The sequence below is a fragment of the Ceratotherium simum genome, chromosome 17 (genome assembly GCF_057802395.1).
Source record: "Ceratotherium simum simum isolate JZ-2026a chromosome 17, ASM5780239v1, whole genome shotgun sequence".
NCBI lineage: Eukaryota > Metazoa > Chordata > Mammalia > Perissodactyla > Rhinocerotidae > Ceratotherium > Ceratotherium simum.
Window position 1 is genome coordinate 6,119,994 of NC_141916.1, and position 123,000 is coordinate 6,242,993.

Below are 123,000 nucleotides of genomic sequence, written 5' to 3' on the forward strand. Positions count from 1 at the left end.
ACTTGGTGGAATCCAACTGAAGACGACCTGAAAGGGATATTAAATTTGAGAATTCCATGTTCTGGCTACCCCGTCCATGAAGGGATGGACGGTTTCTCATCTCATACCAATATAAAATGCCAGTTATCAAAATACTGACAACCCTGTCATTATTTTAACTTAAAGCATGTCCACTTGCATATGGCAATACACTTACGTATTAATTCCCAATATTTTTGAGCATTTATTATGTGACAGAAACAGTTCTAAGTGTTCATATGTTAATCCTCACAACTCGGTGAGGGAGGTACTATCATTATCCCCATCTTGTAGATGAGGAAACTGAAGCACATAAAAGTAGGTAGCAGAGCTGGGATTCACACCCACATAGCCTGACTCCCAATTCTGTGCTCCTAATTCCTGTTTCTCAAGTGAAGGTCCGTTAAGGATGATGACATATAGAACTATAGTGCTAAGTCAGCTCTTCTTCCTATAAATATGCTGAGGCCCCTTTCTTATAGTAACAATAAAACTTTGTTCCTGTGCTGTATCTCCCTTTTCCTTCAATTGCCAGAGTACTTGAAAGAATTGAAATAGGTAATGTTTATATATTTCATTATGATTTACAATATGTCTTCATCTATCTTTTCTGACTTGTTCCTCCTAACTCTATAGGGATGGAGCAGGTATCATCAGCATCCTTTTTAATTTCCAGATAAGGAAACCAAGGTGGATCTATTGTAAGTAACTTATCCTAAGTCACATAGCTAGTAAGTGGCAGGCTAGAACCCTAGCCTCTTGGTTCTAGATTTCTCATCTTCAGTACACCATATTTGTTGCCTTCATTTACTCTTCCATTCTCTCACTTCTTGTAATCTGTTTCCTACTCCCAAATCACTCTACTAAAATGGCTACAAATTATCCAACCCTGTGACCATTTTTAGTAATTTATTTATTTCTTTCAACGTCTCTGTTCACCATTTCCTTCCTCCTTGAAGTTCTCTCCTGTCTTGACTTCTGATCCTATGTTATCCTCAATCTCCTTTTACTTTTTGCCTGTTCCTCTTTGTCATCTTCACTACACTCCTACTTTTGCTCTCCTAACATGTCTTCCCCAAGGCTGCGTTCTTTACCACCTGGTTTTCTGTTTGCTGCACTTGCTCACTCAGTAATGATCGATTTCTACAGCTTCCACGCTCAGTTTTGTGAAGATGATCTCCCATTTTCTATCTCTCGTTCTCATATTCTGTACTCCCAACTTGTGTTCCGAGATGCCTACACATCTCACCAGCCCTTCAACTCTAACACACCCAAAACCAAAGTCATGATCTTCCCCGTGAAATATATCTCCCTCCGGAGGTGGCTACTTCTGCCAGTGCATTGAACCACTCGACGTAACTCAGTGCTCTTAGGGGCACCTTTATCTCCTGCATATTCAGCATCCCAGTTCAGTGTCAGCATACTGCTGTCACATCTGTCTTTTCTGTTCCTTTCCTTGCTTCCTCTACCTTAGATTAGCCCCTCAAAGCTGCTCTCATGGACTGAACAGAGCAGTTTCATGGAAGGAAATTTATCCATTACTTGAAGGTCGTCTCCAGGTGGTCAGATGGCAGGTGATTTTTGTTTTCTTCCTTGTACCTTTTTGGATGTTAAAAAATTCTCCACAGTGACCATGTAGTACTTTCATAATCAGAAAAAAAAAAAGAGCCTTAAAGAAACTGACTATAATAAAAGGAAAAAAGAAATTGTTTCATTCCCTCTTTGACCATTTGTTGAATGCTGCCTCCCTCATGAACCATTTCCAGATTTCCTCAGCCAGGCTTGTTTGATCATTTCTTTGATGTTGCTTTTTCTTTTAACCTCTCTTATGTCATTAATATATTTTAATATGTTTTGTTTTGTATTAAATTTACAGGGCTGGCCCCGTGGCTTAGCGGTTAAGTGCGCGCGCTCCACTACTGGCGCCCCAGGTTTGGATCCCAGACATGCACCGACGCACCGCTTCTCCAGCCGTGCTGAGGCTGCGTCCCACATACAGCAACTAGAAGGATGTGCAACTATGACGTACAACTGTCTACTGAGGCTTTAGGGAAAAAAAGGAGGTGGATTGGCAATAGATGTTAGCTCCGAGCCGGTCTTCCTCAGCAAAAAGAGGAGGATTAGCATGGATGTTAGCTCAGGGCTGATCTTCCTCACAAAAAAAAAGAAAAAAATTTACAAATTTAATTTGTGTGTGGTTGTCTTAATTTGAGAGTGACTGTCTTATTAGACAGTCAATTCTTGAAGACTGAAAATAAGTCTTATCCTGCTTCTGTTTATGGATAATTTCTCAGTAAATGTTTGTGAAATGTATTTAATTGAATCAAAAAAGTATAATTGTGAGTTGATAACCACTGGGTCTGTGTCAGATTCTCTTCTGTCATCTCAGTCCTTGTTAAGCCTAGCGCCATTGTGACCAAAAGCTCTTTCATGATGGGCTTCATGGCAGAGAAAGAAGTTGGAAAATAGGTCAGGTAAGCGGTCTTTGCTGGCCTAGTCCCATCATTGGTTTCTTTTAGAGGAAGTGGGTGTGAAGCAGGAAGCCTGAGGCAGAATAGAGCATTGGAGCATTATTTAGTTCAAGAAAACAGTTTTTTTTTAAATCCAAAGCATTTGCATGGTCCCTTAGGCTTCATTAGAATGATCTCTCTCCTCCATATGTCAGCTGATTGCTCACTGTTGTAGATATTTAAGTGATCAGTATCCATTAATACTAAGTAGAAACACTGAGAGAGTCCTAAATCAGACATCTTTAAAAATTTAGGTTCTATTTTCCTACTACAGATTTCACTGTCTGTCTTCAGTTTCAAGTTGGGACACGGTAACACTTAGGATCCCTAGACCTATTGAAGCGTACTTCTAGTTTGAAACCCTCATGGGGTTCTTATGACCTGTGGCCCACTGATCACTTCTCCACCAAAAAACACAGCTAAAAAAAGAAAAACAAAAATGTTATTCTTTTGTTTGTGTGTATGTATACTAGGTTTTTGCCTTGAACTTTAGTCTAAAGTTAAGAAGGTTAAACTAGCATCCAACGAAGAAGAATTTGACATTACTTTGTATATGGGGAATCAAATGACCATATATGTACCAGAAATCACACACTTGTTCAGTTTATTTATTTGCTGAGGAAGATTTGCCCTGAGCTGACATCTGTTGCCAATCTTCCTCTATTTTTGTATGTGGGTCGCCGCCACAGCATGGCCACCGATGAGTGGTGTAGGTCCGTGCCAGGGAACCGAACCTGGGCCACCAAAGTGAAACATGCTGAATTTAACCATCAGGTCACTGGGGCCAGCCCCTCAATTTATTTTTATTTATTTTTTAATTTTTTATTTTTTTGTGAGGAAGATCAACCCTGAGCTAACATCCATGCTAATCCTCCTCTTTTTGCTGAGGAAGACTGGCTCTGAGCTAACATCTATTGCCAATCCTCCTCCTTTTTCCCCCCAAAGCCCCAGTAGATAGTTGTATGTCATAGTTGCACATCCTTCTAGTCGCTGTATGTGGGACTTGGCCTCAGCATGGCCGGAGAAGCAGTGCATCGGTGCACGCCCGGGATCTGAACCCGGGCCGCCAGTAGCGGAGCGCACGCACTCAACCACTAAGCTACGGGCCGGCCCTCAATTTATTTTTAAAGATTTTATTTATTCAGTTTTTTCCCCCCAAAGCCCCAGTAGATAGTTGTATGTCATAGGTTCACATCCTTCTAGTTGCTGTACGTGGGACTCGGCCTCGCGTTGGACGGAGAAGTGGTGCCTCGGGGCGCTCCCGGGATCCGAACCCGGGCCGCCAGCATCAGAGCGCACGCACTTAACCGCTAAGCCACGGAGCCGGCCCTCAATTTATTTTTAAAACATATATATAGTGTTCACTCAGATCCAGGTACCTGTTCTAAGTACTTTAAAAACACTGTTAATCCTTACAATAACCCTATGGGGTTGGTACTATTACCCCATTTCACATATGGGGAAACTGAGGCACTGAGAGATAAAGTAACTTGTACAAGGTCATTCAGCCACTGAGTGGGAGAGCTGGAATTTAAACACAGGTCATCTGGCTCTACAGTCTTACACTCATAACTACTGTCCTTTCAAACTATGGTCATGTGCCACATAATGACATTTCGATCAATGACAGACCAATGATGGATATGACAGTGGTCCTATGAGATTAGTACCATACAGTACAGGTGTGTAGTAGGCTATAACACCTAGGTTTGTGTAAGTACACTCTATGATGTTTGCACAATGACAAAATCCCTAATGACACGTTTCACAGAATGTAACCTCTGGTTATTAAGTGACACATGACTGCAATTGAACTGACTATCCCTGGACCTAAGACTTTGTTCTTCTGGTCAAGGAGAAAGCCTTTGGGGATTAGTTCCAGGTAAGTAATGTTCCATTCCTTTTGATAGTTTTATCAAGAAACATCTATTAAGTGCTTGATGGCATAGTATCTATACCAAATGTTTCTTGAGTTTGGATGGACTTAGAAGATAAGGAGTAAGTGCCTATCTTGGGTGTATTTATGTTAACTATCCACATAAAGCTTACCAAAAGATAAGGGAACATGAATACCTTATGTGCCTCTACTGCTTTTGGAATTCATAATTCATTGCATCTGATCCTCACACGAACTCTTCAGTTGGCAGGACAAATAGTAGTAATTTCATTTTACGGATGATGAAACTGAGGCTCCAAAAGGTTAAGTGACTTTCCAAAAATCTCAGAAATCAGAGCTCTAATCCAGTTCTCCTGACTTCATATTCAGTGACCTATCTCCTACATTCACCCCCTTTCCTGCAGTCTGAATTTTGTTGTTACCTTGGCAACGGTGTAGAATGCTAAGTGCCTGGAAACCATGAGAATGGCCTTCTCTGTGTGCCACAAAGTTACGTTTAATTGAGATCACCTTAACCAACAATCTCTTTGTCAAACTCCCTTCTTCGTGTGCTTCAGCTTAGCATTTGTTAAGCCTAGTGCCCTTGTCACTGAAAGCTCATTTAGGATGGGCTTCTGGGCAGACAGATCAGGTGTGGTATCATTTCTGGTCCTGCTACAGTCACTCTGTCTCTCTTTGTCCCAGGAAGTGGGTATGGAGCAGGAAGCCTGAGAGACACGGAATAGCAGCCCGGAGTGAGGCCTTTTCCCCTACTTGGGCCTCACATTCCACCTCTGATTTAGGCATTTGCCTCCCAGCGGCTCTTGTGAGGTGTGGCTGTTTGTCAAAGGTGAGGGGCCTTTGCCTTCTGTCGGTTTGAGGCACCACTGTTTAGAGTGGTTTAGATGGGCAATAATCTTTATTTTAGACGAAATAGCCATTCTCTGGGGCTCATTTTTCATCCAGTTATGAAGGTATGAAGAGTCAGATGTATAAGATTCTAAGAAAACTTTAAAAGCTAGGTCATTTAAGATTGTGTCAGCAGGTGGCACTTCTCTCCTTATCCACCAAAGACAGTCTCTCCAAGAAAAGAAATACTGGGCCGGCCCGGTGGCTTAGGGGTTAAGTGCGCGCGCTCCGCTGCTGGCAGCCTGGGTTCGGATCATGGGCGCGCACCGACACACCGCTTCTCCGGCCATGCTGGGGCCGCGTCCCACATACAGCAACTAGAAGGATGTGCAGCTATGACATACAACTATCTACTGGGGCTTTGGGGGAAAAATAACTAAATAAAATCTTTAAAAAAAAAAAAAAAAAGAAAAGAAATACTGTTCCTCTTTCTTTGCTGCTACTGTTTTAGTTCCTCAGACTTGTTTAGCCAGAGTCTAACATTTCTCCTCAGTTCCCTTTTGTAGCGATTTCGTCTACAATATCCACTTATGCATTTTAACTTATTTATACCCTCTTTCCACAAAGGATCTGAAATTGCTTACAACATACAGTATACAATAGTAAAATGTGAGGAAAAGGAGAAGATAAATTGCAACAAAGAATATTAATAATTAATGTTAATATAAAATAATATGTAATTTGATTCTGGGTTACGGGTAGCTGGAGCCAAAAAACAACAACAACATATATATATATGGTTTGCGTTACCAGGTCTGTGGGTGAATGCGGAGGGAGAGACAATGACTTTTCTTGGACTTGGAATTTAAATGAAAGTTCTCACCTATGGTTATTGGAGGCAAGTTTCTGTTGCTGTGTCCTTCTCATCTCCCTAACCTAATTTATTTATCTGTTTATTTAAATTGATGTCATAATAGTTTATAACATTGTGAAATTTTAGTTGTACATTATTGTCAATCACAATATAAATGCGTCCCTTTACCCCTTGTGCCTACCTCCCATCCCTCTTCCCCCTGGTAACCACCAAACTGTTCTCTCTGTCCGTGTGTTAGTTTATCTTCCACATGAGTGAAATCACGCAGTGTTTGTCTTCCTCTGTCTGGCTTATTTCGCTTAACATAATACGCTCCAGGTTCATCCATGTTGTTGGAAGTGGGACGATTTTGTCTTTTTTTATGGCTGAGTAGTATTCCATTGTATATATATACCACATCTTCTTTGTCCAATCGTCAGTCAAGGGACACTTGGGTTGCTTCCACTTCTTGGCTATAGTGAATAATGCTGCAGTGAACATAGGGGTGCATGAGCCTCTTTGGATTGTTGATTTCAGGTTCTTTGGATAAATACCCAGTACTGGGATAGCTGGATCATATGGTATTTCTATTTTTATTTTTATTTATTTATTTTTTTGTGAGGAAGATGGGCCCTGAGCTAACATCCGCCAATCCTCCTCTTTTTGCTGAGGAAGACGGGCCCTGGGCTAACATCCATGCCCATCTTCCTCTACTTTATATGGGACGCCTCCACAGCGTGGCTTGCCAAGCAGTGCGTCAGGTGCGTGCCCGGGGGGTTCCCAACTGGGGAACCCTGGGCTGCTGCAGCTGAGCACGCACACTTAACCGCTTGCTCCACCAGGCTGGCCCCACTATTTTTAATTTTTTGAGGAATCTCCATACTGTTTTCCATAGAGGCTGCACCCCTTTGCATTCCCACTCCCTAACCTAATTTATAAGAAGTTATTTCTGGTCTGTAAAAAGGAAGTGGTACTTTTACTACCCTTCGGCCTCAGACCTGCACAGTCAGCATTCTTCAACCTATACCCTTCCATTTCAAGATGCCCACCTCACCCACTCCTTCACCCTACACAGACCGAGCCCCGACTGTCTACATGGCCTTGTCCTGGGCAGTGGAAACACGGTATATCTATTAGGTAGGCTTGGGTGTGCCCCAATCGACTGATGATAAGAAGCCCTTCTCTCAGAGGACCTCTAACTTACTTGGAGAAAGAAGGCCTACGTTTATACTCGTGAAAAATTAGAGAGCTATACCAGGCGATGTTAGAATCAAACTCGAACTGTCTGTGATTGGTCTTAATAGGGTTCTAGGGTTGTTCTGCGTTTTTAAAAATGAATCAGTAAGTTCCATCTCGTTCCAGTTTGTAACAGAAAGCCAGATTAAAACCGCATCTTCGATGCAGATAGTATGGAACGGTGTGGTCCGCATTGGCTGGGTGAGGGGGTGGGGGTGAGGGTGGGGACCGGCGTGAGCAGAGGGCGGGGAGAGCCCCGGGCAGGGGGCGTGCCGGAGATCGCCTCGAGGACCAGCGTCGCCTGAGGTTGGGACCAGGATCGGGGGCGGTGCCGCGCGGGGGCTCCAGGGAGCGGCTGGGCTCGGGCTCCGGGGTCGGGGCGGCCCCCGCCCGGGGGAGGCGGCGGGGCGGGCGGCTTTGTGGCGCGCGCGGGTTCCAGCGGGGCGGGCCGGCCGGGCGTCCGCTGCCGCGCATCTTCCCGCCGGGCCGCGCATGGCCAGCGCCGCGCCGGCCGGCTTCCCCGCGCGCACCAACGGGCGCCTGGACGCCTTCCTGCGGAGGCACCTGCCGCCCGCCGTCTACGACGCCATCCGCGCCTACGAGCAGTGCGTCGTGGTGTCCGACTCGGGGAAGCACGCCTTCAGGTACGTGGTGCTCAGCGACCGGCTCATCTACCTGACCGAGAACCCGCCCAAGTCCGTCCGGCGGGTCGTGGCGCTGCGGGACGTCGTGGCCATCGACCTGGTGAGGAGCGCGGGCGGGCAGGCGGGCTCGCGAGAGCCCCTTCTTGGGCCCCCATCCCAGCCCTTCTGCATGCGGGGGGGAGGAGGAGGAGGAGAGGAGGAGAGAGGGGTGGCGGACCTTCCCCATCCCGCCCTGGACTCTCGCGCTCTAACTTACTTGGGTACTAGCAGCCACAGAGGAAAGCTGTGGATTGCTGTATGCACCCGAATAAAGATGCCTCTCCCGTTCTGTGTACCGGTCATCCCCCGAACCCCAAAATAGGACTACAGATTTAAGAACATAGCCCCCTATCAAAAGTGTGCTTTAAGGTCATTCCTTCGTTTATTAAGCACCCGGCCTATGCCGGGCGCTGTGCTAGACCCTGAGGATGCAAAAATGAACTAGGGCCCCTTCCTAGAAGCTGCTGTGGGAGAGACAGAAAGCTACCACCAATGCGAATAAATGCCATGCGATGAGTGCTATTATGCCTTGTTTACCTTTTTATCTCCAGCTCTTAGAGCATGTTAGGTGCTCAATAAAGCATTTATGCTTTATTCATGCATAAATGAATGAATGAATGTATGCGTGCATTAATGAGATGTGCACAGGATGCCTGGCCATCTCAAGCGGGTCCCTTGATCCAAGCGGGGCTCAGGCTACGCTGGGAAAACTTCCTGGAAGGAGTCATCAGAGCGGAGCCTTGAAGGCGATACAATCTGGCGCAGCCCCGCCAAGGCCCAGTTTTTGGTCCTGCTACTGTATCCCTTTCCTCCAGGAATAGATTCACTTTATAACCCAGCAACAGAGTGGAAGCTGTCTCCTCTCCAATTACTTTTCTTTCCCCCTTGGCTCCCTTTGTCTGAGCTGCTCTCCAGGTGTGTGCTTCCTTTTTCCATTGGGGACAGGTGTCTCGCCTCATTTTTCTTTCCCTCACCCGAGTCTTTGCATCCCCTAGGGAGAGGTTGGCGAGACTCTTGATGGGGCTGTTTTGCCAAGAGAATCATGGCTTGTTTGGAACACGTCTGTAAGAAAAGAAGAAAATTAAATGAAGAAATAAATGCTTCTTTCCTACTTAAAATACTGCTGTGGGCTAATATCACTGCAAATTTATTTGCTGCTTTTTTGGAGTAAAAGTTGGAAGTAAAACTGCCTTTTCCTCCTTGTCACTATTTGCATTCTCTTGAACTAAAATGTAAAAATTTTTAAATTTCTGACCAAATTTTTTTTTATTGTGAAATTTTTGTTGTACATTATTGTTTATCAGTCACCATATAAGTGCATCCCTCCACCCCTTTTGCCCAACCCCCACCCAGCTAGCTCCTGGTAACCACCAAACAGTTCTGTCTGTCCGTGTATTAGTTTATCTTCCACATATGAGTGAAATCATGCACTGTTTGTCTTTCTCTTTCTGGCTTATTTCACTTAACATAATACCCTCCAGGTCCACCCATGTTGTTGCAAATGGGACGATTTTGTCTTTTTTTTATGGCTGAGTAGTATTCCATGGTATATATATACCACATCTTCTTTATCCAATCATCAGTCGAGGGACACTTGGGTTGCTTCCATGTCTTGGCTATAGTGAATAATGCTGCGATGAACATAGGGGTGCATAAGCCTCTTTGGATTGTTGATTTCAGATTCGTTGGGTAGATACCCAGTAGTGGGATAGCTGGGTCATAAGGTATTTCTATTTTTAATTTTTTGAGGAATCTCCATACTGTTTTCCATAGAGGCTGCACCAGTTTGCACTCCCAGCAGCAGTGGATTAGGGTTCCCAATTCTCCACAGGCTCTCCAGCATTTGTTGCTTTTTGTCTTGGTGATTATAGCCATTCTAACGAGTGTAAGGTAATATCTTAGTGTGGTTTTGATTTGCATTTCCCTGATGATTAGTGATGTTGAACATCTTTTCATGTGCCTATTGGCCATCTGTATATCTTCTTTGGAGAAGTGTCTGTTCATTTCCTCTGCCCATTTTTTTTTTTTATTGATGTTTTAATGGTTTCTAACATTGTGAAATTTTGGGTTGTACATTTTTGTTTGTCCATCACCATATATATGACTCCCTTCACCCCTTGTGCCCACCCCCCACCCCCACTGCCCCTGGTAACCACAGTCCAGTTTTCTCTGTCCATGTGTTGGTTTATATTCCACATATGAGTGAGATCATACAGTGTTTGTCTTTCTCTTTCTGGCTTATTTCACTTAACATAATACGCTCCAGGCCCATCCATGTTGTTGCAAATGGGACAATTTTGTCTTTTTTTATGGCTGAGTAGTATTCCATTGTATATATATATACACCACAATTTCTTAATCCAGTCGTCAGTCGAGGGACACTTAGGTTGCTTCCACTTCTTGGCTATGGTGAATAATGCTGCAATGAACATAGGGGTGCATAAGCCTCTTTGGATTGTTGATTTCAGGTTCGTTGGATAGATTCCCAGTAGTGGGATGGCTGGATCATAGGGCATCTCTATTTTTAATTTTTTTTTTTTTTTTTTAAAGATTTTATTTATTCATTTTTTTCCCCCCAAAGCCCCAGTAGATAGTTGTATGTCATAGGTTCACATCCTTCCAGCTGCTGCACGTGGGACTCGGCCCCGGGCTGGACGGAGAAGTGGCGCCTTGGTGCGTGCCCGGGATCCGAACCCCGGCCGCCAGCATCAGAGCGCGCGCACTTAACCGCTAAGCCACGGAGCCGGCCCTCTATTTTTAATTCTTTGAGGAATCTCCATACCGTTTTCCATAGAGGCTGCACCAATTTGCATTCCCACCAGCTGTGTATGAGGGTTCCTGTTTCTCCACATCCTCTCCAACATTTGTTGTTTTTTGTCTTGGTGATTATAGCCATTCTAACAGGCATGAGGTGGTATCTTAGTGTTGTTTTGATTTGCATTTCCCTGATGATTAGTGATGTTGAGCATCTTTTCATCTGCCTATTGGCCATCTGTATATCTTCCTTGGAGAAGTGTCTGTTCATTTCCTCTGCCCATTTTTTGATCGGGTTGTTTGTTTTTATGTTGTTCAGTTGTGTGAGTTCTTTATATATTATGGAGAGCAACCCCTTGTCAGATGTATGTTTTGCAAATATTCTCTCCCAGCTGGTTGGTTGTCTGTTCATCTTGATTCTGGTTTCATTTGTCTTATAAAAGCTCTTTAATCTGATAAAGTCCCACTTGTTTATTTTTTCTTTAGTTTCCCTAGTCTGGGTAGGCATGTCATCCGAAAAGATTCCTTTAAAACCAATGTCAAATAGTGTGTTGCCTATATTTTCTTCTATGAGTTTTATAGTTTCAGGTCTCACCTTCAGGTCTTTGATCCATTTTGAGTTAATTTTTGTGAATGGCGACAGCACATGGTCCACTTTCATTCTTTTGCATGTGGCTGTCCAGTTTTCCCAACACCATTTATTGAAGAGACTTTCCTTTCTCCATTGTGTGTTCTTAGCACCTTTGTCGAAAATTAGCTGTCCGTATATGTGTGGTTTTATTTCTGGGCTTTCAATTCTGTTCCATTGATCTGTGTGTCTGTTTTTGTACCAGTACCATGCTGTTTTGATTACTATTGCTTTGTAGTATGTTTTGAAGTTAGGGATTGTGATGCCTCCTGCTTTGTTCTTTTTTCTTAGGATTTCTTTAGCTATTCGGGGTCTTTTGTTGCCCCATATAAATTTTAGTATTCTTTTTTCTATTTCTGTGAAGAATGTCATTGGGATTCTGATTGGGATTGCATTGAATCTGTAGATTGCTTTAGGTAATATAGACATTTTAACTATGTTTATTCTTCCAATCCACGCGCATGGGATATCTTTCCATTTCTTTATGTCATCATGGATTTCTTTCAATAATGTCTTGTAGTTCTCATTGTATAGGTCCTTCACTTCCTTGGTAAGATTTATTCCTAGGTATTTTATTCTTTTTGATGCAATTGTAAATGGTATTATCTTTTTGAGCTCTCTTTCTGTTAGTTCATTATTAGCATACAGAAATGCAACTGATTTTTGTAGATTGATTTTGTACCCTGCAACTTTGCTGTAGTTGTTGATTGTTTCTAATAGTTTTCCAACAGATTCTTTAGGGTTTTCTATATATACAATCATGTCATCTGCGAATAGTGAGAGTTTCACTTCTTCGTTACCTATTTGGATTCCTTTTATTCCTTTTTATTGCCTAATTGCTCTGGCCAAAACCTCCAGTGCTATGTTGAACAGGAGTGGTGAGAGTGGGCAGCCCTGCCTCGTTCCTGTTCTCAGAGGAATGGCTTTCAGTCTTTCCCTGTTGAGTATGATGTTGGCTGTGGGTTTGTCATATATGGCCTTTATTATGTAGAGGTGCTTTCCTTCTATTCCCATTTTATTGAGAGTTTTTATCATAAATGGATGTTGTATCTTGTCAAATGCCTTCTCTGCGTCTATTGAGATGATCATGTGGTTTTTATTCTTTGTTTTGTTGATGTGATGTATCACGTTGATTGATTTGCGGATGTTGAACCATCCCTGCGTCCCCGGTATAAATCCCACTTGATCATGGTGTATGATCTTTTTAATGTATTGTTGTATTCGGTTTGCCAATATTTTGTTGAGGATTTTTGCATCAATGTTCATCAGCGATATTGGCCTGTAATTTTCTTTCTTTGTATTGTCTTTGTCTGGTTTTGGTATCAGGGTGATGTTGGCCTCGTAGAATGATTTAGGAAGTGTTCCATCTTCCTCTATTTTTTGGAATAGTTTGAGAAGGATGGGTATTAAATCTTCTTTGAATGTTTGGTAAAATTCACTGGAGAAGCCATCTGGTCCTGGACTTTTATTTTTTGGGAGGTTTTTGATTACTATTTCAATCTCTTTACTTGTTATTGGTCTATTCAGATTCTCCATTTCTTCTTGGTTCAATTTTGGGAGGTTGTATAAGTCTAAGAATTTATCCATTTCTTCTAGATTGTCCAATTTGTTGGCATATAATTTCTCATAGTATTCTCTTATAATCCTCTGTATTTCCGTAGTATCCGTTGTAGTTTCTCCTCTTTCATTTCTAATTTTATTTACTTGAGTCTTTTATCTTTTTTTCTTAGTAAGCCTGGCTAAGGGTTTGTCGATTTTGTTTATCTTCTCGAAGAACCAACTCTTTGTTTCATTAATCCTTTCTACTGTTTTTTTGGTCTCAATTTCATTTATTTCTGCTCTGATTTTTATTATTTCTCTCCTTCTGCTGGCTTTGGGCTTTGTTTGTTCTTCTTTTTCTAGTTCTGTTAGGTGTAATTTAAGGTTGCTTATTTGGGCTTTTTCTTGTTTGTTAAGGTGGGCTTGTATCGCTGTGAGTTTCCCTCTCAGGACCGCTTTTGCTGCATCCCATATGGTTTGATATGGCATATTATCATTCTCGTTTGTTTCCAGATAGTTTTTGATTTCCCCTTTAATTTCATCAATGATCCATTGTTTGTTCAGTAGCATGTTGTTTAATCTCCACATTTTTGTCACATTCCCAGTTTTTTTTTCATCGTTCATTTCCAGTTTCATAGCCTTATGGTCTGAAAAGATGCTTGTTATGATTTCAATCTTCTTAAATTTATTGAGGCTTGCTTTGTTTCCCAACATATGGTCTATCCTAGAGAATGTTCCATGCGCGCTTGAGAAGAATGTGTAGTCAGCTGTTTTTGGATGGAGTGCTCTGTATATGTCTACTAGGTCCATCTCGTCCAGTTTTTCATTTAAGTCTACTATTTCTTTATTGACTTTTTGTCTGGATGATCTATCCATTGTTGTAAGTGGGGTGTTAAGATCCCCTACTATTATTGTGTTGTTGTTGATGTCTCCTTTTAGGGTTGTTAATAGTTGCTTTATGTACATTGGTGCTCCTATGTTGGGTGCATGTATATTTATAAGTGATATGTCTTCTTGATGTAGTGTCCCTTTTATCATTATATATTTCCCTTCTTTGTCTTTCTTAACCTGTTTTATCTTGAAGTCTACTTTGTCTGATATGAGTATGGTCCTCTGCCCATTTTTTGATTGGGTTGTTTGTTTTTTTGTTATTTAGTTGTGTGAGTTCTTTATATGTTATGGAGGTTAATCCCTTGTCAGATATATGGTTTGCAAATATTTTTTCCCAACTGGTGGGTTCCCTATTCATTTTGATGCTGGTTTCATTTGCCTTGTAGAAGCTCTTTAATCTGATGAAGTCCCACTTGTTTATTTTTTCTTTTGTTTCCCTTGTCTGAGTAGACATGGAATTCAAAAAGATCCCTTTATGGCTGATGGCGAGTAGTGTACTACCTATATTTTCCTCCAGGAGTTTTATTTTATTTTATTTTATTATTTTTTTTTTTGGTAAGGAAGTTCAGCCCTGAGCTAACATCTGCCAATCCTCCTCTTTTTGCTGAAGGAGACTGATCCTGGGCTAACATCCATGCCCATCTTCCTCCACTTTATATGGGACGCCGCCACAGCATGGCTTGACAAGCGGTGCGTCGGTGGCGCCCGGGATCCGAACCAGCGAACCCCGGGCTGCCACAACGGAGCGCGCGCGCGCGCTTAACCGCATGCGCCACTGGGCCAGCCCCTCCTCCAGGAGTTTTATAGTTTCAAGTCTCACCTTCAGGTCTTTGATCCATTTTGAGTTAATTTTTGTGTACGGCGAAAGAAGATGGTCTACTTTCATTCTTTCGCAAGTGGCTGTCCAGTTTTACCAGCACCATTTATTGAAGAGACTTTCCTTTCTCCACTGTATGTCCTTAGCTCCTTTGTCAAAGATTAGCTGCCCATAGATATGAGGTTTTGTTTCTGGACTTTCAATTCTGTTCCATCGATCTGTGTGTCTGTTTTTGTACCAGTACCATGCTGTTTTAGTTACTATTGATTTGTAGTATGTTTTGAAGTCACGGATTATGATTCCTCCAGCCTTCTTCTTTTTCAGGATTGCTTTAGCTATACGGGGTCTTTTGTTGCCCCATATGAATGTTAGTATTCTTTTTTTTTTTTTTTTAATTTTATTTATTTTTTCCCCCCAAAGCCCCAGTAGATAGTTGTATGTCATAGTTGCACATCCTTCTAGTTGCTGTATGTGGGACGCGGCCTCAGCGTGGCCAGAGAAGCAGTGCCTTGGTGCGCGCCTGGGATCGGAACCCAGGCCGCCAGCAGTGGAGCGCGTGCACTTAACCGCTAAGCCATGGGGCCGGCCCATGAATGTTAGTATTCTTTGTTCTATTTCTGTGAAGAATGTCCTTGGGATTCTTATTGGGATTGCATTAAAGATTGCTTTAGGTAGTATGGACATTTTAACTATGTTTATTCTTCCAATCCAAGTGCATGGACTATTTTTCCATTTCTTTATGTCATCATTGGTTTCACTCAATAATGTCTTATAGTTTTCATGGTATAGGTCTTTGACTTCCTTGGTTAAATTTACTCCTAGATATTTTATTCTTTTTGTTGCAGTTGTAAATGTGATTGTCTTCTTGAGTTCTCCTTCTGTTAGTTCGTTGTTGGTATATAGAAATGCAACTGATTTCTGTAAGTTGATTTTGTACTCTGCCACTTGGCTGTAGTTGTTGATTATTTCTAATAGTTTTCCAATGGATTCTTTAGGGTTTTCTATATATAAGATCATGTCATCTGCAAACAGCAAGAGTTTCACTTTAGATTCCTTTTATTCCTTTTTCTTGCCTAATTGCTCTGACCAGAACCTCCAGTACTGTGTTGAATAAGAGTGGCGAGAGTGGGCACCCTTGTCTTGTTTCTGTTTTCAGAGGGATGGCTTTCAGTTTTTCCCCACTGAGTATGATGTTGGCTACGGGTTTGTCATATATGGCCTTTATTATGTTAAGGTACTTTCCTTCTATTCCCATTTTGTTCAGAGTTTTTATCATAAATGGATGTTGGATCTTGTCAAAAGCCTTCTTTGCATCTATTGAGATGATCATATGGTTTTTATTCCCCGTTTTGTTAATGTGGTGTATCACATTGATTGAGTTGCGGATGTTGAACCATCCCTGTGTCCCTGGTATAAATCCCACTTGATCATGATGTATGATCTTTTTAAAGTATTGCTGTATTCGGTGTGCCAATATCTTGTTGAGGATTTTTGCATCTATGTTCATCAGGGATATTGGTCTGTAGTTTTCCTTCTTAGTATTGTCTTTGCTTGGCTTTGGGCCTCGTAGAATGTGTTGGGAAGTGTTCCATCTTCCTCTGTTTTTTGGAATAGTTTGAGAAGGATAGGTGTTAAGTCTTCTTTGAATGTTTGGTAAAATTCTCCAGAAAAACCATCTGGTCCTGGACTTTTATTTTTTGGGAGGTTTTTGATTAGTGTTTCCAATCTCTTTACTTGTGATAGGTCTATTCAGGTTCTCTATTTCTTCTTGATTCAGTTTTGGGAGGTTGTATGAGTCTAGGAATTTATCCATTTCTTCTAGATTGTCCAATTTGTTGGCATATAATTTTTCATAGTATTCTCTTATAATCTTTTGTATTTCTGTGATATCTGTTGTGATTTCTCCTTTTTCATTTCTAATTTTATTTATTTGAGCCTTCTTTCTTTTTTTCTTGGTGAGTCTGGCTAAGGGTTTGTCAATTTTGTTTATCTTCTCAAAGAACCAGCTCTTTGTTTCATTGATCCTTTCTACTGTTTTTTTAATTTCAATTTCATTTATTTCTGCTCTGATTTTTATTATTTCCCTCCTTCTGCTGACTTTAGGCTTTGTTTGTTCTTCTTTTTCTAATTCTGTTAGGCGTAGTTTGAGGTTGCTTATTTGGGCTTTTTCTTGTTTGTTAAGGTGAGCCTGTATTGCTATGAGTTTCCCTCTCAGGACCGCTTTTGCTGCATCCCATATGAGTTGGTACGGTGTATTTTCATTTTCATTTGTCTCCAGATATGCTTTCATTTCTCCTTTAGTTTCATCAATGATCCATTGGTTGTTTAGTAGCATGTTGTTGAGTCTCCACAGCTTTGGCACTTTCCCGGTTTTTTCCTTGTAGTTGATTTCTAACTTCATGGCATTATGGTCTGAAAAGATGCTTGTTATGATTTCAATCTTCTTAAATTTATGTAAGCATGCCTTGTTTCCCAACATGTGGTCTATTCTTGAGAATGTTCCATGTGCCCTTGAGAAGAATGTATAATCTGCTGTGTTGGATGGAGTGCTCTGTATCTGTCTATTAAGTCCATCTCATCTAGTTTTTCATTTAGGTCCATTATTTCCTTATTTATTTTCTGTCTGGATGATCTGTCCATTGATGAGAGTGGGGTGTTAAGATCCCCTACTATTATTGTGTTGTTGTTAATATCTCCTTTTAGGTTTGTTAATAGTAGCTTTATGTATCTTGGTGCTCCTGTATTGGGTGCATATATATTTATAATTGATATGTCTTCTTGGTGGAGTGTCCCTTTTATCATTATATATTGCCCCTCTTTGTGTCTCATTACCTGTTTTATCTTGAAGTCAACTTTGTCTGATATAAGTATGGCAACACCTGCTTTCTTTTGTTTGCCATTAGCTTGGAGTATTGTCTTCCATCCTTTCACTCTGCGCCTGTGTTTGTCTTTAGAGCTGAGATGTGTTTCCTGGAGGCAGCATATTGTTGGGTCTTGCTTTTTAATCCTTCCCACCACTCTGTGTCTTTTGATTGGAGAGTTCAGTCCATTTACATTTAGGGTAATTATTGATCTATGGGGGCTTGCTGTTGTTATTTTATCGCTCTTTTTCCGGTTCTTTTGCATTTCTTTTGTTTCTTGTCCTGACTACCAATTTAGTTTGGTAGTTCTGTATGGGGGTTCTCTTACTTTTCTCTTTCTTTATCGTGTGTGATTCTGTTCTGATTATTTGGTTAGTGGTTACCATGAGGTTTGTATAAAAAATCTCATGGATGTGATAGTCCATTTTTTGATGGCCTCTTATTCCCTTAGACTAAGTCAACTCGATCCCTTTCCTCTTCCCCTTCTAAGTTATTGTTGTCACATCTTATTCCTTCTTGTGTTGTGAGTTCGTGTTTAACATGATGAGGTTATATTTATGCTTGGTGCTTACCTTCCCTTGATCTTTGGTTTTATAATTAAGGGTTTGCTAATGTATTTTGGTAGAGGACTGCAATTTTTCTGGTTTTGTTGACCTGTTTTCCTCCTTGTTCAAAACTTTGCATCCTCTTTCTCTGTTTTTCCTCAGGGATGAGGGCCTTCTTGAGCCTTTCTTGTAGTGGGGGTCTTGTGGCAATGAACTCCCTTAGCTTTTGTTTATCTGGGATAGTTATTATTTCTCCATCATATCTGAAGGATATTTTTTGCTGGATAGAGTATTCTTGGTTGAAAGTTTTTGTCCTTCAGAATTTTGAATATATCGTTCCACTCTTTCCTAGCCTGTAAAGTTTCTGTTGAGAAATCGGCTGAGAGCCTGATAGGAAATCCTTTGTATGTTATTTTTTTTTTTGTCTAGCTGCCCTTAATATTTTTTATCATTGACTTTTGCCAGCTTTACTACTATATGCCTTGGAGAGGGTCTTTTCGTGTTGATATATTTAGGAGATCTGTTTATTTCATTCACTGGTATTTCCAGCTCCTTCCCCAGGTTTGGGAGGTTCTCAGATATTATTTCTTTGAACAAGTTTTCTATTCCTTTTTCCCTCTCTTTTCCCTCTGGAATACCTATAATCCTTATGTTGGATTTCCTAATTGAGTCGGATATTTCTCAGAGTTTCTTCATTTCTTTTTAGTCTTAGTTCTCTTTCCTCCTCCATCTGGAGCACTTTTGCATTGCTTTCCTCAATATTGCTAGTTCTTTCCTCTATATTGTCAGCTCTGATGCTTAAGGCTTCCAGATTTGTCTTTATCTCCTCTATTGTGTTTTTCATCTCTAAGATTTCTGATTGGTTTTTTTTTATAGTTTCAATCTCTCTTGTGAAGAAATGCCTGATTTCATTGAATTGTCTGTCTGTGTTTTCTTGTATTTCATTAAGCTTTTTTATGATGGCTATTTTGAATTCTCTTTCATTAAGGTTATACATTTCTCTGCTTTCCAGGTTGACATCTGGGTGCTTGTCATTTTCCTTTTGGTCTGGAGATTTAATATATTTTTGCATGATGCCTGTTGGTGTTGGCTTACTTTTCCTCATAGTGAAAATATATGGTCACAGTTTCCTCTTGCCGCGGCTGGGTGTGGGTCAAGGGCTGTGTATTCTGGCCTGCCTCAATCCACAGGCCAGGGGCACTTTCGTTGGCCCCTGGCTGATCTGCGGCGTGGCTGAGTGGAGGCTGCTGGGGGGAAGCGTGGGAACAGTTGGAGCTGGAGCGTGGGAACAGCTGAGACTGGAGCGCAGCTAGGCCAAAGCAGCTGGGGCTCAGGTGTGGGTGGGTTGAAGCAGCTGCAGCTGAAGTGCTGCTGGGCCAAAGAAGCAGGAGCTGGAGCACCGCTGGGCCGAAAAAGCTGGAACTGGAGTGCCGCTGGGCCGAAGAAGGAAGAGCTGGAGCGCTGCTGGGCCAAAGAAGCTGGAGCTGGAGCGCCACTGGGCCCAAGAAGCTGGAACTGGAGTGGGCTGGGCTGAAGTTGCTGGCACCAAGTCAGCTGGAGCCTGGGCACAGGCCAAGCCGAAGCAGTTGGAGCTGGGGGGTGAGGGGGGGCGATCAAGCCAAAGGAGCTGGGGGCGGGCATGGTCCAGCCGAAGGAGCTGGGGCCGTGGCACGGTGGAGCCAGGGACGCTGGAGCCGTGGCTTGGTCCAGCTGGAGCAGCTGGGGCTGTGGTGTGGTGGGGCCTGAGCTGCTGCTGCCTCTGGTGCGGGGGTGCAGGCTTGCCCCACTGCTGGTCAGGCCTGGGCACCTGGGAGCCGCTGCCTGTGGGGGTGGGGCTCGGTCACGCTGCCCCTGCTGGTGGGGCCTGGGCGCCTGGGAACCGCTGCCTCTGGGGACGGGGCTGAGCTGAAGCGCCAGTCAGGCAGGCCGGGTAGGGGAGGGGCGCTTACTTTCGCCTCCCCAATCTCAGAGGTTTCTCGCCTTGCTGTTGCTCTCTGCTCTCCTGAGGTGCTCATTGTTGAAACTACCCTCACAACAGCTCTGCTCCCTCTGTAGGGGGCTCCCCTCAGGCTGTGAGGGGTCTTGGAGAGTGCCGTTTTTCACGTGGTGAGCCACCCCTCCCCCTCCTGTGAGAGCCACGTGGTCTCAGTCTCTGGGTCGCAGTCCTTGGGGAGGGAAGGGAGTTCCTCTTACCTCGTTGCACTTACTCTGGGGATTCCAGCACCTCAGTCCTCGGGTGTCTGGCTGCCTGGGTGCCTCAGACATCCCCTGTGTTGTGTCAATAGCTTCTCTTGGAATATGAATGTCCTTTTTGTTGTGTCTTAGAGGGGGAGAGTTCAATGGGGGAAGCTCACTCCACCATGATGCTGACCGGGACATGACCAAAATGTTTTAAAAACATTAAATGCTCAACTTTTTCTAGTGTCTGCAATGTAAACATTTATTTTTTTGACAAAAAGTAATAATTTTAGGATATTGTTACTCTTCCTGCAAAGAGACAGTATCTGTATTCCAGTAGTTTATGTATCTTTTTAAGCTGTCGGAATCTGCAAAAACAGTAAAGCTCCCTAGGCCCCCCAAGCCAAGAATCCTACATAGAGGCATACCAATTTATTTGGTCATGCTTTATGTACAAAGTTTACCTTTCAGGCATATAAAAGAATGTGGAATGTCTATAAATGTGCTGAGCAAATCTGAGATTTCAGCCTTGTTGATAGAGTGACTGTCCATCTTGCACAATATAGTTACACTTTGGTTAAAGTTGTGGTAGGCAGAATAATGGCCCCCAAAAGATATCCCCAGAACCCATGAATATGTTACATTACATGGCAAAGGGGAATTAAAGCTGCAGATAGAATTAAGGTTACTTGCTTATCAGCTGATTTTAAAATAGGGAGATTATTTTGGATTATCCAGGTGGACCCAGTGTAATCACAAGATCCTTAAAAGTGGAAAAGGGAGGCAGAAGAAGAGTCAATGACAGAGTGATGCAGCGTGAGAAAGACTCTACTGGTTTTGAAGGTGGAAGAGGGCCATGAACCAAGGGCCGTGGGCAGCCTCTAGAAGCTGGAAAAGACAAGAAACAGGTTTTCCCCTAGAGCCTCCAGAAGCAGTGCAGTCCTGCTGACACCTTGATTTTAGCCCATTGAGACTCCTTTCAGACTTCTGACCTCCAGAACTGTAAGAGAATAAATTTGTGTTGTTTAATGCCATCTAAGTTTGTGGCAATGTGTTCTAACAGCAGTAGGAAATGAATATGGAAGTGTTTCCTATGATGGTGTTTTAAAATGGGTACTCACTTAAAAAAATATTGTTTCAGTGAGAAATAAATATAAATAAAAAATAAATATAAGAGCCTTAACAATCTCTGAGTTTTTATAAAATAGTTCTATAGTTATTATAGTTCAGTGGCTTGTACTAAGCTCCATAGGATATGTGAAAAACGGGTGTCACGGAATTGCTTTACTTAGTACCAGTTAGTAGCCACAGATGTAGTTGACAATCATCCCTTTATGAACACTGTGTCCTTGCTTACTACCACAGTGCAGAGAATGTTCCTGATTTCTGTGTTATATCTCATAGAGTCGTCCTTCTATCCGTGCTCACTCAGTGGCTTCAATTACATGATTTCAGTGCCAGGCAGCTTTGTTTTTTAGAACCGGTTCCTCCTTCCTTGAAAGATCAACTGTTTAATCTCCTTTTCTGCTGGGTGCTGTCCTCTTTCTAAGGCCAACTCTTTAGACATCCTTTTCCATTCTCAGAGTGTTCTCATTTGACAGTACAAGTTTGTTTTGTTATTTAACTTTCAGTTGGCTCAGGTTCCTATTCTGCCTTTGTTCTTACTGTCAGGTCAGTAAAGCCCTTAAGCAAACCAGTCCTTTATGTCTCTTAGGCATAAAGCCCTCCTTGCTTGCTGTTCCGCCAGATTCCTCTCTTTGGTTCATGTCACGTGCTGCAGTTACATTTCAGGAAAAAAACTGCAAACATACAGATAAAATTCCATTCTCGCCCCTAAGGAAAAAAATTGAAGGTAACGGCAACAAAAAGTTAGAGCAGAACTTAGGTTGGATACAAGTGAGATTTCCCTTCCAGCAAAGAGGAGCTTAAAAGTGCCCTCGAAGATCTCAGTAGGTGTTTTGCTGTGGTTCATCTCCTACAAGAAAGTTGCTAAGGTTACTTGGGCAGAGCTTTTATAAAAGGCTGACGTTTTCTTTAAAAGTTACTTTTGAAAGAATTCCCTAGAGTTCTGCTCTTGTTGTGTGCAACAGTATTCTTTAAGGCCTTCCGAGATTAAACGCATATTTTTCACGTATGGGAACCAACTATCCAGAACAGTGAATTTCCTGTGGATTCACTCTCCTTCAGTGCCATCCCATCACCTACAGAGAGAAAAAAAAATCCGTCAGCTCCTGCAGCCTTTGCCTCTGCCTCCTGCCTCCCTTTGTCCTTGTCTTTCCACCACCCCCCAGTGGGCGTCTGCCCTCCAGCCACCCCAGGCGCCATGTGGCTTCTTGAACAGGCAGTGAACGCACCTTTTACAGCCTGGCTGGTTTGATTGCGGTGTACATATCCTCCTCCTTCAAGCTTGTTCAGATCGTCACATTTACAATCCTTTTCTTCCTCCTCCTTCCTCCCCTGCTTCCTCCTCCTCATCCTTCCTCCCTCTCCCCCTCCTCCTTCCCCTCCTCCATCTCCTCCTCTTCCTCCCCCCCCTCCTCCTCCTCTTCCTCCTTTAAAAAATGCAAGAAACATCGGTAGCTCGGACAGAAACAGGTCACAGGCTGTGCTGAAGGGGCCGCTGTAGTCTGCCAGCTGATCCCTGCTTTCTCCCTTCCGTATTCAGATCCTACACGTTTTCTAGGTTAAGCCCAAGTCGTTTTTGTCCTAATTGCTTTTCTTTGACTGAGCCTATGAGGGCAGGTCTTTTGGCTGTTTTGTTCATTTCTGTATCTCCCATTCCTAGAACAGTGCCTGGCACAGATGAGGTAGTCAATAAATATTTGTTAAATAGTCCACATAATCTGTCTCTTCTGTTTCTGAATTTATTATTATCTGCAGTATACATTTGGGTATTTAGTAATACATTTTTATTCAGCTTTTCTTTCTACCTGCATAGACTTGGTCAAGCTGTTTGACCTCTACTCTGTGCCTGCATTTCCTCAGCTGTAAATGGAGATAACAGTACCTTCCTTGTAGAGTTGTTGGGAGGACTCAATTAATTAAATGTAACACACTTAAAATAGTACTTGGCACATAGTGAGAGCTACATACATGTTAGTTATTAATAATCTTTATTCACATTTATTAAGTCAATTAAGGCCCACTGTGAATCTGTAAAATAGATATTAGTATCCCTTCTTTTAAAATTAGGACACCTGGCTTTAGGAGATTTAGTAAATTTGGAAAGAAAATAACTATTTTTTTTGAGTGCCGATTATGTATTGGGTGTTTTAAAATACATTATCTCTTTTGTTCATCTTGAAAATCTGCTTAGTAGGTATGTCAAGTTTAACATGTTCAAAAACAGAATTCCTGATTTCCACCCCCAAACCTGTTCCTTCCTTAGTTTTTGCTATTTTAAGGAAATGAAATCATCTTCCATCATCCCTAATTCTCTTTCTTTCACTCCCCACATCCAACACTTCAGTATATCCTCTTGACTTGTGTAGGGAGGAAGAAGTTTTCCTCGACCCTCTTAGAGTCCCTGCTTGGGTCTGAAAATTAAACTGACAAAGACAGGCTAACAGGAGAAAAGCATACAGATTTATTTAATTTAAATTTTACATGACAAGGGAGTCTTCGTAAGGAAATGAAAGCCTGAAGAAATGGTTAAACCTGTGCATTTTATTTTTATTTTATTTTTTTTGTGAGGAAGATCAGCCCTGAGCTAACATCCATGCTAATCCTCCTCTTTTTGCTGAGGAAGACTGGCTCTGAGCTAACATCTATTGCCAATCCTCCTCCTTTTTTTCCCCCAAAGCCCCAGTAGATAGTTGTAAGTCATAGCTGCACATCCTTCTAGTTGCTGTATATGGGACGCGGCGTCAGCATGGCCGGAGAAGCAGTGCGTCAGTGCGCACCCGGGATCTGAACCCGGGCCGCCAGTAGCCAAGCGCGCGCACTTAACTGCTAAGCCACGGGGCCGGCCCAAACGTGTGCGTTTTAAATACTGGAGTTGATGAAGAATGGAGAGTCGTGGAAAAATGTGACAGGACAAAAAGAGAGTAAGAGCTAAGGGTAATACTGGGGGAACCTAGCAAGGCCTGTTTGTTCAGATTCCGCTCGGCATCCCTGTCTTGGAGATAAGGGTATGGGGAGGGCACCTCTCCCAGAAGGGCCTTATGATCTGCTTCAGGGGAGGAGGTGGGGAAGGTCAGAGAGACTCTCCTGCATCGGCCATTTTCTCAAATTCCTTCTGCTTAATATATTCAGTGTGCCAAGATGCCATATTTTGGGGTAGTGTGTTCTGAACCCTGTCACTTGTCTTCCAAAATGTATCCAACTGTGACCTTTCTTAGCCCCTTTTCTGGTGCCGCTTGTCCCATCCTTATCTAGACTATTGAAATTGCCTCCAAACTGATTCCTTTCCACATAGCAGTTGGGATGGTTTTTTTAAACATAAATTATAAATTAAATTATAGCACTTGTCTGTGTCAAAATCTTGATGAGCTTGCAAACTCCTTATTGCCTACAAGAGCCTCCATGATTTGATCCCTCCATCTTTGACTCATCTCCTACCGCTCTTCCCTGAGCTCTTTATGCTCTTCTTTCATGCCTCAGGGCCTTTGCACTTGCCATCCTGTCTGAAACACTCTTCCTCTAGATCCTCAGAGGGTTGATTCCTTCCTGTCAGTTGTGTTTCCAAATTCAGCATCACCTCCACAGGGATGCCTTCCATGACCACCCAATCTGAGATACCATTCCCCCATAACACTATCATACCTGTTTGTTTTAAAGCACTTATCACTGTCTGCATTATAAAGTTAACTTGTTTAATGATTTATTATTATTTATCTCCCATAGTAAATGTAAGCTCCATGAGAACAGAACCTGTCTGTCTTGTTCATCCCTGTGTCACTGTGTATTATAGTCCTGACACATAGTAGGTGGTCAATAACTATTTGTCGTTTGGAAGAATGAATAAATGAATGAATAGATGCTCAGATCCATCATACAGTTCACCTCTTAGGAGGGGAGACCGTATTTCCTTATTTCCAAGTATTGAGGGACCCTGGAGACTCACACCTCATCACACTGGCCAGAGTTACACAGCCAGTTAGTGGCAGAGTCAGAGTAAATTCTCACAGGTCTCCTGATGCCCGGGTTCAGCTCTCTTCATGCTTCTTTTGTGTTTGCATCTGTCATGCATTTTGAGAGGTAGTAGGAGTATGTGAGATGAGACCGTATCATGGGTGCTTCTTCTCTTCTTTAGCTTTTTCCCTCTATTTTGACTCACTGGTAGCATTTCAAAGCTGTGACTGTGGGAGGCAGAAAGAGGTGTAAACTCTCGTTGGTCATTTCGGTTTCTTCTTAGTAGTTTGTTTGCACAGAATGGTTTGGGTGTTGCTTTCAAGTCTTGGGAAGCTCCATGAGGGCAGCATTTTGTCAGGTTGTCAAATTCACTGCTGTGTCCCCAGTGACTGGAATGCTCATGTGTTGGTCAGGGTAGCCTGGGTTAAGCTGCACTAACAAACAGCCCCAAAGTCTCAGTGCTTTACCACACCATGGAGTCTGTGTCTCGTTCGAGCTACTCATCCATCGTGGATTAGCAAGGGGCTCTGCTCATTTTAGTCACAAGATATGTGATACTCAGTCACACATCTTAGTATCAGAGGTTCCGTCTAGTACACGCTTGCTTAATCACCAGGGCAGGGGGAAGTTAACTCAGCAGATTATGTACAGGGTTTTAAAATTTTTATTTATTTATTTATTTATTTCCCCCAAAGCTCCAGTAGATAGTTGTATGTCATAGTTGCACAGCCTTCTAGTTGCTGTGTGTGGGACGCTGCCTCAGCATGGCCGGAGAAGCAGTGCCTCAGTCCGCGCCCGGGATCCGAACCCGGGCCGCCAGCAGCGGAGTGCACACACTCAACCGCTAAGCCACGGGGCCAGCCCTGTACAGGGTTTTAAGCTTTTACCCAGAGGTGACACATGTTACTTCTTCTCACATTTCATTGGCCAGAGTCAGGCACATGGCCACGTCTCACTTAAAAGGGGCAGGGAAATGTGATCCCACCATGTGTGCGTTCCACATGTCTGGAAGAGAGAACAGGAATATTTGTGAACAGCTCTAATGCCTACCTCCAATTGCTGGCGTTTCTTTGAGTGCTTACTATATCCCACCCAGCTGCTGTTCTAAGTGCTTAACTCAGAACTTCTTTCTCCTTATAACAACCCCAGATAATACTGTTGGCTCAGTTTTACAGATGAGGAACCTGAAGTTAGCAGAGAATTTAAGCAGTTTGCTCAAGGTCATCCACTGAGGGGCAGAACCAGAATTTGAACCCAGGTAGTCTGGGTCCAGAGTCAGCGTTCTTGATCTCTAGGCTACAGCCGCCTCCATACATCATAGGTCATTAGAAAAAAAAAAGAAAAGAAGTTTGATTGACTGCATCCCCAGAAGACTCTAAGCTCTTTGAGAACAGAAACTCCATCTTAGATTCTGTGTGTTTCAATTATGTGTTTTGCAGTAGGAACTCAAAAATATCCATGATGGATTGGACTGAATAAATTAGAAACTAGATAATTAACTGCTGAAAGCTTAGGGCTCTTTTTTCTCTGAAATTAAAAGCTGATAGAAGAAATCTGAATCGTGACTATGAAATCAAGACTAAGGGATAAGGTAAATAGGCAATTGTTAACAGAATGTTGGAAAACAAGAAATAAGGGCTACCCTCTTGCATTTTGAAAGTAGTATTTTAATATAAGTAAGATAAATCAGGACCAGTTGCATATATAAATATGGTCAAAATGATGTAGATACGTTTATGAGTGATATATCATTCTTAGAAATTTAGTCAAAGAAGTTAGGGATATTTCCAGATAAAGCCTATTCATTTGAGATAATAATAAAAAAGAGCATTCACTTCTCTCCCAAAATGCCCCTTGCTGCCACCATCAGAGATAAATGCTAGACTGAGTGGACCATGAATCTGGCTCCGTATTGCATTACTGAGGTTCCCATGAACAATCAAAGGTCATTAATTATAACAGTATCTATTGGGTATGTACTGTGTGGAGCCTTGTGCCAAACACTTTACATGGATTATCTCATTTAATCTTATTGACTCTATAAGGAAGGTGATATTCTCTCTCTTTTACAGATGAGAAAACTGAGGCAGAGAAAGTGTAAATGTTTGCATAAGGTCACATACTGAGAAAACGTTTGAGCTGGAATGTCAACTTAGGTCTTTTGACCTCAGAGCCAGCATGCACACAGTAACAACTGGCCTTCTGCAGATTCATGGTATTTCCTGAGAAGTTTGTACGTGTTGCAATAGGGACAACATAGTTACTTCAGCATGCAAATTATGTGATTCCTGGGTGTTGGTTGTCAGGAAGGAGGGGATGGAGTTATAAACAAAACACCTTTTTCATTCTCCCACACCACCTCTCTGTATTCGAGATTGTCGTCCTTCAAAGCTGACACTGGTGTCACTGCTGTTGCTGATGAGGTTCAGGGACAGGTTTGGCTGAAAAGACCCAGGTGGGAGTAGCATCCTTTTCACACGGCCGAGAAAAGGAAGCTTTCTTTTTCTTTTAGTCTTTTAGTCTTTGGCCCTGAGGCAATGATTTTTCAAGCCTAACATTGAAATAGTCAAGGGAGTCTCTGATATTATGATGGGGCACTGCCCAGTTCTCCAAACTGGTAATTCCTTTTGGGATATGTGGGTGGATCATTCATGCCAGCAATATTCATAGATTCCAAAAATAGCTCATCTACTCAGACTTCCTTAGGGATTGGTACACTAAGGCTCAGGTAGAGTATAATGGAAAAAAACCACCTGCTGAAGACTGCAATGAGTTTTTTAATTATGACAGTGGAAGGATTTGCCAAATGCTAATGTAAAAATAAAAATAGCTTCTACTTAGGAGTAAGCTTATGTGCAGTGTGACGTAGGTAATTGCTAATGTGGTTTAATTGGAGGGAAATCCATTCCAGATATCTCCATATACTGATTGGACACTTCATCAGTAGATTGAATCCTTTGGGTTTACCATTGGTCCTCCTCCCGATGCTCTCTGAAATACTCTTGGAAAAAAGGTAATTCATTAAATTGCAACTTGAGTGAATTAGTTTATTACTTGCTCTCCTCCCTTTGTTGGAGACTGTAGAGTTAGAGCTTGCTGTGCAGAGAGGAAGATAGGTCTGGAAAGGACCATGGAAGTTGAAAGATGGGTCACAATTTAGCTCTTTTGGGGGCTTACTTCCACTACCTAATGTCCCATTAAGTAAAATGATCTCCAAACTGTGCCCAATGTATGACATCTGCCTTCAGTTTTTCCCTTTTCCTCTGGTTTATATTTTTCTTCTTTCTACGCTGTACAGTTCTATTGAAAGGATGTTAGATTTTATATGAAGCATTCTACCAATGTTTTGAATTACCAGGGACTGCAAATATATAAATGAATAAAAAAATGGTAGCAGCTTTTGAGTAACTCATAATTTAGAGAGGAAGGCAAACAGATGCGAAAGAAGAAAAAGTTATAAGCAGATAATGATAGTGAGATGTGAAAAAATAGATATAATAAACAGAATATTGTGGGAATCCAGAACAGGAAGGGACATAGTCTGTTGGGAGGATGAACGGGTAAAGGTTCACTGAGGAAGTAACTTTTGAGCTTGGTCTTGAAGGAAGAATAGAAGTTTCTAGGCAGAACAGAAGGGCAAATATGTTCTTAAAGGACAGACTATCATGTACTTGGTCAACTTTCTACAGACATATTTGTCTAAATCCAAATCAGTGGAACCAAGGAGAGCCCTGTTTCAGTGAAGGCCACATAGCTTTTCTGTTTCTAGCTGTCTTTTACAGATAGATAGTTTGTTCAAACTAGGCCCCAATCAAGAATCATATGTTGCATTTGGTTGTCATCTCTCTCTTTTGTTGACTTTTTCTTATGGAACATTTCAAGCCTAAACAAACTAGAATGACAAGCAGAATGACTCACCAAATGCCCGTCACCAGCTTCAGTACTTATCAACATCTAGCTGGTCATGTTTTATCTGTACTCCATCCAAGCTCCCCCTGGAGGATTATTTTAAAGCAGTTCTCAAACATCATATTTTTTCATCCGTAGAGACTTAAGTAAATATCTCTAAGAAATAAGGACTGTTGGGGCCGGCCCAGTGTCGCAGCGGTTAAGTGCGCGCGCTCTGCTGCAGCAGCGCGGGGTTCACAGGTTCGGATCCCGGGCGCACACTGACGCACCGCTTGTCAAGCCATGCTGTGGCGGCGTCCCATATAAAGTAGAGGAAGATGGGCACGGATGTTAGCCCAGGGCCACATCCTCAACAAAAAGAGGAGGATTGGCATGGATGTTAGCTCAGGGCTGATCTTCCTCACACAAAAACAAAAAAGAAGTAAGGACTGTTTTAAAAAAGTAACATAATGCCATTATCACACTTAAAAAATTAACAATAATTCCTTTGTAACATCAAATATTCAGTCAGTGTTCACATTTCCCCACTTGCTCAAAAACGTCTTTTTACAGTGGGTTTGTTTGAATTAGGATCCAAACACGTTGTGTTTGGTTATCTGTCTCTTAAATCCCTTTTAATCTATCACAGTTCTTCCTTCCTCTTTCATTTTTTCTGTCACATATTTGCTAGAGAAATCAGGTCACTTGTTCTGGAGAATTTCCCACCTTCTGGATCTGCCTGATTGTGTCTCTGTGGATTCGTTTAACATGCTCCTCTATCCCCTCTATTTTCTGTAAACTGAGGTGGTGGGATATGGGTTCAGTTTTGTGGGAAGAGTACTCATAGTTGGTGCTGTGCACTTCCTATTACATCCCATCAGTAGTGATACACCATCTTTTGCCCCTATTTTTGTGATGGTCAGGTAGACCTGTGGGTTGTTGTGTCTCTTAGATCCCCTCTTTGTTTTTTTGCTGAGGAAGATTTGCCCTGCGCTAACATCTGTTGCTAATCTTCCTTTTTTTGTTTTGCTTGAGGAAGATTAGCCCTCAGCTAATGTCTGTGCCAATCTTCCTCTATTTTGTGTGTGGGTCGCCGCCACAGCATGGCTGGTGAGTGATGTAGGTCTGCGCCCAGGATCTGAACCCACACACCGGGGCCACTGAGGTGGAGCACGTGGAACTTTAACCACTCGGCTGCAGGGCCGGCCCCTTAGACCACTTTTTAAACTAAAACTATCACTCCTCTCCCTGCCTTCTTTTTACATGATTTGTTGAAGATATGGCCCCAATTTTTTGTAGAATGTCTCTCCTCTGGATTTGCTGCTTGTTTCTTCCTGGTGCTGTTTTACTTGACAATATGTATTTTAATCAGATCTTATCATAACCGAGTTCTTCCTTGTTTGGAATCACTTCCTAAACAGAGAAACTGCTAACTTTGTAAATTAAAAGAACAAACAAAACCCCAGCTTCCTTGCTGAATAATGGAATAGGCCAGGTGTAAAGGAAGGGATCAGAGCAATTCTAATAATAATCTCTCAAACCCATATTTTCTAAATAGGAAAAAATTGACATCATGCAAGTCAGGTTTCATCATGCCCGCATTAATGCTGCATTTAGAATTTTCTTGAACCAGGGAGGTGATTGAATGAGTAAATGTTTATGCTAAGGTCATTCCTTCCTTCCTTCCTTCCTTCCTTCCTTCTTTCTTCCCTCCCTCCCTCCCTCCCTTCCTTCCTTCCTCGCCCCCAAAGCCCCAGTAGATGGTTGTATGTCATAGTTGCACAGCGTGGGACGCGGTCCCAGCACGGCTGGAGAAGCGGCGGGTCGGCGCGCACCCGGGATCCGAACCCGGCCGCCAGCAGCGGAATCCGAACCCTGGCCGCCAGCAGTGGAGCGCACGCACCCAACCGCCAAGCCACAGGGCCGGCCCATAAGGTCATTTCATATATCTGTAGCGCTCAAACTTAAGTACCTTTTAATCTTTTTTATATGTTTCTAAATTTGGTTTGCAATCATTTGTTGAGAAATTTTACATCTATATTCGCAAGAAATATTGTAGTTTTCTTTTCTCGTGATGTCTGTGTCTGGTTTTCGTATCAGGATAATATGGGAAGTGTTCCCTCCTCTTCTACTTTTTGGAAAAGTTTGTGAAGGATTGGTGTTAATTCTTTAAACATTTTTTAGAATTCACCGGTGAAGCCATCTGGTGCTGTACCTGTCTTTGTGGGAAGTTTTTTTGGTTACTAATTCAATCTTTCTTACAGGTCCATTCATATTGTTGTTATAGGTCTATTCATATTTTCTATTTCTCTTGAGTTAGTTTTGGTAGTTCATGTCTTTTTAGGAATTTGTCCATTTTATCCAGGCAATTTTATGTGTTGATGTACAATGGTTTATAGTATTCCCTTATACTCCTTTTTATTTTTGTAAGGTTGATAGTAATGTCCCCTCTTCCATTCCTGATTTTAGCAATTTGAGTCTTCTCTCTTTTTTCTTGGTCAGTCTTACTAAAGGTTTGTCAATTATGTTCATCTTACCAAAGAATCGACTTCTTAATTTATTGATTTCCTTTATTGTTTTTCTATTCACGATTTCATTAATTTCTGCTCGAATCTTTGTGTGGGATATTGAAGTCTCCAACTATAATTGTTGAATTTATTTCTTCCTTAAATTCTTTCCGTTTTTGCTTCATGTATTTTTGGGTTCTGTTGTTAGGTGCCTATGTGCTTATAATTGTTATATCTTGATGGGCTGACCCTTTATCATTGTAAATTGTCCCTCTTTTGTCTCTAGTAAAATTTTTTGCATTAAAGTCTTATTTTGCCTCCTGATAATACAGCCATTTTAGCTCTCTTTTGGTTACTGTTTGCATGGAGTATCTGTTCTATCATTTTACTTTCAACCTGTTTGTGTCTTTGAATCTGAAGTGTATCTCTTGTAGAGATAGGATATAGTTAAATCGTGTTTTTTAATCCATTCTTTCAATCTCTGACTTTTAATTGGAGTGTTTAGTCCTTTTAAAGTTACTGTAATTACTAATCAGGTAGGGTTTACATCTGTCATTTTGCTATTTGTTTTCTATATATGTTATGTCTTTTTTTTTTGTTTCTCTATACCTCCTTTACTGCTGCCTTTCGTGTTAAATAGATATTTCCTGGCATACAATTTTAATTCTCTCCTCATTATTTTTTTAACTATTTTTTTCCTGAGTTTTTAAATTAGTGTTTGCCCAGGAGATTAGACTTAACATTCTAATTTATAACAATCTAGTTCAGATTATTATCAACTTAATTTCAGTGGTATACAAAAATTTTGTTTCAGTATAGCTTCATTCCCTCCCCACTCCTTTGTGCTGTTATTGTCGTACAAATTACATTTTATACATTATGTGCCCATCAACACAGATTTATAAATATTGCTGTATGCAGTTGTCTTTTAAATTAGATAAAAGAAAAAAGAGTTACCAAAAAAAAAATACAGTTAACTTTTATTTTTACCTGTGTAGTTATCTATACCAGTGCTCTTTATTTCTTTATGTGGATATAAGTTACTGTCTAGTGTCCTTTCATTTCAGCTTGAAGAACTCCATTTAGTATTTCTTGTAGGTCTGCTAGTACCACTACCTTTTACAAAGTATAGACTCTTTGGAATATAGATACTGAATTCTTCATAAGGAATGTTCTTAACAAAATGCATAGGTAAATTACATATTTACGTAAATATACTCTCCTCCCCCAAAACATGCTGTTTGCCTGCATCTTTGCAAAGAAGCCCATCTGGTTCTTCCTGATCATGTAAATATATTTCCTGAAATACATTAGCAAAGTTAAGTTTTAATATTGTAAAGTTATAATATAGTTTTGTATTTAAAATATATATATTGTTCAAGCTGAAAGAGAGCTTACACCAATTCCGTGTTCCTCATTTTATGCATGAGGAAATCAGAGACAAAAGAGATTAACTTGACCAAAGTCGCACTGCTAGTTATAGTCTAGACCAGACTAGAAATCAGACTTCCTGACTGCTGCTTCCTAGTGTTTCCCCAACATTCCAAATTTCTGTCAAGATATTGACTATTATTACCTAGTTTGGTCATGATGTACTTTTTTTTTTTTTTTCCTGAGGAAGATCTGCCCTGAGTTAACATCTGTGCCAGTCTTCCTCTTTTTTTTTTTTTGTATGTGAGCTGCCGCCACTGCATGGCCACTGACAGATGAGTGGTGTAGGTCTGCGCCCAGGTACTGAACCCGGGCTGCCAAAGTGGAGTATGCTGAACTTAACCACTAGGCTACTGTGGCTGGCCCATGATGTACTTAATAATTAGGGCACAAAACAATGAATTGACCCGTAACAATTTAATTAGAATAATTTATACTAGTTAGATTTCTTTCTGCTTGATGACTTTCCTTTAGAACGCTTTATGACCTTCCACTCAGAAATCTGATTTCCCAGTGATTTTGATTCTGATCTTTGTACCTTATTTTCTGTGAAGTTCATTTTTTAGGCATTCTTAGTCTGAGGTCCTCTTTCATGTTTCAATCCCTCCTTGTTGTCAGGCCTTTGATAGGGTCTCTGTAGGTAGACGACTCATGAGAAAGCATAAGAAATGAGAGCCACCTGAGCAAAATGGGTCACTTCAGTAATTAGGAAGTTTGGAATTTTTGAGGGTTGTGTGACATTTGTTTTCTTAGTAATCATGTTTGTATAGTAGAGTCTTTCTCCTTAAACATTGTCTCACAGTGAGAATACAAAAATCCACCTCATCGTAACGTTGTCCTATCTTATAATAGAAGCAATTTTGTTATTAGATCCACAGTATGTATGTTAGTTTCTTGGTAGTGCATGTTTTATACTTTGTGTGTCATTTTGTGTAAGTTAAGAACACAGGCTTCATTTTGAATCTCTGGTCTGCCACTTACTAGCAGTGGAACCTGGGGCAGGTCACTTAACTCTCTGAGCCTCAGGTTCCTTGTATTCCTTGCAAAATGGGAATAGTTTTACTGACACATGGGGTTGTATGAAGATTCAGTGAGATAATACCTATAAAGCACTTAAAAGAACATGTAATAAGTGCTCAATAAATGTTAGCTTTTATTGTATTGTATGTGACACTGTTTGAATGTTTAATTTCTCCCTTTTCCCCATCTTCACACTGGAGAGAATCTGGCTACAAGGACCAGAATCCTTATGAGTCCTTTGAAGAGGAAGGATGGGAAGGTGGGCTGGCCTCTGTGTGACTTATGGCCTGGGAAGGGGCAAGGACGTGCAGTGCCCAAAGGAGGCAGAACCAGTGGCCTAGGCAGCCAATGGCCTTACGCCTGGGGATGGTTGTCCTACTGTGAGGGGGTCCCCAAGACCACCCTGATGCTGATGATTCACAAGAAGGAATCTCAGGACTCAGAAGTGGTTTATTACAGTGAGAGGATACAGATTAAAGTCAGTGAAGGGAGAAGGTGCATGGGATGAAGTCCAGGAGAAAGCAGGTGCAAGCTTCCAGGTGGCCTCTCCCAGTGGAGCAGCCTGGATGTGCCTAATTCTCCCAGCAACGTAGACGACACATGGAAAGTCTTACCAAACAGGGAAGCTCACCTGAGCCTTGGTGTCCATAGTTTTTATTCAGCGTCAGTCACACAGGCATGCAGGGCCTGCATGAGTGACCTTGGCTGCTCAGATTCCAGCCCCCTTCCACCTCCTCACCCCCATCCCCAGCAAAAATGGGAGTTTACCATCAATTACATAGTCAGAATAAACTTGTCTGATCAAACTTGTACAGCATGGCCCAAGGTCTCCGGCATACAAAATACTCTTATCAGGCAGAATATTCCAAGGCTCAGAGGTTATTTCCCAGGATCAGGCCAAGGGCCAGTCGTGAAGATAGGCCTTTCTTTGGAAGTGCAAGGTATGAGCAACCCAGACCTGCTGAGTTGACCCTTTCCTGCACACCTACCTACCCTTTTAACTTCACAGACTGCGAAAAGGTGCACCTGGCTGGTGAGCCAGCATGGTTTCTTTTATTTTCCTTCACACAGGTAACAAGCTTTTTTAAGACTTTTTCCCAAAGCCCAAATTTTACCGGGAGAATAGCAGTTGGTGAACCACATGGCCCCAGGCTACCAGTGATGGGGGTTATACAGTAGGCAGCTTTCTCAGAGGCAAAGAAAGTCAGGTCAAATATTGGAAAGCGCGACAACCTGTGAATCGTCTTAGAGTTTTTATAATATGGACTGGGAGGGAGAATTAGGAGGCCATTTGCAAATAACTCCAACTTGCCAGCCTCAGTTTCTAATGAGAAAAGACAGCTAAAGTTACCCTTGATATTTGTGGAGCCGTGTAAGTACAGCAATGGGTCAATAATAATGTCATGCACTTATATTTAAAAGAGGTGATTTATCAAATATATATAAACAGTGTGATTTAATTGTTATATAGGAGTTTGTATGTCAGCAAGTCATGGAAAAAAATTGGTCATGTGTCCTGATTTGGAGTTCTAAAATTATTTTCATGTAGATATTCTGCAGATATTATTACCTGTGCTAGAAAATATCTGGGTAAAAGCACTTTTTCAACTTTGATAAATAGTCCTAAAAACACGAATTCAGTGCTATAGGAAACAATGAATAACTTTATCTTATTTCCAACCTAAATAAGCGAAATATTCATTTACGAAATAGAACTTAACTCACAATATTTAAAGTTTAAGATATAAAGTTAGAAAATTTTAAACCAAATAGTTCTATAGGACCATTACAATATCCTCTCTGTCTGTCTATCTGTCTGTCTGTCTGTCTGTCTATCTATCTATCTATCTATCTATCTATCTATCTATCATCTTTTCATGCTTTGGGATGAAATGGGAGCTTTGGCTTTTGAATTTCCTAAAGATGTCTCTGATGGAAATGCAAAAAAACTTTTTTCAGCTAACACCAGATCTAAAATAAATTGCTAGCAAGAGATTGAGTTGAGCTATGTCCCTTTTAAGAGCTTTCTTTTCTTCCTTCAGGCCCTGACAGCGTATTCTTTGCACTGTCTCCTTGCCTTGTTCACTGCTGACAGTAGAGAAACTTTCTAGTCAGAAAACTCTTTACCCCCCAGAGACATGTACATTAGCCTTGCTTAGCTCCTGGGTGGTCCTCTCATGCTTCACAAACATGCTGTGGTCTTTACAAAAAGGTTTTGATTAAAAAAAATTTTTTTTTTATTTTGAAAAGCAAATATAAGAGAGTGAAAGAAACCACCTTCCTTACTTTAATACTTTGCCCTTGTAATTCAAGTCCAAGTTCAATTAAATGTTTTTTTGTCAGAGTTTTGTTCTATTTACAACTTTGTAACCACAGGCTTTGTAGCTGAGATGATGATTGCTACATACACCATTAGAGAGAATGGGGAAGTGAACAGTGGTAGATCTTTTTGACGTAACGTTACTGCTATTCATAGTTACTCTGTTTATCCATCATCATCCCCCTTTTACGGACACAGATGTGTCCCCTTAGCTGTGTGACAGTCATCGGTGTAATCATCTACCACCCCTGATGATGGAGGCCTCCTAGTGTGCATAAAAATGGACAACTTCTTAAAAGTTAGGTTGCTGTAAACAAACTATCTTTATGAGTCATATGAGATGTTGTCCTTACTGTCCTCCGCTTAGTTCTTTGGTGACAAATTTTCAAGGAAGAATGCATACATTTATATTTTATAATTATGAGGTGCCAGAGCTACCAGTTGAAATATTAAAAAAAAAAATCAGCCAGACAACTGTCTTTATCATACCATGTAGATGATTATTAGGATTAAAATAAATAAAAATAAAAATAAATTATAGTCCCATCATCTAGAAATAACCATAGTTAACCACACACACAAGAAAATTGGGTGTACAACATTCCAAACTGTGTTCTATGCATTAACACACCCATGGAACCATACTCCACATACCGTTTTATGATCTGTTATTTTTGCTTTACAGAGTATCATGGACATCTTTCCATGCCAAGGAATGCAGAAAAAATTTACATGAATGCTTTTTGTGAATGCCACCATAGTGTATTTAAGGAAGGTATTATCTTCTTGAATGACAAAGCTAACCAAATTTGATGATTACAGCGACTAAAAGGAGATCTGGCTCTACTTCCTTCCAAATAAAGGAATTAACATAATTTGACTGCAACTCTAGCATAATAATGAATCCAGCTGCTTGATTGCTGTTTGGATTCCAGCCTGGTTTTTAGAGGAAAGACTTCTATCTCTCCCTGACAAAATCCCCACCTCTGACTACTAGTAGACCTGTGCTCTCAAACCTTAGTTGTCTTTATAAAATTGGCTTTGGAGATAGACTGCCCTGTGTTGGAATTCTAGTTCCACCATTTACTAGTTTTGTGAAGTTAACTCTCTCTGAACCTCAGTTTCCTCATTGCAAATTGGGGTTAATAATGGCTACCTCATAGATTTGTTGCGAGTATTATTATATAAGATTATATGTGCGGTGTTCCATGAACTGTGTAATTATTATTCAAATTATTATAAATACTTTGTCCCCCCCAAACTGCTAATAAGCAGTTTGACTCAGAAATATTGATATATTTATCTGCATTCTGTCTCTACTTAAAACATTATTTTCATCAGATTAATACTAAATAGACTTGGAATCACAGCCAGTTAGACCAAAGTCTTAAGGAGCTTGCCCCGTATAGGCTCCAGAAGGATTAGAGAGCGAACTGTCAAGAGGAAGCTGTAAAGGAAATATAAAATACAGGTGACTATTTATCTGATTTAGGGGTGCAGAAGGCATCTCTAAGCATAAATCAAGGGAAGAAATGAAAAAGACAAGTTGATGGGTTTACCACTTAGAAATTTTTTTCTATTTGTTTTTTAAAAAACACAAAAAGGTTTTCTACAAGTTACAGCATTGTAAAATACCTCAAATACTAATCTTTTCCCCCCCATTTCAAAGTCTTTCACAATTTTTCCTGACGTCCATCCCACTTCCACCATCATAGTCATCTTAAAGCAAAGATTATTCTTAATCACAAAATCAGGCTGTCTTTAGTTGGCCTGATTATTTACATAGGTGCAGCAAGTGTGTTAATTTACCAAACAGACCTCCTTAAAAATACTTTGCAAATTTAGAGGACTGAACAACTATTGCAGCCATAAATTTATTTTCTGTCTCGAAGTTTTCCTATTGAACGTCAGGTTAGCCTTTCAAAAGCCTCTATTATTTGCTTTCCCAAGGCTAGGAAATGAAGCCCAAGAAACTCTCTCCACCAGATTTCTCCTGCAGTCCCTATAAATTTGAGAAAATTTTGAGGTCCTGTTCCCTGGCCTGCCAGGAAGTGGCCTTCCTAATACCTGTAAGGCTGGGCCCTGTAAGCTAGGTGCCAGACCAGTTTCCCTGGGAGGGCTTTGTCAACACTGGTGACATAAGTACAGCCAAGCTTTGGCCCTTAAATGGCCAAAATGGTTTGCATGCCATACATGGTTAAATGAGCATCCTTTTTAAATATTACACTTCGCATAAGGCCTTGGTTATACAATCAATGTATCCATTTATATCCTGGTAAAAAAGGAAAGAAGATCCTTATTGAATCTAGTAAGAGTTTCTCAATTCTGGGAGAGCCAGTGAAAATCAGATATTTAAACATTTTCGGTTTACAGAAGCAGAATCTACTAAATTGTGGGTTACACATGAGTTATCATTTAAGAAGAAAGAGAAACAGCTTCCTTTTATATCCAGAAAATAGATGTTAAAACAACATCAATAATACTCCAAACAAATAGCCAAAATAAATTTTCCCTCATTAGTTTCATTTAATCCTATACAGTTAATTCTTGTCCTGGTAGATCTTGGGTCAAGAGTCTCATGAAGCTGTCTAACCTAATAGAGTCCTGGAAATCCTGACTCAGTCCACTGGGGTGGTTTGAGAGTTGTCCAAGTAATGTCAGCGTGGCTTTGAAGTGTTAATAGTTTGAAGAATTACAAGTCAATTGTACCTCAATAAAAAAATATGTGTTTAAAAAAATAGCTTGAAGAACCTGGTTCAGTCCTTTCTCCAGGAGGCTGTGAGACGGTCCTTCTTAGTTGAAGACGCAAACTCTGACCTTTAGCTTATAGTAGAAGCTTCAAGCAAGCATCTTAATAAAAGAAAAACTACCTGTAGAGACAGAGCCTTCAAATGGCTGTGGTTGGTTTATTATTGAGAACTTTCAAATGTGAAAGGTCTGATGAGGGTTCATAAGAATAGGCAACTGACAAGAAAATTTGGATGTTCCTATGGCATGCAAAACAAAGGTAATAAAGCCACTGTAAAAAATTAGAGAAAATGTCTCTAAGGATAGTGATGAAGCCTATTTTCCAAGACATCCAGAAAAGTTACATCTGATTTGTAAAAATGAATAAACATAATTTTTATATAGAGAGAGTCTTGAATATAATGTATGATAATACCGAGATATTATATCTATATAATGCCATTATATAGATATTATATATATATATAAAATATATATATATTATGCAATGAATGGACCAGCTTTAAACCAAGAATAGCAAGTAAAAAGATTCAGTAAGTCTGAAATAGGGCCCAGATGTCTGTATTTTTTACAGACTGCATAGGGAAGACTGACATAATTCCCCACTAAAAATTTACTGGTCTAGAAGTTGGTAAATTCAAATTAAAAGCAAGGCTGTGGCCAAGTCAACATTTTGCATAATGTCTGAATTATGACTGATAACACTATACTGCTGTTGTCTAATATGATGAGGCCAAGTACCACCAAGACTCTGATATATGAAAACATGTCATGAACAGTAAGGGCATTGACAAATCTCCAACTTGCCATAAACCATATAATTTCTGAAATATTTATCATATTTTACCAATATAAATTTAACCTAAGGAAGGCTGAGCTTCTCTTCTGATTGCATAACTCTTCCCATGAAATTTACAATAGTAAATAGACCAAATGAACCTAATTATTTCAAGCACTTCTCTTTTTATAAGGCGAAAGAACAGATCTTTGTGATTATTTTTCAGGGGCCCTCTGGGGAATCTCAAAGATACTTTAGGTGTAAAAGATATCCTGCAAGTTTTATATATCCTGAAATTTTATATATTTATTTATAATTAGGATCTGATTTGGGGAAAGCAAAAATCAAGAGGTTATTAGAGGAGATTTGGATACTTGGTTAAAAGAGGATCATGGGTGCCTGAGAAAGAATTCTTGGTTACCTATTTAGTCAAAGTGAAAATAAAACACTTAAAAATAGATATGGAAAGTAACATCTTGGAAAGAACCTCTTTCATAAGCATGGAACCTTTGTAAATGAGCACATTCATTAACATGACCAAAAGATATAGCCTTTCTATAGAATATAAAAATAAGAAGCAAAAGTATATACATTTAAAATTATGCTCAAGTAGCCAGTGTTTGAGTATTTCCTCTTACTTAAAAATTATTTTGTTATCTAATGATTATCCATTAAATAACTCACTTTAATATCAGTCCAAGGTTTTAAGTTATCTAAAGAGCTTGCAAATTATTTTCAATCTGAGATATTATAAAACATAATTAGGGGGCAGAGTCAAGATGGTGGCGTAAGCAGACTCGGAACTCACCTCCTCCCGTGGACACAGCCAATTTACAACTACTTGTGGAAAAATTACCCCTGAGACAGAACTGAAAACTGGATAAGAGGAACTCCTGCAACAACGGACAATCCTAACTGGGGTGGAAGAGGCAGAGACTCCCTTCTGGAGAGGAAAAACGCCGCCTTCACAAGCCGCCAGCGTCACGGCCGCCAGGAGCAGCTCACAGGTACGCAGCCCTCCCTGGAGGCGCGGGGCCCTGAGCCGGGGAGCGCCCCCGCTGTGGGCATTTTGTGGACCCAGCACAATCGAGACCAGCAGCATAATATCTGACTTTGCCTGCTACTAAAACACTGGGGAGTACCCCTAGAAAACCCGGTTCACAAAGAAACTAAAACCGGCTCTTAAAGGGCCCGTGCGCAAACTCACCCGTTTCAGAAAGCATCCTAAAATCACCAGAAAGAAAGGTGCACAGTGCTGTGGTGAAAAGAGACTCACCTAATAGGCCCTGAGTGCATCTCGGTGAGGGGTGAGACCTCTCCAGGGGCTGGGACATTGGCGGCGGCCATTGTTGTGGCCTGGTGTGGGCGTGCTGACACAGACACCATTGGAGTTCTCCCTGAGGCCTGCTAGCCCAGGGTCTGCCCCACCTGCTAGAGCACCGATTTAATCCAGCTCAGCCAGGGCAGGCAGCCCACCCTAGAGACTGGCCCCACCCAACAACAAGCCCTCAGGCAACTTGTGGGCCTGCATAGATTGGTGACTGGATTCTCTACAGCCTGGGAACTGAGCCGACTTGAGCGGGGCAGGGTGTGCACAAGGAGCGGGTGGAGAGTGTGGGGCGATGGTGGAGTGTGTGGGGCTCCCGCCGTGGAGAGACTGGGTCCACTTGGGGAGGTCGGGGTGCTCACACGGGGCAGGACTGTGTTGACTGTGTGTGTGGACCTGTGGGTGGCAGGGTTTGTCAGCTGCAGAAGACTTGTGCTTCTCAAAGACTCACATAGGAGGTTTACCCCACCTTCCAAAGCCTGAAACGATTGGGTGCTCCTTTGCCTGAGGCCAGTCCCACCCAGCTGCAATCCTCAGAGAGCTGACAAGAGACCTAATAGGCTAGAGGCTTACAGCAATTGTAAGGCCCTGAGCCTAACAACCTGCCACGGTGGGGGCCTACTCACTTAAAAGAAATACTGCAACACAAATGTGGTATTAGAACTTGCAGCCAACTGTGCTGGGGCTCCCCACACGTGATAAAGAGACTGAAGGGCCCACAACAACTACAAGCAGCAGAGCATTACAACAGCTGGCCAGGAGCATAACTCAGCCTACCTGGGCGCCTACAGGGAGAACAAACAGGCCACAACAGAAGGACACACGTAGCCCACATAGGGGTCACCCCCTGGAACATCAAGAACTGAGGGAAGCACACTGGAAGCCTCCTAATGCATCACTTACATAAGGTCACCTATCCAAGAGCAGGAGACGTAGCTGACCTACCTAATACGTGGAGACACAAGCACAGGGAAAGAGGCAAAATGAGGAGGCAAAAGAATACATTCCAAGTAAGGGAACAGGACAAAACCCCAGAAAAGGAACTAAGTGAAACAGAAATGAGCAACCTACCCGACAGAGAGTTCAAACTAAGAGTGTTAAGGATGCTCACTGATCTGGGGAGAAGAATAGATGAACTCAGTGAGAATGTCAACAAGAAATGGAAGATATAAAAAAGAACCAATCAGAAATGAAGAATACAATACTGGAAATGAAAAATTCATTAGAGGGACTCAAAAGCAGAGTAGAGGATACAGAAGAACGGATCTGTGAGCTGGACGAAAGACTAGAAGAAATTACCCAAGGTGAACAGGTAAAAGAGAAAAGAATTAAAAAGAGTGAGGACAGTCTAAGGGACCTCTGGGACAACATCAAGCGCACTAACATCTGTGTTATAGGTGTCCCGGAAGGAGAAGAGCGAGACAAGGGGGCAGAGAATCTATTTCAAGAAATAATAGATGAAAACATCCCTAACCTAAGGAAGGAAACAGATATCCAGGTACAGGAAGCACAGAGAGCCCCAAACAAGCTAAACCCAAAGAGGCCCACACCAAGATACATCATAATCAAAATGTCCAGAATTAAAGATAAAGAGAGAATCCTAAAAGCCGCAAGAGAATGTCAAGTTACATACAAAGGAAACCCCATAAGGCTATCAGCTGACTTCTCAGCAGAAACCTTACAGGCTAGAAGAGAATGGCATGATATATTTAAAGTGCTAAAAGGAAAAAACTTACAGCCAAGAATACTCTACCCAGCAAGGTTATCATTCAAAATGGAAGGAGAGATCAAAATTTTCCCAGATAAGCAAAAATTAAAGGAGTTTGTCACCAAGAAACCAGTGCTACAAGAAATGTTAAAGGGACTGATTTAAGGGGAAAAGAGAAGACCACAAATAGGAAAAATTATCCATTTCCATGATTAGAACGTATTGGATACAAATGCACAAAAAAGAGGTTAGATATGATATCAAAAACATAAAAGGAGGGAGGAGGGGAGTTAAGAGTACAGCTTTCAGACAGAGGTCAAACTAAAGTGACCATCAATTCTGTATAGAAGAAGAAAGGAACAGAGAAGGACTACTAAAACACTGAGAAAAAAAAAAAAAAAGTTGAAAAATGGCAGTAAGTACATACTTATCAATAGCTACTTTAAACGTCAGTGGATTAAATGCTCCAATTAAAAGGCATAGGGTGGCTGACTGGATAAAAAAACAAAACCCATATATATGCTGCATACAAGAGACACACTTCAGACCTAAAGACACTCACAAACTGAAAGTGAAGGGATGGAAAAAGATACTCCACACAAATGGCAATGAAAAGAAAGCTGGGGTAGCAGTACTCATATCAGACAAAATAGACTTTAAAACAAAAACTGTAGGGCCGGCCCTGTGGCTTGGTGGTTAAGTGCGCGCGCTGCGATGCTGGCGGCCCGGGTTCGGATCCCGGGTGCGCATCGAGGCACCACTTCTCTGTCCATCCTGAGGCCGAGTCCCACATACAGCAACTAGAAGGGTGTGCAGCTATGACATACAACTATCTACTGGGGCTTTGGGGGCAAAAAATAAAATAAATAAAAAAAAAAAATCTTTAAAACAAAAACTGTAAAAAGAGACAAAGAAGGGCATTACATAATGATCAAGGGAACAATCCAACAAGAGGATATAACACTTGTAAATATCTACGCACCCAATGTAGGTGCACCTAAATATATAAAGCAATATTAACAGACATAAAAACAGAAATAGACAGTAACACAATAATAGTAGGGGACTTTAACACTCCACTTACACCAACGGATAGATCATCCAAACAGAAGGTCAATAAGGAAACATTGGCCTTAAACGACACACTAGAACAGATGGACCTAGTAGATATATACAGAGCATTCCATCCAAAAACCGAAGAATACACGTTCTTTTCAAATGTACATGGAACATTCTCCAGGATTGATCACATATTGGGCTACAAAACAAGTCTCCATAAATTTAAGAAGATTGACATAATACCAAGCATCTTTTCTTTTTTTTTTAATATATTATTTATTTATTTTTTCCCCCAAAGCCCCAGTAGATAGTTGTATGTCAGCTGCACATCCTTCTAGTTGCTGTATGTGGGACGCGGCCTCAGCATGGCTGGAGAAGCGGTGCGTCGGTGCGCACCTGGGATCTGAACCCGGGCCGCCAGCAGCGGAGCGCGAGCACTTAACCGCTAAGCCACGGGGCTGGCCCCCAAGCATCTTTTGTGACCACAACGGTATGAAACTAGAAATCAACTATAGGAAGAAATTCAGAAAAGCCACAAATACGTGGAGATTAAACAAAATGCTACTGAACAATGACTGGGTTAACGAAGAAATCAAAGAAGAAATCAAAAAATACCTGGAGACAAATGAAAATGAAAATACGACATGCCAGAATTTATGGGATACAGCAAAAGCGGTTCTAAGAGGGAAGTTTATAGCGATACAGGCCTATCTCAACAAACAAGAAAAATCTCAAATAAACAATCTAACAATGCACCTAAAGGAACTGGAAAAAGAAGAACAAACCAAGCCCACAATCAGTAGAAGAACGGAAATAATAAAAATCAGAGCAGAAATAAATGAAATAGAGACCAAAAAAAAATAGAAAAAATTAATAAAACCAAGAGCTGGTTCTTTGAAAAGGTCAACAAAATTGACAAATCTTTAGCTAGACTCACCAAGAAAAAAAGAGAGAAGGCACAAATAAGTAAAATCAGAAATGAAAGAGGAGAGGTTACAACAGACACCTCGGAAATACAAAAGATTATAAGAGAATACTATGAAAAGCTATATGCCAAGCAATTCGACAATCTGGAAGAAATGCATAAATTCTTAGAATCATACAACCTTCCAAAACTGGATCAAGAAGAAGTAGAGAATTTGAATAGACCAATCACCAGTAAGGAGATCGAAACAGTAATCACAAACCTCCCCAAAAATAAAAGTCCAGGACCAGACGGCTTCCCTGGTAAATTCTACCAAACATTCAAAGAAGACTTAATACCTATCCTTCTCAAACTCTTCCAAAAAATTGAGGAGGGGGGAAAGCTCCCTAACTCATTCTACGAAGCTAACATTACCCTGATACCAAAACCAGACAAGGACAACACAAAAAAAGAAAATTACAGGCCAATGTCACTGATGAACATGGATGCAAAAATCCTCAACAAAATACTAGCAAATCACATACAACAATATGTTAAAAAGATTATACACCATGATCAAGTGGGATTTATTCCAGGGATGCAGGGATGGTTTAACATTCGCAAATCATCAACGTAATACACCACATTAATAAAATGAGGAATAAAAATCACATGATCATCTCAATAGATGCAGAGAAAGCATGTGACAAGATACAGCATCCATTTATGATAAAAACTCTGAATAAAATGGGTATAGAAGGAAAGTATCTCAACATAATAAAGACCATATATGAGAAACCCACAGCTAATATCATCCTCAATGGTGAAAAACTGAAAGCCATCCCTTTAAGAACAGGAACCAGACAAGGATGCCCACTGTCACCACTCCTATTTAACATAGTACTGGAAGTCCTAGCCAGAGCAATCAGGCAAGAGAAAGAAATAAAAGGGATCCAAATTGGAAAGGAAGAAGTGAAACTGTCACTATTTGCAGATGACATGATTTTATATATAGAAAACCCTAAAGAATCCACCAGAAAACTTTTAGAAGTAATAAACGAATATGGTAAAGTTGCAGGATACAAAATCAACATACAAAAATCAGTTGCATTTCTGTACACTAACAACGAAGTAGCAGAAAGAGAAATTAAGAATACCATCCCATTTACAATTGCAACAAAAAGAATAAAATACCTAGGAATAAACTTAACCAAAGAGGTGAAAGATCTGTACACCGAAAACTATAAAACATTTCTGAAAGAAATTGAAGAAGACACAAAGAAATGGAAAGATATTCCGTGCTCTTGGATTGGAAGAATTAACATAGTTAAGATGTCCATACTTCCTAAAGCCATCTATAGATTCAATGCAATCCCTATCAAAGTTACAACAACATTTTTCACAGAAATAGAACAAAGAATCCTAAAATTTATATGGAACAACAAAAGACCCCGAATAGCTAAAGGAATCCTGAGAAAAAAGACCAAAGCTGGAGGTATCACACTCCCTGATTTCAAAATATACTACAAAGCTATAGTAACCAAAACAGCACGGTACTGGCACAAAAACAGACACACAGATCAATGGAATAGAATCGAAAGCCCAGAAATAAACCCACACATCTATGGACAGCTAATCTTTGACAAAGGAGCCAAGAACATACAATGGGGAAAAGAAAGTCTCTTCAACAAATGGTGTTGGGAGAACTGGACAGCCATATGCAAAAAAATGAAAGTAGACCCTTACCTTACACCATACACAAAAATTAACTCCAAATGGATTAAAGACTTTAATGTAAGACCTGAAACTGTGAAACTTCTAGAAGAAAACATAGGCAGTATGCTCTTCGACATCGGTCTTAGCAACATCTTTTCAAACACCACATCTCACCGGGCAAGAGAAACAATAGAAAAAATAAACAAATGGGACTACATCAAACTAAAAAGCTTCTGCATAGCAAAGGAAACCATCAACAAAACGAAAAGACAACCTAACAATTGGGAGAAGATATTTGCAAACCATACTTCTGATAAGGGCTTAATCTCCAAAATATATAAAGAACTCATGCATCTCAACAACAAAAAAACTGCCAACCCAATTAAAAAATGGGCAAAAGACCTGAACAGACATTTCTCCAAAGAAGATATACAGATGTCCAACAGACACATGAAAAGATGTTCAAAATCACTAACTATCAGGGAAATGCAAATCAAAACTACAATGAGATATCACCTCACGCCCGTCAGAATGGCTATAATTAACAAGACAGGAAACAACATGTGTTGGAGAGGATGTGGAGAGGAGGGAACTCTCATACACTGCTGGTGGGAGTGCAAACTGGTGCAGCCACTATGGAAAACAGTATGGAGATTCCTCAAAAAATCAAGGATAGAACTACCACATGATCCAGCTATTCCGCTGCTGGGTATTTATCCAAAGAACTTGAAAACACCAATTTGTAAAGGTACATGCAGCCCTGTGTTCATTGCAGCGTTATTCACAATAGCCAAGACTTGGAAGCAACCTAAGTGCCCATCAAGGGACGAATGGATAAAGAAGATGTGCTATATATACACAATGGAATACTACTCAGCCATAAGAAACGATGAAATCCAGCCATTTGTGACAACATGGATGGACATTGAGGGTATAATGCAAAGTGAAATAAGTCAGAGGGAGAAGGTCAAATACCGTATGATTTCCTTCATTAAGTAGTAGATAATAACAACAATAAACAAACACATAGGGACAGAGATTGGATTGGTGGTTACCAGAGGGGAAGGGGGGAGGGAGGAGGGTGAAAGGGATAATTCAGTACATGTGTGTGGTGATGGGTTGTAATTAGTATTTGGGTGGTGAACGTGATGTAATCTATGCAGAAATAGAAGTACAATGATGTACACCTGAAATTTTTACGTCATAAACCAATGTTACTGCAATAAACAAAAAATTAAAAAAAAAAACAAAGTTTAAATAAAAATTTGTCAGAATAATGATTCCATTTTTTTGAACACAAATTTACACTTTTTATAGTTTTTAACATTATGTATGAGTAATAATGGCTTATTTGATTAGTAAATCTGTATAAATTTAGGAAAAACAAATCCCAGTAGAATAAGATGTATGTATTGTTATGTAACACTGATAAATCTGAGAAGATATAGCTGGTTTTTTTTTTTTTTTTTTTTTTTGCTGAGGAAGATTCGCCCTGAGCTAACGTCTGTTGCGGATCTTCCTCTTTTTGCTTGAGGAAGATTTGCCCTGAGCTAACATCTGTGCCAATCTTCCTCTATTTTGTAGTGAGTTGCCGCCACAGCATGGCCACTGATAAGTGGTGTAGGTCCATGCCTGGGAATTGAACCTGGGCCACCGAAGTGAAGTGTGCCGAACGTAACCACTAGGCCATGGGGCTGGCCCCTGGTTTTTTTTGGGAAGGGAAAGATTTACCCTGAGCTAACATCTGTTGCCAATCTTCCTCTCTTTTTTTTTTTTCCTCCCCAAAGCCCTAGTACATAGTTGTATGTATACTAGTTGTAAATCCTTCTAGTTCTTCCATGTGAGTCACCGCCACAGCATGGCTACTGACAGACAAGTGGTGTGGTTCCATGCCTGTGGAACCAAACCCGGGCCACTGAAGCAGAGTGTGCCAAATTTTAACCACTAGACCTTCAGGGCTGGCTTAAGATATAGCTGTTTTTATTAAGCCAAAATTATTAAACTTTTCTTTTTTGCCAAAGACATACCTTAATTACATAAACTTATATTCTTAAGACTTCTGAGTTTGTTCTTGTAAGAATAGTTTTCTTAAGTACAGCACATTTAAAGTACTAGATGTTTGGGCCGGCCCTGTGGCTTGGTGGTTAAGTGCGCGCGCTGCGATGCTGGCGGCCCGGGTTCGGATCCCGGGTGCGCATCGAGGCACCACTTCTCTGTCCATCCTGAGGCCGAGTCCCACATACAGCAGCTAGAAGGGTGTGCAGCTATGACATACAACTATCTACTGGGGCTTTGGGGGCAAAAAATAAAATAAATAAAATCTTTAAAAAAAAAAAAAAAAAAAAAAAAAAAAAAAAAATAAAGTACTAGATGTTAAATTTCCTTATTTTTTGAAAATGGCAGAAACATTTTACTTAAGTGCTTATTTATCTCTACCAGCCATCAGACAGAGTTCCTTTAAGAGTCTTTATAAATAATTTATTAATACCCTCTGGAAATAGGAAAATATACCCAATAACACAACAAGAGGTAAAGGCTGTTCTAAATTACAGACACCTAGATACCAAAAGTGCTTATAGTTTCAGAGCAGTAAACATAGAAACACAAAATCTCACTGGTCCAGATGTCCAAGAGCTGTTCTTTTTATCAAAGGGCGGTAATAAGTTGTATTCCACTGGACACTATCGATTTGTATCAGTATGAACAAGAATCATTTGTGTTATTACCAGTTTTCTACAACTTACAGAGTTTTAAAACAGCTCAAAGACAATAAAAGGTGGAGAACACCTGGATAATCTTTTTTGCCGATCTCAAAGCCTTTCATAATTTTTTCCTGACAAAGGCAAGAGGAAAATATTCATAATACAAAGTTACACAAAACAAACAAAAAACTTAGCTATATGTATAATATGACTCTAATTTTATAAACATATCTTTGCAGGTTTCAAATAACTTAAGGCTTTTATAAAGAATCTTTTGTGCAGAAGAGAATTCCTTTACTAACTATAAAACTTTATTATTAACTAAAGCACATCCCCTGAAGACCTCCACTGGGCTATGCTTCATTAGCCTGGTTTGAATTACATAACTCTATATATGTGAAAATAATTTAGAAAATTAAATTTAAGTAGATCCTGATAGCTTTTCATTAATCCATCTTCCTATCTTTAATTACTCTGAATTATATTTTTAAATTATTATTATTATTATTTGATATTTCCTTCACATATTTGTGAAAAGAGAATGGTGAAACTGGATGATCACAGGAAACATTTTTACCCAAATTGTGAGTACTTGCAAAAAGCCTAGAGAGGAATGCCTCCTGATGCTTGAATTAATGGCTTTAATCAGCCTCTGGTGACTCTCTGGCTTCACTTTTCAGTCAGATGCTATTGCTGCCTACCTGTCATAAAAAGGGAAGTAGGTTGTTAAAGAGAAGATCTAAAAATCCTAAGTATTTATTGAGACCTTTTCCCTTTCTAATTAAGAATAGAAAACAGGGTACCTTGGAGAGAAGAGAGAGCTATTTAGGAGCAGGAAACTTAGAATAGTTCAAACCTAGATGTTTGAATTCACAGAATGTTTGTAGACTGTTCCCTACAAATGGACATTGTCTCTTGCATAGAAAAATCCTAGTTTAAACCCAATTAATCGAACATATTTGAGACCTTTTAGAAAAAAATCTATTTTCAAAATAGAAGTGGGGAGGGATATATTTTAACAAACAAAAACACTGTTACTATTTATTTAGCAATCCAATAGTGTAAATAGTTTCTTGGGTTCTGTTGCTGAGCACATTTTTAGTAAGGACTAGAACAAATAGACGAGGAATTGGGAAACCTAACAATGAGAAGAGGAAAGACTTCCCGGGGAAAAAAACAAAAAGAAAGAATGCAGTTTAAACTTGCCCTAAGCTTGGGGGACTTATTATCCCAGATTAGATAAGCAGTTGTATTTGTCTTCAATCAGATCAATCAATTTTTTTTTCAGATTGATGATGACCCAGAATTTTTGAGTTCACCAGGTAGAGAAACCAACCAACACATTCGTATTATCTACTCTTCAAGTGTTTTGAAAAAAGAGTGTGAGAAATCAAAAGGTGTCAGGAAATTCTTATTTCCATTTCATCATGCCAATCCTAACAACAAAAAAGGTATGTAATGTATATTTCTTAAAGCGACATAAGAAAAGATACATTTCTTTATGAGACAAAAAAGATAATGTTCTTTTTTTCCTCCCCAGCTTTATTGAGGTATGACAAATAAAAATTGAATATATTTAAGGTGTACAATGTGATGTTTTGATATATGTATACAGTGTGAAATGATCAGCACAATCAGGCTGGTTAAGATATCCATCATGTCACATAGTTACCTTTTTTTTTGTTTTTGTGGTGAGAACACTTGAGATTTACTCTTTGCAAATTTCAAGTGTACAATACATTATTGTTAACTACAGTCACCATGCTGTTCATCTTGATCTCCAGAACTTATTTATCTTATAACTGACAGTTTGTACCCTTTGACCAGCATCTGCGTTTTCCCCTCACCCCCAGCCCCTGGTAACCGCCATTCTACTAGCTGTTACTGTGAGTTCACCTTTATTATTATTATTATTTTTTTTTTTTGGTGAGGAAGATTGGCCCTGAGCTAACATCTGTTGCCAATCTTCCTCTTTTTTTTTTGCTTGAGGAAGATGGTCCCTGAGCTAACATCTGTGCCAATCTTCCTCTACTTTTGTACATGGGATGCCGTCACAGCATGGCTTGAGGAGTGGTGTATAGGTCCGAGCCCAGGATCTGAATCAGTGAACCCCAGGCCCCTGAAGCAGAGCTCGTGAACTTAACCACTACACCACTGGGCTGGCCCCCGGTTCACGTTTTTCAGATTCCACATAAGTGAGACTATGTAGTATTTGTCTTTCTGTGTCTGGTTTATTTCACCTAGCACAATGGCCTCTAGGTTCATCCATGTTGTCACAAATGGCAGGATTTCCTTCTTTTTTAAAGTTGAATAATATTACATATTTTAAGGCTGAATTATATTGCATCGCACACCCCACATTTTATTTATCCATTCAACTGTTGCTGGATCCTTAGGTTGTCTCCATGTCTTGGCTACTGTAAATAATGCTGCTATTAACATGGGAGTGCAGATATCTCTTTGAGATAGTGATTTTATTTCCTTCAGATATATACCCAGAAGTGGGATTGCTGGATCATATGGTAGTTCTATTTTTAGTTTTTTGAGGAACCTCCATACTGTTTTCCATAGTGGCTGTACGAGTTTATATTCCCACCAACAGTGCACAGGATTCTCTTTTCTCCACATCCTCGCCAACACTTGTTATCTTTTGACTTTTTGATAATAGCCATTCTAACAGGTGAGGTGATATCTCATTGTGGCTTTGATTTGCATTTCTCTGACAATTAGTGATGTTGAGAATATAATGTTCTTTACATTGAGGATGAGCTGACTAATCTGTTATCAGCAGCATAGTGTCCAGACATAGTTTGCCATGAATAAGGATATGTGGAAAGGAAGGAAAGAAAGAAAGGAGTGGAAAGAAAGGAAGAGAGGGAGGGGAAAGAAACAAAGAAAGAAAAATAGAAAAAGAAGTGTGTTCACTAAATATTAGTTTAAAAAAACCAATGAATTAGAATCTGGATTCCATTTGGTCATTTCTTATTTGATTTTAATAACCTTATTAACAACCACGGATTTTAATGAAAACCCTGGTGAAGAAGTGCAGAGGGTAACTGGAAAGATTGTGAACCTGGCTTTAGGAAAACTCCTGAGAGTTGTCTCTGTGAACCTTGGGCCTCCCACCATCAAGGGAAGCCACAGGGTCCTGCCCTGATAATTATGGTTTATTTTGGTTACTAACAGCATTCACTCTTCATTCAAAAATATGGATTGGGAATCTGTTCATCCGAGAACTATGGTTCACACCTAGAGAAAAAGATGAATGTCATCCTTAGATCTTGTTTTTAGGGAGCTCAGCGTCTGGTGCAGGTGATTTTCCCATCATGCCCAAGGAGATCTAGAAGATCCACCGTGGGATGGGGAAGGGAGGGGAGGATGAGGATTCAGGGCTTGCAGAGCTCACCCGACTCAACCAGAGCTGCCCTGCGTTTGTGTTTCACATTTGGGCTTTACCTAAACCTTTCTTGTGAAGTTTTGAAAATCCAAGGACGAATGGCTAAAAATAAAATAGAATATATAGTTCAGCATCACACTATTTACTTCCATAGTCTTATTTTATATATATGGATGTGTCTGTGAAATGTGATATATATAAAGGAGCCCCTTACGGTATCTATCCTGTATTGGGAGTGGGTGAAAAGCAGAGAGAAAGAGCATGGACTTGGGACGCAGCTAAGCCCAGATTTGAATTCTGGCTCTCACCTTTCCCGGCTGTGTGACTGTCTGCAAGTCATTCAGCCTTTGTGAGCCTTGGTTTCCTCGTCTCTATTAGTAGCTTCACAGGGCTGCTGTATTACATGAAATAATGTGGGCAGGGCTGGGCACACAGCAGGAAAGCAGTCAGCTGTTGAGATCGCATCTTTAGCATAGAAGGAGACAGGAAGGATGAGGTCCGAGAGGGTCCTGGGTAGGCCCTTCTGCTTCTGATATCTAGCCCGTGTTGCTAGACCAGCCCAGAGCAGCCCGTTCACTCTTCACTAGACTTCACCCCAAGTCAGACCCAGAGCCTGGTGGAGTACTGAGTAGCTACAGAGTGTGAGAAAATTGACGATGTTTGTACACGCTCACGGACGAGCCCCTTTCCACCCTGACCCTCTATGGCATGGCAACTGTTTGTAGAAGCTGTTGTAATTAGTGGACTTATTAAATGCCCGGTTGCTCACCAGGTCTCTTGTCACACTAATTAGGATACCTAACTGGTGTTGGTTGCCTTAAATGCATATGTATCCTTGTCCACAAGCATAATTATTCTTGGCTTTTTTTTTCTCCCAACATGTATAAGGAGATAAAAACACACATTAAAGAAGCCAATTACAGGGCCGGCCCCGTGGCTTAGCGGTTAAGTGGGCGCGCTCCGCTGCTGGCGGCCCGGGTTCGATCCCGGGCGCGCACCGACGCACCACTTCTCCGGCCATGCTGAGGCCGCGTCCCACATACAGCAACTAGAAGGATGTGCAGCTATGACCTACAACTATCTGCTGGGGCTTTGGGGGGAAATAAATAAGAAAAAAAAAAAATTAAAAAAAAAATTAAAGAAGCCAATTACAGGTAGAAGTTTTATGGAATTCAAATTCCTAGAAACTTTGCAAATGATGTTAAAAGCAGTGAGGAGTTTTAAAAAACCTTATCTTATGTTCATGCACATGGCTATTCATAGAATTAGCTCCCCCCTCCTTGAAGGTACCATCTGACACTTTTTCGCAGGGGCTTTTGAAAATACAAAACTGCTCCTGTCACAAGGAGTCATACATAGCACACATTAGAGGACAAAAACATTGCCCCTTCCCCACATGCCAACAGTGAAGCACTGATTCCTGGTCTCCTTCAAGCTGCTTGTTCCCAGGGTTAGGTATCGCTGTATACCCAGTGGTTCACCCCCTAGACATTCTGTAATGTGTGGTCCTGACGCAAGAGATAGGCTCACACCTGCCTGACCATCTATTTGACAGTAGTTGTTACTGGAGTCCTCAGTGTTAATAATGATGACACGCCTGGAGAAGCAGCACACATTAACTACTGAGCATTTAAATAAAGATAATTATTAGAACTTGCTCCAAACCTCTTGGGTGAAAGCCTAGAGAATATTTGTGTCATGTGGCAAAGGTGCTCACACTCCAGTCAACAAAGGAAGCTCAAAATTGCAAATCATTTATCGTAAAAATACCTAGTTTAATCATCACACATTTAACAGGATTCCTAATTAGGCCCTGCTTTTCTGGAGATGTACAGAAAAAGAAACTTTTCTCCATAGTACACACGTCTCCTTATATGGGCCACAGTTAGCACTTTGAATTGTACTTTTTATGTGTAGATGAAAGAGGATGGTTATTAAACTCTACATGAACAATGCTGACAGGCAGAGCAACAGTGGTGAACTGCATTAGCAGCTAAAGCTCTAGAATGACTTGAGTTATTAGCCCCTGAGTTTCAGGTACATTCTAGAACAGCACTGTCGAATAGAACCTTCTGCAATGATGGAATTGTTCTATATCTAGTCTAACGATGTCTGATACAGTAGCCATCTACTGCCGGTGGCCACTGAGCACTTGTGATGTGACTAGTGCTACTAACTGAATAATTTAATTTAATTTAATTTAAATAGCCGCGGGTGGCTAGTGACTACCAAATTGGTCATTGCAGCTCTAGTATCATATAAAAGACCTTAATGGCTTTAGTGGTATCTTTTGAAACATTGGCATAATGTAAGGTAGACTAATCCCCAAACTAGAATGAAACATAATAATTTAATGAAATGTAAATGGAACCTAAGTTTTACATATATATGTATATATGTGTATATAGATATAATTTTTATTTTAAACCTAAAACCTAAACATTCTCTAAAACCAGTGATGTGTGGGGTAAAACTAAAACAACAAGGCACTGATGAGTCTCTGTTTAGTGGGTAATTTTTACATAAGCTCGGCAGTCTTCCCGCCGGGAATAGGATTTTGACAAAAATAATCAAACCTCTTGCAGTTCACAAAGAAGATGCATCCTTTTTGTAGTGTCCCTTCTAAGAAAGTTCCTCAGCTGACCAGCACTACTGAACATGCCATCAGATGTACGTTGTGCTAAATGCTGAAGGACTGCAGACCTTAGCTCCTGAGGAAGAGTCTGAGCTGCTGCGCGCCCACCAGAGAGTACACTGGCAGACAACTCTATTCTCTAGGATCTGTATTCAGGCTCTCTTGTCATCATTGCCGTATAGCTGCCAGACTCTGGTCAGTGGCATCCAGGAGACCAAACATTCTACCATGTGTAGAAACAGAGATCAAGCTGTACTTCATTATTCCCTGGAGAGCAGAGAGGGTCCTAAGATGCTCCACGCCATTGTTACGAATTAAAATTTAAAGCTAAGATAAAGAGAGGCAGAGACATTGACACTAAAGTTGTTTTTTGTCATAACTTTTTAATGACCTCGCACAAAAAAGAGAAAGTTCAAGATTGGTTAGTGAACTTGGGAGAAATCAGGCTTAAGAGGCAACTTCATCCTAGGTACAGGATCATTCTTCCTAACAGAGAAGCCTCAGAGATCTCCTTCCCCTTCCCAGCTCGCCAGCAATGCCGTGCTCTCTGTTTCCAGTTCTCCTCCGAGTTGCTTGTTCCCTGGGTTGGGTATCGCTGTATACCCAGGACCCCAGTGGTTCACCCCCTACATATTCTGTAATATGTGGTCCTGAAGCAAGAGATAGGCTCACACCTGTCTGACCTCTGGGCCACAAGTGCTAATATGTTCTCCTTAATTCCAGCAATAATCAAAGGCATTATTTGTATCACATTTAGTACCCACATTTGTGAAATGCCTACTCTTAGAAGTTTCTATGATAATTGGAGTCTTAAACACTTACTTTTTAGTAAAGCTTCTTAGCTTGCAAGCAGAAAAAACTGTTTCTGCCTATCTTAATGCCAAAGGGAATTTATTGAAGGATTTTTGGAGTCTCTTAGGGAATCAAAAGGGGAACAGAAGAGCCAAATAGTTGAAAACCAGAAACCTAGGGACCTGTTCCAGGGCCTGAACAGCCTGTGGGGGACCTTCTTCTAGGGCCCAGCCAGCTTCAAAGACTCCTAACTTTGCCTTTCAGGTCCAGATGTCACAAGTCTAGGGGGAGACATTGATTGGCCCAACTTGGATCAGAAGCCCACTCCAGACCAGTCAGCTATGGCTAGGGCAGAGGTGGATCCAGATTTTGTGGGAACTGAAACTCATACAATTTGTAGAGCCCTCCTTGAGAAAAAGAGTTAAAACAGCAAATATGACTTCAGCACTCTGTAGAAACCTGGGCAGAAGAAATCACAAATATAAAGTGCCTATGGCCACTCCCAAGAGGGGAAGTGAGACCAAAGAAAAATCGAAGTGGGATGAGCCTATGGTCTTAAATGATTGTGGTTGAAACATCTTCCCTTTGCATATTTTACAAAAACATTTGACCATGTGAACACATTGTTAGGGCCTCTCCTAAGACTTTGGAAGGAATTCAGGCAAGTGAGGAACACTGAAGCTTAATCATTAGTTTCATGGAAGGAGCAATCTTTTTCTGTTTAAAGATGGGGGCACCGTGGTAACTATAGGAAGAGTACAGTTCCTCAAAGAAAGGAGGTGCTGGGAAGACACAATGACAGATGACCACTACACCCTGACCCCTCCAACAGAGAGCCCCTGCAGCTGCAGATTCATGAAGAACGCTTTTTCTCATCAGGCCTTTTGCCTCAAATCCCCAGGTGGTCTCCGATTCTGATGAGCTATGCTGGACTTCAGGGGGGCCGTGTTGACCTCTTATGCCCAGAGCAGAGCAAGCTTTAATGGCCCACACCCTCCATCTTTCTGTAGACCCCACCCGGCATGGTCTTTGACTCTCTTAAGTGAGCGAGTTCTTTCTTCCAAGCATGGAGGTGCCTTGGGCTGCTCTCAGACCCACGGGAGTGAGAGAGAAGAGTTGCACAGAGCAGTTCAAAAGGAAATGGGTCAAACTCAGTGAAAGTACACTTAAGGTTTTGCATTTCATTTTATGTAAATTTTATCTCAAAAGAAAAACAAATTGAGAAAAAAAAAGGAGGGAAGAGAGGAGGAAAGGGAAGCAAGCAAGCCAAGAAAGGAAGCAGCTAAGAGAGCCAGGGAAATCCCCAAAAGGGATTCTGTGTGGCAGCAAGGGCCTTCCCTCGTTCCCTCCCTTTCTCTGTGTGGCCTGTGCATCCCTGACTCATAGCTCTTCTTCTGCAGGGATGGGAGGTGCTGTGACAGGGAACACAAGTTGCCATTGGAGGTTAGAATTGTAGCTCATACTGACCTCTTGCAGTAGCTTATGGAAACATATATTTGGTTCTTGTTCAGAATACTTATTAGGTACTATTATTATTTATCCCTGCTAATAAATAAACAAAATACACTCACATAATGGGGAGGACGTGACAGTTTTCTTGATGTAAATTATGATTGGTTCTTTGATTTTTGCTTTAAATCAGGCTAATGTTTATTGTATACCTACTCTGCCAGGCATCGCATGAGTCATTTTTATACACATTGTCTCATTTTCATTCACAGAATTATCATCCTCATTTTTACAAAGGAAGACGCTGAGGTCGGAGCAATAAAGTAACTTGTAAAGTGTACACTTTACAAGAGTCTGAACTTTAGCACATGTTTTAATGTCAAAACCAAAGTTCTTTTTGTTCCCTCATGCTACCCAGCTTATAATTTCGTACTTGTAAGTTTTTTGAGAATTTATGAACACTCATCAGATCAGTACATGTGACTGCATCTTCTTCCTAAATTCAATCAAATTATGCAATTAATGACCAACTAACTTTTTTTTTTAGTCAAAGAAGAGAATAATGGCCCTGTGTTTTGGAGAGGCAAAGAGCCTGGGAGTCTGAATGAATCCTGTCTCAGGTGAGATTGTTGTTTGGAGTATGTTTTTAACTGGCTGACCAAAACTTATTTTACATTTCAAATTTTTTTTAACGCTTTTTCTATACTAATGGCTTTGGACTGAGTTCTGTTTATCTCATATATGTAATAATGAAGAAAGTATTTTGAGAGAACTTTCTTTAAATTCAAGTCCAGCTGGTTAAGTAGTGAAGTATAATTTTTCTCATTTCAACTGAATATATAGGTGTCACAACATAAACAAGTAATTGATTAAAATTAAATTCAAAAACATGTATTGAGCTCTGGTTCTGTGTAGGGCACTGTGTCAGGCCCTGGAATGGATACGAAGATGAGTATGGCATTGTGCCCACCCTTTAGAAGCTGATTCTAACCAGGGTATATGACATTTGCGTGAATAAAGATAATACAAAGTACACACGCTACGTGTCGTAAATGGTTTTGAGCAAACTGTTAACGATATTTAACAAGGGGAAAGATTACATTTAGTCGTGGGGAGAAGTCTAGATGCCAGATGGCAGTAGGTAAAGGAGTAGTGCACTTGGAGATGGAGATACTGTAGTTGGAAGGACTAGTGGAAGCTAAGATTGAGGCAGGAAAACGGGACGTGTATCAGGAAAGGTAAGCAGTCTAGTGTAATTTAAAAACAGAACATGATCAGGGCCGGCCTGGTGGCACAAGTGGTTAAGTGCACGTGCTCCGCTGCGGAGGCCCGGGGTTTGCGGGTTCGGATCCCGGGCGCACACTGACGCACCGCTTGTCAAGCCATGCTATGGTGGCATCCCATATAAAGTAGAGGAAGACAGGCACAGATGTCAGCTCAGGGCCAATCTTCCTCAGCAAAAAGAGGAAGATTGGCATCAGATGTTAGCTCAGGGCTGATCTTCCTCACAGAAAAATAAATAAATAAATAAATAAATAAATAAATAAATAAATAAATAAAAATAGAACATGATCACCAGATACAAAGTTAGAAAGTAAATTGGGCTTACTGTTGGGCGCTTTGGAGGGTCTTAAAAATCCAGATGAAGACTTTACATGTCATTTCATGGGATATGAGAAAACTATTGAAAGTTTTGAGCAGGAGAATGATATGATAAAAACCATTATTACAGAAAAATAATCTGACAGTTATGCTTAAAATGGATTGAAGCAGGAGAGATCAAAGACTGGTGAGGAGTAAGGAGAATCTGAATTACGCTGGTGGTCATGGGAATGAAGACAAAGGGATGGACGGAAGGGACATTTCAGAGGCGAAATCTACAAGACTGGCAATTGATTGAACATGAGAGAGATGGAGAGAGAAACCACTGTAGTTTCAAGCTGAGGCGACTGCCTCAGCTCATCACCTTGAAAGGTGATGCCTTTCAGAGAAATAAGGATGTCAAGAGGGATCCGTACAGTGGGAGAGAAGTCTGGGTATAAATTTAGAAAGGCGTTTCCTAAGCTGCATAACTCGAAGTAGGCTTCTATTACACATTTTAAAGTATCTAGACTTTAGAGGAGGAGGGGAGCAGGATTCTAAGAGCCATGAGTGAGGGAATATATAGGCTTGGGGAAAATTAATGTGGGTTGGGGTATGAAAGACAGGTCATGGCGTGGGGGAAATAGCCACCTTAGGACAACATTGCAGAAAGAAAAAGCGAACTCCTAACCAGGGAATATTCACAAACCTGCAGTGGACCATGTTGTGCAATCACTTAGGTTGCTGAGAAGGGGCCTTTTCCCACTGCACTTTCTCTCCCCTCACCTTCTCTCGCTGTTGGATCAGGATGACCTACAAGGTCTCTTCTCAATCTAAATTTCCTTATTATAACTTCCTTTCTCACCAAAAAATTTTTTTTGGTTTAGGAAGATTCTTTTTTCTACTTGGAACACATCACCAATTTGCTATACAGAATTTTAACTTTTCAACCAACTATTCTGGACAAGAAAATTGGTGGAAAGTTGGCTATAGTAACTGTAATTTTCTTAAAGGTTTTTAGAGTTTAAGGAGTTAGCTATAAAAATGTAGTAACTTTGTATGGTGACAGATGGTAACTAGAGTTATCATGGTCATCATTTCGTAATGTATATTAATATCGAATCACTATGATGTTCACCTGAAACTAATAGAATATTGTATGTCCATTATACTCCAAAAAAATAAAAAAAAACTAAGAAGTCTTGAAAAAAAAAGTCTCTGTGTTCTTGTCAGGGTTCTCAGGGCTTTGGAGGTTCTGATTATATTTGAAGCTGAAACATCAGAAACTTACTGGCTAAGACAAGATTGACGAGTGAGTGTTCTATTTTGCGTTGCAAACCACCACTCAGAACACACACCGAGACCCCTCTGTAATGCTGGCAATGGGGAGCCACCAACAGCCTGTGTAGCCCAATTCCTTCCACTAGGGATTCTCAGTGGGTGCCGTTGACACTTTGTGTGGGACCATTCATTGTCACGCAGAGCGATCCCACACACTGTGGGACTTGAGCCTCCTGGCTCTTGTCCGCTAACTGCCAGTAGTGCTCCCCATTTATCATGGCAACTGAAATCCAGCCCCTCACATTTCCAACGGAACCACCTGTGTGGGCTCCAGCTGTCCACACACTTGTCAAGTTGGTTTCCATTTCCCCTCTGGTCCCTCTCTCCCACCTCTGTGCAGTCCTCTCTAGCCTTCCCTAGTAGGCATCCTGCTCTCCCTATAAAGCTCTGCTCTTGGGTTTTTATTGACACCACAACGTGATAACTTAATATAGTCATGCACCACTTAACAACAGGGATATGTTCTGAGAAATGCGTCGTTAGGTGATTTTGTTGTGCGAACATCATAGAGTGTACTTACACAAACCTGGATGATATAGCCTACTGCACACCTAGGGCACATGGTAGTAATCTCTGGGACCACCGTCGGATGTACAGTCCATCCTTGACCAAAGCATCGTTACACAGCGCATGACTGTAATTCAAATTTAAACTGGTTCCCCTTCAGTGGGATTTCCATTTTAACAGGAATTAAAGCCAGAAGGTCAAGGAAAGAAGCTCTCTTAGTAGAATTTTGTTTTAATGGCATTATTGAGGTATAATTGACATACAATAAATTGCAATATTTAAAGTGTACAATTTGATACATCTTGTCCTATGTAAACATCCATGAAACCATCATCACAATCAATCTCTCTCACCCCCTCCCCGCCCTATGGCCTGGAAACTTTTTCAAGACAGTAAGCTGGGGCAGTTCTTAGGTCTCACCTTGTTCGTTTCCCACTGTCTTAATTTGCCTGATATCCAGTGTCTTAAAAGTTGTTTTTTTTCCATATATTTTTCCAGTTTTTGGTTGTATCAGGTGGGAGGGTATAGCTAGTCCCTGTTACTCCATCTTGGCCCGAAGCGGAATATAACTAGTATAATTTTAAGTTTATACCAGTATATAAGGCAGAAAATTTGGACTAGTATCAGATCCTTCCTGGAGCCAGTGAAGGTTCCAGAATTTCCGTAAGAGATTCCATAAAACAGGGCAGCAAAAGCAGGGATCAGCGGACTCATTTACTTAGAATGTGTGCTTATTTGAAGTGGCTTGAAACTCTTTTTCCTTTGGTAGGCACAAATACATTGTTTTTATGTAATATATATATTTATTTGTGGGGCTTGCTTGGGGTGGACGTGGGGGGCTATTGGAGATCCTAGGAGTGAGGGACACTGAAGCCCCCTCCTCTCGGTGTCTGCCATTCAGAGCCTGCTGTTGTAAGCCAATTCAACTCACCAACTCCAGTTCCAGACTGTAATAATGAAGATAATCCTGAAGCTCAGAAGGACCCCAATTACCAAAGATTCATGTATGCCTACCATTCTGCCTTTTACAAAAGATAAAACCACACACTTTTAGAAAATTTTCTTAACAAAGCTAAGTATCCAAAACAAGGTTAGAGAGTCAGTTCAATAGGAGAGCTCATTTCCCCAAGCTCTCCTGCTGTTTGATGTTAGATTGGCTATGGGGTCTTCACCTTGCTGGAATAAGCCAGAATCTAGGACATCCATTGCTGTTTCCTAATGTGTTATTACTGCTTTGAGATTAGTCTACTCTCTTAATGTGCTGGCTGGGCCATGTGAGGAGACAGCCCAAAGCATCTAGGGTGTGGGAATAAAGCCGACCTGGATAATGGCAGAAATCCATGCTGTCTTCAAGCCTCGCCTTGTATCAGAGTCTCTCAAGGGCTCGTGGAGAGTTCAGACTCCTGGGCTCTACCTCAGACTACTGAATCCTAAGCTTTTAGGGATGGGACTCAGCAATCTGTCTTTGATAGCTCCCTAGATGATTCTGTTAGCCAGCTACCAAGCTTGAGGAGTTCCTGGGGAGATAGTCAGTCTGCTCCTGGATTACTGAGGCTCCTGAGTTCTACACCCACAGTATGTCACTAATTCATCAACTTCTCTCTGTCTCCCCTGCCAGCACCTTACTACAAACTACCTGGACTCTTACCTGGACTTACAACACCTCTAACTACCCTCCCTGCCTCCTTTCTTGGTGCCTGCTGTGGTCTAAATGTTTATGTCCTCCCCAAATTCGTATGTGGCGATCCTAACCCCCAAAGGTGATGGTGTTAGGAGGTGGTGGGGCGTTCGTGAGGTGCTTTCATCATGAGGGTGGAGCACTCATGGATGGGATTAGTGTTATAAAGAAGGCCCTAGAGACCCTAGCTCCTTCCACCATGTGAGGACACAGTGAGAAGCCACCAGCTATGAACCAGGAGGAGGGCCTTCTCTAGACGGTGACCATGCTTGTGCCATGACCTTGGACTTCCCAGTCTCCTGAACTGTGAGCAATCAATTTGCTGTTGTTTATAAGCCTCCCAGTCTGTGGCATTTTGTTATAACAGCCCAAACAGACTAAGACAGTACCTCTCCACCCCCACCTGACTCCATTATCCACCTAAAATCAAAGTGATCTTTTCAAATGTCCCCTTCTTGCTTAAAGTCTTTCAGTGGTATCCCACTGCATGGAAAATAAGACTTCTTACATGTCTGGACAGCCCTGCGAGACCTTGGCGTATCTCTTCAACTTCACCCCTTGCTCGCCACACTGGCTGGAGCACCTCAAGTTTCTTCCACCTCAGGGCCTTTGAACTTCCTTTCCCCTCTTTACATGGCTCTCTCTCATCCTACAGGTCTTAGCTTGAAGGCCCACATCTCAGGGAGGTCTTTCCTCATCAGCCATCCTACAGTATATACCACGCTCCAACAGACACACAGGTTTTCTTCATCAGAGTACTCTGTTTACTTCATAGCACTTTCATAACTATAATTACATGTTCATTGTGTACTGTCTGTCTCCCCACTAGAATGTAAGCTCCATGAGGGCAGGGACCTAGATGTTCTTGTACACGGACACATATCTGGTGCTTGGCCCAGTGCCTGGTACATAGTAGGTGCTTAATATTTATTGCATGATAATCATGTTCTTTACAACCTAGCCTGGCTTGCACTGTATAGGCTTGGGGAAGCACAATTTCATCTGAATCCAGGTGATTATAAAGCATGTCTTGAAGGGTTTGCTGCACTTCCACTGTTGCTCTGAGTTCATAGTTGATAGCTTCTGGGAGGAGGGATCTCCGCCTTGTTGTCATGGGCACTAAGGGAAGTTCCTATGTGGCCCTCCTAACTGGAGAAATTGAGGAAGAGGCCGTGCTAGTGATGGCCATGCACGTGCTCTCAGTCTCAGTAGTCTTCATTTCACAGTTTGGCATATAATGCCCCAATTTTTCTAGACCACTCTGATAGTCTCGTTGTTTTCTTCCAATTTAGAAAAATAAAAGGCATTTCTAATGAATGTTTGCAGTAGTTGTTTTAGGTTATTGTGGAGGTTAGAACTCTGTTAAACGTGGCAGAAGTCCAACTTCGGTTAAAAGGGAAATTTATTGGAATTACTAGGGCAACTCATGTAATTCAACATTCATTCAACAGATGTATATAGATATAGATGTAAATATAGATGCAAATGTAGCTCTGTCTATCCATTTAATCTGGCATATTCTAATTGCTGGGCTCTGTGTTCAATTTTAGATGCACAGTGATGAGCAAAATCAGCCAAAGTTGGAAACAAAACCATGGGAATGTAGCACAGTAGGAGTGAAGTTGAGATGTAGGTGTAGTGAGGGCTTGAGTGCCTAAGGACTTCGTCTCTGTCTCCTCCAGTGTGTTTGTGGATCATAGAAAATCATTTTCTCTCACTGAAGACCATGTCCTCCCTCCATGGGACAGCAAAGTCACCAACTGTCTTAAATTCACTTCTTATAGCTCCCACCACTAGACAAAGGCTAACTCACGCACTTTCTTGCATCAAATTTAAAAATCCTGGGAAAGTCTCTGATACCTAGCTTGAATAAACGGCTCACTGCTGAAAAATATCCACCATCGCCAAGAGGTCAGGCTCTTTAAAAACATGGCTGCTTCTGTGTGCTCCATGTGTGGAGGGGAGGGGTGATTTCCAAATAAAGTGGGGGGAGTTAGGTCTACTATCCCATAGTTTTCTAGCACTGTCATCTCCATAATTAAACATTTGACTCAAAAATGTAAACAAAAAGCAGGCTAGGATAGAAAACACCAATTAGAGGACTGAAGAATGTTATCATGAACAGAGCTTTGAAACACCTATGAGGGGTAAAGTTTCAGACCTAATTATGAGAAGCTGCAGGTCATAAGAAGGATGCAGTTACCTTGGGACATCAGACTTACATAAGTATGATTACTTTTCAGGGTAATAGTAAACAACAGGCCTTTTAACACCTAAGGGATAGAAAGCAGACTAGTGATCTCTGATAATGAGATTCAGTATTTAGGTTTCTCTGTCTTTAGTGTAGCTCCTCATTAGTGGGTAGTTCCATGTACTCACGTGCATTTTACAGGAGCAAATGCAAGTAGGTATTGCACCAAAATGTTCTTTTAGGAAAAATGTATTGTGACCTTCTTAAGAGTCCCCTAAAGCTGGGGGGAAAAACAAGACTGCATGTTGCTTGCAAGTGTTAAAAAAAACATAGAGGAAGATTGAGATCAATAGAACACTTTTATAGTACTGGCACAGAGCAAGATTTATGTAAATTTAATTGAGTTCACCTTGAATAATCCAAGAAGAAAAGAAATAATGGCAATGCTTAGCCGTCAGTCCAGGTCTGCTAGGCCCATACCCACCAGGGTGGATTTTGGTCTGAGTTTACATCCACCCGTAGCCTCTACTGATATTTAGCTAATGAAAACTTAAAGGCAGATTTTCTAACTGCAGTGCCTGGCAAATAGGCAGAAGAGCTTCTGGAGAAACCAATCTGTTTAATAAACAGGATTGGAGCTGACCAGCTTGGCGCCTTTATGAAATGAGAATGTGCTGCACTTAATTGTACATTCGCAAAATAAAAGGAAAAAAAACAATCAACCAAGAAGGTGAACCTTCCATTTTTCTCTAAGAAGAAGCATTTCTTGGCAGAAAGTAGAAAAAAGGAGCTGTGTATTTCCTCTCTGTATAGTAGCCACACTAACTGACTTCACATCCTGACTCTGCCTTGGGCTGTTGAATCTTCCCAGGCTCCCCTCCTCCTGGGTAGGATGGGGCTCACAGTAGTTCCCACCCCACAGGGATGATATGTAAGGGCTAATCATGTAAAGTGCTTGAACTGTGTGTGGCACTTAGAGAGTCCTCATTAAAACTCAGCTCTTTTGTTATTGCTGATGATGAGTAAGTCAGGCCCTGAGCAATGATCTGTTCAGCATCCTCAGAATCCTTGACCAAGCCTTGAGACAGAATGACTTTCCTCTTTTCTACTCTCACTAATAAATATTATAATATTAAAAAAATTAAAATGTTGTGTAATAATTTGTCATGAGATATCATCTATATTAATTTTCTAAGAATTTCTTATGCAATAGATTGTTGTAGTTCTATTAGAGGACCAAATCCTGTGTTTATGTAAATACACTATGTGTGTAAGTATGTGAATCCAGGATGTTGAGAAACTCAAGAGGAAGAGAAATAGATATATGTTCTTGCACGCAATTTGCTCATAGTTTTTCATTAACAAATATTCATTGATCAATTATATATTTATAAAAATACAAAAAAAAATACTTATTGAGCATTGGGGTGAAATCAATATTCATTTTTCTCCCCCTCACTCTCTTCCATCCTTTTATTCCTACCTTCCTCTTCCTTTTCGCTTTTCCCTTCCTCCATTTATGGACCTGTTTGAAAATTTCCCTGGGAGATATATTCAGGAGCAGAATTGCTTTGTACATTCTATATATTAATCTGCTTATTGATTTTAGACATTAAAAGTATCTCCTCCCATTTTGTCAGCTACCTATTATCTTTGTATATGTGGTGTCTTTTATTTAATAGAATTTTAATTTTGATGTAACAAAATTAATTACGGTTTTGATTCTGGTCAAAATGGAGTAGGCACAGTTTACCCCCCCTCTGAATGCAAGTAAAAATCCTGAGCAGAACGCATACAGCAGTTGATTGCCTGCAAAAAAATCAACACTTTCCATAGAATTTAAACAAGATAGAGTCAACAACAGCTATAAATTTTCCTCTAAAATCTGATTTAGCTGATTCACATGTATTTTGACATGTTTTGCCATGCAGTTCTAAATCTCTCTTAATTTCCTTTATTATTTTCAGCAGTTTGAGTATGATGTGTCTGGTGTGGAGTTCTTTGAGTTTATTTTGTTTGGGATTCACTGAGTTTCTTGAATCTCTGTTATGTCTTTTGCAGATTTGGAGAGTTTTCAGCCATTATTCCTTCAAATATTTTTTCTGCACTACATTCTTACTCCTCTCCTTCTGGGATTCTGAAGACATGAATATTAGACATTTTCATATTGTCACACAATCCCCTGAGATTCTGTTCACTTTTTTCGTCAATCTTTATTCTCTCTGTTGTTCAGCTTGGATAATTTCTATTCATCTATCTTCAACTTCAATGACTCTTTCCTGTGTCGTCTCCATTGTTCTGATTGAGCCCATTCAGTGAATTTTAAAATTTTTGGTTATTGTAAGTATTTTTCCTCTGAAACTTTCTATTTGGTCCCTTTTTATATCTCCTATTTCTCTGCTGAGACTTTTGTCTTCCCATTTGTTTCAAAGGGGTTCACTCTTATTCCTTGGAGCATGGTTATAATGGTTGCCTTAAAGTGTTTGTCTGATAATTCCAATACCGTTGTCGTCTCAGTATTGAAATATGTTAATTGTTTTTTTCTTCATAAGATACTGAGATTGTCCTGGCTCTTCACATGTCAAGTAATTTTGGATTGCATCTGGGACATTTTGAATATTATATTATGTGACTCTGGGTCACATGCCCGTGAAGAGTTTGCTACTGGACTCTACCAGCCTCTCAGTTATTCTTAGATATCTGAGAATTATTTTCTAACTTTGAATTCTTCCATATAGAGTTGCTTATAGTTCACCAATTCTGCTTTAGTAGAATCTTCTTGGGGGAATTTTTTTTTTTTTTTTGTGAGGAAGATCAGCCGTGAGCTAACATCCATGCTAATCCTCCTCTTTTTGCTGAGGAAGACCAGCTCTGAGCTAACATCTATTGCTAATCCTCCTCCTTCTTTTTCCCCAAAGCCCCAGTAGATAGTTGTATGCCATAGTTGCACATCCTTCTAGTTGCTGTATGTGGGACGTGGCCTCAGCGTGGCCGGACAAGCAGTGCATTGGTGCGCACCTGGGATCCGAACCCAGGCCGCCAGTAGCGGAGCGTGCGCACTTAACTGCTAAGCCACGGGGCCAGCCCTAGGGGGAATTTTTTATTCAGGAGAGCTCAAATTCTAGATCTTGAGATCTAGGTCTATATGACTTTTTATGGAAGAATTTTTGTTCTCTATTGTTCTGTTGGTTTCTTATATTCTAGCATATTAATCTGACCATCTATTTCAGTCGGATAGGTTTTTAGCTCTCCATGAAAACTAAACTCTCCATTTTCATATTTATTTAACTTCTTTCTTATCTTTTTAAAGAGTTTCTTAAATCAAATAATCATTTTTTCTAATTTACCATTTTTCTTCATTTCTTTTTTTTTTTTTTTTTTTAAAGATTTTATTTATTTTATTTTTTCCCCCCAAAGCCCCAGTGGATAGTTGTGTGTCGTAGCTGCACATCCTTCTAGTTGCTGCATGTGGGACTCGGCCTCAGGATGAACGGAGAAGTGGTGCCTCGATGCGCACCCGGGATCCGTCTTCATTTCTTGATAGAGCCAATATGCTAGAATATATACTTTTTTTTTTTTTTTTAATTTATTTATTTTTTTCCCACAAAGCCCCAGTAGATAGTTGTATGTCATAGTTGCACAGCCTTCTAGTTGCTGTATGTGGGACGCGGCCTCAGCATGGCCAGAGAAGCGGTGCGTCAGTGCGCGCCCGGGATCCGAACCCGGGCCGCCAGCAGCAGAGCGCGCGCACTTAACTGCTAAGCCATGGGGCCGGCCCTATATACTTTTCATTCTTAGCTGAACTTGCACCTATCAGGTTTTTCTGAAGGTGTTCAGTTTTTCCAGTTGCTTTTTGGACTGTGACTTTTAACCTAACGTTTTCAGCCTCAAGGAGTTTATCTGTCTTTGATACAGAGGGAAAAAGGAAGAACATGATTTGTGCATAGTTTTGATTTCGGAGTTCTCTTTCCCACTTCTCTCATCTCTTCCTCCTTTGTGGCTGGGCTCTCCCTAGAGATACATAATCAGCTCATTAGAAAACACACCTGACTTTTAGCAACTTAGTTCTGTAATATGAAGTTGACACATGCAAATTCAAGATTCTAGAACTCTTGCTTAGTAATGAACTACTACTCTTTAATTGGACTAGTAAGGGGGGGTGTTATTGACTTTCAAATGAAGAATACAGTTTAGTTTTATGAGTTGGCTTGCTTAATTGGTGAAGCTATAATGTCCATGGCATTTTCGTTTATGCTGCCAAAAAAAGAAATCCTTCTTAGAAACCCTTTTTAACTCTCCAAAGTAATAGATTTTTCGTACAACTGAGTAAGTAACAGTCAGTTCAAGTGAGACTTTCTGTAACTACCTGAAATCATCTTGCTGAACTTTCACACAAAATATTTTGCACCTGAAATGAACATTTTAACATAATTTCATAACATTATCTAACATAACCTATGCACTGGTTATTTAACTCTCTTCAATTTCCATAGAGAAAATTTTAGAAAATATTATCTGCAAGAATAAAATAAAGCTACCATTTTAAAGAGGACTGGAGTATGTATCATCCATTTCTGGGCTAGACATTTTCATTAACCTGGAAATCATAGCATGAGAGTCTTATATTCTTAGACACTTTGATAACACTGTTACATAATGCTATAGCCATGGGCCCTCCAGGACCAGTTCACCTGACCCCAGCTCTTGTCAACGGAGTGATTAAGACTTGCCTTTCAGAAAATCTGCAAAGTCATGTAGCCAGGGCACGCACAAAAGAAGAAATCGTGACCTGAAATGACAGCAGAACCATAGATCCTCCTTCCCATGGAACCCAAGGACCAGGACATGACCAGAACTTGAAAGTCAGACTCTTATTAGAAGTGAGGGGGCCGGCCCAGTGACTTAGCGGTTAAGTGCGCGCGCTCCGCTGCTGGAGGCCCGGGTTTGGATCCCGGGCGCGCACCGATGCACTGCTTCTCCAGCCATGCGGAGGCCGCGTCCCACATACAGCAACTAGAAGGATGTGCAGCTATGACATACAACTATCTACTGGGGCTTTGGGGGAAAAACAAATAAATAAAATCTTTAAAAAAAAAAAAAAAGAAGTGAGGGGTCCCTCATTCAGGAACATCTGGTGTTAAAATTCCTGCCCCATCTCATCAAAAATGTTTAGAAACCCATCCTAAATGTTTAGAACTCTGTCACAGATGTTTAAAACCTTACCATAAATGCTTGAAGCCCATCAATCAAAACCTGTCCTACTTGCATTTCCATGTGCCAGCCTGTTCTCCCTAACCTCCTAAATTTTGCCCCAAATCCTGAACTGGGAAGACAGATCTGAGGGCACACACCCCCTGTTCTCCCTGCAGATCCATCTCAGAGAATAAAGCTGATCTCTTTTCCCAAAGGCTGATGCTGTAATTAATTGGCTTATTTATGTGCATCGGGCAGAGAACCCCAATTTTTCGTGGTAACAGTGCTAGAAATCCTATGAAGAAATAGGGTAATGGAAGATAATTACTGTGCAGCATTCGGGATTGTGGGTCATATGCAGTGATTTGTTCAGTCGCGTGTTTAAAATCTGGCCACACTGTGTGCACTCCAGAGGGCAAGAAGAGTGTGGGAAGGAGGGGATGCTCTCACGCTCCCCTTCCAGATCACGCTCTGGGACCACAACGCCAGTGTGCACATCCTTAAGCCTGAGGGTTGGGCAAGGTGGCTGTTCACGGGGGATGGAACTTGGATGAGTGAACTGTGGTGAGCACTTGTGTGCATGTGTGTGTGTGCATGTGTGTGCTTGCACTCCCATGCAAGGTGAGTGGGGGAGGGAGCTGAGGGTTAGAACTCAGCACTGTTCATAGCACTGCACAGACAGTGAATGAATTTTATGCCTGTTTAAAATTAATTTAAGAACTAATAAAAACAAAGTGGCTTCCCACTTTCAGGGAGGTTCCAGTCCCATAAGGGAGACAAGATACCTTAATATAACAGGATAAACCAGCAATTCAAGGCAATCTAGGATAATATTAACAGCTAGTACCTATTGAGTTTCCAGTGTCACAAACACATTGCATGTATTTTCTTATTTAATTCTCACAGAAACTCTATGAGATTGGTGCTATTATTGTTCCTATTTTAAAATTAGGAAATTGAGGCTTGGGTCAACCAAAGTCACCTAACCACTGAGTAGCAGAGCCAGGATTGGAACTTAGATCCCATCATACTCTACGACTCACTTCTCTGTGCAGCAGAGAAGAGAAATGGGTCATGGTGAGCTGGAGAGAACAGGGCAGGTGAAGGATGGGACACAGGATTGATTCTGAGAAAAGTGCTGATGCTGTTGGACTAATATTGGAAAAGTCAGAAGAGTTTAGCAAGAGATGAATCAAGGAAAACACTATTAAGAAAAATCTCTCTTCATATCTCCATACGAATAGTTTTCTTTTTATAGGATCCATTAGAAATGCACAAAGAAAGAACAATCAGGTTTCAAAACTAGAATGAAAAGTCCTTTCAGTGGGAGTACTGGGGCTCCGTGGAGGACAGGCATAATGCTGTGGATATAAAAAGTGCTTCTTTAAATGACATTGGGTAGAATTGTATTTCTGAAAGCAGTAAAGAATATTGAAGAATTGTGTCCTACCTCCCCCAGGGCAATGGGTAATAGCAAGTGAGATTAAATCCCTTCCTTCTCTTAACAACCATTCCTTTTATGTGAAAACATTTACTTTCAGAGTCTTAAAGTGCTGCAGTTGGGTGATTGGGTTCTCTTCGTTCCTTGTTAAATTCTGAACATCATGTTTGACTCCAAATTCTACCCGACAGATGCCACCAAGAGAGCAGCACATCGTCCAAGGACTCAACCCTCTGTCCTCCTTCAGACCTCAAGAAGCTGTCCCGTCATGGCCAACGTGCCTTTCGACCCCTACCTACCCCCTCCAGGAGGAGGTTTCAGTCCACATCAGCCACTGGCAAGGCTGTCAGCATGCCATCTTGCACAGCAAACACAAAAGAACCCCAGGGATTTCCAGATCACAGAGACTCTCAAAGTGAAATCCCTTTTGAGTGCAGTGGGAACGGAAATGAGTTTTACTTAGGAAATTCCTCCCCGGCCTCCCCTTTACAGAGCAACCGAAACCTAGAGAAGAAGGAGTCAGAACTTCACTTGTACATTATTTCCACAACCTCATCCATATTTCTGCACCTAAAAAGTTCATGGAACAATTATATTATAGTAAGTGTCCTCAGAAGTTAACCTGGACGTGAGTATTGTTTTTTAGGGCAAACATGCCCTTCCTGCTCTACCCCCCCATTTTGGATATTTGGCATTGGAATTTAATAATATCGCGAAAGACAAAACACACTGGACAAGTAAGGAGATGATTTTATTCAGGCTATTGCAACAGGGAAAATGCTCATTAATGAGGAGTGTCTTTAAGAAAAGGAGATGGACTTGGGGTTTTCTAGAGGCGGGTAAACAAGGGAATCACGAGGAAGGATGCAGACAGGCTTATCCTGGAATATTTCTGAGCAGGGTGGTCTTTTGCAGTTAGCTGGGGGGATTTCTCAACCGTTTCTGCTTTCAGAGAGCACAGAGCTCAGAGAAGGTTCAACATTGTCAATATGTTTCTTATTTCTTAGCTGTGCATTGAAAGTAGGTTAATGGGAGTCATTGTCATAGGGTCAGATAATTTTATAGAGATCACCTAGTCTAAGTCCCCTATTTTATAAATGAGGACACTGAAGCACAAAAATTTTAAGTAACTTACTCAAGATTATATAGTAAGTTTAGGGGCAAAGTCAGAACTCCCATTTGGGGATCTTTTTATTACACCAGGATCAGTTTAAAAATAAGTAGTTTATTAAAATAGTATGATCCTTTTTAGTTATCTTCAGTGATGTATAATTTTTATTATTGATCTTCCAATGTAATAATATTAAGAAATATGAAAGGTTCTTTTCACTCAGAAAAAGCTAGGAGGCAGGGGTTTTTATAAACAGCTAAAAATTGTGAAAGATTGCAAGACAACTCTAATTTTTTTCTCATAGTACAGTTCAGAATGTTTAATGTTTAAATTAAGTGTTAAACATTTAAAATTCCTCTCTAAAATTTTAAATAGTTTTCTTCAAATTCAGAATGTTAATGAGTCATAAATAGAGGGAAAACCCTGGTCTATTAAAAGAAGACTTCATATATTCTAATAGAAAAACTGAAACTTAATTGACTTTTAAAAATCTATCTAAATATTTCAAAATGACTGTTTATGCTTCCTGAATTGACTAACTCCTGGTTTTAAGTACCACTTTTTAATTCTGCAGCAGAGGCATGTTTGGGGCAAGTCAAATAGGCCAACTCATAGCCCTTCTGATAATAAAAGCAATAACAGTGACTAACATGCATTATTATTATCTGGTAGGAACTGTTCTGATGCTTTCTGTATATTAACTCATTTAATCTGCACAACAACTATGATGAGGACTGTTATTCTCATTTTATAGAATAGATGAGGAAATCGAGGCCAGGGAAATTAGATGATATATGCAAGGCTGTACAACCAGTATAGAGCTGTGAGCTGAACCCAGATAGTCTGATTTTTTTTTCTATGACCACTGAAAAAAATGTGGGTGGAGAGGGGTTATCTTTATAAGTTGGTAAATATTATCATTAAAAATAATGTTCTCTCCCTTGAAAGATGGAAAATGAGTAAGCAAATATTTTATACATAAATGAAGAATCAGATTAGCATTCATTCTAGTAAGAATAAGATGTTAATTCAAGATAAACATTTAAAAAGTTGTGATGTTGAATTCTTTCATCAGGTTGTTCAGCTTTGGTTAGTCTTGGTGATGTCTTCATAAGTTTTAGGAAAGTGAAAATAAATCATCTCCTCAATCAGTCAGACTTCTCTTGATTAACTCATCTCTTGTGCCCTGAGATCTGGAATCATCTTTCATGTTAAGGTAGGGAAGTGCTCCTGGGAGAAGGAATTGGACGTGTTAACACTCTCTACACTTTCAGGTCAAATTAACCCAAACCATCCAGTTAGAAATTTAACACTCATTCTGATTTTAAGAGTTTCCAAAGAGTTGGGTCTTCTTCAGTAACCTGTTTTATCTGTAACTTTCACCAAAAGTAATTACATTTGGGTTGTTTAGAATCTCAAATTCTACAAAGATGAAATATGACAATTCTTTGCCCTTTATATATTGTGAAGGTAGCTTCTAGAAAGCTAAATAACTAAGGAGTACCCCTAAATTAAAATTCTAGATTTAAGGCAAGCATAAACATTTAAAGAGGGGGAAAAGGCACTTTTTAAAAAATACTTAGAGCAATGACAAAAGTAGTAAGAAGAAGCACGTACTTCCCCCACCGCCCACCCACTCACCCACCACCCTGCTCTGAAATATCAGGAATAAGACAGGGGTAAGCTTGTCTGGAGTTGTAAATCAGCAACATTTCATAAATTCCTTCTGACCTGTCTATTAAGCCTCAACATAAATAGAAGATTATTTAGAGAACTTGCTGAACACTACTTGCCTGTTTGTTTTGAGGACCAAGAATGAATGGGAAATGACAACACTACAGATTTAAGGAAAAAATAACTCCCTTAATAGCAGAATAGTTAACGGAATTATTGTATATCTAAGCTGTGGAATACTAGGTAATCGTTGAAGAGATTGAAGTAGATCCGTATACACAGACATGAAAAACTGTCCACCATATATTAAGTGAAAAAAAAAGTTTGAGATTAATGTATGTGATAGAATTTAGCTAGTATTAAATATACACGATAAAACTATATCATCTTATATGTATTATAAGTGTATATGTTATAATTAATATGTTTTTATATGCCTGAAAGGATATAAACCAAACTGATAATAGTAAGGTACTTTGAATAGTGGGATGGAAGGGTAGGGAGAGACAGGGAACCTTTATCTTCTACTTTCTGTATTTCTGTACTGTTTGATTTTGATAGATAATTTTATTTCATAATGAGCAAACATTATGTTTAAAACTTTCTAAAAACTATGTAAGAAAAACAATTCCTTGTGATATTATCACACCCTGGAATGAGTTATATAAACAAATCATGTACTGTAGAAGGGATTAAAGAATAGATATGTGATATTGACTACAAGTAGGGGGAATTGACTTTTCCCACTTTTTCCTCTTCCAGAAAGCCACTCTTTTACAAGATCCCCTCTATGTTAGTGAGCTCGGTCCTGCAGTGGGAAGTCAAAAGCCCTACAGGTAAGGAGTGACAAGGTGAGAGAGCTGCCTGGGGATTGGTCTCTCCTCCCTGCCTCTCCTAAGTCTCTGTCTTGCTGACCATCGCATTGATGCTTCTACCTCAACTCTCTGCCCTGGATTTTAGGTGCAAACACAGCTGCCCACTAGACATCCCCTCTTGTATGTCTCATGGGAACCTTAAAGTCAGCATATTCAAAACACAACTCAGCATCTTCCTCCTGGGACCTGACCTTCCTCCTGTGTTTCCTACCATAGGGCATGATGTCATTATCTCCAGATGTCCTAAACCAGAATCTTGGATGTCACCCTTGCCTTCTCTCTCCCCTTCACCATCCCCCACATCCAGCCAATCACCACATGGTTTATTGTACTTCTTTAGTATACTGGATAGCATCCACTTCCCAATCCCATGTGCTCCAGCCCAGTGATCTCTGTGCTGCGTCCTGTGGTATTTTCCTAGCTGGCCTCTGCCTTCACTCTTGCCCCTCTCTAGACCACTCTCCATGACAGCAGAGGAATCTTTTAGGAGCACAATCTGATCGCATAACTCTTCCCTTAAAGCCTTTGAATGGCTCCCCATGGCCCTTAGGGGAAGATCTAAACTCTGTAACAGCTCACACAGACCTTCCTGATGTCCCTTTTCATTTTTCCATCCTCCACTATTGGGTTCCCCCCACTCCTGCCCTAAACTCCTGATCCAAGTGAACTCACAATTCTCAGAAAGCTCCCTGTTTATCTTCCCTCTGGGCTCTGACAGGATGGCCCTGTTCAGGAACCCTACTTTCTTTTCTTCTTCCCCTTCATGAATAATGTCAACTCATCAAGTCTTAGCTTACCATCCCTTTCTCTAAAAATTATTTCTTGACCCCTCAAAACTAATAAGGGCCCCTCCATAACATCCTGTACTTACCCATCTTGTACCCAGCTCTTACCAGTCTATGTTATGATTGCTTCTTTGATTATGCGTGGCCCTGTTATACAGTATGCTCCTTAAGGGCAGGGTCTGTACCTTGGTCACTGGTACATAGTAGGCTGCCAATAAGCCTTCACAGAATGAATGAATGAATGAATGAATGGGGTAAGATAGAGGCTGAGACCTTACATGCAAGGCTAAGGAGTTTGGATTTTATCCAGACTTCATAGTTCTGTTATGACAGTTGGCCTTATATTGAAGTAGTTACTTGTGATGTGACTATCTCTTCCAGTATATTGTGAGCCCCTGGAAGGCAAGGAGTATGTCTTACCAATCTTTGTATTTTTCTTACTGAAAACAGTGCTTTGCACATAGAAAGCACTCAATGAATTCAGTCTTGGGCAAGTTTGGGAGTCATGTAGATGAGCTAAGAGTAAGTTCATTTTAAAAGACACATATTCATTCCTCACTAAAAGGAACCAAAGTTCCTTGGAGGAATGACTGATTCTATGTCAGGAGCAGGAAGTATATAAAATGAGTCTGAAACAGCTTGTGCCAGAAGGCAAAGAGTAATGGGCCCTAACTAAAAGACACGGGAGACCACACGAAGAGGCTCCTAATAGCCAAAGATGGGACAATTTGAGTATCAGAAAAAGTAATGAATGTGATGGTTGAAGCACAATGAATATACAAAAATTGAAATGTATAATGATGTATCATAGAGAGAAAGTCCTCCTTGCTCCGCCCCCCCCAGAAAGAAATAAAAACGCATTGAACTCCATTAAGTAAATAGCACACCAATTCCTGACTCTGCAAATCAGCAAACAAATGGAGAGAATTAAGCATCTATCCTGCCTTTCCTGCATGAACTATAATCAGTTTGGGGTCACCAAGTAGCCAAGTTGATGAGGGCAAATTCCATTTTACAGAATTCCAGCTAATGGATGTGGAAGGTTTGACAATATTAGGAAATTACCAGTTTTGCATCCCCTGGTGAAATAATGGATTCATGCAACAGTCCCCAGTGGATGACATCATTAGATAGAAAGATGAAGCAGAACTTCAAAATGGAGGGGTTATTTGTAAGTAACTAAACCCATTATGGTCTTAATGTCACTTCAGTGGGACCCCCAGACTTTTGTGCATTATTTGATGTCATATGAACACACAGCAGCATCTATGAAGTATCTTTGTTAAAACAGTTAAACCTGAATCTGACGTAAAAAGGTGGGTATGTCAGCCTTAAAAAGGATGAAATTCTTACACATGTGACAACATGGATGAACCTTGAAGAAATTATGCCAAGTGAGATAAGCCAGACATAAAGGACAAATATTGTATGATTCCACTTATGTGAGGCACCTAGAATAGGCAAATTCATGGAAACAGAAAGTAGAATAGAGATTACCAGGGGTCGGGGGAGAGGAAAATGGGGAGTTATTGTTTAATGGATACAGAGTTTCTGTTAGGGAAGATGAAAAAGTTCTGGAAATGGATAGTAGTGATGGTTGCACAATATTGTGAATGCACTTAATGCCACTGAATTGTACACCTAAAAATGGTTACAGTGGTAAATTTTATGTTATGTATATTTTATCTCAATTTAAAAAAGGTAGAGGGGTGTGTGTGTGTGTGTGTGTGTGTGTGTGTGTAAGGGAATAGATAAAACAAGACTGGCAAAATGTTGAAAATTATTGAAGCTAGGTGATGGGTACATGGGGTTTCTTATACAATTTTCTCCATTTTTGTGTATGTTTGAATATTTCCATAGTAAAAGTTTTTAAAAGACTTAATGAACATAACAAGCAAATACAACAAGTATCTTATTTAGATTTTGATTTTAACAAACCAAATATAAAATGACATTTTTAAGACTATAGAGGACACTTGACTATGGACTGGTTATTAGACAATACCAAAGAATTACTCATAATTTTGTTGGCTGTGATAATGATGATTTTATAAGAAAATGTTGGTTTTATTCTGAGATATGTTCTGAGGTATGTAGGGGTTAAATAAAATAATGCTTGTGATTTCTTTTTTAAAAAGATGATAGTACAGATAGCTTAGAATTTCGGCATGTGGGGCCAGTCCCGGTGGCCTAGTGGTTAAATTTGGCATGCTCCGCTTCGGCAGCCCAGGTTTGGCTCCCAGGTGCAGACCTACATCACTCATGGCCATGTTGGGGTGGTAACCCACATACAAAATAAAGGAAGATTGGCAACAGATATTAGCTCAGAGTGAATCTCCCTAGGCAAAAAAAAAAAAAAAAAAAAAAGAATGACATTAAAATATTCTTTAAAAAAAAGAATTCCTACATGTTTTCATATGTTTACTCTAAAAAAGTATCAGTTTTAATTTTGGTACTTTGTTTAATGTGATTTTAAAGCTAATTGTGTAATAAAATAGGCTCTAACTTTGTATACATGTGGCTTGAAATTTATCCCTGAAGGCAAGAAGAAGAGTTCTTCCACTATCTTGACTCAGGAAAAGCATATTTCTTGCAAAGTTAACTCCTGAAGGCAACATATTTAAAATGCAGTGATGTAAAATGCACTGTGAGGGATGCAGTGTATGCACAAGATACACAAGAAATGGTCTCTGCCTGCAAGGCACCTTCAGTTTCAAAGGAGTAAATATTCTTTGGGTTTTCAAAATAGAATTCTGTCGCTAACGTATCAAAACAGCACAATGGGATAGGTACCATCATCATCCGCATTTTACAGATGAGGAAATAGAGGCACAGAGAGACCAGGTAACTTGTGCATGGTAATTATCCAGCTGAGGAGGGGCAGATCTAGGATTCTGATCAGCCTGTCTGACCCTGCCCCCCATGCACATAATCATGTTCTTCTGCCTCTGTGATTGCTCTCACTGAATTCTTAATGATCATTTCTCCTCCAGTATCTCCACTGTTTTTCAGTAAGCCTTAATTTTTGTGTTAATACGAGAGGCTCATTGATTGGACAGAGGAGAACATCTTAGATTTTTTGTGTGTGTGTGAGGAAGATCAGCTCTGAGCTAACATCTGCCAATCCTCCTCTTTTTTTGTTGAGGAAGACTGGCCCTAGGCTCACATCCATGCCCATCTTCCTCTACTTTATATGGGACGCCGCCACAGCATGGCTTGATGAGCGGTGCGTTGGTGCGCGCCCGGGATCTGAACCGGCGAACCCCTGGCCGCCACAGCGGAGCACGTGCACTTAACCGCTTGCACCACCGGGCCGGCCCCATTAGATTTTTTTAAATAAAGGGGGAGGTGGTGGGCAAGAACCAAGATTCCTTGTAGTATTATTGGGATAAATGGCTGGTATCAAGATTTGTGCAGTAGGTGGTAAAGATATTTTTGCTTCAAGTCAGAAATCCTAAGAAGTTTCCATCAACCTACTCAGAACATGAAACATCTCTCCTTCAACTGTGATTCTCCTTGCTTTTCTGAAGCACTAGTTGTGTGAGCTTGGCCAGGGCACTTAACCCCTCCGCCATGCTATAAATGCGATAGTAATTCCCAGCTCAGCCCCTCACCGGGCCTGAAGGGGCTGGTCCGTGAGAGGCACCCAGGTGCCTGCGCGAGTCAGCCCTCCATGAAGTGCAGGCTGCTACTGCTGAGCACAGTCGGCGCCGGAGACGATGTTTCACCCGGTAACATTTTCTCAAGGTGCTGAAGATCAGCTGAGGGGCCAGGACAAGTGCACATAACTACAGTGGGGTGACACAGGATTAGTATGATGTGGGAAGTGTGGGAAAAGTGCCGTGGGAGAGGGTCCCCCTTCCCTGGTGGCATTGGGGAAGGCTCTGAGGAGAAGCTGGTGCTCATTTCAGCTAAGCCGGCGTTGCCTGAAGTGTGGAGCGCACGTGGGTCGGTGGTGGGAGATGATTTCGTGTGGTACTCTGACGTGGCGTGACATAACTCTGAATTCCGTGGTGAAAAAGTGAGTCCCTTTTCCGCCTCAGCTGATCTCATTAGGGAGAAGCTCCCGGCTGGTGCCAGCAGTGGCAGCTCTCTGACACCCGCCCCTCTGCCTTTTTGTCAGAGACAGAGCAAGCCTCAGGCTCAGAATACAGAGCACCTACTTAGAGTCTGTGTTGCTTTCCTGCTATTTTTATAGTTACCCTCTATTTATGGCAAATGATACTGGTTTTCTCTGTAAAGTAGTGATACAAAGTTTTCTTTATAAATAAATTCCTCTGGGCAAAAAAAAAAGTGAGTTGATTTAAAGAAAAAGTATTAAGCAAATAATATTACATATGGTTCATGGATTACGGTAAATGGTATGTGAACAAACTGTGAGCTAGACTACGAAAGAGGGCCAGAAGTTTAGCAGGGACAGTGAGAGTTCCTGATAGTGGTAACAGCTTGAGTAAAGGGCGTGGGCAAAAAGTATGTTTGGAGAGTAATAAATAGTTCAATTTGGGGGTAGCAAGTTTCATTGCTGAGGAGTAATAAAGCTAGAAGTACAAAACTGTATTAAAATTCCATTAGAAACAAAGTTTTACAAACCTGTCAATAATCATTGATATTCCTCAACTGCTGTTTCTTATCATTTTTTACATGGAAAATTTTCTTGTCTTCCTGTAGATCCGAGGAGAAAATTAAGCACTTCAGTCAACTTAAATCTGAACTTTTTCTTAAAGACAACACTTTGAGGAAGATACTTTGTTTAATTACGGAATTTAAAGTAGCAGCCCAGAAAAACTTCATTCTGAAAAGGCTCTTCTGGAAAGTAGGTATTTTGTTTTATTTTTAATCGTTAAAATTTGTTTCACCTGTTTATCAAATGCAGCATATAGTAAAATATAAATAAATGTTGTCTTGTGTTCTGATGCTGTATTTTAAAATGTTGATTAAATTTAATGCAATTCTGTTTTAACACGAAACGTTGTGATGTAATCAGTAATGTATACATGCGTGTTGCGGGGGATGTGCAGAGAGGAGAGTCGTAGCAAAAAAATGGTAGCTCACGTGGGTTGGGTTGGCAGAGTCAAAGAAAAGAGAAATCAGGGCGGGCCTCGTGGCATAGTGGTTGAGTGCAGCACGCTCCACTTCAGCAGCACAGGTTCATGGGTTCGGAGCCTGGGCATGGACCTACACCACTTGTCAGCCAAGCTGTGGCAGTGACCCACACACAAAATAGAGGAAGACAGGTATGGATGTTAGCTCAGGGCAAATCTTCCTCAGCAAACAAAAAAAAAAAAAGAGAGAGAAATCATTAGTGGGGAAGCTTCTGGCATGCGAGATGTACGAGTACAGACAATGAGATGAGAAAGTAGATTTCAAGTTTTCTGTGCAGATTCCCCTACAATATAATATAATTTTAAAAAATTACTTTTGAGCGTAGGCCAGTTATTTTTAAAAAGGTGACTCCTGGGTGCTGGCTCGGTGGCGTAGCGGTTAAGTGCGTGTGCTCCACTCTGGCGGCCTGGGGTTCGCAGGTTCGGATCCTGGGTGCGCACCGATGCACCGCTTGTCAAGCCATGCTGTGGCGGCGTCCCATATAAAATAGAGGAGGATGGGCACAGATGTTAGCCTAGGGCCAGTCTTCCTCAGCAAAAAGAGGAGGATTGGCATCAGATGTTAGCTCAGGGTTGATCTTCCTCACAAAAAAACAAAAAAAAAGGTGACTCCTGGGAGTCAAAGCCTCCTAGCTGTCACTCAGCAAGTTATAGACTTGTTCCAAGTCTTACTTAGTTTCATTGTCAGTTTTAGGTGAAGGTATTGAGAAGCCCAGGTGTAGTGGTGTGATGCCCAGCTGAGGGGTGAGCCCTGCCTAGGGCCGAGCTCATGCTGATGGCTGTATGCTGTGTCCTAATTCTGGTCAGTGGTCTCATACATAGCTGCTACCATTTTATAGAGCAGTCGTGAAGTGCACAGCCTCCCCAACCATATAAGACAGTCCTGGCTATTTCTTAGGTTCTAAGTGCTTCACATGTAGGATGGCCAACCAGCCTGGTTTGCCCAGAGGAGGGTGACCAACTGTCCCGGTTTTCCTGGGACTGAGGAAGTTCCCAAGACATGGGACTTTCAGTGTAAAAGCAAGGACAGTCCCAAGCAATTGGGATGGTTGATCACCCTAATTAGAGGGTAGCTATAGAGAATAGTATGTCAAATGTCCCAAACACTGAGACAGGCAAGGATGGTGTAGTGCTGCATAGTCTATAATGCTTGTCCTGGATAGATGCTTTTAGGAATACACCACCCACGTTTTGACTCTAGAATTTCAGAGGATTGTGTAAAATACAGGGATAGGAATGAAAATGACCAACCAAGGTGATTATGAAGATGGAAATGGAGTTCCTGTGGAAAGGCTAAAGAAATTGGTGTTCTGTCCCACCCAGATAAACCTCTCTAGTCCATCCCACACATGGTATCAGTTGAATCTGTAACCCTGAGGGTGTGGCCCTGCCTTCTCAGAAGCCTCCTGTGGCTCCTCACTAAGTTAGGTACAGACACCTTGGCTTTGGCATGTAAGGCTCTCCACTCATGACCTCTGTCACAGATTCCAAATTTGGACAGGTGTGGCCTTTATTTTAGCAGGGCAGGTTATCAGGAAGGGGCCACCATCTGCATAGGGCAGGCCGTGGGAGAACTAACACAGCTGTGGATGCTCTCGGAGAAGGCACAGTGCCTGAGGGTGAGGGTCATCTCCACACAGAGAACGTGCAAAATGAAACACCAGGGCCCTGCAGCATGCGGGTGGGCGACACCCAGATGTCTGCACAAACATTTAGCACCAGGAGGATCTGCTTGCTTAGAGTTTGGCACCAGGGCCTTCATGGGATGTGGGGTTGGGGAGGCAGCAAGGATGTAAAGGTTGTCGAGAGTGAAGCCAGCAGCTGGGAGAGGAGCGGCAAAGGACTCAGCACAGGGCCCAAAGAGGAAGTCCAGTTGGACAGACTGGACACATCAGGGGACCGAATTTAAAGCAGACGTCTTGGTAGGAGAACTGAGGAGGAAGAGTGTTGACGTTGAATACCAGAGTGTTGACCTGGAGATCATCTCCAGTCTTAAAATGGGCCTGATGCAGGTGGCCTCGGCTGTGGAGCAAAGGAAGGATGTAGAGAAAGAGAACAAAGCTAGGCCTGACCCACTCGACCCACCACTGCACCACGCTCACGTCTTTCCTCTAACAGCTCCAGCCACTTGGGGTGGGGTGAACACCCTGTCCTCCGGCCCTCCACGTTTCCCCTGCTGTTTGCTATCTCTAGGCTACTCCTTCTTCCGTTTTCTCTTGTTAAAGGCCTACCCATTCTTCAAGGCTCATCTCAAGTGCTATTCTTCTGCCTTTCCTGTCATCCTTAATGGGGAACTTTGGTACCCTCCTCTCTTTGCTCTGTTACGGCAGTTCTGTGCCACAGAGCTTTCTTTGATATTTTATAATCTGCACTGTTCAGTAAAGTAGCCACCGGCCACATGTGGCTATTAAGCACTTGAATGTGGCCAGTGACTAAGGAAGTGAAATTGTAATTTTATTCAGTTTTAATCAGTTTAAATGTAAATAGCCACATGTGGCCGGTGGCTACCGTACTGGCCAGTGCGGTTCTACGGCATCTCTGATGGCACTTTCTCTTTAACAATTCAGCAAACACTTATTGCATGCCTGCTCTGTGCCAGGCATGGTAACAGGCATCAGAAATGCAAGCATGACTCAGATACGGATCCTACCCTCATGAATGAGCACGGATATTCTCCTGTTTACTATAGTTATTGGTATATTTTTCTTTTTTACCGTAATATTCCATGAGCTTCTTCAGGACAGGCATGTGTCTTACTCATCTTTGCATTCTCACTAAGGCCTGACACAATGCCATGCACGTACCAGGTCCCGCACCCAATTCATAATGATTAACCTGATCAGAAGTCTAGGAATAAAGCATTCATGTTCTCTTCCTTACTTGAAAATACTGTAGCTGTTCTTTAATGTCATGTCCTTAGATGGACTAAAATAGAAGATCTTCTAATTCACTTGTTGAAAATGAAAGGCCAGAGTGAGTAGAGAGGGAGATAAAAGGCACATGGGCAGTGTCCCTGTCTGGGGTCTTTCCATTCTTTAGTGGATTTCCCCACGCCCTCCCCACCACCATCAAGGCCTGGTAGCCTTGTTCTCTCTAATCTTCGACCAAAATCTAGTCTCATACTCATTTAACAAGGTTAATGTATATGACTAATAAAAGTCAACATTTGTATCTTCTTGTAGGAGCATTTTAATTTAAATGGTTATCACAGCCTTAAGCTAAAGCAGTGGTTTTCCAGCTTTGCGCTGGGCTCTCTGGAGAACATAAGGTCGTGTGAAGCTCCCTCAGGAACCCACACTGGGGTGGGGAGATTAGCGGCAGCTCTAATTTTTGGTTCCTGAGTGAGAGGATGGGGAAAAAAAAAAATATATATATATATATGTATATGTAATTAATCTTTTAGAAAATTTTATTACAAGTAAAGTTTTTTTATTTTATTTTATTTTTTTTGTGAGGAAGATTAGCCCTGAGCTAACATCCATGCCAATCCTCCTCTTTTGGCTGAGGAAGACTGGCCCTGAGCTAACATCTATTGCTAATCCTCCTCCTTTTTTTCCCCTTTTTCTCCCCAAAGCCCCAGTAGATAGTTGTATGTCATAGCTGCACATCCTTCTAATTGCTGTATGTGGGACGCGGCCTCAGCATGGCCGGACAATGTGTCGGTGCGTGCCCGGGATCCGAACCTGGGCCGCCAGCAGCGGAGCGCACACTTAACCGCTAAGCCACGGGGCCAGCCCCTACAAGTAAAGTTTTAAATTCTGAGAACACTTCTTCATAGGTTGACTAAACTGTAAGCTTTAGGAGTACAGACACCATGTGTGTTTGTTTTGTTCATGATGTTATCTCATTACCTAGCACAGCACCTGCCGCATAGCTGGCAATAGATAGTTATGTGTTCAGTGGGTGAATGAGTGAATGAAAGAGTTCTCTATTTATGTTCTTTCCTAACCTCTTATTTTTTCTCCATGAGGTTTTTCTTTCTTCAGTTTTTTTTATTGTGGTAAAATACACATAACAAAATATACCATCTTAACCATTTTTAAGTGTATGGTTCAGTGGCACTAAGTAAGTACATTCATATTGTTGTGCAGCCATCACCACCATCTGTCTCCAGAACTCTTTTCATCTTGCAAAACTGAAACTATACTCATTAAATGATAACTCCCCATTCTCCCCTCCCCCAACCCCTGGCAACCACCATTCTTTCTGCTTCTATGAGTTTGACTACTCTAAATATCTCATATAAGTGGAATCATATGATATTTATCTTTTTGTGACTGGCTTATTTCACTTAGCATAATGTCTTCCAGGTTCATCAGTATTGTAGCACATGTCAGAATTTCCTTCCTTTCTAAGGCTGAATAGTATTCCACTGTATGTATATACCACATTTTGCTTATCCATTCATCCATTGATGGATACTTGGGTTGCTTCTACATTTTAGCTATTGTGAATAATACTGTTATGAACATGAGTGTGTAAATATCTCTTTGAAACCTGCTTTCAGTTCTTTTGGGAGTATACCCAGAAGTGGAATTGTTGGATCACATGGTAATTTTATTTTTAATTTTTTAGGAATTGCCATACTGTTTACTATTTTACATTCCCACCAGCAGTGCACAAGGGTTCCAATTTTTCCACATCCTTGCCAACACTTGTTATTTACTTTTTTGTGTGTGAGGAAGATCAGCCCTGTGCTAACATCTGCCAATCCTCCTCTTTTTTTGCTGAGGAAAACTGGCCCTGGGCTAACATCCATGCCCATCTTCCTCCACTTTATATGGGACGCCGCCACAGCATGGCTCGACAAGCGGTGCATGGGTGCGCGCCCGAGATCTGAACCCGGCGAACCCCGGGCCGCTGCAGCGGAGCGTGAGCACTCAACTGCTTGCGCCACCTGGCCAGTCCTGGTATCTCATGGTTTTGATTTGCATTTCCCTAATGATTAATGAGGTTGAGCATTTTTTCATGTGCTTATTGGCCATTTGTATATCTTTTATGGAGAAATTATTGGGGGTATAATTTACATACAATAAAATGTACCCATTTTAAGGGTAAGTTTAAAGAGTTTTGACAAATGTATATATCTGCATAACCACCACCCCCGTCAAGATTTAGAATTTTAAGGGTGAAAATTCCTGAACCACTGAGCAGGTGAGAGACCACAATAACAACTGATATTCATAAAGCACTTATGATATGCTAAGTACTGTTCAGGCTTTACAGATGCTAGCTTATTTAATGCTAACATCCACCCCATGAGGTGATACTATTAACCCCATTTTAGAGATGAGGAAACTGAGTCACGGAATGTATAATTAATTTGCCAAATGTCACACAGCTAACCAGGGGCAGAGCTGAGATTAGAACATAAAGAATGTGGCTCCAGAGTCAGTGTGTAAAGCTGCCGCCCTCTGCTAATTTATAAGGCACTGGTAAACCCCAGCACTTCTAGGCCCCGGTGTACATCCACTCCTCCTCCTCTTGTCTCTCCCTCCACTGGCATCCTCAGCCTCTTCTCATGCTGCCTCACCTAAAGAAGGGCACACCTGTACCTGTCTAAACAGAGTCTAAGTTGCCACTAGTAAACAAAAGTCCTGGGAAAAAAATGAACGGTAGAGGAATAGAAAAGAGAAGCCATCACATTATACTTCTCATTAGTACCAACTTGCCTGATTTCATGGGCCAGTGCTGATTTTCATGCTTGATTTATCTCATGAGACTGGACAGGAACACAAAAAAAATTAGTTCCCCACTCTTAAGTCAGCGTGTATTTTGGCAGAAATAGCAGTCCACATTTCCACAGTATTGGCAGAAGTATTACTGTCATTCTGCACCATCTTCATTAGCTACACTAGTGCTGTACATTTGTTTTCGTATTAGTAAACATTTTAAAATGAGAGCTTGTCTAGCCATTATTTCATTGTATCCTCACAAAGGCCAAATTACTTTGGAAAGGCAGGGATTATGGTAGCCCCATTTAATATATTATTGCAAGGTAACTGAATGACCTGCCTGAGATTATACACCTGCTGCTGGATGATCTTCAAGACTGATGGTCGAGCGGAGAAGGCATCGCCCAGCGTCACCCCCTAGGCTTAGCTCTTGCTCTATTCACCAGGACAGTGGTCTCCTGGTCGTAAGCAGAAGTATGTTTCCATTTAGGTTATGCTAGTATTAATGACAGACACTGTAATTCACTTCCTCCCTAATCAAGGAGCAAATCATTTCTTCATATTTTTATTGTGTAAGGATAGAGAGTTTCACCAACCAATGCCTTAATGACCATCTTCTTTCCTGCTTGCTTTCACAGACCAGTGACCTTTTCTATTTCCTAGTGAACAAACTTCGTGAGTACTTGCCAGAGTCTAGGGATAAGAACGCACTTCAGAATAAAAGCCGAAGGGCTGATGAACTGGTGTAAGTACTAATTGGATAATCATAGATCCTTTTTCCCCTCAGGTGTTAAAGATAACTAGAAGGCACAGGACAAAATATATACTGTATTAATGATGAATGGTGCTGCAAGTTTTGTTTCACATAGATTTTTTTAAAATAGCATTCATTTTGTTTTAATTTTTAAAGAAAGACTACACAAGAAACTAGTAATATTGGCTGTCCCAAAAGGGGAAGAATGTGTGTCTAGAGGAAGGACACCTTTCGCTGCATTTTCTTTTTTACCTTTGAAATTTTGAGCCAAATATTACCTACTTGAAAATAAAATTATTAAAAATAATCTAATAATAAAGTAGTGTGTGATTATCATAAAAACTTTGGAAAAAATATAAGTAAAGAGAACAATATGAAAATGACTTTTAATCCTGACATCTAGCTATTAATTCATTCATTCAACAAATCTTTCTGAGTGCTTACCATGTAGCCATCACAGAGTGGGCACTCAACCGGTGTTGGCAATTTGATATACAGAATGTCCTTCCTGTACTTTTTCCACATGGATATCTGAGTGCAATTCTATTAAGGATTACGGATTTTGTCGCATTCTGAACTTGTAATAAAATCATGCCATTTCCGTGCTTTTTTCCCTTTGTTTTCTAGGGCATGCATTGAAATTATGCAGACCCTGGGACTGATGTTCAGAGAAACAGAAACCGAGTCATCACGCCTGAACACATTGGCAGCTAAGAGGTAAGGTCTTTTAGACATTGAGACCTTGTGTTTGCAACCCATTAACTACTCTGTTGAGTGTCTTCCCAAACTCATAACTCTCTAATTTCTCTGCTCAACACCCTTGAAAGTATACTAAACCGTTGTCTCTCCACTTCCTTCTGTGATGAACAGATTAATTGGCACATACTGAGTTCTCGCTGTCTCTCTGGATTATTAAGGGCACAAAGATTTTTTCAGCATAATTTTATCTTTTGTCATCGTCTGGTGAACTTGAAAAAGACCAATTGACTCATCACACATTAAAAACCAGGGAGTCTTTACCAGAATTTCCCAGAGTACCCTTATATCCACATAACAGAAAAATTACATTGCAAAGGCAGGAATTATAGGAGCTTCATTTAATATATAACTGTGTGACCTTGGAGAGAATGACATTGGAGGGTTTATTAACATATAGGGTGTGCTGCTGTGATAAAGATACTCTGAAATGTGTGGCCCAAAGAAGATAGACGTTTATGTCTTTCTCACATGACTGTCTCGAGTAAATAGTCAAGCTTTCCTCCACAAGATCAGCCAGAGACCTCGGTTCCTTCCATTTTCTTGCTCTGCCATCTTTTATGATGCTATCTTTGTCCTCATGGTTGAAGCTGACTGACCTTCTTGCCTTCATTACACCCTGTGGGAAGCAGGTAGCAGCAGGCAAGCAAATCTCCTTTTTACGCAAGTCATAGAAGACTTCTGCTCAAGATCTGTTGGTGAGAACTTTAAGCATTTAGCCATTTCTGGCTGCAAGAGAGGCTGCAAAATGTGTCTGTAGTTGGATGGCTATGTGCCTAGCTAAACTTCAGATGGCAATGGGGACATCTGTTATTCAAAGGGAGAATGGAAGAACGTATAGTGAGGGACAAGAGCATTCGCTGTCACAGAAAGTATGTGTTTGCGTGCTTTGCATATTATCTGCTTGACCTCTTTATATGATTTATAGTCTATGAATTACATCCTTGGGCAATGTCTGGCTAAAATCTTAAGTTTTTTCCACTCTCACCAATCGTTTATCTAAATTTCCTATATTAGAAGGCAGAAGAAGGATGAGAGCTACAGACTCTAAAACATTTGAACCAGAAGGAAGAATAAGAACTCAGTAATATTTGTGCAGGTTATTTATTAGAGACCTTTACAGATAAATTTTAATGATAATATTCATTAACATTTCTTAGCAACTTGCTATGTGCCAGGGACTCTGGGCATACTATGCTTTATAGCAGGCGTGGTCAAAACATTTCTCTAAAGGGCCATATGGTAAATATTTTTGGCTTTTCTGGCCGTACAGTCTCTGTTGAAACTACTCAGTTTTGCCACTGTAGCACAAAAGCAGCCATAGACAATACATAAATGAATGGGCACAGCTGTGTCCAATAAAGCTTTATCTACAAACACAGGCTCTGGACTGTTTGGCTTGCAGGCCATAGTTTGTTGAGCCCTGGTTACAGCAAATGAGGATAATATACCCTGTTATTTTCTCTGCATACTTCTTTAGGCAGTTGATAGTACTGCCATTTCCCCAGTCTCCAAGATGGAGATTCAAGATTGTTTCTGATATTTCTGTCTTCTCCCACACTGAAATTATTGTTTTTTTTTAAGATTTTATTTATTTATCTTTTCCCCCCAAAGCCCCAGTAGATAGTTGTATGTCATAGCTGCACATCCTTCTAGCTGCTGTATGTGGGACATGGCCTCAGCATGGCCGGAGAAGCGGTGCGTCGGTGCGTGCCCGGGATCCAAACCCGGGCTGCCAGCAGCGGAGCGCGCGCACTTAACCACTAAGGCACGGGGCCGGCCCTGAAATTATTGTTAAATCATGTTACCCTTTTTATCCACCTTTTGGTCCCTACCTTTCTCTATCCAAGTTGGAAAAAATCACTTACTAATCTCTGTTGTAAAGTGTTGTGTTTTAAATTGTTCCATCTTAACTTGGTTTGACCACATCAGCCCTACTATATCACCTATCACCCCTCTTTCCTGATATGACTAATTCTTTCCGTGTCTTTCAATAGATATATTATATTGCTATAGTAGAGTCTGGTTGTAATACTAACTTTTCAGTCAATTTTCACATGCATAGAGTCAAATCATGTTACCATAGCGTTAACCAGCACAGAAAAGGTATAATATAACTGTGTTAGTCTTCTATTGCCATGTGACAAATTACCACCAACTTAGTGGCTTAAAACAACGTACATTTATTATCTCACAGTTTCTGTGCATCAGAAAATCTGAGCACAGTTTAGAGGAATCCTCTGGTCAGGGTCTCACATGGCTGCAATCAAGGTGTCAGCTGGGGCTGCAGTCACATTGAGGCTTGGGCCCTCTTCCAAGCTCATTTGGGTGGGTGGTGGCAAAATTAGTTTTGTAAAACTGACGACAGCTTGTTTCTTGGTAGGAGAATCTCTCTGAGCTCAGGGAAGGCCTCAACTCTCAGATTAGATCAGGCCCACCCAGGATAATCTCCCTTTAATTAACTCATAAGTCAACTAATTAGGGACCTTAATTACATCTGCAAAATCCCTTCACCTTTCTCATCTAACATAACATAATCACAAGAGTGAGAGCCTAACATATTCACAGGTCCTGCCCATACCCAAGGGGAAAGGATTATATAGGATGTATATACCAGGGGGCAGAAATCTTGGAAGCCATATTAGAATTCTGCCTATCACAATAACATAGATTAACTTTGAGACTATGAGTTTGCCCTTCAAAGTCTGTATTTTAAGATATTGTAATACATTAAGAATTCTTACATTGGAAATAATAACAATCTAAATGAAAGTATCAAACTGTTGGCACCATTTTTAAGGCTGTGATGTCGGGGCTGGCCCCGTGGCTTAGCAGTTAAGTGCGTGCGCTCTGCTGCTGGCGGCCCGGGTTCGGATCCTGGGTGCGCACCGACTCACCGCTTCTCCAGCCATGCTGAGGCTGTGTCCCACATACAGCAACTAGAAGGATGTGCAGCTATGACATACAACTATCTACTGGGGCTTTGGGGGGAAAATAAATAAATAAATAAAATTAAGACTGTAATGTCAATCCTATAATAAGTCTATTTTCAGGATGAAACTACTATTTAGATTAAAATTTCTTTTATCTCTTATTGGCCTTGTGGATTTTAAATTGAGTTGGCAGAAGGGGTAGATTTCAAATTAAATTCCTTTTAAGCAAATAAAAAAGCATTTATTAATTTCAGCACTTTCCTCTTTATTTTTTTTCAGAAGTGGAGATTTTATTAGTTCAGCCCACTTCATTGTATTCTTCTTGAAATGTGCCATAATCCTTTCATATTTCAGTTATTGTTATGGTTGAATTCATATATTATCACAGCGAGTGACCCAGAATTTGAGTTCCTTCCCTTAGCCTAGAATGTATGATACTTTGAAAAGAAGCTGTTGCTGAAAATAAAGCACTGTAATTAAATATAACAGTGAATGGCATGTCAACTCAAAGTTAATATCAGGAAAAGCTTTTTTTTTTTTTTTTTTGTGAGGAAGATCAGCCCTGAGCTAACATCCATGCTAATCCTCCTCTTTTTGCTGGGGAAGACCAGCTCTGAGCTAGCATCTATTGCCAATCCTCCTCCTTTTTTTTCCCCAAAGCCCCAGTAGAAAGTTCTATGTCATAGTTGCACATCCTTCTAGTTGCTGTATGTGGGATGCGGCCTCAGCATGGCCGGAGAAGCGGTGCGTCGGTGGGCGCCGACGGTGCGCACCCGACTGGTGCGGGATCCGAACCCGGGCCGCCAGTAGCGGAGCGCGCGCACTTAACCGCTAAGCCATGGGGCCAGCCCAGGAAAAGCTTCTAAATGGAGTGTTCTGTTGATTTTGGAAGGGTCTTCTAAAAGTAAGATTGGCCATTTTAAAACAGCCTGAGTAAAACAGTAGCAAATATCCTGTAGGATGTAGCCTCCTCTTTTGAGAAATGTGCTGACATGATTCTTCTTTTGCAGATATGAGAACTACACTTGCTTTTTGAGTTGGAAAATGGAGGGAAACTGTATTTTTATTAGAATTTTACTTAATCATGAACTTCTAATCATGGTAATGATTTAAATGATTGTAAAAAGATTAGGAAGCCTCAAATGTTACTAAACAAGGATTGTTCATGGTCTCCTTTATTCCGTTATGAAAGGGATGCTTATGGTCATAGAGAATTTTTGTACAGTCCTATCTGTAAGTACTTTTAATACTCCTACCCTTCAAAGCTACTCTGATATTGTCTTCAATTAGGCAACTCATTTTCCTAGTGGTCTGCCTCCAGCTCCTTTTCAACCATGTGTGAATATGGCGTACTATAAATATGAAGATGGTGTTACTAACCCAGCTCCTCAGCATACTCAATTTGAATTGTGATTGTTTTTTTGCCTTTTTATTTTCAAATAATATGGTACATTATTCAAACGTAGTAACCCTTAAGTGCGTTATTAGTGTATGTCAGTGGACAGTACACTGCATTTGAAAGCAGGAGACCTGAAGTATAATACTAGTTTTATTAACTAGTAGCTAGTGGTCTTCAGTGGAATAGTAAACCTCTGAAATGCTTTGTTAAAAAAGGGTTCTAGAGTCAAAGAACTTGTGATCAAATGAGCATTTTAAGGAATGCTTCATACCGCTTCTTTGTCCTGGAGTCACACAGGGCACATTAGCGTGTTGAAGCCTCTGAGAAGTCCTATAGCAAAGATATCCAGTGAACTTGGTTTAACCAGTTATTTCCCATACCTCCTTTGGCCACAGAATCTATTTTGACTATAATGTTTCCTGGAATTAGTAATCCATAAAAAGCCCTTTGGAAAATATTTCTATAATTGAAATCACCCAGATTTCCCTTAAATCCAGATTCTTTTCCAAGCTATGTGAACTTCCAGAACTGTACTTGCTCTGAGCCAAAAGACCAAGAAATTATATTTTCATTTAAATGTCTTATCACTAGACATTTGTTTGCATGTCCAAGGATCCGAAAGTTCAGTCAAGAATGGTCTGCAATGCTTAGTACTTTTAGGTATAATTCTATTCGGTGTCTGCAAACTTGGCTTCACTGCTTTTCTTTTCAAACTTGACTCATTAATTGCCTTTTATTTACTTTTTCAGGGGAACGCTATTTAATCTCTTGGTAATTTTAATTAGCGAGCCTCAGATTCCAAAATCTTGTCCTGTGTTTGACGTCCAGTTGGTGGCTGACTCAACTTTAGTTGAGATGTCTCTTGATGCTGAGGTGAGATAAGAATTTGGAGTAGACTAGACAGAATATATAGGGGCCCTGGCTTCTTGTCTCCTAATGTGGACCATGACAGTGTGGAATATAGAAATATAATTAAATCAAGGACTAAATATTTTGTCATTAACCTCAAAACTTAGATAGCTATTTTGTCACTATTAATGTATCCATTTTATATGTTTTATACTAAGGAAAATAATTAGTATTCTGTGTATATTAGATAAATCTGTCTCTGTACAAATATTTCTGTATATGTAATTCCACATTAGGGTCTAATGGGTAAAAAAGCACCGTCTTAAGAGATTTCAGGGTTAACTCTCCTGCCTTGTTTACCATCTTCTTACCTATGCAAACTCAGTGAGAGTTACTTGTTTTTCTATGGTTTTACTAATGCATTAGAAATATCAAATTGCCTAGAAAGCACTTACTCTGAGAAAATAAATCAGCTTATTATTAATTTATTTTAAATGGCCAACACAGAATTTTTTTTAAAAGAGGATAGGACATGATTTGATAGTTCTTAAACATATAATCAGAGTTATGTTTTAGAAAACTCAAATTCACTCATTCTCTCCATAAATATTTATTGAGAATCTATTATGAGCTAAACAGTGTGCTAGGCAGTGGGGTCCAAACAAGATGCAAAATAGACACAATCTTTGCCCTTGTTAGTTTATAGTCTGGTTGGAGAGACAGATGTTAATCAAATATAACATGAATATATGATTATAGACTGTATATGGAGCATCAACAATACCACTTTCAATAGTGGAGTGAGTGGATTAGGGATTAAAAATGATAAACAATAATGTACACCCGAATTTTCACAATGTTATAAACCATTATTATCTCAATAAAGTTACTGGGAAAAAGAAGAAGAAAAAAGAGCAGATGGAAGCAAGACTCAGACAGGCAGAGCTGTTAAGCAGCTAATGCAATGGTCCAGGTGAGGGATGATATGGGCCAGAAGGAAGCCTTCCTTGACCCCCAGCGAGACTAAGCTTTCTTTTTAGAGCCCTCCTAACTTCCTGTTCTTTTCTTTCAAGGCTTTGTCTCAGTTTGCAACTAGGCATTTATTTATTTGGTTATTAGATTGATGCCTGTTCCCAGGGCAGGGATTGTGGCTCTGTTGCTCTCCATTATATCCCCAACACCCAGTACAGTGTCTGATGCGTATTTGTTGAATAAATACATAAAGAAAAGAAAAATGATGGTAGTTGTAAAGAGGATAGCTTCCAGAAACTTTTAGGAAATTGAGTTGATAGCTTGATGTGAAAATAAAAGTGTGAAGATTAGATGACTTTTAGATTCTGGCCTGGGTGTCAGATAAGAATTACAGCAAGAAGGGTAGGTTCAAAGGGGAAATAACGAGCTTGGTTTTGGATTAGTTGATTTGATTTGCCCATGGTATTTCATATGAAAATATCTAGTGGGCAGAAATGATAGGTCTGAATTTCCTGTTTTTGGATTTGCTGATCTTTTGCACCTGGGCTATTAGTGTGGCCATGAGCAGATCATATAAATTTTATTCCACAGTCTAATAGAGTGGGAGATTTCAAACTAGAGCTCTTCCTTGCAAAGATTACTGTCAGGGAAAACGTATTGGCCTGTATCATGCCCACAGACCCAGTTCTCATGCACCAAGTAGCCTATGGGCTAGAAGACAGCCTCACCAACTGTTTGGAGTTCTTGAGAGCAAAAAAATGTCGCTAAGCTCTATATTTACCCATACCACAGAAGGAGTTATAGTTCAAGTTGGGCATAAGCCTAAATTTTCCAGAGGCTCTCCCACCTTAATTCTGGGGAGCAAATTTCTACATTCTTGAAAGGAAGTAGGGTTGTTGATCTGAATGATTTTGCAAATCAAGTGTGCAGTGTTTTTGTGTTAGTATTCTGTGGGTCATTGTATCTTCTTTCCCTGACCCACTCTCTTAGCTATTATTAAATGTGTAGTCCTTTTATGAGAGCAACTTTTGTTGAGCCTGACTAAACCAAATGGAAGAGGAAAACTGACCACACTAATTATATTTTCAGTTAATCAAAAATTCTAAGTACCTAAAGGGACCCCAGGAGAAATTACCATTTTCTGGCTCTGCCAACAATATTGCATTGATTATTATTTAAAATTCTAGTTACAGAAGCTTATCCTGGAATATACGGATACAGCTACAGCACTTTTATATGAGATACTTCTTGTCTTTCAGCAGGTACAATATATATTTTATTATACATATATTGTGTGATTATTATATATATCATATGCCTACTATATGATATATGTATAGTATATGATTATATAGTATATGATGAATAATATACGTTTTAAAAAAATGCTTGTATTAGAGATGGTGTCCAAAATTGGTTGACTTAAATGAAACTACATTTGCTCTTAAGTGCTCATCTAGCTTATTTTCCTAAATACTGATTTTAAAAATTTGATTAATTCAGATAAAATATATTTGAGAATGAATATCCTTTTAGGTACAACTCGACCTTCATGAATATAACTTGTTAATTTCCTTGAGTTTCTTAGGGAAGTCTTGGATTGGGATCAACGAGGTTTGCTATGAGCTGGATGATGTCCTTTCTGCAAAGTCTTCCTCCCATAGTAAGTACCTAGAAGCAAAAACAAAACCGCCATTCAAGGCTAATGAAACAGACACTCTGTGCTTAATTAATAAAACACAAATTTTCTCTAGAAGTAGCCAAGTTTATAAAACAGAGGCAAAATGTAAATTTGATGATTTTATTATTTAATTAAAATAAAATGTTTTTATGTTTGGGGCCTGAATGTTTAAGGCACTGAAATGACATCTCAAATGTAATCTTTATTTCATGAAAAACCCTAAGATACACGTAGGAAACAGAATATTAAAAGTGAAAATTAAGTGAAAAAATGACCATTTATCTTAAACAGTCAGTTTGAGTTGGCAAGCATGAACATGACACTTAGGATCATCTGGACATTCTGACCTGGCAGCCACCATCGTGGTCCATAGGTCACCATCTCTCTCCTTGACACCACAATTGCATCTACATGGTCTGTCCCTGTCTTCCCACCAGACTACGGTCAGAGAGATCTATTCAAAATAAAAATCTGATTATGTCATCGCTTGCTTTAAATCTCTCATAATAAATAAAGACCTATGAATAAAGACTAAACTCCTGGGCCGGCCCCGTGGCTTAGCAGTTAAGTGCACACACTCCGCTACTGGCGGCCCGGGTTCGGATTCCGGGCGCTCACTGACGCACCACTTGTCCGGCCATGCTGAGGCCGCGTCCCACATACAGCAACTAGAAGGATGTGCAACTATGACATACAACTATCTACTGGGGTTTTGGGGAGAAAAAGGGAAAAAAAGGAGGAGGATTGGCGATAGATGTTAGCTCAGAGCCGGTCTTCCTCAGCAAAGAGGGGAGGATTGGCCTTGATGTTAGCTCAGGGCTGATCTTCCTCACAAAAAAAAAAGACTAAACTCCTTAATATGGCCTACAAGGCTGTGCATGTTATAGCCCTACAGCTTCCTCTAGTCCCTCCCTCTCCCAGCTATGTGGGTCTCTTACTGCCCACCCCCAACACCCCCACCTCCAACACAGGACCTTCACCATTCCCTCTGTCTGTGATGCTTTTCCCTCCCTTTTCCACCTAGTTAACTCCTACTCATCCTTCTGGCCTCAGTGCCCCTTCCTCTGATCAGGTCAGATCCCCCATTTTAGGCACACGTCATCATAGTGTGGCGTCTTCCGTTCCTTCGTAGGACTTGTCACTGTTGCAGTTTACATTTGTTTGTGTTGTTGTTTGGTCCTTTCCTGTGGTAGCTGTTGGTGCCCACACATATTCTGCTCTCTCTCCTTCCAGGCACGTGGTAGGACTATACTTCCCTTCCCACTTGAAATTCAGTGGGTCTCTATTCTCGCTTTGGCCAATGGCATGTGAGCAGAAGTTGTCTGTGTCACTTCTTGCCAGAAGGTTCAGGAGCCAGTGTGTGCTTCCCTGCATTCTCTTTTCCTTCTGGCATGTGACTGGCAACATTCCATACGGTCCTGAGTGACTACAGTGATCAGAACCCCCTACCAACCCATGAGGTACATGCAGTGTGAGCAAGTAGTAAACCTTTGTTGTTTTAAGCGAAGCACTGATATTTTGTGAGATTTGTTACCACAGCATAAGCTCGTCTGTCACGACTGATATGATGTCTTTCTCCCCCAACAGACTCCAAGTGCCATGAGGGTAGCAGATGTCTGTTGTGCTAGACACATAGCAGATGTTTAGTAAAATATCTGTTGAATTACTTCTAATATAGGCCTCCTCCCTTAATCTCTTCTCATCTCCCCAAACTTAGTCTCCCTTTATTCATTCATGTATTCATACATTGAATCAACATACATTTAATTGGTAATCTGTTCAAAGGGTGGTAATCCAAACTAAATTTTCATAGCTAATGGAGGATCTGACATGAGGTGATATGTCCTCTTTCCATGTCTAAACATGCCTCTGTTGGCATCAGTGGTTCCCTGCTTTGAGCTGTTTTTCTAGAGTGATGTTGACTCTGTCCTAGGGAATCTAGATTCTCTTGCCAGATCCCTGTGACACATTTTTACAAAACCCTGGCTGGGGCCCAAGGGTACACTTATCAGTAGTACAGCCAACTGCCTTATACAGAGATTGAGCCCATGAACTTGGCTCCTTCAGCAGCACACAGACCCTAACCAGTCTCAGGCCCACTTCAAGGAGTGTCATAAAATTATGGTCATTCATAGCAACAGAGACTCATATGGGCAAGATGCAAGACTTACTTTTTCTGTGTGGTGGTGGCCGACCCTATCATCTGAACTGATGTGTGACATCTGGGGTCCTAAGGACTCCAAGCAACAGGAAGATTTCTTTATCAACCTCTAGGGTTGGTTCACCAAAGGAGTTGAGTTGAGTATGAGGCCAGTCTGTGACCATAAAGCATGTCAGGATGAAGGGTGGCAAAAGGACCACTAACACTGTTGAAAGCTTCAATATTAACCCAATTCTAAAGAGTATGGGTAGAAATAGACCATTTGAGAGACATTTGCAAGCAAGGAAACTGTTGGGATCATTGAACACACCTGCATGTCAGTCAGCTCTGGCCAATTTTCTTACTTGGTTAGAGCAAGATGCTAAAGAAATTTAAAATTTAATCCCTAATGGGCAATGTTTTGTTCTATTGCCGCAGACTCTCTAACCTCAGCCTATGTTTGCCTGACACAATATTTAGTCAATATGTGTAAATGGATTTGGATTGGGAAAAACACTTCAAACCATCTGCCTTACTTAGGAAGGGCCAGTAGCAACAGCAATAAACAAGGCAACACATTTATTGATATTAATTTAATGGGTGTACAGAGTGGCCTCCTGGTTAGAGCTTGAAAGGGTGCTAGCATTCCTTTTTGTTTTTCACAGTAGCTTACATTTATGGACAGTAGTTTGAAAACGCAACACTCCCCAGAAAAAAAAAAAAAAAGACTTGTGGAATCCATTGTTCTTATTTTTTATTATTTGGTTCTGTTGAGAATGACAGCTTTGTGTGTGTGTGAGAAGCAGGAACCCAATAACTTCACATTATTGCTACTTGTTCCATTTTAATTCCCCCCTAAGAAATGAGAGCAGAAGTGCTCTTGATGAAAACCCCAGCTAACAGTGACATCAATGTCACTTGCATGTGTCAAGCCTGGTTTTCTTTGCTTTCTCACTTAGTGTTCTCAAGGTGTGGTCCAGGGAACAAATCCATCAGAATTGTTTATGGTAAATATCTGGAGTGGGGCCCAGGATTCTGCATGTTGAGTGAGTTGCCTAGGTGACTTATGCATACTAACTTTTGAGAACCACTGCCTTGTGGGAACCTTCTTTGAAGGTCACAGGCAGTTTATGTCTATCGGCCATTTGTTCTTAACAGTAGAATAGAAGAGAAACCATCTTCCCTCTTGGAGGAGGCCATAGACCTTTCTGAGCTCCCCTTCTATTCTCACTCCTGCTTCCAATGTTCTCCCATTTTGGAGCCAAAACTTCCTTGACAGTCAGTAACTCATTCTGATCCTACTTGTAGGGGGGCAATTGGTAAACCCAGTTGGTCTATGGTCTGGTGCTTTCTGAGTACTACTTCAATGAGAAATAGTGCAAGGCCATTGGTGTAAGAGGTGGTGAACACTTCAGCCTAGATTCACAGTTTAGACTCTAGCTGAAATAGGTGCTCTTATGAAACAGGTGCAGCCTACATGTAACTGCATTTTCCTTGTCTAGATGACTTTTGTGGCCACTATTGTGAAACAAGTGGTGAAGGGGCTTTCAGCTTCGCTTCAGCTGCTAAGTCCCAGCCAAGCACTTCTGTTGTACCAGCAGTTCTACATCCTCAGAAGCTGCCTGCAGTACAGCAAGACTTTAGCTGAGTATATTAGGAATGACTACAGAGAAGAATTCAGGTAAGAAAAAGTCTGAATCTAATCTGCACTAAAATCCACACATTTCTGATTTTCATGCAAAACTGCAACGTGGCCCAGTATTTAGAAGATTAAGTGACAATGGGAAATTCTATTTTTGTTTATAATAATGTTTCCCTTTGATCTGTGGTAGGGTAGGATTTGGGGGAGCTCTAAGAACCAATGCCATTTGAAGTATATTCCCAGGCCAGAAAAGACGAGTGAAACATCACACTCTCTTTGAAGAACTGCTTCTCACTCATTCTCTATGGCAGCCAGCATCTCACAGAAATAGTCATGACTTTAACATGCTGTGAGTAACAAACTCCACTGAAGGAAATGATAAATTATGGAAATAATAAATTATGAATTCAACTGAGTCACTAAAAAAAAAAAAATGTTTTTCCATTAAAGGAGAAACAATTAATGACTGCAGTTATTAGTTTTTTGGTTTCACTTACCCCTCTCTTACTCAGTAATAAAACAGTAAGAAACAGCAGCAGCAAGCACTGGTTTCATCATCCAGCTTGTCCTGCACCTCAGGGGTTCCTGCTTCTATTTATAGGCTGGCAGAGCCAAGTGCACTTAGCACAGCCCTGCATTAGCACCTATCGAGGAGAAAACCCAGGTTGTGTCAGACCTAAGATGAAAAGCAAAGTGCGGCAGGCATAGCTTTGCTCCCAGTTGGGATGGAGACATACAGGGATGTGGAGGCATACGTTACAGCCTTCCGTTGGCTTTTAAAAGAATTTCAGCTCAATTTGTGGACCCTGTTTTCCTCCGTGTGGTTTTACACCATAGGTTCCATTCTGGCACCTATAAAAAATGGTTTTGTTTGGCCTGCTCTGAGTTGATCCACACAACCCAATTTTTTCCTCACTTTTCTTTTTTGAGGTAAAATTCATATAGCATGAAATTCACCATTTTAAACAATTAAAGAGTGCAATTCATTGGCTTTTGATACATTTCACAATGTTGTGCAACCATCACCACTCTCTCGTTGCAGAATGTTTTCATCACCCCCAAAGAAAACTGGGACCCATTAAGCAGTCATGCCCCATTCTCCCCTCCGCACAGCCCCTGGCACAATGAATCTACTTTCTGTGTCTGTGAATTTGCCTATTCTGAACATGTGATCTAAATGGAATCCTACAGTGTATGGCCTGTTGTGTCTGGCTTCTTCCATGCAGCATAATGTTTTCAAGGTTTGTCCACATTGTAGCATGAATCACACAACCCAATTTTTAAAAGATTAGTTATGCACATTGAAAAATCAGAACTGGCAAGATGGTGTGACAGTCCTACAGGACAGTAGCTGGCCTGAGCTCGACAGCTGCTGCCCTCTTAGGTGGATCGGGTACTGTTTCGTTCACCACTGTCCCCTCTCCTGCCCTTTCCCCCATGTTACCTGTGGGCATTTAGGTTTGTGGTCCTTGTGTAAACTAGTGATTTTCAACTTGCCGTGCGTTAGAATCACCAAAGTGAGTATTAATAAATACTAACACCCAGGTCTCACATATGGAAATTCTCCTCGGTTTGTCTGAGGCGGGGCCTGGGCATTGACATTTAAAAATGCTCTCCAGGTGATTCTAATGTGCGCCCAGGGTTGAGAACCAATCTCTTAAGCCATCTAAGCAGATAGCTGAAGGTTGTCTCCCTTTTGTCTCTTCCCCTGGCCTTTCCTGTACTCTTGCTCAGGCCGTGAGGATGAACCCTGCTCTTCTCTCTTGACCTGGCCCTGGTGGTCACCGCAGCTTGGTGCTTTCAGTTCACCTCCCTGCTGTGTATTGCCTGAGAAAACAGGAAGCAGGGCCTCCGCTCACACTGTGGTGAGGACAGTCCTGGCTTCCTTATTAACGCGTTGATAACTGTTACTTTATTAATGGACTTCACTTCCTTTGCTGACATAAAGTGCTTCAGTGAGCCGAAAGCCACCCCTATCAGCGAGCTCCTAGGTCACAACCGGGAGACGTCAGAGGGCAGAAAACGCTGGCTGAGTCTTGTGGCCTACACTCCCCCACCCAACACCCCTATACCAGTGAGTGAGGACATTCTCATGTGACCAGTGTGAAAATTCTTGTTTTTAAAGCTCTCTGTTTTGTTTCTTTTTATGATTTGCAGGTACTTTATTCACATGCCAGCCTTGGAAAAGAGGCTCCCATTGTGTTACCCTATTACCCAACCTACCACTCAACTTTTTCATGAAGTTCGGAAATTGGTTGAACAGAAACAATATGTGAAATGTTAATAAGAGTATAAAATGTTAATCAGGAATCAACTTATTATTTATGAGAAGCATTTTTGGATTTATTTAATGTCTGGCTATCCCTGTGTCCTGTAAACAAAGATTTAATTTGAATGTTCCATCAATACTTAAGAGGAGTCTTTAAAGTTTTTTATTTGCCACAAAACTGTTTAAATACATTGACACACATAAAGTGGTGCTAAAAACTAGTGTTTCTCTGAAAAAAAAAGTTTCTAAAGACATAAAAGACTATATAAAGGGAACAGAAACCCAAAGACTATATAAAGGGAACAGAAACCCATGGAGAGCAATAAATTAGAGAGTGATCATTAGAGAAATGCTGAGCAACAGGATGACATCCTCTTCTCTACCTATAAAAATTCTAGTGACGTAAGAATTCATGGGAGAATGAGCAGAAGAACACGGGCATAGCTATAAGGAAGGTCAGTTCCTCGTTTATCATGTGGAAAGAATCTTGGACTTTCTTCAACAAAATTAAATGCATTCTGCCACTCTTGTTTCAGGCACCTGTGGCTAACGTGAGCAGTCTCATAGAGTCTCTGTGAAAGAGAAATTGTCTGTAAGCAGCTGTGGCTCTCCCAACTATTTAACAAAATGATTTCACTATATCTTAGGGCAATAAACTAATTTAATCCAACAAAACGTTAACCTTGGTATTACTGTGAGCTATCGAATCTGGGCTTCTAAGAACCTAGGAGCTGGGCCCTCCATTCAACTTATCATGACTTGAGGGAGGATCAGAGAAAAATCCACCTCCAAAGAAAGAGCTCCCAAGCCAGATCTGCCTGTGCTGTGCAGTGGAGAGAGAATTAAACTCACTCAGGACATCTCATTTCTGGTTCTGGCTGACCCATTAACCAGCTACTTGACTCCCGAACAAGTCGAGTCTCCTTTCTGGGCCTCCTCTGCTATGTGGAAGTGTGGGACTAGATGTTCTCCAAGTTCTCGTCCAGCTCTAACATTCTCTGTCTGTGACAAGATACTTCTTAACATTGTGTAACAGGTACTGCATTCCTCTGCTGTCCTGCTCAGTGGATGATTTCACATTAATTCCAAAGAATCCTGCTTTCTTTGGACAAAACACTTCCCCAACATCACCCCACAAAGTGTCCAGGCCTTCTCCGCTATCACCCATCAAGGACTACAAGGCTCCTACCCTCCAATCTGGGGGCAAGGAAGGGGGCAAAGTGGTGTTTATGAGTGTCCTGGGCTGTTAGATGAGGGGCTATTCCCAAGAGATGGTCAATTAGAAGAATATGAAAAGATTCTTGGACAAAGGCAAGCAACACTTCAAGCTGGACAAATGATGGACAGTGGGCTGACCACTGGTGAATGGTGGAACCCACCGAATGACGACGAGAGGATCGACTCTGCTGTGCGTCAGCTTCTAGGCAGTGCCCTGGCTCTGGGCTAGTCGCCGAGCAGGCCCTGGAGAGGGCTTGGGGTTTCTCTCCCATGTGCCTTCTTGTCCACATTGCCTCTTCTCTCCACTGTTCTCGTCACTCTGAGAGCAGACTTTATCTAATCTCTGGGAGCAAAAGCTCTGTCAGAATGTACCTGAATCTTTCCATTTAGGGCTAAATCAGTAGGTTTTTTGAAAGCTAATGGTTAAATGTTTGTTATCTTGATTTTCTTATGATGCTTGTCTATTCATTTGCACAATGTGGGTGGAGGCAGAAATTAATACTTTGAAGGGTTATCCTGCCACAATTCTTTCCTACTGTGTTTTTTGCATTGTTGCCAAAACCAAGAAATCACTACATAATCCATCTCTATTAGTGACTAGACACATTTCATTGACTAAATATTGACCTCAACCACAAAATAATTATTTTTCAGGAAATCTAATTGTAGAAAAATTTTGAATATGAAAATCACATATATAGCTTTTTAGGAATACAAAGAATCACCAAAAAGGCAGGTACACACAGCCAGTTTTCAGGCTTGGTTCAAGATTCTAGGGTGAGAGCATGGGTTTTGAGGCCAAAATGGTTGAATTTAAATCCTAGCTCTGCACTAGTTTTGGACCTTGGAAGTTACTTAACATCTCTAAGCTTCAGTTAAAACAGAGATAATATAACCTATCCTGTAGGGTTAGGAGATTTAAATGAAAAGGTGTTGGTAAAGCACATAGCATGGTATGTGGCATGTAGTAAGGATTCAGTGCATGGTATTTATTATTATTATTATTATTAAAATAATATCAAAGCTGGCTGAGAACTTAGAGATTAATAAATACTGCCCTTCTTTTTTGGACCAATTTGGGGACTAGCTACTATACTGAGAGCCCCTGATCCATATAGCATTGAAGAACAGATTCATTTGGTTATTAAATTGAAAATTCAATTTTCCATTAGCAGGAGTGTGATTTAAATGACAAGGGACTATTTCTATTGCTCATCACCATGAAGGATTGTTGGCTCTAATTGACACGATCAATGTAAGAGCTATGTGGGAAATATTCTTCCCAAGGGTGGACAGAAAGCTTTTTAGTCATGGAAACTTTTTTCAGCCTTTGACTTAAACAGCTAATTACTAACTGAGCAAACCAGTATAGCCATTCTGCACTTACAGAGTTCCTAATTGATTCACAGGTAGTGTTAGAATAAATAAATGGAGAGCTTCTCCATTTTACTGAAATCTAGACAATCTAGAAACTATGTAAAGAGGGAAAATCTTGAAGTCTCTATAATTGATAAATGTGTTTTACGTAGTTCCATACTGAATCTCATTTACTGGTAGTACCACTTTTGACAGTGTATAGGAATGCTTGAGTGCAATAATAATTGTGCTATAAGGCATTTGATAAAAGTCATCAAAGCTTGTTGATTAGGGATATACTCCAACCTGTGGCATTATATTTTTTTTCTCTGAGGTTAGAATCACTTGTTTTATATTTAATATATTTTCAGAGTAGAGAGAGGTTCGGTGATAAATATGGAAGAGAAGCTGGAAATTTCTTGAAGAAGTGAATTCGATGGGAATTTTTGAGCAAGCTTTAATGGTGTTAACTCACTATCTGGTTTCTCTTTGTTCATTGCATTAACTTCTAAAATGCAATAGTGGCTTGTAAGGTCCACTTGTATTTGGCTCTCTACAGGAGAGACAGTCAGCAGTTCTCCATCCAGTCAGACCCGGCACTCTTGTGTCTGTATATCTGTCTCTTTTGGGTCTGAAGCTTTTCTCATTTTGGGGGAACGCAGCATGACTCCTTGGCTAGAAACCTGGGTAGTGTAACTTTGTGGCTAAGGTTATTTAACCTCTTTCAGAACTTCCATTTTACCAATTATAAGACAATAAAAAGCCTACCTTAAGGGGTTTTATGAATAGTCATTCACTTATATATAAGCAAATAGTTCTGTGGCTAGTATATACTGGGATAAACCATATGGCATTGCTCTTTTCAAGTTCAAACTGTCAACATTTGCAATTTGGTATGGTTCAAACAAATAAAAACCCCTCAGTAAATGGTAGCTTTTATCCTAACGGAAACACTAACCTGCTTAATGAACTTTTACTTTAAATACATATCATTTATTCTAATTTTCCAGATAGTATGGCACTTTGTTATAACATGGCTTATTTTTGCACAGATTTGGATAAACCTTAAATCATATAGTTCAATTACAAATTACTGAGTGGGCACAACATACTTAAACATGTTCAAGTGGAATTTTAAATTTCTTTCCTTGCCTTCCTCCAAAATAAAAATCTGTTCTTCCACCAGCTCCCCTCCTCAGTGGACGGTACTTCCTTCACTCCACTGCTCAAAAGAGAAACTTGAGGGGCCAGCCTGGTGGCAAATCGGTTAAGTTTGCACGCTCCACTTTGGAAGCCCGAGGTTCGCAGGTTCGGATCCCGGGCTCGCACTGACGCACCGCTTGTCAAGCCATGCTGTGGCGGCGTCCCATATAAAGTAGAGGAGGATGGGCACAGATGTTAGCCCAGGGCCGATCTTCCTCAGCAAAAAAGAGGAAGATTGGCAACAGATGTTAGCTCAGGGCTAATCTTCCTCAAAAAAAAAAAGAGAGAGAGAAACTTGAGAGACCTCTGCTTTCTCCTTTCTCTTCATTCTCCAAATGCAATCCATCAGCAGTGCTTCTTGGAAATCCTTCAGAATATGTCTGTAATCTCTGACTTCCCATAATTACTGCCACCTCCCTCGTCCAAACCCCCATCACCTACTGCAATAGCCTATTTAGTCACCCTGCCTTCACCCTGGACCCCTAAATCCTTTTTCTAAGGTGAGAGTGGAGTGATCTTTTGGACAAGAAAATCAATATAATTTATGATTTCAAACGTTCTATCACCCAGGATGGAATCCACAGTCCTCACCAGGCTCTCAGGGCCCTTTGTGACTGTGGGGCCTCTGACACCTCTGTGACCTGACCCAGACATTCCCCTCCTCACTCACTACTCCCAAAACACGGTGGCCTTTGTGGTTTTCCTTCAAATCCCCAAATTCTTTCAAGCCCTGGAAATCTGCACTAGCAAATGCTTTTCCCCCAGATCTTCCAATGTCCCTTCAAGGGGGCTTTGTTGATCACTCCAAAGTAGCCGCCTCCCCACCCATATCACCTTAGAATGTGTTTGTTCACTTGCTTATTCTTTGCACTGTGAGAATTTAAGAATGGAGGCTCCATGAGGGTCTGGCCCTTGTTCGTCTTGTTCATTACTATATCCCAACACCTGGAATAATGCCTGGCGCAGAGTGCCTCCTCTACGTTGAGTGAAGGAACAGACTAAGGAAACATGTAGATGGAGACCACAGAGAGGAGCACCAGCCCCAGTTGCACCTCATAGCAAACTCATGAGCCACCCCAAGTGAGACCTGTAGAACCGCCCAGCCAATCCATAGAATTGTGAGATACAATAAAGGGTTGTTTTTTTTTTCAGCTTTATTGAGGAATAATTGAAAATAAAATTGTAAGATATTTAAAGTGTACAATGTGATGGTTTGATATGCGTATACATTGTGAAAGGATTTCCCCCCATCGAGTTAACCCATCCATCACCTCACATATTTTTCTTTTTTTTTGGGGGGGGGAGAACATTTAAGTTCTACTGTCTTAGCAGATTTCAATTTTATAATCCAGTGTTATCAACTACAGTCACCATGTTATACATTAGATTCTCAGACCTTATTCATCTTATAACTGAAAGTTTGTACCCTTGAAGGTTTGGAGAGGTACAACCTCGCCCTGTTTCCCCGACCCCCCAGCCCCTGGTAACTACTTTCTACTCTCTGTTTCTATGAGCTTGACTTTTTTTTAAATAAAGGGTGGTTTTAAGCCTCTAAGTTTTGGAGTGGTTTATTACGTAGCAATAGATGAACAAAACAATCAAGAACATTTTCATTTATTTTAAATAAAATTATACATTATATCAATGTTAGGGTAATTCCAAATAATTCACCACCATCAGGCACTCTAATCAGCCTAAGTGTTTGACTTGTCCATATGTTCTTCTAGCTATTTTTTCCTACATTGTTAAAATCATATAAATTTCCCCTTTGTCACTTTAAATGAATTCGCTAGTACTCCAGAGTTGTTCTAGTCCCTGTCAAATGCGGTTTCTATCTGTCTAGACGCAGCGGAGTCCACGTTGTCACCGTCCCTTACCAGGGAGGGGCCCTAGGAATCACAGTGCCGCTGACAGCTGAGCACGTGAGTGCTGGTGGTGTGTGAAGGACACTAACTAGACAGACTGCTTCTCCCCCAACCCTCCCTCTTCCAGCCAGACCTAGAAAGGACTGGTGAGGGAAGGTTACAAACCTCGGGGGAGACAAGGTCTTTGAAGGTTTATTGGTTATGTATCTGAGAGACTTCTGGCTGCTGGGTTTGGGGAAATCTTGGGTCAAAGGATCTCCTTCTCCTTTCTTGTTGCCTCCTACTTGGAAGGTGACTTCGACCCTGGAGAACTAAGAGGGACCGTGGGTGAGGCAAGAGAAAAGGAAGCAAGATTAATATTTGTCCCAGATTCTGAGAGGGGCAAAGAGGACCTTTAAATTTCCTACTAGGTGGTCCACTCCTTTGAAGGCCCCAGGAGGGGTGTGGGGTTTCTGGGCAGAAGTTGTCCCCTTAAATAAAGATGCTGGATTTGACGGAAGCACTAACCCCCTTCTTTTTTTTTTTTTTTTGTGAGGAAGATCAGCCCTGAACTAACATCCATGCTAATTCTCCTCTTTTTGCTGAGGAAGACAGCTCTGAGCTAACATCTATTGCCAATCCTCCTCCTTTTTTTTTTTCCCCAAAGCCCCAGTAGCTAGTTGTATGTCGTAGTTGCACATCCTTCTAGTTGCTGTATGTGGGTCGCAGCCTCAGCATGGCCGGAGAAGCGGTGCGTCGGTGCGCACCCGGGATCCAAACCCCGGCCACCAGTAGCCGAGCGCGCGCACTTAACCGCTAAGCCATGGGGCCGGCCCAGCACTAACCCCGTTCTCTCCTCTTTCTGCTTTTGGTGGTGATGGGCACAGAGCAGTGGTGGTGGGGGCAGTGACTGTGGATATGGTGAGGACAGTGGAGGAGGGAGAAGGAGGGTGTAACATCAAGTGACACAGGGCCACCATGGGTTTTTGTGGTGACAAGAGATTTTCACATATTGAGGTATATGGGGTAACCATTTGGGTTCAAAACCGATTCAGCTTGAACTAAAAATCCTGACTTATGGCCTATCAAACATACACTGTGCATCTGCTTGACCAGTAAAGAATGCACTCTCTCAAGGTAAGAATGCACACTTCCCCTCCTACGCCCTATTGGTGATGCCCGGATTAGTCCCTTTCCTGACATCTCGGTCACTTGACCTGCTAATTTGCAATTGAATATCTCTTTGAAATTTTGATTAAAATGTATCCTGGATGTGTTTAATGTATGTTCTTTGTTCTAAAAAGATGTAAGACTGTACTGAAAACCATGCTTCCCCGGACCGCTTTCTAAGGCTTTTCCAGGTTATAATCCTCACTCTGGCTCAAGTAAACTCACCTTATTTCTCCTATCTATAGAATGGTCGTTGGTTATTTTGCATCAACAGTGGGGTATCCTGTGATATGTCATTATTTCTAACATTGTTTCTACAGGAGATTATTCTGCCTCCTGCACAGCTAACCTACAAATGAATTTGGAAGGGACACATTTATAAAGGGAGTATTTAACGTCTGTTAGCAACTATAACCACCAGAGGGCGTAGTTGGATTAGGAAGACAAAGAAAGAAAAGCAAAACTTTGCTCTAACCAGGAGCATTGATTCTTAAACTTTAAAATCCCGGCAGACCTTCAAAATTAAATTATTTTTTGCTGTCATGCTTCTTTAATATGTACAAACATAAATCTAGGTGTAAGAAAGCTCCTATGCTCTTATAAAATCAACATAAATTTATAATTTAAAATAAAATTTATATTTTAAAATTAAAATAAATTTATAATTTATTGCTTATAAAATTAAATGCAAATTAATATCATTAATGTAATGCATGTTGTTTTGCTAAACTCCGTCTCCTCCTGCAAAATGAATATGGGAGCATGCTGCACCATAGGCTCTTGAGCTCAGCAGCCTTCTACTATCATGTTCCACTTTTCTCTTTCAGTGCTACGTCTTCATTTACAGGCCATGCTGACCTCTGACCTTCATGTGGCTTGAACATGTCACCATATGTGAAGTCTGCTTCTGCTCTCTTTTTGGCCAGGGACAATGCAAGTTCTCCTACTTAGGAACAAACTAATGGATCAATGTAAACAAGGCACACACAGGCTCTTAAATCACAGGCATCTCACTGAAATGAAAAAACTTTAAAGTCTCTAAGAAACCCCACAGACTTTCAAGTTGAAATCTAGACCTCAATTTGAGAGGCTCTGCTATAGGGGATAAGCGGATCAAAATGTTTTAAGTATGGTGACTTCACATCAGTTTCCCTGGGTGGTTTGTGCCTTTTTCCCCAGCATCCTGTTTCATTTTCAGAAATCTCCTCATTGGGATGATAAAGTATAAGGTTACACACCCTGGTTATAAGCCAGTCCTGGAGGGGGTCTTGAAGACCGCGAATGACCTGTGCCTCAGCAGTGGGAGTTAGGAAACAGAGAAGAGAAAGCCGTACAGAAGTTTCATAGGCTTCTCTCAGAAGCATATCTAGTCCAATATGAGTGAAGCTTTGGGGGTTAAACCAAACTTCAGGCACATTCTCATCTTCTTCTGTGACTCAGAGGCCTCAGGGGCTGCCCCTACTCCCCACACTCCCAAGCATCACCTCAAGACACAGGCTCTGAGAAATCAAGTGAAAGATCCATCACCATCAGGGTCCTCTGATATCAGAGCACGAGGTCATTTTAGAGAAGGAGGAGCGAAACTTCCGAGAGGGTCACATTCACTCAGAAAAGCCGGGAGACGGGACGGTAGTTTTGTAACCTATGACATCACGTGGCTAACACTGCGGATAGGGTTTGCTACACAACAAAATGATTCCTCACCACCGAGTTTCAAGACCAAATTCAGCTGCCAACGTGACTTCAGATGGTTCAGCGTTGACAATAATGAAAAGATGCCATGAACTCGTGATTTTTAAAAAGACTGAGAAAGATTTCTCTAAAAAACATACACAGTGTTCTGAGAGAAGTGTGTGCTTGTGGACCAAAGCGTCTACAACTGAAGCATGCTGAGAGTGGTCTGTTAAGTGACACTAATGAGAGCCTTCTGGCAACCCGAGTCTCCATTCCTTCAGAAGATGACTATTAATAGCATTATTTCATATTTATCAAGCCCCAACTGGGGCAACTTGTCATAATGGACAGGGAAGGGAGAGGAGAAAAGCGCCATCTGTCCCTGGCGTATGTGCCAGGGGCACTCAACGTGGGGAAAGTGTCTTAAAAGTGGTCTGTCAGAAGGTTTAGCAGGTTCTGTATGATTTTCCAGAACCATGCTGTCCCAGAGGGAAATCAATTCAATTCAATAAGCATCTATTCTGAGTTAGCCGGATGCTTAGGGTATTCAAAAATAAAGAAAATGGGGTCCCTGTTCTAATAAGCTAAGTTTTCTAAGCTAAATTATTTGAGTAAACCTCCAAAATTTTTGCCATATCATCTGTATTTTTATTTACTCAATATTTTTCTAACATCATTATTTACTCCATAATTTTCTAATATCTCTATCTACTTTAGCCATATCCTAAAGAATATCTGGGAAATCATGATTTTATGTTCTAGACATATATTTTTAAATACTTGTGTGTACATATTTCTATGTACATTTTTAAATAAATACAATGAAAAAAAATGTGAAATGTCTTTTCCTTGGACTCTCTAAAATAATCTATCATTCTATGGGAATGACCATAGAAGGAATACTCAAAGAAAACATTATACAAGGGCAGAATAAGTCAGATGATAGAGGTACAAAGAAAATGTTACAGGACATCACAGGAAGAGGAGTTTAATTCTGATCGGGTGCATCAAAGAGGTCTACTTAGAAGATTTGGTATTTGAGGAGGTTTTAAAAATATCTAAGTCTGTAATTTTTTTTTTAAAACTAAAGAACATGGCAAAATGATAAGAGTTGACAAAATTTGGTGGTGAGTGCACAGATATTCCTATATTATTCTCTTTACTTCTCTGCATGTTGGAAATATTTCACAATAACCATAATAAACTGTGCCTAGGATTTGGAGAAGAGAAAAGCATTCCAAGTAGAAGAGAATGAGCAAAAGCATAGAATCCTGATATTCAGGCCAGTGTCTGGTTCTTTTGAAGGCAAGTGCCAGAAAATAAGGCTGGAAAATTAGGATGAGGTCTAATCATGCAGGATGCTGGCTAAGTGGTCCTGACTAAGAGGGCTGCAAGGGGTGGGGAACCCCCGGAGGTTTCTGATGAACAATGTATAATCAGAGCAGCAGATCAGGAATAGAACTCCGAGAGAAATTTGCAGGATGGGGAGAGCCCAGATTTGAAAGGATCTTAAAACAACGGTTCAGGTAAAAATAGGGTGGTCCGCCTAAGCTCCATAGCGTCCTGATTTCTTCCCTCTCTGCTTGCATTCCATTTTTATTCCAAATAAATCCATTTCCACTGGGCAGTCACATTTCCTTCTTCCTACCCCAGATCCTTTGTCGTCTCATCCAACCATATTGTAGATCAGGGTGTTAAACCTTGTCTGTAAATGGCCAGAGAGTAAATATTTCAGGCTTTGCAGGCCATACAGTCTCTCTTGCAACTATTCAACTCTTGTAGTGAGAAAAGCAGCCACAGACAATACATAAGGAATGAGTGTGGCTTCATTCTAATAAAATTTTATTTAGACACAAATTTAAATTTCAGATAATTTGCATGTATCATGAAGTATTTTTCTTTTGATTTTTTTCAACAATTTAAAAATGTAAAACCCATTCTTAGTTTTCAGGCTGTATAAAAACAGTCTGCAGCTTAGAGAAATGCAAAACAAAGCCACAACGAGATACCCTTGCTCACCTCCTAGATGGCTATGATCAAAAAGACAGATAATAACAAGTGTTGGCAAGAATATGGAGAAACTAGAACCCTCACATACTGTTGGTGGGAATGTAAAATGTAACAGAAGCCTTGGAAAACAGTTTGGCAGTTCCTCAAATGGTTAAACACAGGGTTACCATATGATCCAGCAAATCCACTCTTAGGTATATACCCAAGAGAAATGAAAACATATGTCCACACAAAATATTGTACACGGATGTTCACGGCAGCATTATTCATAATAACCAAAATGTGGAAACATGCATACAATGGATTATTTCGCAATAAAAAGGAATGAAATATTGATGTGCTACAACATGGATGAATCCTCAAAACAAGCTAAGTGCAAGAAGCCAGTCACGAAAGACGACAAATGGTATGATTCCATTTATATGGAATGTCCAGAGAAGGCAAATCTATAGAGACAGAAAGTAGATTAATGGTTACCTAGCCCAGGGCTGGGTTGGTTATGGGGACCGGGGAGTGACTGCTCACAGGTGTGGGGTTTTTTTGGGGTATGATGAAAATATTATAAAATTGATTGTGGTGATGGTAGCATAACTCAGTAAATATACTAAAAACCATTGAACTGTACACTTTAAAAGAGTAATTGTATGGTATGTGAATTATATCTTAATAAATCTGTTAAAAAATAAATAATAACAGGCGGCAGGCCAATTGGTCCCGCAGGTGGTAGTTTGCCAGCCTCTGTCGTAGACCCCAGACGAACTGATTCCTTTCAGAAGGTTACTAGTGGTGTCAGCTACTTAAATTTGGAAACTTCAATTTAGGAGAGCTGGAAGACGACTGTAGTCAGATACGCCTTTGTTCCTGGGTCTTGCTGGCTAGGGGTGATCTATATGTCTTACAGATGTGTGCTGTAAGCAGTGGTGAACTCCTGTATACCTGGTAGTTTGTAATTAAAGCCGGGAATTCCGCCCACATCCTCAGACTCACTGTAGTTTGCAGTATTGGGTTCTTGCACAGCTACTGGGCTTCGAGGACCTGCGCTTGGTCCCAGGCAAGCCATCATTTTGTCCATCTCTTTTCTTCTAGATCAGCAGGCTAGTTGGCTTAAATTCCCCAACTTCCCATGGTTGAAAAATAAAGCTTCATCTCATTGCCTCTTTGCGGAGGTAATGAGAGGAGGTGATGATAAAATTTAATCTAAAATTTTCTTCTTGTAATCAGAGTCTTTGCCAAGGCAACTTGCTTAGATAGCTTCTGTGCTGCACTTGTGGTCCTAGACATTCACCCCACAAATATTTATTGAGCAACAACCACGCATCAGGCACTACTATTCCAGGTGCTAGAGATACAGTAGTGAACAAGAAATAAAAATCACTGCCCTCGTGGTATTTATATTCTAATAAGATGGAGTCGCTCCTTCTTTTATCTGCTTCCTTCCATAATGAAATACTGTGCTTTATTACCACGAGTTAATCTTGAGTAAGACTCTTATGCTCCATGAGAGGTCATTTCACCTCTCCTTCTGCCTCTAGGCAGGAGAGATCTAAACTCATCCAGTTGGAAGTGTTAACTCCTGTGAGTTCTGTCCACAGTGTAGTTAAAAAACATCCACCTCTCTCCATCTGTACTAGTCCAAACTGGTATCATTACACACCTAGTCTACAGCAATAGCTTTTTTATGGGTTCCCTGAATCTTCAATTTCCCCATAATTATTGTTAAAATAATCAAATCTGATCATATCCTTTCCTTACTTAAAACTTTCCAGTAGCTTTTCCCTTTTTCTTAGGATTAAGTCCAAAATACTTAACCTGGCCTGTGGTGGCACTGCATGTACTGGTCCCTACCTACTTCCCCTCAAATCACTCTACCCTTGGCTCGAAATGTTCCCACCACGTTGGTCGTCTCTATCTTGAACATGCCAAGGCCCTTCATACCTCGTTCACACTTGTATTCACAAGATTCAGCTTAAATGTCACTTTCTCAGTAAGGCTATCTCTGATTCCACCCTATCACACACTTTTAGTTATTAGATAGTTACTTATGCTATTATTTATTTAATGAATGCTACCTCCATTAGACAGACTATGAGCCCCATGAAGGCAGAGCCATAGATGATTTATTTACGACTGTTATCTCCTTACCTAGCCCAGGACCTGGCTAATCATAGATGCTCAATAGATGTTTTTAATAAGAAATAGATGTTTTGAAAAACAAGCTCAATTAAGACAAGAAGACTATGAAATTACCATAAAAAATGGAAAAGTATTTTATGAGCAGATATTATGATGTAAAGAGAATGAAAAAAAGGATAGAGACATAATCAGGAAAGGAGGAAAGGAGACAGGGAGAGAGTGATAAAGAGACAGAGAGGAAATAGGCAGAATCACAGCTATATTGCAAGAGAAGGAGCATGGTGAAGAGAGAGAATCTTATTTAAAATAATAACTAGCGAGGGCTTGACTGGAGGAGCATTTATTTTAGTGAAAATGCTTCCGAGAGACTTGGAAAGTTGAAATCCAGGTCTGCTACCCATACACTGGTATATGAATATTAAAGACTACCCCAAATCTCGTAAAGAACAATTTGTTCACCTCTTTCTATCTTTTGTCTTAAATCCCTAGAGTCTCCCAAATGAGATATTACAAGCCTTCCTCAGGAGGGCTAGAAGTTTTAGGAAATAAAGCACATAGCAGTGTCACTGCTTTAAGAGGGAAGTTTCTCAGTTCACTTCCAGGCTCAATTCTGGGATAATTTGTGCTCCATCTCCTCTCTCTTCATCCCTTGCAGGTGGCGATAGCTAATTTTAAGAAATTGGAATAGAATCTTTGGTTTTATCATTAAGTGTCAAGAAGAGGTCATTTGTGGAAAGAAATTTTAATAATATGCAGAAAGCACAGCCCCAAGGGTCTCCATGAAGACCTCTGCCTCATATGTAAATGGATGAATGGATAGAAATGCCACCTTTTAGTAATGCAGGCAAGGACCACAGGGATGAATGATCAGAAGAATTAAGAATTTAATGATACATACATACTTAAGAAAAAAACACTCAAAAGGTCTTCCTTGAGGAGCACAAGATACGAATTTTAATGATGTCACTAAAAGAATCCAACAAGTCCATGATGATTTAAAACACAGAGGGAGAGTCTTAGTGTGTGCTCCAATCTCCTGAAGAATTAACTGGGGAGAAAATGTTGACAAAGATACAATTCCAATCTAGTTCTAGAGTTTAAATAATGTCCATATATGAGAACAACATTTAGATTTTATTAAGAAAAACGATAAAAATTTGCCGGGGTTCACGGTAAAGCATTAGCAAAACTGATTACTGTAATTATTTCAACAACTAATTATTGAGAATCAACTATGTGCTAGTCACTATAAAGATTAATAAGACCCCGTGCCTATCCTCATATAGCAAGGCAAATAAGCTAATCACAAAAATAATTATAAGGTAGTTGATAATAAATCACCAGGAGGTTGAAAGTTTTATGAGAGTTAGAAGGTGAAAAAGCTTATATCTTATTGAGATAATCAGTAAAATTTTCATGAAGGAAGTAAGATTTGAGATGAAGCTTGAAAAAAGTAACACTTTCATAGTCAGGGAAAGAGTAACACTTTCATAGTCAAGGAAAGAGCAAAATTTTCATAGTCAGGGAAAGAGTAACATTTTCATAGTCAGGGATGAGAGCATTCCAGGCAGTGGGTACAGTAACAGCAAAGATACAGACGTGGGAAAAGCAGGAGAGATTTTTGGGAAACCCAAATAGCTATTTTGCCAGAGTGTAAACTATTTGCTTTTGGGAAGGGAGGCAATAGGAAATACAACTGGAAAGGTAGATAGGAGTCAGACTGTGAGGAGCTTTTCATTCAGTCACACATTCCTTCAACAAACATCCACTGAGCACCTGTGCCTGGCCTTGTGCTAAACCCAGGGGCAAAAAATAGACAGGAGACGGGAGTGCTATGACCACATCAACTGTGTGTTCAGAGAGTTTCACAACCAGAGGCCTAAATGTTTTTTCGATAAAATGCAGTCACATTATTTGTCTGCTCCCCAAATTTCATATTGAATTAGTCAAGCTTATCAATGGTGGTGATCTGAGTCCCCGAGAAGAGAGATGCCTCCTCCCCGTCTCACAAGGGTTCAAAAGTAACTTTGAGGAAGAAAGAAACATATTTGCAACCAATTATACTTCCAACTTACACTCTAGTGTCAAGGAACTAGGTCAAATTCCTTAGCAGGTTTGGAAGGATTTAACCTGTTCCTCCCTGCGCATAGTGACTTCTGGAGGCTGTTCCACAGGAGGCTGGTCCTGCTCAGTCTGTCCCAGTGAGGGTGACATGATAATCATGTCCAGTGGCTGATCCACCAGACTGGCCAAATTTGGGCTTTACCAACTGGAAGCTACCACTAAAGAATTCCAAGGACAAATTGTTGCAGCAGCTTTCAGCCTTGAACACGGTTAGAATATCAATCCATAAGCTGGAGGTGGCACACTTTGGGGGTCTGTTGAAACTACAGTAACCCGGATTTTAAAGTGGCAAATATGGGTACGCTGGCTATTGAAATAAAGAGGGTGTGTCTACATTTAAACACTGTTAAAAAGAAATGTGAAATAACAAAACAATAAAATAGAAATGGAAGTAATTGAAACACAGAGAAATTATATAGATGGCAAATGAAATGTAAGAATATATGAGGGAAAAGGCTATAATAAAAGATTATTATTAATTTAAGGAGTTATAATAAGGAGGCTTCCCAGGCTGAGCGTCAACTGGGTACAAGGTGAGGGTTGGGGCTTAAAAAGCTTTCTCAGTTTGAAGCCCAGATCGATGGAACTCCCTGTCCTCAGGGTTGTAATTCAGGCCTGACATTAAACACTTCAGGAACTGCTGCCAAACTTGTCTTTGCACCCAGGAAACAGCACTGCAAGTCCTTACACGGAGCTTTGAATGGCTCCACTGATGAAGGTGAATCTACTACTCTCCTTACCACTTATGTTAGTCTTCTAATAACACAGTGTCTCAGAGAACCTACTCACCGTCCTTTCTCCCCTCAACTTGAACCCATGTTGGGCCAGCCCAACCAGGAAAATGGCCTAGTTTTGATCCCCTAGACAAACGCAGGAGCCATTTTTAAAATCACATTTCTGCCGGGTGACTCTCTCTATAGCTTGGAAAGGAAGACATAGCAGAAACACCATTTATTTAATTCAGTCAATCAGTATATATGCTTGAGTGCCTAATATGTTCCTAGCACTGTGCTGGATGCTATTAGGGAGAGAAGTGTCAGAGGCTAGTAGTCAGGGATATGGGATCAACACAATCAAATAAAGAAGATATAAGAGAGTCTGTGATTGGCTGTCCTCTCTCTCCTTTGTATGGACTGTGCTGAGAAGTCACCCTTGTCAAACTGCCTTGCTACCATGGTGACAGTTACTAAGAAATGCACAGATCCACATATGAACAGGTTACAGAGTTCTGTTTTGTTGTTACTGTTTTTAAATATACAGTGTTTCTCTAGTCAGATGAATGGTTCTTAATATCAGTCTCCAATTTTCCCTACGGATTCTCTGTATTCAAGTCCTTAAAGAAAATTGAACCAAGAGCATGTGGACCCATCCATACTGACCCTGCACAGTTTGGACATTTTCCCATTCTGGGGAGCAGGCTTTCACCCTTCACGTAATTTGGAATAACCTCAGTGTCCCAGGCTGTGATTCCCCAAGGTTACTGCAAGGTTAAGAAAGAATCCTTAATCATCTCCCTCTAAATGCCTGCTTTTGTCTCTCCTGTGTTGCTATCTTCTCTTTGCCCCACCTCATCCTAGTCGTGACCACTGTCCCCTCCTCATTTATTTCCCAAGCACCACTAGGTCAAGTGGTTGTTTATAACAGACCTCTACTGCAAGTCTAGGAATACTGAGGAGGTAGTATACTAGACTACAGCACAGGACAGGAAACATAAGTATCCAAAAGTTCTTTGGCCATCTTCAACAGAGGGTATTTCTCACTGAATTTTCTTCGCAGGCCCTGCTGGCTGCCATTTGCTCAGATTTCCTTCTCCTCCATCTCTTTTTTGAGTTTTGTAATCTTCTGTAATCTCAGAGTCTTCTGAGATTACAAATCTCTGCAGTTTTATTATTCTAAGCAACGTAATTCTTGCTGTCAAACCCTCCCCCATCTAAATCAACTCACAACCCCAAAGGCCCATCTTTTTTTTTTTCGCTCCTCAAACAAAAGCTTCATTTACACCAGAGGTGAATTTTGCCATTCCCCTAGAATGTAAAATAGCAGCTAAAATTAGCTATTTAAAAAAGTTATTTATTTTCTTTCCCTGTTCACATGCTTTTTGGCTTAATTCTCCCATTTGATTTGTATTTAAGACAGCTTTTTTCTTGAGACTATCTGAACTACAGACGTAAAGTCCAAGTTTCAGAAACATTTTGTATTGTTCATAAGTCATTTACATGTTTGGGGAGAGTTCCTTTGTTTTAACTTTATTTTCTAAAAAGCGATTCCTCAAAGATTCAGAAAAGCTACAGAATGATCTGTGATTTTCTGATTGCCCTATAAGAGACAGAGAGAAGAAAAACTGGTTCCCTGTAGAAAACTCTTTACTGTATCTGGCATTACCCACAGGCCAAGACCCTTTTACATACACGCAGCACAACTTTTATAAAAGAAACCTTTCTTCCTTCAGTCACAGGAGTAGATGCTCGGGCAGTGACCACAGCTCTGCTTTAAGGATAACATTATCTCCAACCACAGAAAAGTTTCCAAAGGTGCTGAGTGCTGATTTCTCTGAGGCAGCAAGAAATTTGAACTTCATTTGAACTTCATCCCCAAAACAAGGTAACATATGACAATAAGAACAACTTCTTGTGAAGATGGATATTTCCCCTTGGGCAGATCTCAATCTATTTATCTATATATTCACCTCTCATGAGCCTGTTATGTACTATGCAGAGGATTGGACTAGGTACCATGGAAGACGTAAGAAAATTATAAAACAAAGTCGAGATCCTACAGGAGCTTAAGAGTTTAGAGAAGGAGAAAAGTCTTACTATACAGAAGTAATAATTATGGAATGAAAAACAAAGTAGAATTCATTCATAGAGTTCTGGAATTTTAGAACTATAAGTATTTTAAAGATCATTTACTGATTTGCAGAGGGAAAACTGGAGCTCAGAAGAGTTAGTAGTTTACCTGAGGTCACACAGTGAATTAGCAGCAGAGCCAGGAAGAGACCACAGATAGCAAGAGCTTTGTCTACCTTACCACATGTAACAACTATTAAGCGTGAATTCTATGCTAGGAAATATATTGCTTAACATAACACATGTAAAACGCCTAGCACAATGTCTGGAACCATCAGCTGTCATCATTATCACAATCATCATCATCATCGTCGCAATGGTTAAGAACAAATTTTGGTATTAGACAGACCTTGATGTGAGTCCCAGCTCTGCCACCCACTGTGTAACTGTAGATAAGCTACTTCCCTTCTCTAAGCCCCAGTCTTCATCTATGAAATGGGAATAAAAGTAGTGTCCACCTAACAGGATAGTTGTGAGGATTATATATACACATACATACATATATATACGTTGAAACTGTTCAAACATTAGCTGTTCTGTACAGGTATACAGAGAGTCAAACAACGACACACACATATAGGATATTGGTGGAACGTCTCTTTGCCCTGCCAAAAAGCAAGCCAGAAAGTTAACATCTACTGAGCTTTCACTATATACAGATATTGGCACACAAGAGTATGGAACAAAGAAAATAGGAGATGAAATGCTACTTGGGATGTTATAATATAGGAACTATTTACTACTCTCAACAAATATTCACTGATTACCTACACAACGATGAACAAGACTGAGTTTCTGCTTTCAAGGAGCTTGCCGTCTAGGGGAGGAAGGAACCAGGCTATTATAAGATGGAGCGACATACACACTGCAGAGCTAGGGCTTAGCGCTACGGAAGCTCACAGAGGGGCATCCCTTCCAGGAAGGGTGGAGGTAGAGAAGGGTCAGAGAAGCTTTCTCAAATAGAAGAATAAGGAGTCGGCCACAGAGACGAGTTGGAAAGAGCCTAAAACCACAAACCAGCTGTCGTGGGTACTCTGAACTGGCTCTCAGCATCCCTTCCAAACCTCTGGTGTGCTTTCTCACACTGCAGGGGCTGAGAAGGAAAAACCACTGCTCCCCCATCTCCCTGCAGTTGTGGTTTTGCTTCCGCCAATTAGGAGCACTTGGAAGGTGGACCCCAGGCTGGAGTCATCTGCTTTGCTTCTGCTGGCAAACCTAGCCGTGGACACAACGGGCTTTTCTGCAGCGTTCTTTCAGAGTCTAGGTACTGGGTCCGTGGGCGTTGAGACGTAGTCGCATGGGCAGCAGTGGCTTCCTGACCCTCAGATCACAGCTACAGTGGTGTGTCTTTGAACTCAACAGTATCAATGGAGTCCCTGCTTCCCCCGCTGTCTGATTACTGTACAGGTAGCAGCTCCCCAAGGTACGCCAGTCCAGCAGTTTTGTCCCAGGAATCATTCCTGGAGGCCCCACTAAGTGACCCTTCCTTTAGCCTTTCCCATGATTTTGTAAGCTTATGATTCCCTGTATTAAATCCCTTGTTGCTTAAAATGGCATGAGTGGTTCCAATTTCTTGCACCTAATACATCAAGAGAATACAAAAATGCAAAATGTGCCATGCATCATATAGTTTGCAGGGGTCAGCAAACTTTTTCTGTAATTTATAAGATAGTAAATATTTTAAGTGTTATGGGCCATTTATGATGTTGATCTCCTCTTCCTCAGTGTTAATTATATTCATGTTGTTGTGCAATGATCTCCAGAACACTTTCATTTTGCAAAACTGAAACTCCATACTCCTTAAATAACAACTCCTCATTTCCTCTCCCCTGCTCCTGGCCTCTGGCAACCACTATTCTACTTTCTGTCTCTATAAATTTGACTACTCTAGATACCTCGCTTAAGTGGAATCATACAGTATTTGTCTTTTCATAACTGGCTGATTTCACTTAGCATAATGTCCTCAAAATCCATGTTGTAGCATGTCACAGGATTTCCTTCCTTTGTAAGGCTGAATAATATTCCACTGTATGTATATACCACATTTTGTTTATCCATTCATCTGTTTATGGACATCTGGGTTGTTTCCACCTCTTGGCTATTGTGAATTATGCAGTTATGAATATGAGTGTGTAAATATCTCTTTGATCATATGGTAATTACGTTTTTAACTTTTTGAGGAACCACTACACTGTTTTCCATAGTGGCTGCACCATATTACATTCCTACCAACAGTACACAAGGGTTCCAATTTCTCCACATCCTTGCCAACACTTGTTATTTTCTTTTTTTGACAGTAGCTATCTTAATGAGTGTGAGGCGATATCTCATTGTGGTTTTGGTTTGCATTTTCCTAATGATTACTGATGTTGAGCATCTTTTCACATGCTTTTTGGCCATTTGTATGATTTCTTTGCCCATTTTTAAATTGGGTTATGCTTTTCTGTTGAATTGTAGTTCTTTATTCTGGATATTAGCCCCTTATCAGATATATGATTTCCTTAGGTTGCTTTTTCACTCTGTTGCTTACACCAGTCCAGTTTTAGTCTGTGTTCATGAATGGAAGTCTAGTCTGGAGCAACTTGCAGGCAGTCTGGCCAGATGCGGAGCCATCTTCAGAGCATCTCTATCTTGGACATTTCAGGTCCCAGATACTCTGATTCTCTATGATATTGAAAAGCATCCCCATACCATTACTTTGAACCAGAACCAGCCAACCTGAAGTTTCTGGGGCTGCAGAATTAAAGAGTCTCAAGACCAGGTGAGTAAGTGGGAGTCATGGAGGGGGACTCACCAGATTCAGGTGTTGCTTTGTTGAGTGCCTGCCACTAGAAGGCTGAAATCAAACACAACTTCAGTATCTATTTTGCAATTTAATATTGCTCCTGTTTACTTCAAATGGTAGTTCAGTTCAGCTTCTGATTCTCCATGTTTATTCCAAAGGCATAAAATATCCCAATCCCAGAGGCCTTAATGATTTCCAGTCAAGTATATGGAGAGTTAATTTATGACTTAATCTAAAATGCAGCCCAGTTTACACAATACTTGCTCAAAAAAACCTTGCTGATTCTATATTAATGGATATGAACACCAGGGCATGGTGCATTTGCTAAAATATCCTATTCAAAGAGATAAGATTCTGATTTATAAAAGGTCTCTTTCCTCTTCCAACTACTACTGC

At 40.7% G+C, this 123,000-nt stretch overlaps 1 protein-coding gene across 3 annotated transcripts; it reads left to right on the forward strand.

Annotated features, from left to right (window-relative positions):
* Nucleotides 1-7,798: 7,798 nt before the first annotated feature.
* Nucleotides 7,799-103,984, forward strand: C17H12orf56 (chromosome 17 C12orf56 homolog). 3 transcript variants are annotated; one of them, XR_015554914.1, is made up of 14 exons: nucleotides 7,799-8,086; nucleotides 50,708-50,870; nucleotides 58,240-58,312; nucleotides 71,816-72,224; nucleotides 75,172-75,245; nucleotides 80,738-80,882; nucleotides 87,485-87,591; nucleotides 88,228-88,317; nucleotides 93,438-93,561; nucleotides 95,697-95,771; nucleotides 96,098-96,172; nucleotides 99,833-100,011; nucleotides 101,015-101,213; nucleotides 102,130-102,191. XR_015554914.1 is itself a non-coding variant. In XM_014786760.2 (13 exons), exons 1-13 carry the CDS (start codon nucleotides 7,835-7,837, stop codon nucleotides 102,254-102,256), a joined length of 1,893 nt encoding a protein of 630 aa, XP_014642246.2. In that variant the 5' UTR covers nucleotides 7,799-7,834; the 3' UTR covers nucleotides 102,257-103,984. The 3 variants fall into 3 exon arrangements, 2 of the variants coding, with proteins under 2 accessions (XP_014642246.2, XP_087298210.1); XM_014786760.2 differs by lacking the exon at nucleotides 101,015-101,213 and having other exon boundaries at nucleotides 102,130-103,984; XM_087442084.1 differs by lacking the exon at nucleotides 102,130-102,191 and having other exon boundaries at nucleotides 101,015-101,525.
* Nucleotides 103,985-123,000: the final 19,016 nt, after the last annotated feature.

What these genes read in the sequence shown, in the direction of transcription:
- C17H12orf56 (XM_014786760.2), top strand. Translation starts at nt 7,835, where the DNA reads ATGGCCAGCGCCGCGCCGGCCGGCTTCCCCGCGCGCACCAACGGGCGC. An exon ending in CGAAGGGCTGATGAACTGGT is followed by an intron (nt 87,592 to 88,227) that starts GTAAGTACTAAT and finishes TTTGTTTTCTAG; the next exon opens with GGCATGCATTGAAATTATGC. An exon ending in TGCAAAGTCTTCCTCCCATA is followed by an intron (nt 96,173 to 99,832) that starts GTAAGTACCTAG and finishes TTCCTTGTCTAG; the next exon opens with ATGACTTTTGTGGCCACTAT.